At 38.2% G+C, this 144179-nt stretch overlaps 2 protein-coding genes, 2 long non-coding RNA genes and 1 pseudogene across 7 annotated transcripts; 1 reads left to right on the forward strand and 4 right to left on the reverse strand.

Moving 5' to 3' along the window:
• Positions 1–6416: 6416 nt before the first annotated feature.
• On the reverse strand, positions 6417–40840 carry CBR (NADH:cytochrome B5 reductase 1). 3 transcript variants are annotated; one of them, XM_088941976.1, is made up of 10 exons: positions 40626–40840; positions 40358–40499; positions 36201–36342; positions 35915–36005; positions 35730–35807; positions 29237–29317; positions 29060–29149; positions 22102–22167; positions 6792–6878; positions 6417–6671 (listed from the first exon to the last, which is right to left on the reverse strand). In XM_088941976.1, exons 2-10 carry the CDS (start codon positions 40458–40460, stop codon positions 6579–6581), a joined length of 831 nt encoding a protein of 276 aa, XP_088798102.1. In that variant the 5' UTR covers positions 40461–40499; positions 40626–40840; the 3' UTR covers positions 6417–6578. The 3 variants fall into 3 exon arrangements, with proteins under 3 accessions (XP_088798102.1, XP_088798101.1, XP_088798100.1); XM_088941975.1 differs by having other exon boundaries at positions 40358–40551; positions 40626–40740; XM_088941974.1 differs by lacking the exon at positions 40626–40840 and having other exon boundaries at positions 40358–40587.
• An 18242-nt stretch (positions 40841–59082) lies between these two features.
• LOC148860684 (protein CLAVATA3 INSENSITIVE RECEPTOR KINASE 1-like) lies at positions 59083–61945 on the reverse strand (annotated as a pseudogene). The gene is made up of 3 exons (XR_016112258.1): positions 61445–61945; positions 60489–60883; positions 59083–59754 (listed from the first exon to the last, which is right to left on the reverse strand). The product of XR_016112258.1 is annotated as a protein CLAVATA3 INSENSITIVE RECEPTOR KINASE 1-like (transcript).
• A 497-nt stretch (positions 61946–62442) lies between these two features.
• Positions 62443–64142, reverse strand: LOC148860685 (uncharacterized). Its single transcript, XR_016112260.1, has 4 exons — positions 64006–64142; positions 63867–63910; positions 62701–62796; positions 62443–62581 (listed from the first exon to the last, which is right to left on the reverse strand). It is a non-coding gene; the product is annotated as an uncharacterized LOC148860685 (long non-coding RNA).
• A 147-nt stretch (positions 64143–64289) lies between these two features.
• LOC148860686 (uncharacterized) lies at positions 64290–67028 on the reverse strand. The gene is made up of 5 exons (XR_016112259.1): positions 66663–67028; positions 66134–66234; positions 65791–65994; positions 65357–65616; positions 64290–64426 (listed from the first exon to the last, which is right to left on the reverse strand). It is a non-coding gene; the product is annotated as an uncharacterized LOC148860686 (long non-coding RNA).
• A 19142-nt stretch (positions 67029–86170) lies between these two features.
• IRX1 (cellulose synthase family protein) lies at positions 86171–93091 on the forward strand. Its single transcript, XM_088981975.1, has 13 exons — positions 86171–86787; positions 87221–87300; positions 87468–87519; positions 87609–87750; positions 88228–88494; positions 88743–89088; positions 89249–89386; positions 90009–90134; positions 90222–90434; positions 90518–90773; positions 90859–91058; positions 91602–91955; positions 92229–93091. Exons 1-13 carry the CDS (start codon positions 86610–86612, stop codon positions 92814–92816), a joined length of 2940 nt encoding a protein of 979 aa, XP_088838101.1. The 5' UTR covers positions 86171–86609; the 3' UTR covers positions 92817–93091.
• The last annotated feature ends 51088 nt before the right edge of the window (positions 93092–144179 follow it).

Consider the following 144179-nt stretch of genomic DNA (forward strand, 5'->3'; position numbering starts at 1 on the left):
TAAATTTTGCAAAAGAACATTTAAGCACATGCATAATATCATATAATTATCATATTAAACAAAAAGTGTGACATATCAGAATTATTTTTACACATAAAATACAAAAATAATTATAGAAAATTTTGAACACATCTATAATTTTATATTTACACTACTATTAAAAATATGAATAAGATTGTGGAACATTCTTTTAACTAAAATACTCAATTTTGAATTTAGTCCCTATTTAATTGTAATGTTTAAATTGTAAATTGAACTACTACTTAGGGGTGTCAATTGGACTAGATTTTGTCCAATCCGATCTAATCCAACTTAAGCCCATTACAAATGGACCATGTCCAATCCAATCCAATAAATATTTTGGACTGGTCCAATTCAATGTCTGGATCGTCTAATCTATTCAAGTTTGTTTTAATTTAGTTTGGTTTCAACCCAAACATGGTCCATTGGCACCTATATGCTTATTTATATCAATGGATCAGATATTGTCTTAATCCAACCCAATCCAATATTAATTTATTACGGACAGACCAGGTCCAATCCAATCTAATAAATATTTTGGACCAGATTGGTCCAATCCAATATGTCTGGTTGGTCCATCAAATCCATCCAAATTAATTTTGGACGGGATGGGGTCTAGTCCAAAACTGGTCCATGAACACCCATACTACTACATTTTCATTGTATGGGTGACGTCTTAGTTGGCCGAAGCTACCACGTGATCTACCATTATATAGGCTTCAGACCATGTCGGCACACGTCACCACAACCACGTCATGGAGAGGCCTCACAAGGAAACAAAATCCCACATAGACAAGGAGACGTAGCTCACTGGGGAGAGCGGGACCTCTCGAGAACCTCGGTGGGTGACCTCATCTTGACAACCCCATGGACCTCATCCAACTACAACACGTGTGTTTGGTCTATATAAAGGCATCTCCCCCTCAAGGTAAGTTCTATGGGATCTAGCACACATTACTCTCCTTGGCTTGGACCAACTCTCTACCTGCTCGGCCTAACCAGCTCTCTCTCTCTCTCTCTCTCTCTCTCTCTCTCTCTCTCTCTCTCTCTCTCTCTTCATTACTGACTTGAGCGTCGAAGTGCTTACTCGAGGATAAATTCCTCAAGCCTCTGATTCTCCCTATGCTTACAGACTACAGTGCATGGGCTCGTCCTTCCGCCTCGACTTCATCCAGTTGGCAGGACTATTTGCTGCTTATTCAACTCGGCACACCTCAAATTGAATAGCATCATTCAACTCATTCAATTCTCTTTATTTAAATCTTACATTTCTTTGACAAATGAACAAAAAAAGATACACCAAAAAGATATAACATTACAAAATGAATAATTTAGCCAAGTAGGTAGGCTTATCAATAATACTTGAAGCTTCACAACTCCTATCCGGTGATATTTGGATGAGGTGTTTTATGTAATCAAATTTGGATTTTGCAATTTGCATCCTATTAATAATAAAAATCAAGATATAAAAATAAAAAAAATAAAAAAATACTTATTAATATAAATTCTTGATACATTATTACTATCATTATCATCATCTAAAATTACCACGTGCAAAGCATGTGCATGATTACTAGTGTGTCTAACTATATACTTTAGCAATGAATAATGTATAAATATATTTTACATATGTTATATGTATTATTTTATATTTAATATATATTTTTTAATTTAATTTTTTATTTATAAAATATTAAAAATTGCAATTTTAGACCAAAAAAGAGGTTTTTTTCTGAAAATAGCAGGGCAAGGCGTCTACGTCATGTTGGGATGCATAGATCTTAAAAAGTTACCCAAAATAAATAAAAAAATCACCCCAATCGGACATTGGAGTGCAAAGTCATGGCCTCCAAAAGTTTGCATCTATTCAGTGTGCAACCTGCAACCCAATCACCGGGTCGAACGGGTCAACAGTCGAACGGTTCTTGACCAAGTCAATGGTTTTTGACTATCTAATGAGTCTTGATTGAACCAACCCAAAATCTTGGCTAGGTGACAGTTCGACCGACTGGGTCAACGATAGGTTAAAAACATTGGTTTTATTGTATCACTTTTATGGCTTAGAAATAATATCCATGTGTATCTAGAGAAATCAGCAATTATTACTAATACATATGACTTGCCTCCTAAACTAATAGTCTTCATAGGTCCAAAAAGATCTAATGAAGTAGTTGAAGAGGCCTTGATGTGGACAAGTGCTTCTTTGATTTGGAAGATATTTTAATTTGTTTACCAAATTGACATGCTTCACAAATTTTATCTTTAGAGAATTTTAATTTGAGAAGACCTTCCACTAGATTGTTCTTAGCCAAGTTATTTATTTAATCCATTCTAGAATGGCCTAATCTCCTTTGTCATAACAAGTATTTTTTTTCCAAAATAGCTAAGCATCTTACATTATTACTTTCTATTTTTACAAAATCAACAAACATTGTTTACTCTAGAGCCTACTAGAATTAATTGCTGTGCCTAGACCTGTTCATGGGTCGGGTGGCCCGACGGGTCGACCCGGCCCAGCCTGACTCCCGGATGGGCTTGAATAGGCTTTTTGGCCCGCGGGCTTAACCTCTGGCCAAAAAGCCCGGCCCCCATAAAATTCGAGTGGGCTCGGGCTTTGCCAAAATAGCCTGGCTCGAGCCCAACCCAACCCGACCTATAGTTAAACCTAAGTAAGAACCCTATGTGATGTCCATTTGAATAATTTTTTTTATTTAAGAAGGTTGTTGATTCACTTGTAGACCCATTGTTCATTTAAATAGGGGAAAAAACATCTGAATAAAAATAAATAATGTTCATTTGAATAGGGAAAATTTTGAATTTCTTTTATTAGGTTGGGCTTCGGGCTCGGGCTTTAGGCTTTTTATCAAGGCCGGGTTTGGGCCCAAGTTGTAGGCCTATTGGTTGGGCCAGGCTCGGGCTCAGGCCTAACATTTTTCTGTTAATAAAGAGTAAAAGCCCGGCCCGACCCGGCCCGGCCCATGAACAGGTCTAGCTGTGCCACATCCTTCTCAGTAGAGTTATGCCATTTTTTTCTTCCTTCGCTGCTTGAAGATGCTAGAGCTGGGCCGGCTGGGCCGCTTTTTTTGCTGCCCTGTGCCCCACCCGTATAGAGATGGGCGGTGTGCAATACCCACCAATGGCGATTAAATATTTATGCCTGCAAAGACTAACTATTGATTAAGCCACCAAGCTCAGAATTTTTTGAGTAACGATTAGGGGTTGACTAAGTGCTATTTGAAACTTTATAATTTTGTCACAAAGTTGAATAACACTTAAGCTCATCTACAAGTAAGACATTATCTATAAGAGGTAGAAGAGTTCTAGATAGGGGTGGCAACGTGTCGAGTTTCTCATGTGCTATTCAAGTTCGGATCGTGAAAAGCTGAACTCGTTTCAGTTTAAATTGAGCTTCGAGCCCAATTTACAGGTTCATTTGCTAATCGAGCTGAGCTCGAGCCTAATAAAGATTGGCTCGTAGGCTCGCGAGCCTAATCGAGCTTCTACATATATATTATATATATAATATTTTTATTTTTATATATTATAATAATAACTAATTACTAATTTTTTAAATAAATAAAAATAAATTATATATGTACATATATATATATACTTTTATAAAGCATTTGACTCACGACCAAACTCGAGTCGTGTCGAGCTCGAGCTTATGACTTTTGACTCGAGCCGAACTCAATCTCAAGTCGCTAGCTCGAGCCTCATACTGTCTTAGCGAACTGAGCTCGAATAACTAGCTATTTGTTTCGACTCGACTCGAATCCACCCCTAGTTCTAGACTGAGCCAACTCCAACTATCTTTCTTGCAACAATCAATCAAGTAAGTAATCTGGTCCCCATATTTATCATGGGTCATTGTGAATTAGATTGCTTCCTTTTAACTCTCCAAGAAACTATTGGATCATGAGGAATTTCTTCTAAATGGTAGTAATGGGAAACATGCCCTCTTCTAGAGCAAGATGTGCAAATTTTACTTGTTTGTTTTGAGGTCAGACCCCTTTCAAACTTGGTTCTAGGATTGGGATTCCTAGGGGGTTAAGTGTAACCTAAACCACTTTTATCACTAGTCAATTTTTGTTTACCAAGCATCTTGTTAAAATTATTGGTCACACCAGTGAAGCTTTCTACAACCTTTGTATTTTCCTTTCTAACTTCTTGAACTTCAGCCTTTAAGCTAAGGTTTAAAGTAGCAAACTGTTTTATCACTTCAAAGTTCAAACTCCTAGCTTTATTAAGGAATTAAGAGAAGATCATGATTGTTAGGTTGTTATGATAAGGATAAGAGACAGTGTAGAGATTAGGATAGAATTTTAGTTGGTAGATTCCCAATTGAATTAGGACCTCTTAGTCAATAGTCTATAGATATTGAATGTAATTCTCAATTCATTAAATGCAATTTATTCACCTTTTCTGAAATCTTTTATGGTATCGAAGCCAAAGGTTCATCCTAAAGGCTTTCTCATTTGTCTGGCGGGTGGCCACCTCTTAGCCACTCGTCGGGTCTGCTCTCTTAGCTTAAATATTAGGTTTCCTTTCTTCATATTATAATTCTTTTATATTGACCTTTCCTTCACCAAATCTATCATAACCACCACTCATCATCAAGTCCCAAAGTCTCATGTCTCAAACCAGCCACTCTTTTGATAAATGAAGACAAAGCAGGGTATCCAAGCCACCGTTCAAACCTGCCATCTCAGTTCAGTAGATTCATTACTGTTCAACCAAGGTTCAAAGTATCAAAATGTATGACCCATATCGATCAATATGTATTGTTATAGGACTCTTTCGATACGCCCCTACAGTAGGTGTGGGTCTATCGGAGTCTGACCGGTTCAGGGGGTGAAGGAGACCTAAACTGGCCCCTCTGAACTGGTTGCGAAAAAAAAAAAACACAACAAAAAGCAGTATTGATTCGCCCGATACACCCCTACTGGCGTATCGGGCATATCGATATTTTGAACCTTGTGTTCAACACCACCAACCTACTAATACACTAATAACAGATTCTATAGAAGCTCCAGAGATGGATCCAGTCACCTATTTCACCTTTCATTTGGATCTGTTCAAACTTTAGTGAACAATGAGTTACTATTTGGAGCTCTAGCAATGATCAAGGTTGTCTTGTGAATCTTGTGATCCCCTACTCTGATGCTCACCATTCTCCGACTGCCAACAATGGACCTACAACAACTACTGTAGATTAAAAAAGAATGCAAGACATCATCATAATCCAAACATGATTCGGTCCAACACGTTCGCCTACAATTGGTGGTTCCTCCACATCATCAGCTTTTCAATCATGGTGGATAAATAAAAGTAAACTCAGGGGGTGAGACTTGAGAGTAGGACCTTTAACCTTACATGCAATGGTAAATGAGAAGCAACCAACAACCACAATTTTCAGGATTAGAGCTACGAGGAATCGGTTATTTTCAAAGTTTAAAGTATTGATACATATCATATCGAGAGCTTTCTGATACTTCCCTACAAAGGGTGTTTCGAAGTCTCAACCGATACGGAAGGTGAACAAACCCTAAACCAGCCCCTCTAAACCAGATTCAAAAAAAACTAAAAAAAAAAAATACACCACTACCGTCGTATCTGCATAATATAGCTCATGAATCCTAATTGATTAAGAAATCTTGCTAGTAACTCCTAAAACATAGAATAGAAGTTCTATTGCCATTGAAATGTAGATATTTTGAAAACTTTGCTTTAAAAGATTTATTAAAACTTATTAACATATGTTAAATATTATAAATTTCTAATCTAAAAATTGAGTGAAAATATCCTTGATCACGACCTTACCCAAAAATACCAAAAAAAAAAAAAAAACCCAATTACGTCATAAACTCTAATTGCATTTTATACCCTCCTCTCTTTTAATGAATGTTGATTTAAGTTACTTCAAATCTAATTTTCCATTAAATCTAGCAGCTCTACTGACCAAGAGATATCCCAATCTTCAAGGCCCAAGATATGATTGCAAGATCCAGATTCACACAAGAGGCCAGGTCACAAGGGTTTCTCCGAGTTGTTCTGATTAGAGTCCCATATTCATAGACTTCATAGTGTTGGAGGGCAAGGTTCAAAGTATCGATACTGGCCGATATGCCAGTAGGGCGTGTATCGTCCCTTTTTTTTAAGTATTTCTCATTTTTTTCGATTTTGGTTCAGAGGGGCTAGTTTAAGTCCTAGCTACCCTCTAAACCAGGCCCTGACCCGTAGGAGCGTATTAGGAAAGTCCCAATACGGGCCGATACGTAAACCAGGCCCTGACCGATACGGGTCGATACGTAACCATTTTTTTTATCCTTGTTCGAGGGATACCTTCCGAGTGTCGTAATACGTCTATCCCATATCCATGAGATGCAGTCATATATATAAAAAATGCTTAGTCACTTCTCAAGTGGTTAAAGAAAAAAACGTACTACAACTGTTTCAAATTAAAGAGTTGTTTTTAGGAGCATGGAAAATTTAGACGTCTCTTGTTTAATGACTTCCATGCAAGAGATAAATAGGCAATGAGAGAGGCAAAAAATTTAGAACTGGAACTGCATCTCTGAAGTGTAACCAAGTTCTTCAAGGTGTGCAGCCATGGCCTTGTTCATGGGTGGTGGGCCACACCTCAAAATCTGCAAATAATGGGATTAAAGTTCAGCACTAAATTTTATACACAAAATAATGTAAATAATGGTCTGAATCCGAATCGGTGCATAGTAAGATATTGAGTCAATGTAGATAGTTTGATCTACCTGGACATCAGCTGCTGGTGGTGGGCAGTGGGTCTTAATCATTTCCTTGGATACGAACCCAACGCCACCATTCCATACATCTGGAGGCTGTGGAATTTAAAGCAGGCATCATCAGAAATTGATGTATACTTTACTAACAGTGGCAAAAGAGAAACATTATGCTAATGACAAGAAACCAGAATTAAGTATAAAGTAAGCAATGATTAAGAAGTTAGTCATCAACCCGCAAACATGGAATCTGGATTTCGTCCTCACAATACTTCAGGCATGCATTATTGAGAATATCTTCCATTAATGAAAACATACAAATACGGAGATGTTCAGATTGTTGAAGATGGTGTGAGGACAAATTTTGTGAAGATATAATCCAACTAAATGGATATGGTATGAAACTTAAAGATATATATGGTATGAAACTTAAAGATTTTGTTTTTCTATATTTTGTATTACAGTGTTTTAGTAATCGTTTTAAAAGACGACCCAAGTACTTTTTCATGAGTGGCCGTAGGGGGGAACACTCTCTACAGTTGCAGTAATCAAAGCCCAAGAGAAGTCTGCATAGTGCAGTGGTGGAGAGCTCTCAGCTTCAGGTCGGTTACCACCTTATTTGCTGATGTAACTGAACTACTTCAGAACTGTGACAGTCTCGGCAAGTCTGAACCAGTGTTGCGAGCTGTCAGAACCTTCTTCAATACTGCAACTAGTCTTTTTTTTTTCAGCACTGTGAACACTTTGGCTAGTCTGAAACAGTGTTATCTACACGGAGTCTGCAGCCAAGATGTCTTCAATATCTGGAGAGGTCTCTTCTAGGGATATCAGACCTGGTGGGAGGTCTTCAAATCTGGAAAACACGAATCTACACAGCTTGCAGATTACAAGTGTATTGCTGGATGAATACAACTTCAGGGAGTGGTCTGTTTCTGCAATGCTTTTTATTACTTCCCATGATCTCACAGGCTACTTGGATGGGAGTAAGAAGGAACCTGAAGTTGGCAGTGCGGAGTATGCAGTGTGGCGCAAGGAGAATGCCACAGTTATGTCCTGGCTGCTTGCCTCTATGACTCCACGAGTTGCCATGACTGTTCAACACTTTCCCACAACAGCCAAGATTTGGAAAAAAGTGTCTAAAACCTATGGACAGAAGAAAAATAAGCTAGAATCTACAGATTGAATCAAGACATTGCTGCCTTAAGGCAAGGGAATATGACAGTTGCAACATATTTTGCAACTCTAGAAGGACTTTGGGAAGAACTTGACCATCACTTGATTTTTGACTGGGAAAATGCCAGGGACAAGGAGAGACATGATAAGCAGATTGAAGAGAGCAGAGCCTTTAAGTTCTTGGCTGGCTTGGACCCAGTGTATGAGGGCATAAGGTCACAAATTCTAGGAAGAGATGAACTGCCCGAGTTATATCATGTTTATTATTTGGTAAAGAATGAAGAAGTCAGGAGAAAGGAGATGCAAGTTGACTCTCAGATTTAACTAGCTGAACAATTTGGTGAACATTCAGCCCTAATTTCCACTAAGGGAAACAGACATCCAGACAAGAAGCATCTTAAGTGCACTCATTGTGGGAGTGAGAGACATGTAAAAGAAAAGTGTTGGGTCATGTATCCTCACCTGAAACTAGCTGAACAATTTGGTGAACATTCAGCCCTGATTTCCACTAAGGGAAACAGACATCCAGACAAGAAGCATCTTAAGTGCACTCATTGTGGGGGTGAGAGACATGTAAAAGAAAAGTGTTGGGTCATGTATCCTCACCTGAAACCAGCTGCATTGAGAAAGGACAAGAAGCAACAGAAGGGTCATGCGGCAAGTGGGAACCTTGTCACTAGTAACAATGGTGACAAACTCACAGAGTATACCAACAGTGGCTTCTTCTCCCATGGGGCAAGTTACTGATTCCTCTGGAGCCGGTGCCTTGGGCTTCACTGCTGGTGAGGTAGAGGTCCTTAACCGGGCTTTAGCCCGTCTAAGGAGTAATTCTTTTGCTTCCACATGGACACATATGTCCTCCTTCTTGGGTTATTGATTACGGTGCAACTGACCCCATGGACACATATGTCCTCCTTATTCTCTTCATATCAATTGTTGTCTAGTCAGAATAAGATGAGAGTTACTGACGGGTCTTTCTCCACCATCTCTAGAAAAGGGGTGGTTGACCTAAGCAAGGACCTCTCTCTTAAATCAGTTCTACATGTTCCCAGTCTCACCTCAAATCTTTTGTCTGTTTCAAAACTTACAAAAAATTTGAACTGTAGTATAACATTTTTTCCTACTCATTGTGTCTTTCAGGACAGATTGACGAGGAGAACGATTGGGAGCGGTCATGAGTATGAAGGCCTCTACTATTTTGATGCAGACATCGGTTCAGCCTTACAAGCATCTGCTGCTAGTAGTCTGGAGAGTGTGGAGTCAATAGCTAGGTTGCATCTGTGGCATGCTAGGCTAGGTCATTTACCTTTCTCTTCATTAGAAATGTTGTTTCCCGAATTGTTTAAGGGCCTCTACTATTTTGTCTGTTTGTGAAGTATGTCAAATGTCAAAACAATGTAGAACTGTTTATCCAATTTCCAGTAATGAAATTCGAGCTCATTTTGATTTAGTTCATTCTGACGTTTGGGGCCCTTCACCTATTGTTTCTATTAATGGCTTTCGTTACTTTATCAGTTTTATTGACCACTACTCTCGATGCACATGGATCTACCTGTTAAAAGGAAGAGATGAAGTGCCACGGATAACTATGGCATTTTGGAAAATGATTGAAACACAATTTGATAAGAGCATTAAACAATTCCGGTCAGATAATGCTGCTAAATATTTTGAAAAATCCTTGAACTTATTCATGGAAGATGTAGGCATGTTATATCAATCATCCTGTGCTAATACCCCTCAGCAGAATGGGGTTGCTGAGCGCAAGAATAGACATCTATTGGAGACAGCTCGAGCCTTACTATTCCAGCACAAAGTTCCCAAGCAATATTGGTCTCAAGATGTACTTACTGTATCATATCTGATAAATCGGATGCCATCTAAGGTGTTCGGTATGAAAACCCCTTTCTCTATTCTGTGTCCTACTCTTCCTGACTTTCCTCTTCCTCCACGGGTCTTTGGTTGTATATGTTTTATACATGTGAAGGATCCAAAGAAAACCAAGTTGGATCCTAGGGCTACGAAAGGAATATTTTTGGGGCATTCTCCTACACAAAAGGGTTACAAGTGTTATGATCTTATCTCCAAGAGAAAGTATGTCAACAGAGATGTGGTCTTTTTTGAGTCTCAACCCTATTTTCAGTCTTCTCAGAATCCTCTTCAGGGGTAGACTAGTGGGACGGAAAAGGATTCTCATTCTCCCTCCTTTTTTGTTCCCCTATCTGTCTCGGGCCTTCCATCCTCTTCTTCTACTCCTAGTTGTGGCATCCCGGGTCAACCTAGTGAGGCTCCCACTGTGCCGGTTACCTCTCCTGATACTACAAATATCCCTAAAGGCTCCAATAGGAAACAGAAGGAGATACGGATCACCTACAACAGAAGGAAAAAGGGCCCTCAAACTCATGACAGCAACAAGTTGGACTCAGATCAATTTGTCTCTACAATCCAAGGTAATTCCAACACACATACTTCTGATTTGGATCTTCCTATTGCTCTTCGTAAGCCTATCCGTTCTTACACCACTCGGCATCCCATTGCTGATTTTGTTTCTTACTCACATTTATCAACAGCCTATCACTCCTTTGTGTCTGCTCTTTCCTCTGTACATGTTCCTTCTAGGTACTCAGAGGCCGTGTCTGATCCAAGGTGGAAAGAAGCTATGAATGAAGAGATGAAAGCCCTAATGAAAGCAAGAACTTGGGAATTAGTGGATCTGCCAGAGGGGAAGAGCACTGTCGGGTGCAAATGGGTGTTTACTGTAAAGCATATGGAGGACGGGTCCATTGAGAGGTACAAGGCTAGGCTTGTGGCAAAGAGGTTTAATCAAAAAGAAGGGATTGACTACAAAGAAACCTTTGCCCCAGTAGCAAAGCTCAACACAATTCGGGTTCTATTGTCATCGGCAACAAATTTTTCATGGGAACTTCATCAGCTGGATGTGAAGAATGCCTTCCTAAATGGTGACCTTCATGAAGAGGTATTTATGGAACCTCCACCAGGCTATGACTTTGATAGAAAGATGTGTAAACTGAGGAAAGCATTATATGGTTTAAAGCAGTCTTCTCGTGCATGGTTTGAGAGGCTGTGGGGCCATGAAGAAAGTGGGGTACACTCAGAGTGGTGCAGACCATACCTTGTTCATAAGGAGACAGGATAGCAAACTTACAACACTCATTATTTATGTGGATGATATGGTGATTACCGAGAATGACTTGGAAGAGATCAAAAGACTGAAGAAGATTTTAGCTTCTGAATTTGAGATCAAAGACTTGGGTCATTTGAGATATTTTCTTGGGATTGAAGTTGCTAGGTCAAGAGAGGGAATCTACATATGTCAGCGGAAGTATGTTCTTGACCTCCTAGAGGAGACGGGCATGATAGGGTGTAGACCAGCAAATACTCCAATAGAACAAAATCATGGCCTACAAGAATCAATAGGGGAGGACTATTGTGATAGAGAGAGATACGAAAATTTGGTAGGGAAGCAGATATATTTATCTCTCACTTAACCAGATATTGCTTATGTTGTGCATGTTGTCAGTCAATTCATGCACTCTCCAAAGATCCCTCATATGAAAGCAGTTGAAAGGATTCTCAGGTACTTGAAGACTTGCCCAGGAAAGGGAATTCTATTCAGAAAAAACAATAAAATTGAAATTGAAGCTTACACTGATGCAGATTGGGCCGGTTCTGTTGGGGACAGGAAATCAACTTCAGGATATTGTACATTTGTGGGAGGGAACCTGGTTACATGGCACAGTAAGAAGCAGAATGTAGTTGCTAGATCAAGTGTCGAAGCTGAATATGGAGCTATGGCTCACGGGGTTGCTGAACTCCTATGGCTCAGGACTCTTCTTAATGAGTTTGGCATTAAAGCTGAGGGCCCTCTCAGACTGTATTGTGACAACAAGGCTGACATCAACATTGCAAATAACCCTGTGCAACATGACAGGACAAAACATGTTGAGATCGATCGACATTTTGTTAGAGAGAGAATAGTCTCAGGAGAACTCTACATTCCTTCTACTCCATCTGAGATGTAAATTGCAGATGTACTGACTAAAGGGTTGGCTGCAGCAAAATTCGTAGACCTTCTTGGCAAGCTAAACATGATTGACATCCATGCTTAGCTTGAGGGGGAGTGTTAGGTTGAAGGGTTTTATGTATTGATGGTTCGGCTGATAAGTGTTCTTATTAGCCTGTATTTGTGTTTAAGTTGTTATGTAATGGGCCTGTGTTAATGGGCATAAGTTTATTTGGTGTTTTAAGTAGTTTGGGTGTCCCATCACTAATCAGAGGCATTCCAGACATTTCCTATAACATTGTACTGTAATCTAATATAAATTATAGTACTATCAACTGGGTTAAGCAGTTCGACATTCTCAGCACCTCTTGGTCTCCTCCTCTCTTCTACTACTTCGGCTACAACATTTCAGCTTACACCCATGATCATGATACCACTAATCTATGTTTGGTTTGGCCTTTCCATTCATTCAATGCCTTTGATCCAGCTGAGATTCTGATTGGATGGTCTGCATTCCATCAGGAAATGATTGACCATTCATTTGTGGTTTGATCTAAAGGATCTTGTAAAGGATAGTCTGGAATAACCAAGTTTATAGTCTAATTGGCCTTGATCTTCCGGCTAAGTCTAGAATTGGTCTAAAATGAAAAGATTCCAAACAAGGCATGTGATTAGTTCAACAAACCAGACTTGAAGTAGATGGTCAATTAAGATTCGATTTAGGCGAGAGGGTATGCATAGACTCTAAATTTCTTCCCCTATACATCCCCAAAGTTTGGTTTAGTCAATTTATTATTGAATACCAAAAAGGACCATAATACCCCTACATACTGATAATTCCCAATTGATGCAAAGAAGCAGCTTACAAAGAGCTACAAAGGACCTAAACTAAGACAAAGAAAGGTGCAAAAATGGGGTCTCCACGAGCATGATTTGAGAAGTTTAGTGATGCTATGGTTCCATTTGGATTGCATGGGTGTTAGTTAGATTGTTTGGTCTTTTAGAAAATCTCAACTTCGTGCAGCAACATCCTAGTGGCATATGTGGATGATATAGTGATAACAAGAATTGACTCTAAATGCATTAATGATTTAAAGATATTCCAATGGGAGAAGTTCCATACTAAAAACTTGGGTAGGCTTAGATATTTCTTAAGAATTGAAGTTAATGTAGTCTGCCACAGATTTTATTGCCCCAACACAAGTATACACTTGACTTACTTGAGGAGACAGGTATAAGGCTGTAGCTACGCTATGGATCCAAACACTATGCTTGCACCAGATTAGGGTGAGTTGGTAGATGATCCTTGACAGTTAGAAGATTGGTTGGAAAGTTGAATTATCTCGCCATTACTCATTCAGACATTCCCTTTGTTGCTGGTGTAGTATGCCAATTCATGAGCAAACCTCAAGTACCTATCTTGAAGCTGTATTCCAGATTTTACAATATTTGAAGGGATCACTAGGTAGAGAAGTGGGTATAGAAATCATGGACACTTGACTGTTTTGGACTTTGTAGATGCGGACTAGGTTGGTTCATGTACAAGTCGATGTTCTACAACAGGGCATTATACATTCATAGGATTGTGCATTGGAAAAATAGGAATGTCTTCAGGAAAGAGAAACCAAGTGTAGAGATGTTGCAAGAAACAAAACTGTCAGAGATGGACAGGAGATGGATAAGAAGTATCTGGGGATGTATAGGGCTAAGCTGGTGGTCCTTTGCCCCATCTTGGGGAGCATCTAGAGGAATTTTTTTGGAAAAATGAAGAACTAGAGTGTCTAGAGGAACTTGTTGGGCAATTCTCAGTTTCAGTGAAGATGAATAAGGAGAATGACAATAAGGAAAGGGTTTTAACCAATGTGTATGGCCCTAACTCCTATAGAGATAGAAACCTTTTCTGGGAGGAACTAGCTGCAATTAGGGGATTGTGGGAGGGTCCATGGTGTGTGGGGGAAGACTTCAATTTTATCAGGTTCACAAATGAAACAAATAACTCCAATAAGGGCATAACCACAAACATGAGGAATTTTAATGCTTTGGTGGAATCTATGGAATTAAAAGAACCCCCTTTGTTGCAAGCTACCTTTACTTAGTCAAACTTCCAGGAGGTCCCAGTGTGTTCTAAATTGGAGAGGTTCCTATACTCAGTTAACTGGGAGGAGCTTTGGGGAAATCTCGTCTTGAAAGCACTTCCTAGAGTAACTTCAGACCACTACCCCCTTTATCTTGGTTATGATTGTTGGGAGATTATTAAGGAGGATTTGTGGGAAGTCTTTGAGGAATTTCATGAAAAAGGGGAAATCTCACCTAGAACAAATGCAACCTTCATTGCTTTGATACCCAAAAGAAAAGATGCAAAATCCCCAAAGGACTTCAGGCCTATCAGAGAGACTGAAGACTTGTTTTCCCTTGGTGATCTGTCAGTTCCAAGGAGCCTTTGTCGCTAGAAGGCAAATTGTGGACCAAATTTTGGCGGTAAATGAGTGTGTGAAAGAAAAGAGAAAGAAGAGAGAAAAGGGCTTGATTCGCAAATTAGACCTAGAAAAAGCCTATGACTTGGTGGGCCAGGACCTCCTCGTTGTGCTAGAAAGGATTGGAATGGGAGAAATGGAGAAATTGGACCAGAGGTTGTATTAGTTCAGTTCATTTCTTGATCATGATAAATGGGGTTGCTAGAGATTTTTTCCTAGCCAAAAGAGGGTTGAGACAGGGAGACCCTATATCCCCCTTCTTATTTACTCTAATTGCAGAAGTCCTAAGTAGAATGATCACTAAGGCTAATTTGGATAACATGATTAGTGGATGGAGGGTAGGAAGGAATGAGGTGCATGTCTCTCACCTTCAATTTGCGGATGACATTATCATTTTCTGTGATGGCAGTAGTGAGGCTGAACTAGGAATCTAAAGGACTTGGTCAATGAGCTCCAAAGATTTTCAAGCTTAACAGTAAATTGGGGAAAAGTTGTGTGGCTGGAATCAAGGTGGAAGAGGGTAGATTGCAGCTTCTGGCAGAAACCCTAGGTTGTGAGGTGAAAGAGTTGCCCTTAGACTACCTCGGCCAGCCCTTGGAAAGAAACCCAAGATCTGATAGCTTTTGGAAACATGTCCTAGAAAGATTTAGCAAGAAATTGGCTATGTGGAAAAGGAGTTATTATCTCTCTAGGGGGTAGAATAACCTTAATCAGATCCACTTTAGCAAACCTGCCCATTTACTTTCTCTCCACCTTTAGGATCCCAGTCAAAATAGCTAAGCAGCTTGAAAAATTCATGAGGGACTTCCTTTGGGAGTTGGGGGATGAAAGAAAGGATCACTTAATAAAATGGAAGAAGGTACGTAAACCAAAGGAGCAGGGTGGCTTAGAATTGGGAATTTGACCAAGAGGAATACAGCACTGCTAGGGAAGTGGCTTTGGAGATTTCCCCTAGAAGGAGATAGGTTGTGGCACAAGGTCATTGAAAGCATTCATGGTTTAGATGAGAACGGCTGGGATGCAAAGCTAGACTCTCATACTTCATCAAGATCCCCTTGGAAAGCAATAATTGAGGTACTTCCTTCCTTCCTTAATTCCATCCATTTTGATGTGGATTGTGGGAACAAAATCCTTCTCTAGGAGGACCTCTGGATTGGTGATATACCTCTTTTCCAACAATTTCCAACTCTTTACACCCTCTCAGATTACAAGTTCAGACTTGAATCCACCTTTGGTGCTTCTTCCCAAAATGGGATTAGTTGGAATTTTGGGTTCAGGAGAGGAATAAGGGACTCTGAATTTGCTTTCACCTTTGGAGATTGTGTTCTTAGACCAAAACTCACCTGATGTTAGGGTTTGGACCCCTTCCCCTGATGGCTGTTTCTCTTGTGCTTCTTTGTTCAATATCTTAGTTAACTCCTCTTTCAGGGGTTTGGCCTTCCCATTGAAAGAAATCTGGTGTAAACCCATCCCACCCAAAGTTCAAGGTCTTTGTTTGGAAGTTTTCCTTGGCAAGGTTAACACTTTTGACATGCTACAGAAAAGGAGGCCAAATACTTGCCTTTCTCCTCACATGTGCACACTCTGTAAGGCCTGTGGAGAATCCATTTCCCACTTATTAATTTCCTGTCCTCTTCTATCCTGTATTTGGGAATATTTTTGTTCTCTTTTGGTTGCAGATGAGCCCCTCCACAAGAAGTGGTAAGCTTATTCAACCCCAATTTCCTAAGGCTCAAAGCAAAGTCAACTGGCTCACAAGAAACATGACTGTTACCTCTCTTTGGGTGGGAAGATCAGCAAATACCTTAGCGGATGGGTTAGCTAAGCAAGGGGCTTCAAGGGAACATTTATTTTGGGCTGCTCTGTAATTTTATTTCTAGGTATTTCTGTTTTTTAAATTGATGTAATACTTGCTAGAAGAGGTAACAACTCGTGCCACCTCTTGGGTCTCCTGTATTGCCTCATTTCTGATTAATAAATTATCTTCATTCATCAAAAAAAATGAAGGATGGAGAGTGGATTATGGTGAGGTGAGGGTGGACAATAAAAAAATGCCTGCCACAATTCAACTTCTTTATTCTTCAAAAAAAAAAGATCATGTGGAGAACCATAGGAGCTGCTATGGTGTGGACAATTTGGGAAGAAAGGAACAATAGAATTTTTAATGAAAAGGAGCAGGTTAAAGGAGGAACTGTTGGAAGCAATCCTGCTCTGAGCTGCACATTGGGTAAAAACGTCAAATCTCCGCCTGAAGTAAAACAAACTGGAACCCACCCTAAAGAGGTAAGACAGGATTGGAGACCACCAACTGAAAGTAGGCTGAAACTGAACATCGATGGTAGCTCCTTGGGTAACCCGGGAAGAGCTGGTATTGGGGGAGGGAATAGAAACCACTAAGGCTGTGTTGTATTCAGGTCCAGAAGGTATAGGAGACTCAGTCATGGCAGAAACCTTGGCACTGCTACCAGTGATTTAAAAGGCACACCTGAGGCGTGCCCAGGCGCCCAGACGCACAGACAAGGTGCATTTTGGGGTATGCGCCTCGCCCAGGTCCTAGGCACACTCCTTTCAAAAGGCACATGCCTGGCGGGCCTAGCACCTCAGCCCAGGCGTGCGCCTTTTTAAATTTTTGCGCTTTTTTGCTGTTTTTTGAGTCTAACGGCTGGGCCGGGGGCTCCGAGAACCCCCTATTTGCTAATTTTGTTCATTCATTCATTGCAATAAAATATCTTTTTAAAAGACAATGAAAGTTATAAAATCATTATTTTTTATGTGAGAAATAATAATTTCAGACCCTAACATAGACTTGTTCGGGCTTGGCTCGAGAGGCATGGTAAAAATGCGACTCATAGAATCAAGAATGCAATATGGTTTACATCACATTAGCTACTTGAAGCAATGCAATTAAGGAGAAAAAGGGATTGTGGGTTTTACATGCTTGAAAATGCTTTATATGTTTGCTTTTATTTTTAAATTTTCATTTGAATTTGTTTTACATGTTATGTTTATGTATTTTAATTTTAGATAATAGGTTTTCTAAAACATTTGTTTTAAAATTTAAGTTTATATTTTTTACTAACATTATATTTAATATTCTTTTAATTTTTGCATTTTTTATAATTTTTTTGGCATTTTTGTTGAATTTTCTTGCTTTTTTATTTTTTGTAATTTTGCGCCTTTCTTAAAAAGGTGCATGCCTCGCCTTGCACCTCAGGCGCAAATTGGCCCTTGCGCTTTTTTTGCGTCTTGTGCTTTTAAAACACTGCTACAAGGGTTGAGATTATCACAACAGCATAGCCTCAGAAATTTGGATGTTGAAGGTGATTCACAGTTAGTAATCCATTGGGCGAAGCACCATGGAAATACAGACATGCATTTAGAGAGACTGAAGTGATTGCAAAAGACTTGAGTACAAGCTTCAGCTGGGTGAGAAGAACTGCAATCGGGGTAGCAGATACACTAGCTAAACAGGGAGTAAATAGGCAAAGTATTTTCTGGGCATACTTGTAATAGGGTACCGATGAGTACTGGGTTTTGCAAACAGGTGTATTAAGTTCAAATCTTAAGTATTAATGAAATCCTTTTACAGATTCAAAAAAAAAAAAACAGAATATAGTGGCAAAGTCTAGTGCTAATGCAAAATATGGGGCTATGAGCCATACTACAGGTGAAGTAATATGGCTAAAAAGCCTCTTATAGGACATCAGGATTACCATGACACTCCCTATGCATCTTCATTGTGATAATCATGCTGCCATATACATATCACTTCAAATCCCGTGTTTCATGAGAGAATAACACATAGAAGTTGATTGTCATTTTGTTCAAGAAAAACTTCAAAGAGAAGAAATAACTACTGTATTTGCAAAGACTGAAGAGTGAAGACAGATAATCAGTTAGCAAATTTGTTCACTAGACTCTACATAGTGTAAGGAGATAGACTTATACAACACTGAAGTATTGCTGCAGACTAGCCACAGTAGCAAAACCACTGGCTCCGTGGTCATCTGGTTAGTAACGCTTGTCTAAGAAGGATCACGGACTTTCTCCACAGAGGCAAGCCATGGACACTCTTCACACTCAGACTTGGACCACAGATACCCTTCGTGGGATGTAAGACAATAAATAAAGCAAGTTGCAGTCTAGGGAGCAAATAACTGAAAAGGCCGTATATGGAAGATCTTCTCTCCCCTGAGACAACACGTGGTAGGAGCCTGCGGGTGTGGGAATCAGAGCGAATATGCTCCCTGCATCACAGTCAGAGTGAATATGCTCCCTGCATCAGTCAGAGTGAATATGCTCCCTGCATCACAGCCCAACGTGTGTCCCCTCATGGGAGCAACCTAGGGACTAGAGCCCTTAACCACCTAAAGAATATTCTACAATTCTTGATCCTTGCCCATGCACAAAGTGAGCCCTCCCTTCATCTATAAATAGTAGGGCTCATGATGTTAAAGGGGGTCATTCTATTCATTTGATACCTTCAAAGTCATTCTGTCACCAGTGACCTAACCCTAGAGATCCTTCAACTCCAAATGTTATATCAGTCTAAGCAATTGAGCATTCTAGCCCTAGTATCATTTCGTCCTTTATTCCATGAGAGTTCTATTCTCATCATCCCAATCCAGTCTCGTCCTTGACGCCCTGTTCTTCCTAGCATCCTATACTCTACCTCCAGAACTTGGACCATCTTCACAGTGCCATACCTACACATAGACAGCGGATTGATTTCATCACTAGCAAGCTGGGTTTATATGACATATATATACTAGCTTAGTGTTGGAGTGTGTAATCTGTTTAATAAGTGTGTGATTTCATTCTTTATTTTATGTTTTAAGTAGTGTAGATGGCAGTAGGGTATTCAGAGATTTCTCTTAGAATAATAAGGGCACCCCAGTCCTTAATTGTACATAACAGGATTATGATGTAACTTAACACCATTTACTGCCTGGTTGGGTCTATGTAAGTAAGAACTTTTGTCAACAGTTCAATAAGCTCTTTCACTCATTCTTCTCCCTCTTTCCTCTCCAACCTTCTTCCTCTATTCTTGTATTCTGTCTTATTACACTCTTAAACCTTACCCTGACATTCTGATACCTCCAAGACCCCCTTGTTAGACATTTACCATTAGAAACCTAAAAGTAATGGAAAGATTACAATGATGCCCCTCTATTCAACTCCATCCTATAACCAAAATTACAAAAAATAGTTCTCCATACACTCAAATTGAACTCTCGATGGGTGAACGAATTGTTGGTGGGTTGTGAGATGAGTAAACATAAAATAGGCAAGAAATTCTACCAAAAAGGCAATGAAATAGAGGAGAGAAATAAACCAAAGGTATAAGAAATTAGTTAATAGGGTAAATGAGTTGGTCAAGGTTAGTTTTGTCATTAAAAAGTAAGTATGGCACATGTGGTGTTAGACAGTTTTGTATGCCCTTAGCTTCAATCAAAATGATGTACTTTATGAATTTATTGTAAATGAATAAAAGTGCATATTTGATTCATGTTCCCTTGGTATGTTTCTGTGTAATACCCTTAAACTGGACACTTAATGAGACTCGTGTTAGTTTAGAATGTTCACAGCCAGTGGGTCGGTCTGGGGAGACCTATCCTAACAAGGCTGACACTGTGGTGCCACCAAGTCGGTTGGGGTGGCTTGTCTCAGCTACCAGGGTGAGACCCTAGGCACACGGTGTGGGATTAAATGAATCTTTGAACTGGACCAAATTTCCAGTATTGCCCTGGACCTTGGAGATTGATGGGCAAAACTGGAAAGTTACACCCGACCCCTAGACTCGATTATGATACTGCACTAGGTGTCGGATTGGACTGTCTTTGATGTACCAATCAGTGAGATCCTTAGCGGGGGTCAAAACCTGGGTATGTTGAGACAGTCTGAGAATTCATCTGAGTGGGTGATCATAGTGACAGGACCAGCCCCTTTGTCGGACAAAGGTAATGATCGGGGATGCACTCTTACTAATGGAAACCAAGACTGCCGATAGCCGATTTCAATCGTTGAAATTTGTTTTGCAAAATATATTTTATATGAGATATAAAAATATATAAATTATGGTTTCGAAATGATTTGCAAAAGGTTTTAATTCCCGGGATCCATACTTGAGAGAGTGCAACACTGTTCCTTGTAGCCGAGGGAGAGGTCCTCTCTTGTCGGGCAGTGTTTGATCATTATGGGCTGAGAGGTTAAGTGTAAGGCCATTGAGGATAATACCTAATGGGCTAATCTTGCATCCGCCCACAGTCCCTGGGTGTTACAAAGTGGCTTGGCCCAGGGACCACTTAGGTAAGTGTCGGGCCTATAGAGCCCATCTGATGGGTTTCAGGGGGTGCACTGTCCATAACATTGTATTCGGCCAGGCCTTGTAACAAAGGCTGGGCCAATGTGTAGATCAATGTTTGGGTCCCACGCCATACAAGGAAGCCCGACTGAGCAGCAATTTGGAAGGCTTAATGAATACATAACCCTAAATGGGCCTTAAGCCCATTTCGAACTGGGCTAATTTGATTAGTCTTTTAAGGGGCGAATTCTGAGATAAGATCAACTGATAGGACTGGGCCCACACCCTATCCACTTAGAGAGTCCAAGATCTAAATGAGATTTAGATTTGGAAACTTCCTAATTAGATTAGGAACTGGCTGACCTAATCTGCAGATAAGATAAGGATTATCCCTTATCTTAAAGGGACTTCTAATCCAAATATGATTTGGGTTAGCAACTCCTAATGGGATTAGGAGTTGATCCCTTTAAGTCTATAAAAGGAAGAGGGAGCGGCAGCCTTTAGACACAACATTCAACAGACTCAAGTCTTGTCTTCAGAGTTGAGAACATAGAAAAGAGAATTCTGCACCCTACAAATTCTCTTTAGCCGCCTCCTTCCTGCAGCCGCCGCCTATAGCAGTTCGATCTCCATTCCTTAGGAGAAATCAAGATTGGATCTTGATTCCAATCTTTTGGAGAAAAGATTGGTAGGAGTTGTATTCACAAGCCGTCCAGGTGATTCTTGGGAAGAATCAGGTTCTTAGGAAGGACACTGCTGATTCTGCTCCACCTTGCACTACGTCATATTCAGTGGGAGCAGATTTTGGTTTCTACCTTGAGCGTGAACACCTCCATTGAGAGATATTATTTCTCTGTATCAGGTATTATCTCTCTCTCCTCCTTTTGGTTCAGATCTTGTTCAGTTTATGGTTCAAGAATGATCCTTGAAAATATGATTTTCTAAATAAGGAATTCAATTCCCAGTTGAAGGGAAAGGAAAAATTTTTGAAATTCGCCCCCTTTATTCCACAATCTTGGGCGTCCATATGATGGATTTCCTATCCCTTCATGTGGATCACTTCATACGTTAGCTTTCCCCTTAACTTCTAAGTAATAATTGATTGGTAAATTTTATTATTCTATGAATATAGCTAGACCATCAATAACTGCTAGATTTGATTCTTCTAGAAAAGTTAAGTAAACTGTAATTTGTTAGAAATAACTCGTATCAAGTACTAACATGAATCCAAATTGTGCATGAAAATGATATTAAAGATAATATAAATTTCTTGTGTATTTAAAAAGGTAATCCCACAACTGGATATCCAAAATTTTCAAGAAAAATACTAAAGAATACAAGGCAGATGACCTGATTCAGAACATAGAAGACTTTGAAGCGGTCAGGGTAGTCCCTTGCAAGGCCATCTAGTTCCTCCTGCACATATCCAATATAAATTAATTCAATATACACCGATCAACCACAAGGACAGATTGTAAGACATTGTGTCCATGTTCTTCATAGTTACTATTTTTCAAATATTCTTAGTATTCCTTATTTCGGCAATAATTTGTAGGCAATTTTTGAATGTTGAAGTTGAACACACTATGCAAATTAAACTACTATTTCTAAAATAATATTAATAAGCATGATAGTAGATAATCAACACAAGTGATGTAATCAAACAAAGTCCACCAAATAATTAGGAAACCATACACCTATATTATACACAAATTTGAACCAAAAATATGTAAACCAGAATAAGCTATTAGCTAGAGTACTGAATATACAGTTACACACAAGCTTCTATATTTTAAGCAAGGAAACCAAAACAGTCTTAAAGAAAACTACTAAAAATTATTAAGTGCAAAAAACTAGTTTAAATTTAAATGCTTCTAACTAAATATTAGCTGTCATATTTACCATGTTAATAATTGAATGAATAAAAAGCCAATTCAAAATTTTAATAAAATCTGACGGTGGCGACCCCACCACCATGAATATTTGGGGCCAAAGCAAAAGAATAAAATACCAATGAATATGAAAATCATAAGGAAATGAAATCATTTACCAATTATGTAAACGAATAGTAATATTCAGGCACTGTAATAAAAGTATAGATTACACACAACTGCAAGTATGTGTACATGTAATTTATTGAAATAACAAGAAATTTGTTCATAGTACAAGAAATTTTTCAAGAGGGCTAGCATTGGTAATAAGGGTTTAGGATTAAAAAATATCGAGTGATAAAAAATTAGAAATAAGGAAAATATGTTTGGAATAGAAATTTCCAATGAAATTTCACAAGTATGATTAGATGGTTAGTTGCAAAAGAATTATAAAAAAAATGGTTAGTTGCAAAAAGGACACATCAATAAAAAGGTAATTGCAGAGGGCAACCAAGTTTGGTAAGGTTCAGAGTATGCACAAAACAACAAAATAGTAAGGGCTTTGAAGAAAAATCAAAAACTTTGGGATGATTTTTTTTTTTTTTGAAAAGTAGAGAAATTTTCATTAAAAGGGAAAAAGAAAGTACACAAGGAAGGTAATAAGGATCACTCAAGAGAAGAAATAAAACCCCCAAAACAACCTAACTACTATAACCAGTGTTTTAAAAGCGCAAAGGCACAAAAAAAGTGTAAGGGCCAATTTGCACCTGAGGCGCAAGGCGAGGCATACGCCATTTTAAGCAAGGTGCAAAATTACAAAAAAAATGCTAAAAATCAAAAAAAAAAGTCAGAATATTCAAAAAAATGGCCAAATATTTAAAAATTGCAAAAAAATCAAAAAATATTAAACATAATGTTAATAAAAATAAAAACCTAAATTTTAAAATAAATGCTTAAAAAAAACCTATTACCTAAAATTAAAATACATAAACATAACATGTAAAGTGTATTCAAATGAAAATTTAAAATTAAAATCAAACATATAAAGCATTTTCATGCATGTAAAACCCACAATCTCTTTTCCTCAATTGCATTACTTCAAGTAGCTAATGTGATGTAAAACATATTGCATTCTCGATTCTAAGAGTCGCCTTTGTACCACGCCCCTCGAGGCAAGCCCGAACAAGTCCATGTTAGGGTCTTAAATTCTTATTTCTCACATAAAAAATAATGATTTCATAACTTTAATTGCATTTCAAGAAGATATTTTATTGGAAGGAATGAATAAACAACATTAGCAAACAAGGGCTTTGAGCAATAAGGTGGGTTGGCCTAGTAAAGTCCCTTGATTTATATACAAAGCCATTTATTTCTATTAAATAAATTTTATGACGAAAAATATTTACTAAGGTTTCTTTTTGAGGCCTTAATCTAATTACAATCAACCAAAATACTCTTGTACAGAAATTTTACAGACAAATTTTTGCTCACTTGCCTTTGTTCCAATGGACACCCCCTCCCCTTTTGCTAGTTTTAATTCTTATAAGTTAGATAATATTGAAAACATTAGAAAATATGCAAATTAAGTAAAGATATTATTTTATTTAGTTAAAAGGTTATAAATTTTAAAAATATCATATTAAAAAGAACATAATTTAATAGAAAGTTAATAATATACTTTAACTAGGAAACAAATATATATATATATATATATATATATATATATATATATCGAAATGTTTAAATAATTTAAAAAAAATAATCTTTTGTATATGTGTGTGTAAACTAGAAAGTATGCAAATTAAATAAACAGATTATTTTATTTAGGTAAATAAGATCATAACCATAAAAAAAATCCAAAATATATGATTAATATTAAAACAAATAAATATGGATATAGATATAAAAATCTCTATAAAAGAAATAAATTGTATCCTTAAATGCATAAAATATTACAAATAATTTTAGTATGTATGTATAGAATATTTAATTTAGATAGAGAAGGTTATAAACATACAACAAAACACAAAATAAAAATTTAAAAACATAAGATTCACATTAAAAAGAATATAGTTGTAATAAAAAGAAAATATGTAAATTGGCTATAAAAAGTGAAAAGTTATATTTACACCTTGCCTCTTTGGCATCCAACCACCTCACCCTACCCCTTTAACCTTTGAAAACCTTGAAACAGTGTTGTAACATGTGTGGACAACATTGATAATGACATTGATAATAGGCTTATAAAATAAGGTTATTTATCTCCCTGCCTCTAACTTGAGATTTCTTAACATGTTTTCTATTGAAGGAATGCATACAGAGATGGCATTTATACAGGTAACGCTATCAAAAGAGATTATTGGATACGAAAAAAGAGAATAAACTGTTATATTCAAAGAGGTTCAGATAAGAGGACCATTGTGAAGTGTGCCATAATTAAAGAATACACTTTGATGTCTACTCAATGCCCCAGGCCTGGTGAGTCTTAGGTGGTAGTTGGTTGAATGGCCTCCAATTCTTAAGGCCCACATGAAAGGGGCATGACAGTTGGCAACCTCAATGGAAAGGTTGTTCTTTATTGCAAAAAGTATTGACCAACTGAAAGGGTTTATCAATGGGGCACAAAATATAACTTATTTGGTTGATTATCAATTTCCATCAATTCATAGCAATGGTTCATTAAGCAAAGGAGTGCATTTATTATTAATCAATTTCTTTCCTATAATACATTATACATTAACTAGATTCATTAGTTAATTTAGTCATATTTGTCATTAAGTAAAAAATTAGATATTCCATAGTTACTATTGACTTCCAAAGGAAAGTATACACTGGTGCAATGTTTTAAAAAACAACCCAGAACCAGAACCAGTGTTTTAAAAGCGCAAGGGCAAATTTGCGCCTGAGGCACAAGGCAAGGCATGTGCCTTTTTAAGCAAGGCGCAAAATTACAAAAAAAAAAAAAAGAAAAATCTAAAAAATCAAAAAGAATGTCAGAAAATTCAAAAAAAATGACAAAAAATTAAAAAATGCAAAATAATGTTAATAAAAATATAAACTTAAATTTTAAAATAAATGTTTTAAAAAACCTATTATCTAAAATTAAAATACATAAACATAACACGTAAAGTGTATTCAAATGAAAATTTAAAAATAAAAGCAAACATATAAAGCATTTTCAAGCATGTAAAACCCACAATCTCAGCCTAGGTGCGCGTCTTTTAGAATTTTGAGCTTTTTGCCTTTTTTTTAGTCTAACGGTTGGGCCAGGGGCTCTGCCCCCATACCCTTATCACGCCCCTTGAGGCAAGCCCAAAAAAGTCTATGTTAGGGTCTGAAATTCTTATTTCTCACATAAAAGATGATGATTTTATAACTTTCATTGCCTTTTAAGAAGATATTTTAATGCAATGAATGAATGAACAACATTAGCAAATAGGGGGTTCTCGGAGCCTTGGTGAGCGAGTGAACCTCTTATTTGCTCCGAGAACCCCCTATTTGCTAATGTTGTTCATTCATTCATTGCAATAAAATATCTTCTTAAAAGGCAATGGAAGTTATTAAATCATTATTTTTTATGTGAAAAATAAGAATTTTAAACCCTAACATATACTTGTTCGGGCTTGCCTCAAGGGGCGTGGTCGGGGGTCCAAAGGGCGGAGCCCCCGGCCCAACCATTAGACTCAAAAAAAAAGCAAAAAGCACAAAATTTTAAAAAGGTGCACACCTAGGCTAAGGCACAAGGCGCACCAGGCTTGCGCCTAGGACCTGGGCGAAGCGCATACCCCAAAATGCACCTCCCCTATGCGCCTTAGGCACGCCTTTCAAATCACTGACTGTAACCATTCTGGCCACTAGTTTCCGGGTCGACAGTTTGAACGGATGGCCCGTTCTGACAAAAAATTAAAAAAAATGGCCAAAACCCGTTGGACGGGTTGACGGTTTGACTGCCCAGGTCAACGGGTCATTGACGATTCAACGGTTTTTGGTTAGGGACCAAGTTTGGGGTAAAACGGAACCAGTTGCTTGGACGGTTCCCAGGCCAAACAATCCGGCCATCCAGGTCAACAGTGGTTTGAAAACATAGTTTTCAAGGTGCCAAGGCGAGGCTAGGTGACAGGGGGGCGACTAGGCATGAATTTTTTTTAAGTAAAACCATATATCCTAGGGTAGTTCCCTAGGTTCCATAACCATCTTACCTTAATAATTATTCATAATTTTCATAAGAAATGTATAAGTTTCATGTTTAAGTCTAGAAAATCAACATTTTATGAGAAGAAAAAGAATAAAGTAAAGAAAATTCAAAAAATATAGGGGCTGAACCCCTACTTTTGTTATAGGAAAGAAGAAAAGAAAAGGTGGAAGAAGAAGAAGACATGGAAGAAGAAAATGTGTTGATTAGACAAAATTTTAAGTTCTTCCTTTGCTTATAGGTTCAGGTTTTGAAATTTTTGAGGGTTCAATCAATGATCAAAATTTCGATACGATACGCCCCATATCGGGTGTATTTTATTGTATCTTTGGGGTCCCGATACCTGTTTACAGGTAGTAGAAGTTCAAGTGTTCTCTATACAGGTGTTTTTGGGGGACCCATTTTTTAAATATATATATATATATATATATATATATATATATATATATATATATATATTTAAAAATGAAATTGAAAACCAAAGAAACAAAAAATAGGGGGAGTATCGTTATAAGTACCGATACACCTTTGCCAATACACAGAGGTGTATCAATACTGCGAACCATGGGTTCAATACAGCAGTTAGCAATGTTGCATTGATTAAACTCTAAGAAAATAAGAAAATAATAAAAAGAAATTAGTATATAAACACATAAAATGAATATTCTAGTTTAATAATGTCTATTTTATAATTATAATGTCAAAAAATTAAAAATATAAAAGTATTTTATAACCCAGTGCACAAAACTGCTAGGCGACTGGGCGAGGCGAGCCTCCAAGGGCGCCTTGTCGCCTAGGCGTCGCCTTGACAACTATGTTTGAAAACCATGCACTGGTCTTTAATACTGATAAACAAATGCTGAAGTTGATAAGCAATAAAGACCATATACAGCACTAAACTTATTATTCCAAGTCAGACCTTTGGATGCTACTAAGATGGACATCAAAAAACTTAAAAAAAAAAAAAACATTATGTTGATTCTATGGTAAACAAAAAACACCGCATATGATAGAAGATTCATATCAAGGAGGTGAGGTGTATGCCTTAAGACAAGGTAGAGCCAAACTGCTTCTAGGTGGTACAAGAGGCCTACACCTCACATGTAAAAACATTAAATTGAAGAAAACTAAAAAAATGTAGGATTCATATTAATAGGGTTCAACTATGATACCGGAAAAACTTGAAAACCAATTAATTGGTATCATAAAAGTGGTTATCAATCAGGTGGTGTTTATCAAAATTCACAGGGAGGTTTTGATTGCTCAAAGCCCTTCTGGTATCATGTCTTTCCAGCAACATAGATTTTCCTCTATACATGTGGGTGATTATTGATAATGATAGAGGTTTTGATGTGTTATTAGAGATAAAAAAGAAAAAAAGAAAAAAGGATAAAGAAGGCGGCTTTGTGCTGGGGTCAGGTGGCTCCTATAAACAAAATGAATTACAGATAGAACCAAATTACAACGCAAGTCATAAGGAGACCGGGTGAAGAGTTTTGGCAACCAAAATCAAGAAGATTCTCACTTTTAAAGCAGTTAAGATACAACATGGGAGCAATAAAGACAAGTTCATTTCAAAATTAAAAGACTTCCATCTTATTCCTTTTTTCCACCTTCTCAACTCTTGAGTTTCTATTGATGCTCATTATTACATCTTTTATGACCTCATTGTATGGAGAAGAGTGTTGGACAATAAAGAAATAGCATGTCCATAAAATGAGTGTGGCAGAAATGAGAATGCTCAAATGAGTGGTAAAACTAGAAAGGACAGAGCTATAAATGAAGTCATATGAAGGAACACAGGACTAGCTCCAATAAGTGATAAAATGAGAGAAATTAGATTGAGATAGTTTGATCATGTGCATAAAGGACTATCCACAACACCTATTAGGAAAAAAAATGATTTGTTACAAGTTGAAGGGGCTAGAAGTTCTAGGGGAGACCAAAGGACTTATGTAAAAGTAATAAGAAATGACTTAAGCACCCATAATTTAACAATGGATATGGCACTGAACATAACAGAATGGCAAAACAGTATTCATGTAGCTGGCTCCATATAGTTGGAATGAGGCTTAGATGATGAAAATAATGACTTCATTGTCAAATCTGTCTAAAGTTTATTCCTTGCTCCTAAGTAATATTCTAGAATAGGTAAAGGTGGTCATGATGCTCAGAGAAATGACTTCCATTTGTGTTGTGTTAAGTGTATGCGTGTGTGTATAGAGAGAGAGAGAGAGGACTTTACCTTCAAAAGAATGTCCTCAAGCGTGACATTGGCGTATATAAGATGTACCTTAGTTCTGTCTTTTGGGTTTTCTAGGATAGCTCTAGCAACCTAATTTGCAGTCAGAAACAGAAAGAAAGATTAACCTCAACAAATTGTGGAAAATGTACTCGGCAAGAAAATAGACCACTTACATACCTGGAACATAGGAGTAATGCCAGAGCCTCCAGCAAGCATCCCAAAAGCTCTAACTTGGCCAGGTTGATACTTGAAACGTCCCTAGATGCACAAAAACATAAAATAGCCACCCAGCATGAGTTCATCACTATGACAGTAGTTATTTTAATAATCCAATCTTCAATAGAGTCCAACAATGACAATGAAATGGTATTTTACCTAAAAAACTGATAACAAATCAACCAGTGTCATCCAATTGGTAGCCAATCAACTTGTATTCATTCAAGTTTAAGTGGATTTCTGATTTGTAAAAGCTTTTCAGGTACCATACCTTTCTGGTACAATAGAAATTGCTTCAACAATAATGTTCCTAAATCACTCAAAATGGGTTAATCTCCTAAAGTATGAGGATCTGCAGGGTATGAATTGAGGCTTCAAAAATATCATGGTCTAGATCAGCTTCTATTGAGAATAGAAATCTGAAAAGATTGTATGGTTTAATTACATGTCTAAGTTGTTATTTATTCACATTGGTGACAGTAAATGATCATTAAGTATAAACAAGGTATTTGATTTTATGGCACCATTCTTTTCTTCTCGTACAAAACCTGTTCAAAATAGAACATGCCAAGTTTAAATGGGAAGCTGTACTCAACGTTATCAATGCACTGAAGCAATGACTAGTTGTTTTGTCCTCTCTGGCCAATGCAATGACTAATTAGTGCCTAAGCATATTAGTCAATAAAAAGAAACTACAACTATGCAATCCCACAAATAAGTTAATAAAACCACAACCATGCAAGAAAAGAATGATATTGAACATTAAAGTTAGGCTGGATGGACTAGGATAGGGAATCACAGTCTTTGTTTTCCAAAGAAATAGTATAACCTTGACCATTCAATATGTCCTTTGTTTGTGCCTTCGTGGCAACTCCACACCAACACACCACTAATTGGGAAAAAAAAAAGAAAACTTGAAAGAACTTCTCCGCTGCCTCCCTTTATTCTATTTTAGACACATCATGTCCCATCACAAATATTTAAAGCAACAGCATGAATGCAACATAATGTAAATATATTCTATATCAAACAATCAGAGTGACAAACAAACAAAGCTTTTAAAATGAACTTGTGGTTGACTAGGTTGACTAGTCAAGCTAGTTCATGCTTAGCTGTCCTAGGAAACCACATCATGAGTATCAACCAATTAGTGATTGATGCAGTTGATCTGTTCCTCAACTGACTTGTCGATAAACTAGTCAATGCTTCAAAATACCAGCTATAATTGGGTTATTGTCTGGCCTAACTATCTAAGACTCTAAGTACATGGTTTGTAAAGATTGTGAGTTTCAATTAAGCTAAAGAGGGCTTGTAGAAACAGACTCAACTCAACAAAACCATGTCCCGACTATATGGGATCAGCTACATGAATCATGTTCTGCCATGCGCTTGCTTCTTTTTACTAGTTCTGAAAATGGCCTTTCTGCACACAACCAAACCATCTTAGACTACTTTGCCTCATTTTATCACCTATAGGGGCTAACTCCTAGATTCCTACAAATTTGATCATTTCTAATCCTATCATTTCTAGCTTTTCCTACTCATCCATCTCAACATTTGGCATCATTGTAACACTTATTTTTTTGGACAGATTGCTCAATGCTCTTCTCTATACAACATCGCTAGCCTTGCAGTAATTTGCTAAAATTTCCCTTATAGCAACAGGGCAACAGGATAATTAAGTCTCCGTTTGATTTGTGGATGGGAAGGGGAAAAATGGAATATTCTAGAATATTCTTCCATTACCATGTTTGGCTTGTGAGATGTCATGAGATGGGATGGGAAAAAGGTGGAATTATAGATCCCAATTCTTGAGATAATGGAATCCCACCAGTTTGATGGGAAACAAGTGGGAAGGGAGGGAGAAACTTGTTCAACAAGAAAAAAAAAAACACCTTCTATGTAGTATTTCTAAGAGTTAATATAAGACCCCTGACCAATTAATAAATTATTAATTATTTAATAACATATTAATAAAATAATTTGATTAAAAATTATTAATATGTTAATTAAAATAAAAAAATAATAAAAATATTAATCCATTAAAATAATTTCACAATCAATTAATATTTCAGAATAAAATATTAATATTATTAATTAAGTCATAAGTGTTAATAAAATAAAAATATATAAATAATAATTTTAAAATCATAATTACTGTTAATAATTAGTTGACTAATTATTAATATCAATTAATAACTAATAATACAAAATAAAAATTATCAATTCATTCATAAAATATTAATAAAATCAAAATTAAAATTAAAATTAAAATTAAAATTAAAATATTAATTATTAATTAACAAGAAAATATTTAATAATTAAATAACTAAGTAATTAATGAATAAATAAATGATAAAAATGTTAAATAATTAAAAAATAAATAGAAGTACAAAATAAAACTTATCAATTAGTTCATACCATATATTAATAAAATAAAATTAAAATATTAATTCTTAATTAATAATTAATTAACAAATTATAAATATTAATTAGTTATTAATTATAATTTAACTAATAACATATTAATAATGAATAATGAATAGTAAAATATAAAATAATAAAAGTATTACTAATTACCTAATTAATTAATTAATTATTGTTATTAGGGTTGATTTTCCCACTATTTTCCCTTTTGCAACCAAACAATGGAATGTGAAATTTTTCATCAATCTTCCCTTTCTCATCTCATCTAATCTCATCCCATGTAGGAATGGCAACAGGACGGGGCAGGGCCGGGTTTTGCCTACCCCGTAGCCGACCCCAAATTGAAATTCCCCACCCCGAACCCAAGCAGGGCTAAAAATCTTAACCCCATCCCCATCCCTACGGGGAACGGGGATTCCCGACTTTGCCCCACCCCACCCTGATCATTCTTACTTGTATACTTATATTTTTTTTATTTTTTGAAAACCTACCTAGAACTATTTTATGTTATGTAATATAGTATAGTATAATATAATATAATGTATAATAATATAATATGATATAATATAGATTAGCATATATTAACAATTTTATATGTATTATGTTATATAATATAGTCGGGGCGGGGTGGACAAACGACCCCCAAAGTTTTGGGTTTTCCTCGAACCCCGACCAGTGGTCAAAAAACCCGCCCCAACCAGGGCGGGGCAGGGTAGGGCCCCACGGGGACAGGTCAAATTTCCATCTCTAATCCCATCCCACCAAAATCTTCCCTCAAACCAAACATAGCCTAGGGAATGGTTAGTTTAATTTTATTTTTCAAAGGCATTTAAACAGCCCTTTTATTGCTCATCTTTTTCAAAACCTACTCCCTAGAACCACTTGAAATCGTGTTTCCTCACCTTAGCCCCTCTTTAGGTGGTCAATACCTCAGCCCCAGCTTGTTGACAAATAAATTCCTACCATTACATTCTATTTTCATCTTTTAATATAGAAATTTTCTAGATAACAAAGAAAATTTTCCAAATTTATCTAGGGTGTTCCATGCAGCTAAATAGGGGCCATTACTTGGTGTGATGGTTAAATATCAGGCTGGCAAGTGTGAGAACACAGGTTCTAGTCTGAGGGTGGAAATTTTGTGCCAAAAATACCAATAGTTAGGACCATACCCAGCCCAGCCTTCCTCAAGACCAAGATAGCTGGGACCAACATTGGGTAATTGCCTTTTTTTTGCCATCTAGCTATATAAAGTTACAAGATATTTCACCATTTAACATTAAATTCTTCACGAGTCCCCAAACCAAATCTATGTATTTTAAAGGCACCCCTAGGTTCCAACTTCTATGTCCATGTCCATATTGACACTGTCCACAAATAATTCTGGCATTGTTGAGAATTCAATCTAAGAAGGCTTTTTTTATCGATCAATCAAAGATGGCTTCATACCTTATTCCATAGTGTTGGACAACTATAGAGCTAAAAGATATGACTGAGGTTTCTTGATTTTTTTTTAAATGGCAACTCATTTTGCAAAAGGTTTGCAGGTTCAGCATTTTCTATATTTAGGCAATGTAATCACCAATAACTTATTTATCTTTCTTGATGAAGCAATTTTTTTTCTTTTTCACGCTATAAATTAGGTGTTTGGCACTTGAGCATTTCATAAGTGTTCCGTTTCACAAGTGGACCCCGATTCATAAGTGTTTTGTTTAACCTGTTTTCTTGAAAAACACAAAAAAAAAATCAAGATGCAGGCTGACTGGGCCTTTAAAGTGATTTGGCTTCTTATTATAATATTTTTATAATGACAACTGTATGACATCTCAGAAAAGAAGTCAGCTTTATAAAATTTCAATGTGCCACATCACCTTAGTGATTCATGATCACCAAGGCGATTCAAGAATCGTCAATTTAACGATTCAAGAAACCCCTCCTTTCCCGAATCCCAGAGCTAATCATTGCAAAAACATATTTTTGAAAAACAGACTACCAAAATGCGATTTTCTTACCGATTCCATTTATTTGCTGATGTGGCATGAATAACACATCAGCAAAAATGGAACGTTTGTGAAATGCTCCAGTGCTAAACACCTACCAAGCTATTACTAGTCAGAGTCAACAAGTCCAATTTACTGAAGAAAACAAATCAGCCTCACCCAAATGAGGCTTTTACCAGGTGAAGAAGAATAGTTTTTTAACCTTATTTTCCATCACTAATTTATGTAAGAGGACAATCTAGATTTTGCAAAGTAACATGAGAGAAAAAGGAAAATACAGTAAACTTGGCATGTAATCCATCTTGAAAGGCAAGGGTGCGTAGAAGGAAAGAAAGAGCATGGTAGGTTGGGGATTGGGAACTTGGAAAAGAAGAATGTGGCTTTGCTAGGAAAATGGCTTTGGAAATTGCCAATTGAAAAAATAAAAACAGTGGCACAAGGTGGAGGTTAGCATTCATTGGCTGAAAGGAAATGGAATAGGATATTGGGCTCTCTCCTAGAGCTACTCTTGCTTCTCCTTGGAAATTAATTCATGGAATCCTTCCTCTGTTCTCTAACTTTCTAAGTTATGATGCTTATTCTGGTAGTAAAATTAAGTTTTCAGAGAATTGGTGGATGGGAAAATCACCTCTGAAGGTTTTTTTTTCCTTCATTGTTCTCTCTTTTTTCTTTAAGGGTAAGCCTATTGCGGAGTTTATTGTGCTTTCAAATTCTCTAAAGGGTTTGATTGGAATATGAGTTTTAGGAGAAATCCAGAGATTCTGAACTATAATCAATCTCTAATCTATTAGGTATGTTGGACGGAATTTACCTTGAGCCTGGAAAAGAAGATGGTCATATTTGGATGGAATCCAGAGATTCTCCCCTTACCCCATTTCTCATGTACCTCTTTTTTCAAATCCTTATGCAACCCTTCCCAGGATATGCAACCCTTCCCAATTGAAGAGGTTTGATGCAAGCCTATGCCTCCTAAAATTGGAGTTCTCTATTGGGAAGTTCTTTTATGAAAATGTCACCACTTGTGACTAGTTGCAAAAAAGGAGGCCTAACTGGTATAATGCCCCATACTAGTGAGCAATGAAACAATAATGGTGAGTCTTGTTTACATTTAATAATCTCCTGTCCAGTTGCTCTTAGTATTTGACAAAGGCTCTTTTCTCTTTTTGGGTGCAGGTGGAATAATCCTACTTGTGTGACTAACTTGTTCTCACCAATAATTTTTAGATGGCCAAAAAGAAGGGGAAGAATTATGTGGAGATGTGCAAATAGTAGTGGTGCGGACTTTATGATAGGAAAGGAATGCTTTCAATGACAAGGAAAGAAAGTAAAGAGGAAATCTTTGAATTCCACTTATAGGGCAGCTTTGTGGCTGAAAACTTTGAAGGCTGTTTTAACCATTCTCTAGGGTTAAGAATTTGGGCTGGGGTAGCAGGGCCATCTTCAAAAAAGAGGAGGGAGGTATGTGTAGGGACGAGACCAAGAAGGGGCTTCTTAAAATTGAACTTTGACGGCAGCAGCATTGGAAATTCAGAGCCTTGCGGAATAGGGGGTGTGTTCAAAAATGAGAAGGGAAATGCAGTTGCAATGTTTTCAGGTCCAATGAATATTGGGGGTTTGATAAGAACTGAAATTATGGCAGCTAAGTTTGGAGTGCAGAAGGCTGTGGAAATGAATGTGTCTAATCAAATTATAGAGGGTGATTCAAAACTGGTAATAAATTGGTTACTGAATGAGGAAAAGGCTATTTGGGCATACAGAGAAATCTGATGAGGAAATTCAAGTGTTGACTAGGAATCTACAAATTAAGGTCCAATGGGTTAATAAAGTGGCAAATGGAATAGCTGATATGCTAGCTATCGAAGGGGTTAATAGAAACCAAGAATATTGGGCTGAATTGCAATATTTTGTTTCGAGAGAGATAGCTAGGGGGAGAGGATTCTTCTAAATTGTATATTTGTGTAAATTTTAATTAATTAAATGCTTCTGTTGCTGATTAAAAAAAAAACATCTTGAAAGGCAAGAGTATATACCTTAGGTCCCTTCACAGCCAGATAATCACCCACACGCATCTCTCGGAAATGGTGGGACATCCTTCCTTGTGGATACATCTACTCATGTGCAAAAGCCAAATGCAAGAAAGAAAACAAAAATCATTTGGGGCAAAAGAACAAGCAAGAAAATAATAAAATTGACTCCTGGGGTTTCAGATGAGCACCTTTATAACTAGTTCAAAGTGTCCAAGATCTGAATCCAGAGTAGTTGGGGTGTATGGCTTGATAACTTCTTCACCTTGGCCATCCCTACCCCTGTTTGAGATAATATTAAATATTCAGAATGGAAATCCAACGCCAGACCTCAACCATGCGTATTAAAGTGCCACAGATGAGAAGATTTGGACCAACACTCATTGAGCCCAACTGTTTTGATGATCCTTTAAAAATCCGATATAAATTCAAATACGGTGAATTGAATAAACCTGAGACAAGACCAAGGCAACGAACCTGCAACTTATATGCTGTCCAATTGGAAGGCCCAACACTGAAGTAGGTGTAGGAAGAGCAAATCGAAACTTAGCAACATTGTGGCTGAGCTGAGTACGCTGAACAAGCTTAAATTCCTTAAAGTTCTCAGGGTCTAAACAATCTATAAGCATACATCACTTGTTAGCCAATGTTGCATACTAGCAACTTTTAGTTCCCCCAAGGCTCAGTGTTAAAGAAAGCAGGTGTAGAGGGGATGAGCTAATAGAAAAGGCAGGTAAATGAGCCCAAAATTACAAATCTAAGATGATAAAGACACTGACATCAATTTCTAAAGACAAAGGAAAGAAAGAACATACCATGCCTTTCAGCACACAAACACACCATAGTTATATGAGATAAGCAAAATTATATGAGCTAGCATAATTATAACAAAGGAAGCACACACCATAACTATACAGGGAAAGCACCAAGATATCCCTGTTTTGGAGGTCACATTTTTCTACAGAACCAATTAGCTAGTACAACAAGATAAAGGGTAATTTAGCCAGTCCACAACTATTTTGGAGTCACCTTCAATAACTAACCTTCCAAAACCCAACTCTCTGGCTTTCTCAACACCAAAAACAGCTGCCAAGAATTCAGTTGTTGCCACATCACCTTGCTCAATTGGACCTGAGAATAGAGAACATATATTTCCTTCTCATCCCTGATTGCCTCCAATTCCAAAGGGGCCTGGATTGCCCACACAACTCCCATCGAAATTCAGTTTCAGCCAACCACAAGGCAGAGGTGACCAGTCTAGAAGAAGAGGCAGCTATAGCCCCCCAAGCTCTGAAAAAATCATCAACCTTAAAATCTGAGAAAAGATCCAAGGTCTTGACCCAATGTACCACTCTTAGGGTTATGACCTCTATCAATACTTATTCCCCAAATATTCTAGAATTTCTTTCCTCCTAGACTGTCCAAATCACTACTACCCTTGTACATTTCCACATCAATCTGCCCTTCCTATTTGTACAACTGCAAACAGAATGGCTAAACAACCCTTCCAAGCTAACAGGAAGGAGCCAACTACAACCAAAAAGTGAAGCAAACAAATCCCTCATAAAGCCAACAAAGGAGTAGGAGATTAAGAGATAAAATGCAGTCTCACCATTTGGCTTGCATAAGCTACACCAGTTGGGGGACAAGCACCAGCAGAAAGCACAGACTCTAGGAGGAATGGGAGAATGCCATATTTTCTTAGTAGGAAAAATAGGAGAAAGTGAAGGTGAGGAGGCTAAAAAAAAAAAAAAGCCTTACAAGTGAAGACCCCAACAAGATTAAGGGTCCATACCTATATGGCAAGGAAAACAGGAAGAAAGTCGTGGATGGCTTTCCAAGGAGTAGCCAAGGTAGCTCTATGAAGACAACCAGTATCCCATCCATTATTTGACAGCCCATGAATACTTGATACCACTTTGTGTCAAAGTCAGGAATCTCCACAGCAATTTACTCAATAAGGCCAAGTTTTTCATTCTAACATTCCCAATCCCTAGGTAAATGGTTATGGAGATTCCCTTTTGAGAGGGATAGGTTGTGGCACAAGGTAATTGTAAGCATTCATGGGCTGGAAGGCAATGGTTGGGACGTGAAAATAGACCCTCATTCTTCTTCGGCTTCCCCATGGAAAGCAATTCATGATCTGTACCCAATCTTTCTTAACTCCACCAGGTTTTCTGTGGGAAGGGTTGACAGAATTTGTTTCTGGAAAGATTTATGGGTGGGTGAAACTCCACTTGAAGACCCCGATCTCTTTGTTGTGTCTCTCCTTAAGGGTTGGACTGGAACTTGGGATTCAAAAGAGGGTTAAGAGAAAATGAATGTTCTTCCTTGGTTCACCTACTAGACACTCTAAGGCAAGTCTATCTGGACCCTTCCCTTGAGGACTCGCTTTCTCTTCTTTTTACAAATCCCTTGCCTCATCTACAACTCAAGGGGTGGACTTCCTAGTGAAAGAGTTTGGTGTAAGCCTATCCCTCCTAAAATTCAAGCCTTTTGCTAGGAAATTTTCCTTGGTAAGGTAAATATTTGTGATATGCTGCAGAGAAGAAGGCCTTATGTTTGCCTTTCTCCTCATATTTGTTTCTTGAATAGCGGCAATGGTGAGACCCTATCTCATTTATTAATCTATTGTCCTGTTGTGCATAAAATTTGGATGTTTTTCTGAATTTCTGCTCTCTTTTTGATTGCAAGTGGATCCCCCTTAGGAAGTGGTGGGCATTTTCAATCCCAACTTCTTGAGACAATCTAAGAAAATAGGGAAAGTGCTATGGAAGGCCACCAAAGCAGCAATTTTCTGGGTTGTATTGGAAGAAAGGAATAGTAGGATTTTCACTGAATAAAGCAAATCTTTGGAGGGTTTGATTGATAGAATAAAACTAACGGTAGCTTTGTAGGTAAAGTCATTGGACTGCTTCCAAAACTTTTCTATGACTGACATTCTACGGGCCTGGACTGAGGTAGGACACTCTTCAAGAGTTAAACATAGAATATTAATGGAGACTGGAGAGGAAGCCTCCAAAAGGTAACAAAGTTAAGCTGAATTTTGATGGGAGCTCCCTTGGGAATCCAGGCATGGCAGGAATAGGAGGGATGAAAAGAAAATCAGAAAGGAATATATTGGCCTTATATTCAGGACCGATTGGCATGGAAAACTCTTTAAAAGCTGAATTATTGGCCTTACTGCGGGGGCTCAGATTAGCTAAATGGTTGGGCTTCATATCAATTGTGGTGGAAGGGGACTCAAAAGTAGTTATATCTTGGGTAAATGCAAACAGGCACACCCCTTGAACTCTTAAACATGCAGTAAGGAATGCAATAGGTCGCAAAGGACATAGGAGCAGAGCTTAAATCGGTTTGCTGATTTCCTAGCTAAACAAGAAGATACAAGACAACTTTTGTTCTGGGCTTCTATGTAACTTAGGTTTGAGGAAAGGGTTTGACAGTTCTGTACTGATATTGTACTAAGCACCACTTTTACTATTTTATAAAATAAAACTTAATTTCTGTTGATCGAAACAAAAACAAAAATAAAAATAAAAATAAAAAAAAAAAACATTCCCAATCTCCAGCCCCCCTCTGCCTTCAACTTCATCACCTTCTCCCAACTAAGAAAATGATCCTCCTTCCCTTCCCCGGGTTCCCACAAAAAAACTCTCAAGCTTTTCAAATTCTCACAATAACTCAGGGCATCCTAAAAACCGACATATAATAGATGGGAAGTTTAGCTAAGGTAGATTTGATGAAAGTTATTCTCCCACCCAGAGAAATGTAATTTCGTTTCCAAACTATTGCATTTAAGTTACACAGATATACCCAATTTTCAATATCTATGAAACTCATTATCATAGAAGCAACTATCTGTCATTTATTTTGTTATCAAGAGCTAAAAAGACCTAAATCAATGATCAGTAAGATATAAGACTGTAGACTTCTGTTTTAGAAACACTGAAGTTCTAGACAGACATGGTCAATCAGGACATGGGTATGTCATCCATGCTATAGCCTTTAGGGAAACTTAATCTTCACATTTTAAAAGCGTGAAAGCATGGATGAAGTGGTCAATATTTATTGGATCACGGAAGCCTGGGATGTTGAGTCACTGCATCTTCACAAGAACCAATTATCATTTAACTTTCAAGAAGTAAGATAACGATCGAAAACCTATTAATAGAAAAGGTTAATAAAGTAAAAACACGGAGATCTATTCTTATTGTTTTTTTTTCCTGGAGAGATAGAGGAATTTCCAAGAGAAGGAGATATGAAATGGACTCTGCTAAACTTGAGGAGTAATTGACCCCATACAGATATAATTGCAGAAAGATAAAAATAGAAATACAACTCCTTTAGTATTTGCAATAAAACATGGGCAATGAACCATATAGTGCAAGAGTCGAGAAAACGCAACTATCGTTACTTGATTGTCATAACAAAAGTGGAAGAACTAGTGATGATTACACCATGAGGAAACTGCAGCACTTTAAAGAAAGAAGCTCATCTCAAAATCTAAATAACCCGGTAACGGACCAACTATGACTAGATCAAAACGTTATAATTACTCTTCGACCAATTTAAGTAGAAAAGAAAACGAAACAATTTGGTCAAACGAAATTGACAAGTAATGAAGCTTATACCCCTGGGTTTCTTGTTAGAATAAATATAAGCAGCAGAAGCAACGGCGGCAAGAGCGACGGCAATGCCTACTATCTCCACCGTAGGAGACTGTAACAACTCCATCTCTGCACTGAGTCTGATCCACCTAGAATCCCTAGATTTCTGAAATGGTGGGAAGAGATTCAAAGGAGAGAATCTTGTTTTCTTTCTCCAGCTAACGAGAGAGGGACATAATTATTATTTATATTAGAAATATAAAATTAGAAAAAGATGGTTGTCGATGGAGACCTGGAGGATCTGGTCTACCTAACTCTTTTACTGTGGATAGCTACCAATACCACCTCTACCTTCTTTTTTGGTTCATCTGCAAAATACCGCTCCTTCTTCAACTTCAGACTTAGTTAGAGTTTGAAAAACAAGTAGGGTGATTTTGTGGGCTTTTAGCATGTGGCAGAGGGCGGGATCTGCTCCTCACACAGGGGCGCCGCACATGTACATCCACCGTGCATTGGGAACGCCTCCCCAGATGATCCCAGTACATGTTGGATGTGCGTGAGGCGCGTGTGAGGCGCCCTGAGTGAAAAGCAGATCCGATCTCTCTGTAGACAGGTAGTGATACCAAACAGCCGAATGGGCGTAAGCGCCCCACACAGTACGTACCAACCGTGTACCAAACAACCGAACTCGGCTTCCATCTTCGAATAGCTTCTTTGGCTTTCCATTGCGAATATCTCCCCCAAGTACATAGTTACGGAGATATTCCCTGTACAGTACGTACCAACCGTGTATTGAAAACTTGAAGGGGTTTCAACTGTTCAGTCCACCTCAACCGGGTAGAATGAATTTTGACCGTGGATTAATGCCAAATGCACGGGCAAGATGCGGTTTATAGGTGGCTGTTAGTAGATCTGTAATTTCAGATTTTTTAGGGGAGTACAATCTACTTATCCCAAACTTTTATATCTCCCCATGAAATAAATTACATAGGTATAGAGATATTCCCAATGTAAAAGGTTGTAAAGGTTGTTGGAATGGTGTCTCAAATGGGTATTGCACTGATTGAAGCTGATCTCGAAAACATCTCCCGATAACAAGTATTGAAAATGTTTTCAATGCATGATGAGATGCATATGTGGGGCGTGTTGTGAAGGCACCAGTCATATTCGAATATGGGTATATCCGAATTTGATGTGGTTCTATTTGAAGATCCGATCAGATCTCACAAATGTTGATTCAAATTCAAATCCAATAAAGATGTTGGATATCCGAATATGATTTGATTTAATTTAATTTAAAAATAATAATAAATTATTAGAAGAAAAAGAAAATATAACCATTTAAATAAAAAACAAAAAATGCAAGTATTTTTTTAACCATTTTCTTTATATATAAACATGTTTTTTATAAAAAATAAATAATATAAAAAATTTACAAAAATGCAATATAAATAACATATCTATAAATAAATAACACACACACAAATCCGAATTTGATTATTTTTAATCAAATCCTATTATCTGATCAAATCTGATCCAAAAATCCGAAATGGGGATATTCAAATCCAACAAAAAAAGGATCAAACTTCAAATCGGATTAGACCATGATATGATCCATTTGCACCCCTATCGGTATTCCATTACTTAAATAAAAGGGAAAATTACTTAAATACCTTTAAACTTTCTGACAATTATTTAAAGTACCCATAAGGTTTGAAACCCTACTTAAAGTACCCCTAAAGTTTTGGAAATTTGATTTTCGTATGTTTAAATTTTCAAAACATACCTTCTCTCATTTTTTTCTTCATTCTTGTTCTATTTTTAAACAACCCCTCACAATGTAGACTTAACACTTTAGTTTCCTTAAACAATGTTGGAAACAAAAGACTCAATGAAGAAAAATAAATAAGACCCTAATGATAATGACATAACATAATATGACTGATAGACTCTAACACATTTGAACCAAAAGTTGCTCTTTGAAGTGATACTTGACTCTGACCAGACATGTCCAATAGGTATATCTCATTCACCTCATGGCTACTCCAAATCACCTTTTGAGATTTCATGTCTTAAAAACATAATAAAGAAAAAAAGTCACACTACAGTTCAAGAATTTTGTCAAATTACTAACTAAAAGCAAGTTAGTATTTAGTTTAGGAACATGAAGAACTGAGGATAAGGTGAGGGTATCCAAAGCTCTGATGTATCCCTTACCAAAGATAGGAGCAAGGGAGCCATTAGCAAAGGCGATCTTATCTCAACTAGATAAAAGCTGATAAATAGGAAATAAATGGAACACACTAGCCATATGGTTAGAGGCACTAGAATCAATTATTCAAGAAATACTACAATTACATGAGATAGAAGCATGATTCATAGTAGCACAAATACCTGAATGGGCATATGTAGATGTGGAGTCATTTCTTGAAAATGCACTGGCTACACTAGTAAACTTTAAGTGGCTGATGAGTTATCCATACTTTTCATGCTCTGCTCTAGTAGTTGCAAGATATTCCCTCATTAATTCTCATCACCATAACCCTTTTCAACCTAAGAAGTGGTGGCTACATTGGCATTGCCACTACTCCTAGCCCCACTCTTCTTACCATTGTAGTTATTCTTGAATCTAGGAGGTATAATTTTTTAGTGTAGTTTCTAACATGTATCATTTGTGTGTTTCTTGTAATACTCATATACCACACCTTTCTTCTTAGTACCATCCCTTGGCTTTGTCCCAACATTTGCAAAATGATTCATTAAGACCTCTGTAACCTGCACCTATCTCCTGCCAAAGAGATTTCAACACAGAGAAATAAATAGCCAAACGTTTCTCCCCTATCATTATTGACATAATTCCTCAGCCTGTAAGCCCTAGCAACATTCAACTTCTGGGAATTGGTCTCTGTAGCAGTGTTGTGAGATCTAGGAAGCTCATAGCCGAGTCAAAGAAATAGAGTCACCACTCACCACCCATTTTTTAGAGGAAATGGGGAAATGGGCCATCATTTTTAGATCTGAAAAGTTGATTTATGTCTTTGATAGTGATTCTGTCCTCCATATGAAAAAACACACAACTACAAGATTCTAAATCTGGAAGGATTGGGAGAGGAAAGGTCTTAGGCACCCCTCTCTCCAAGTTGCTGTAGCAACTTAATATGGGAGTTGTCTATGCCCTATTTCATGCGAAAAACAATAGAAATTGTTGTTGGAATTTATGAAGTTTGAAAAAAAACATGCTCTCAACTTATCCTAAGACCGATTTTGAGGTGATGTTACCGTGTCTTAGGTACTGACTTCCCTAAGACCCTCGCCTCTTTGCCTTTATTCTCTGTCTAGAAGAATTAGAGAACAATGATTCTCCAATGTCTCAGAACTTCAACAACATAGAAAGCACTAGACCTATTCATGGGTCGGGTGGCCCGACGGGCCGGCCCGGCCCCCGAACGGGCTTGAACACGCAAATGAGCCCGCAGGCTTAACCTCGGGCTAAAAAGCCCAGCCCACAATAAATTCAAGCGGGGCTCGGGATTTGTTGAAATAGCCCAGCCCGAGCCCGGCCTGACCTGTAATTAAAGCTAAAAACCCTAGTCGAATACCCCTATTTCTTTTACCTCTTTTTCCAGCCGAACCTTTCTTCTCCACATCTTCCACAGTTCTCAGTCCTCACACCCTCAGGTAGCCACACAACCGGCGAAGCGGCGAACGTTCATCGGCGCAACAACTCCGACGGTGAATCATCTCCTTCTCTCTCTCCCTCTCTCTCTCTCTCTCATTCTCTCTCTTTCTTTCTCTCTCTCGTTCCTCTTCTCAAATCTCACTTATCTTTCAAATCTCAGACACCGACGACGGCGAGGCGACGAATATAGGCATCGGCGAGGCAGTGAGTCTCTCTCTCTCTCTCTCTCTCTCTCTCTCTCTCTCTCTCTCTCTTGCTCAAACGCAAACTAATCACTGTTAAAATTGCAGGTCACAACTCACAGTCACCGCAAACTCAGCTCCAGCGAACGCAATCACCGACGGTGAATCCTCGGGCTTCGGGCTTTTTATTAGGGCCGGGCTTGAGCCCAAGTTGTAGGCCCGTTGGTCGGGTCGAGCTCGAACTCGGGCCTAACAAATTTCCATTAATGAAGAGTAAAAGCCCAGAACTCGGGCCTAACAAATTTCGAGCTACAAAAGAGTAGTTGACAGCGATATTCAAACAATCGAACTTATCAAAAGAGTAGTTGAATGGACCCAATAGAGGTTTGATATGGATGAATCCTTGGGGATTTTGAGAAATTTTCAAATCTAAAACATAGATGGTGGTTTTGAAGTTTAAGGTTCAAATATCTGGGGGTTTTTCGTAAATAAAAGTTTTACAGAGGTTGGGAGTGCTTCTAAGATCTCCCCTCTTCATATTCGCACCCAAAGTTCTCTCGAAAGTCCCCTCAGGTTTTCTCCTCCTCTTAAAGCTTGAGTTGGGTCTATTTTTAGAGGAAGGGAGAAGAAGTGGTCTGGAACTCATTCAACTATAGTCCTTGGTATTCAATAGAGATTTTTTTACATAAATAGGCAAAGATTTTTCAAAGAAAATGGCGCCCAATCAAGCATTCTTCTTTGGTAAAAGGTTTTCTTCAATTTGGGGGTGGTTTTCATGGATTTTGTGCATCCAATGGGAACTTGGGGCGTGTTTGTCATAACAGTTTTTGAACAGGACAAGAATGGGTTTGACATCATCTATCACACTTTTGAGGTTTTAAATTGTGACAGATGAGGTGGCGATTCAATTTGGTGCACCGACATGACATCTTCCTGATTTAACGATCAAACAGGTGAATTAGGATGTAAAGTCTGATACACTGGAGTTTTTTGGGTCTCTGAACACAGTGATGAAGTCTGATAGGCCTAATAGGGTCGAGATGATGGAGATCTATGCCTAATAAATTTGGATCAATGAGATTTACTAAAATATAATCTTTGTTTGATGAAGGGTCAAACGAGTTAATTTTGGGATTAAATTTGGTGGGTAGGCACTTTTGAACATCCTTAATCGGATGGAAGTGGTGGATCTTCGATTAGAGGTGTAGACTGAAAGATTTAGTTTAGATTAATGGTTTATCAGTTAACGAGATGATCCAAAATGGAATCTCATGTTTTTAATGATCAAATGGAGGAGTTTGGTCATGAAATTTGATGTATTGGGTTTTTTTTGGGGTTTTGAACACAATCATGAGGTTTGATTGGTCAAATGAAGTTGGGAAGATGGATGATAAACTCTAGTCAATAACATTTGCTGAAATATAACCTAAGCTTGGTGGTAGGTCAAACAGGGGAATTTTGAGCTAAAATTTGGTGGGTATGTGTAGATTATGATGAGGAGTCAAGTGAATGGTTCTAATATGAGAAATAAATGGTTAATCTAGGTTTTCTAAATCTAGTTGTGTAGGGCCGTCGGATTGAAATTTTTGTAGTGGGATTAGTTAGTTAATTGTATCTTAATGATCTTGAACTGATGGATGTGTTGGATCATGGCCGTTAAAAAGGAAGATGTGTGACTAATTTATAGTTTTTTATGTCTATAGGTCATATTTGATTGGATGTCGATGTGGGTCTTTAGGTTTTCATTTATCCTATGGATTGTGTCAAAAGAGGGATTTTTTAGCTTTGTAAAGTCTTAATTTCATTTGATTGTGATTCCGAGTTTTGGGGTTTAAGAGTAGGGTACAAAGAAGTATGGTGAAGGGACTGAGCAAAAATTGAGTGTTGACACTTGTTCCACACCTCTTTTGTGGTCTCCATCTTTAGGTAATGCTGATTGATATGTGGTTTCATGGAATTCACTAACCAACCCACTAAAATGTGTTATTCCTGCATCCACCTCTCATAGGTAGGGTCATCCTATGCAGGTTTCTAATCGGTCATAGTGATGGAGCCCCATTTCTCTCTATTACAAACATAGATCTTTATATATTGAGACCGAGCTAAAAAATTGGCTTTATCCAACTTTTTTGAAGTTATTACCTCTAATAGAGTCTCCATAGACCCACCTTGACCAAACTCGAAATCGGTGGAGAGTTTCATCTCACCTCTAGTTCACTTCATTGGCCAAATGAAGACAAATGAAAAACAAAATAAGGTGTTACTAGTCAAGACTTACTGTCCTAAGTTAATGACTACTCCTCAAATAATCAAATTAGGGTTTTCACTAGACTCAACAAAATGGAAGAAAGGGGAAAAATCTAGTTAGTCACTCCTACCAAAGGCTTTACAAACCTTTCTAAGTAAGGCCGATCTTAAAGAAAGTCAAAATGCTTCTATTCTATCCCCATGCACCACTTCCAGACTCCCTCTATACCCCGTAATCAAAAAACTCTCTAGTTGGCTAAGGTTTTTCAAAAACTCTTCAAGATCCTACCTTGGGCCCCAAACCAACATTGTAATCTTCTCCAAATAACTCCTCTAACTGTATTGAATACTTGTTAATCAATTAACTAATCAACTCTCCATACAACCCGCGTATGGGATTAAGAAGAACAAAAGAAATGGTCAGACTGTCGCACTCAAATACCAAGTTGTAGATCCCACCTGCAATAATAAAAAATAATGAAGAAAAAAAAATAGAAAAGAAGACGAAGATTGAAGAAGATGGAATTGAGAAAGTAATGGAGGAAGAAGATGAAAGAAAGGGAAGGAAGAAGAGAGAAAGTTCCAACCCTCTTCATCCCCTAATGATTTCTTTTATTCTATTGCTGTCAAAATAAGGACAATTACATGAGTGCCCTTTGTAAGGCAGCCAACACTAAAGACAATAATATGAAAAGAAAACATGCCCATATAACTAAGGCCCATTAGGCCCATCATCTCTACAATAGTGTTGGTTTGTGGGTTTAGAAACATAAAAGTTCAACTAGTAACCTTATCTTCTTAACCCGCCATTGTGCTATGGTGTTTGTTGAATTTAGGGAAGAAAGTTACATATAACAACATTCATTTTAATACACTAATTACTCCACACTTAAGCATATAAACGATCCTATGGTTGGTGGTAGGTAGTGAAAAAGGTTAAATAAATATACATCTATTTGAACACAAATAGGATTTAGCATAAATTGTTCAAATCAAAGTTTACTTATTTGAACACTGCTATGGTTTTTGGGGCTCTAGGACCCTATTCCTTCGCTTCTAAACAACCCTAAGGATACTGCAGAAATGATCAAAAACTCTTGAAATGAAGGTTCATGTAATCGACATTTTTTTGGAGATGTATATCAACATTTAATGTGTATGAAACTCCTATATCTTCTCTCCCTCCATGATGTAAGATAACCCTTGACTGAGATGGAACCAGCCCAAAGAAAACTTCCTACAGTGGAGAAAACACAATGAAATGGAAACAAAGCATTATCTTCAATAGTTGAAATAGAAAGTGGGAGATGCATTAACCTTTGAGTTTGACTGTATCAATACCGCTGTAAATTCAACAATTGTAAATCAAAAGTGTGAGATGGAACCTTTAAGTTTGATTGTATCAATTCTATCCTCCCATGAAACGTTTTTGTGTGGGTAATTGCACATAACTAGCAAAACATGCACAAAATTGGTTTCAAATTGGTGTGAAAAGAAAATGACGTGGAATTACAAAAATAGAGATTTCAAAAAAAGGAGAAAAAAGTTGAGACTTTCTTGTTTCACTAAAATACTCTAAATTTTTTATTTTATCCTTCTCTACTTGTAAGGATAGAAATGTGATTTGAATAACAAATTTTCTCCTAATTTAAATCTCTCTCATTAAGTCATATTTAATATATTGTTTCTCATTAACATTCATTCAATCATATTCTTGATTAGAATACCCCTATTTTTTAATTTGGTCATCTCTAATTGTGAGGGCACAAAAGGTAATTTGAATCACTACATTTCTCCTCATTCAATTCCCTTCATTAAGTCTTTTATTTATAGTATTAATTCCCATTCTCATATTGAACCCTATATTTAAATTATTCTTCTTACCAAAAAATTCTATCAATTAGATCTATATTCAATAGTTTTAATGATATAAAATACATGCTTTTTAGAATTGACTCAAAAGTGAAATCGTTCTTCCATCTTGGTGTCAAGTAAGCAATTTGACCATCTAGGTCAAATGTGTCAATCATTGATCTCCTAATTAAATAATAAAAATAAAAAAAAAGATAAAAATTAAAATAGAAATGGTATAGAAACTTTGTAGTAAACACTTAGACACATCTGTAATATTTTATATTTATCATATTAAAAATTAAATATGATAAACAAGAATTGTTTTTAACTTTCTAGTGATGGAAATAATATACAATATTTAAAACAAACCCAAAAATGAAATTGTTTTCCTAGTTGTTGGTAGATCAACAATTCAATCTTTTAGGTCAAATGTGCCAAATTGTGAAGTCATAATTAAATAATAAAAGATAAAAAGATAAAAAGATAAAAACACAAAAAATTATCCAAAAAAATATATAAATTATGTATAAAATATCTGGGCATATCTCTAACATTTTATATTAATTACATATTAAATAAAAAAATAGTGTGACAAAGAATAATTGTTTCTATTGATGATAGAAATAAAATATAAGTTTAAAGCCAACCTAAAAATGGAGTTGTTTTCCTATTTAGTGGTAAGTCAACAATTCAACCTTTTTGGGCCAAATGCATTACCCTTGATGTTATAATTAAATAATAATTAAAATTGAAAACATATTAAAGCGCATAAAAGTATAAAAATACAAAAAAGAAAAAAAGAAATTGTAGAAAATGTATGGGCACATCTCTAATATTGCATTTTCTTTCTATTAAACAAAAAAAGTGTAACAAATAAGAATAATTTTTATAGACATAGAAATATTAAAAAACTATGTAGAAATTTCAGAAACTTATTATCTACAATTATAATAAAAAAAAATTGCCACATGCAAAAGCATGTGCACACTTACTATATATATATAGATAGATAGATAGATAGATATAGAGCTCAAAAAGAAGATTTCAACCAGCCCTAAAGGAGAGATTGAATTGCCCTATTTTGGTACCTAAGTGATCCAAAACTGAAGTGCTGAAAAGTTATAGAGAAAGTGAGTAGTGTGACTTTCATTGGAAGAATTGATTTGGCCAGTTGGATATCTGAAAGTTGAAAATTGAGTTACATACATGTATGAAATAAACAAAAACAAACAATAGTCAAATACTCCATGGCAATCTTGTGTTTACAGTGAGTTAAATAAACTTTATTTCTTGCAATTTCACTTTTGAAATAAAAAACATTGAGTATGGTTCACTCATATTTGGCTAAACAAAAGGAAGTGCTTAATAATTGCAAAATAGATCTAAGCTGAAAAGAAAAAAAAAATGCATGGGACAAGTCTTGGAAGGAATAAAATATGATGATAATAAGGAGATTATAGAGTTAAAGAATCTGTAAACCATTGCCCTGTTCATGGATTCACAAGTCATTGCTCTGTTTGGTTTTCAACCTTAGCATATAGTAGTAACGATTGCGAGAGAAGGGTGGGACAAAATATGCTACCTAATTGCTAGTGAATAGTCCAACACTAGAAGAACAACATCAGAAAAATTTAAGAGACTCTCTAGATTGTAAGGGAAAAGAAAGAAATCAACATCAATTCAATCCATTGTAATAGTTGGCTCTTGTGAATTACAATGGAAGCAATGCCATTGGTGATGTTGAGTTGCAACTTCCACAAATTTCTAATGAATCTTGATTAGAGCCACAATTTCTAGTCGACCGCTAGTCTTCATATCATGGTGGTCTTAGATATTTTTGCTTGGACTGGAAATGATGAAAGAACGATTGATGCCAAAAAATTAAGCTAAGGCTGTGTTTGATTGCAATGCAAATAAATTTGTACCGATGTGAAACTATGGCAGTGCAAATGATTTGAATGCAAATTTGACCTATTTTTGTTTTAAATTTTAACTTATTTTGTTTGATTTCATCACAAATGAACTAAATTAAGGCATCAAGCAAAATAAAGTAAAACCCAAAACAAAATTAAATGAAAATTTGCATTTTTCTTTTCATTTGTACTCCCATACATTTGTACTAGTGCAAATAAAATTGCACTGCAACCAAACACAACTTAAAGGACAAATTGGAAGTCAAGTTGAGCCATGAGATTGTGGTGGAGTGTCAGAGATATGGGGTTTCTCAATTTGTAATTAAAGAATTTGTTCTTCTTTCAAGGCATGTAAGGGAGAGGACAAAGCACAAAGGTCTACTGCAAGTGTTGATAGTGACGAACTATGGGCTAGAGTTAGGGGTGGATTCGAGCCGAGCTAAGCCGAATAGTACCAAGCTCGAGCTCGGCTCGAGAATGTTCTACAAGGCTTGAGCTCGAACTCGGTTCAAGCCAGAACCTTGAGCTCGAGCTCGACTCGGCTCAAACTCGATTTTGAGAAAAAATATTTTATAAAAATAAAAAATTATATATAAAAATATTTTTATTTGATATTTAAAAAATTAAGAATTCTAATATTTTTATTATATATATATATATTATTTTTTATAATTTTATTTTATATATATATATATATATATATATATATTCGAGCTGGCTCATGAGCCTTACGAGTCGAGCTCTAGTAGGCTCGAGCTCGGCTCGTTTAAAAATTGAGCCAGTGAATTGGGCTTGAGCTCAGTTGAAACCGAGTCGAGCCGAGCTTTTTATGAACCAAGCTCGAGCAGCTCGTAAAAAGTTCGTCTCGTTGCCACCCCTAGCTAGAGTGATGCTTCCTCCTCTCGATAGAAATTTTTGTAGTGCCACCTACCCTAGAGATTGGAGATGAACCATAAATTCTTGATGTAAGCTAGTGGATTTGGAACTTGTGGTCTAACTCCAAAAGCCTGAGGAAAATGGCTATGAAAGCAATGCCAGTGATAAGGGTTACAATTGGATTGAGCTTTAGTCAAATAGTACTAGCTCAATTTTGATTAGGCTCAATTTGAGTTTGATTCCAATAAAGTTTATTTATTATAATATATTATGATTTTTTTTGTAAAAATATATTTTAATATTCTATATAATATAAGAATATACATATACTATATATTATAAAAAGATATATCATATATGTGTATATATATATATATATATATATTATAAATAAAATATGTTGAATTTTAAGCTTTTAAGCCAAATTTAAGCTCATTGAATATTTAATCAAACTGAGCTCAAACTAGGAAATAGAGTTTGAATCAAACTCAAACTTGAACTTGAGCCTAATAGAATTTTAGTTGAACCAAGCTAAGACATGCAAAAGTTCAACTCAGCTCGGCTTGATTGCACCCCTAATGGTGATTGTAGAGAAAGAGAAAGAGAGGGGGGGAGGGGGGAAGGAGGAGAGAGAAAAATATGGGTCTCCCCCCTGATGGGTTTAATGGATGTGTTAGTCTTCATAGGTCACATATGGGTATGGGGCCTATTTATAATGTTTTGGACCTCCGTATTCTTGTATTTTGCTTTTACCTATTTTACCCCTTCAATTATTATTCCAGAAATTTTTAAAACTTAAGTTGATGCAAATATCCCTATTTAAGTTAATAGTTGATTTAAATTGGCCCAATTTGACCCATGTTTATGAGGGGTTAACCAGGTTTATGTACTTATATAATCCACTCTGTTACAATTCTTTTCTCAAAGATTTTTTTGGATGTGCTTATTGGTGTGTTCAGAAGTGTGTCGTTAACCACTTCGGAACACCAGTTTCAATATTTATAATTATTTTGATTATCAAAATAACTACAAAATGCAGTTAGTGGTGAGAAAGGGGTTGTATCCATAGGGAAGCGAGCGAAATTTTGTTACGTACTTCAATTCAGACAAAATAACAAGATTTGAGATTGTAGAAATACAAAATTTAATTAACTGAACCGGAATCGATTAAAATAAAATTCTAACAATGCTGAAAGTAAAGATTGCAGAAAAATAAATAAATAACAAAAAAAACTAAATATAAAAATCTACAACTTGGTTAGAGGTAGCAATCTCCGGATCTATCTTTTGACCCTCGAACTCCTCGAGCTGGGCCTTTCGTCTTACCTGGCCGAATTTCAGATTTGCAGAAAGGAAGACAAAAATTAAATTTGATAAAAAAAAAATTGCAAAAGTAAAATAAAAACTGGAAATTAAAGAATAGAAAATAAAAACACGCATAAAAAATAAATATAAAACTATAGGAAACTAGTTGGGATCCAGATCCAGAGGTGGTAGTGGTGGTTAGGCGAATTGCAAGCAGGAACCCCTCCTCTTGCCTGGGCATTCTCCTCTTCCTCTACCCTTGAACTTCTCAAGAACAACATTTTCTCTTACTTGGGGACAAGATCCAATAGAAATAAAATCTAAATGATTGCCAGAATAAAAATAACATAAAAGAAAATAAAAAAAAAAAACAAAAGGGATGGTTGATCAAATCCAGTGGTGATAGTTGCGGATTGGTTGGACTGCTTGCAGGAACCCCTCCTAACAAGATCTGGGCGTCATTCCTTTTTACAACCCTTGAATACGCCAAGAAACCTTAGCCTTGTGAATTGGGTGAATTGACCAACCCCTTCTTCAGGGCCCTTGGGGTCCTTTTTATAGAGAATGGTGGACAAAACTGGGATTAGAGAGAATGAGAGGGGTAACAACTGGGTTTTTTCATAGAAATATGGGCACCATAGGGTTGAGAATGGAGGGTTAAGATTGTTCTAAGGTGATCCTAAGAATGAAAAGAGAAGGAGAGGGCGCCCAATATTATGTAGGGCTGAGATTTGGACACCTAGAATGGAAGGAGCAGATTTGGGCACCTAGAGTTGGAGGAATGTGATTGGTCGGTGTGATGTGGCACCCTAAGGTGATTGGTTGAGGTTTAAGGAGTGAGGTTTAAGGCTAGGATGTTGTATAGGGAGAGATCTAAGGGTATAAGGGGCTGCTAAGGCTTGGATGGTTGAGATTAGAGGTTAGGAGAGAGTGGAGGGTGGAGATTTGATAACCTAGGGCGGCTAGGGTTTGCTAGAGGTGAAAAGAATGAGTGGGGAGGCGCCCTAGGGTTTGATAAGGAGAGGGGAGTATGCTAATACAGTAGGAGGGGCGCCTATCTGGGTTTGGCAGATAGGAGGCGCCCTCCTGTGCTCAGTTTTTCACAGAAATACCCCCTCTCTCAATTGGAATTCACATTAGCTTCCCAAAAACTACATTTCAGCTCTGAAACTTCTCCAGTTTTCCCTAGGATTTGCATAGGGACCCTCAGAGGTCACATTATTGAATTTAAATAGGAAAATTACACATTTTAACTATTCTAAGGCTTAAAATACCCCTGAAATGATGCACTTAAGGCATCAAAATACAAAGTTATCACTTGTTATCCTTGTTTTTGTCCTTACAATAAACACAAGCCCAGTTGTTGCTCCTCTCTTCACATCTTTCTTAGTTATAGTTCTTACCATAATGATTATCGTTTTTTAAAACCTTCATTTTGTCAAATCATTGTTACTAGAGATGTTTTTTTTTTTTTATGAAATTGTGTTTCCTTGTGCTACTATTATAAAATTGATCCTTTCTTCTTTTAAGGTTTCTAGTATGTACAACCCTACCCTCTTCCCTCTCTTTCTCTACCTTCTAAGAAATACCACCTTCCTCTCCTTTTCCTAAACTATCTTCTCTAATTACAAATCGCTCCTATTCATGTAGATATTTCCCTTCATCTCACTATTTGGTCACTAAAATGAGAGATTTGGATATCGTCATGAGAAACGCAGCTCCTACCCCAACCCTAATTCAATCTCATTCAATGACCATTAGGTCACAATCCAGTTCTTCTCATGCCATGATTTCCATTAGGTATATTTTTTCTACTGTGTTAATTACTCCTTTTTTCTAATGCTATTATGGAACCATCTTGCTTTTCTCAAGCTAAAAACTTGTTGAATGGAGGTAAGCTATCTATAAAGAATTTGATAGGTTAGTGGAAATTTGTACTCACACCCTTATTGGTTTAAAGTGGATTTATTATATCAGACAAAATGTTGATGGATGAATTCAAAGGTATAAAACATGCATTGGTGCTCAAGGATTTGCTCGAAGGTATACCCAAGCATTGATGTAGTGATACATTGAGCCCTATTGTTAAGCCTTGTTGTTATATGGGGTTTGCTCAATAATCAAGCTAGGTGATCAATTTAAAGGTATAAAGAAAAGCTTTTCTCATTAGGGCTATCTTTGGCCTTGCCATTACATGTGGTTGCTTCATTAGGAAGTTAGATATCTCTAGTTCATGCATTTTTACATGTTGACCTTAGTGAGGAATTTTATATGTCACAACCACAAGGTTTTGTTGATTCTCAATTTCCTAACTATGTTTGCAAGATGAGAAAGGTTCTCTGTGGTCTTAAACAAATGTCTAGGGCTTGGTTCTCCAATTTATGCATTCATCTTGTGCATTTGAGCTTTGTTTCCACCAATTCAAATTCTTCTTTCTTTGTTTATAGGCATGGTGATACTACAATATTCTTACTGTCTATATTGATGACTTGTTGTTTACTAGTTGTAAGACAGTTAATATATATTCGAAAGTAGTAAAACCGCATTGATATGTGTAATAAAATCTAGAACAAATAATAGACTCATGACATAATAGTGTAGCATGGAAGCGAAATTGAGCCAACTTGGCCTTGTAAAGTCTTGAGTAAGTTCACAAATTCGTTAACTACTTCACAAGGCCACATAGGCCGAGCCTCGCAAGTTGCCTTGTGAGGTCATGATAGCTTAACCTTGTGAGTCACCTCAGTAGATCAATGTCTCGCCTCACTAAGTTTCCTCACAACACCACAATATTTCGACTTGATGATTATGCCTCGTGATGTTGTGCTTGAGGGTCATGTTGAAGGGGTCAGACATGTAATTAATACCTCAAGGAAACCATGTTTGGTTGTACCTGGATGTTATATTGATATGTACCGCCTCCTAAGGAGACACGCATCTTGAGGAGAAATCAATGGGATATTTTGGAATATTTTGGAATTTTTGCTCATGCATGTACCCTTGTTCCCTTACCTCTATAAATAGGGGAACCAACCTTTGTAAGAGGGAGTTGATTTCCACTCCACTCAAAGATAATTAACACCTTCCTTCCTCACTGCCATGATTCTAAAGTCCATCCTTATCCTTGTTGGATTAAATTAGTAACAAGGCTTCAACTCTCTCTCGTTTACTCTCTCAATTGGTCACTATGTTTACAATTAAGGACTTAGGTGACTTGCATTACTTTCTTGTGATTGAAGCTCATGCTACTTATTCTGAGTTTGAACTCTCTCAGTGTAAATATATTATATATATTATTGTTCAACTTGGTCTTGATGGACCGAAATTAATTGCTACTTCATTGTCTACTAATTGCCACATATCCAAAGAGGATGGCACCCCTCTCAATGATCCCTCTTTATATCGCCACATAATTGGCTCTATACAATATGCTACCATTACTCGCCTTGATATCTCATTTGTTGTTAATAAGGCTTGTTAGTTCTTATGAGCCCTCATTGATGTTCATTGGAACTTTTTAAGCATATATTTTTTCTATTTAAAGGAACTTCTGATCATGTTTTGGATTTCACTAATGGTGGTTCTCCATCTATTCATGCCTAATGTGGAGCAAACTAGGTGGATTGTCATAATGGTTGCTACTTTGCAGGTGGATATATTGTGTTCTTTGGCCCTAATTTGGTTTTATGGTGAGCCCACAAGTAGGTTACAATTGCTCAATCTAGTGCAAAGGTTGAGTTCTACTTCTTGGCTCATCTTATTGCAGAGATTATTTGGCTTTGTTCTTTGTTAAAAGAACTCAAAGTTACTTGTTTCTCTCCTACTATTTGATGTGACAACATAGGTGTCACCTACTTAGAAGAAAATCTTCTCTATATCTCACTCTACCAAGCTCATACCAAACACAGAGAAGTTTATTTTCACTTAGTCATGATCAGGTTTATATATATATATATATATATATATATATATATATATAGAGAGAGAGAGAGAGAGAGAGAGAGAGAGAGAGAGAGAGAGAGAGAGAGATACAAGATCTTCTGATGATTGATAACTGATATTCTTACTAAAGGCATGGCTTGTGCTTGTTTTCAATTGTTACATGGAAAACTCAATGTTGTTGCTTGGCCATTGAGTTCGGGGGGGAAGATTGGAGATAATAATGAACACGTGAATGTTCAAGATAGCAAGGCAATTGTTGATAGAAGACAAGATCTCTTTATCAAGACCCAATTGATTGATATTCTCGATCTTATATAACAACTATAATTCTGTTAGGATTGTATTAGGCATAATTTGAGTACAATTTAAATGCTTTGTAGTATAAATATTTGTTTTTTAATATTTTAATCTAATGAAAGCCATTCACATCATTGGTCTTCTTCATCCTTATCTTACACTAGTTACACCCATATCTCAAGTATTTGGGGAGGATTTCCTAGAAGACAGGCTTAATCTTTTCTATAAGTCTAATCCCATCCCAGAAATTATATGTTCATTTTGCTGATGAGGATTTGCCATCAAGTTAGTTCTCTGATCTAAATTTCCTTCTATAAATTTATATTCATAGAATGATGAAAATGTGAAGATAGAGATTAGGAATAACTTTGATGAGATTGTGTTGGATGATTCAAAAGATGTTCCTTCTCTAGGTCTCACTTTCATGAGATTAATCTAAAACCTATGAGCTATTTATTTATTAATCTATAATGTTCTCTTTATTATTATTGGCACGATTCTAATATTTGGTTATGAGTGGGTGTTTGGTATAGTGGCATTGCATTACCTTGAATTTTGGATTGATCAATACAAATTTGCAAGAATTTGTTGTCACATCATATATGTGTCATTTCAATTAAAAAAAAATGCATGTGTGTGAGAAATATCAAATTTGGCATTTTAGGTAGAAATAACAATTTGTATTAATCAACTCAAAATATTTTCAAAACATTTCAAATAGAAAATTTTGTCTCATAAATTTGTATTGATCAATCCAAAATACAACGATAACGCAATGCCAATGTACCAAACACCTCCTACATCTATATATGCAATATGGTGTGGGCATTACCAAGCACTGGAACTAATTTACACAACAAGCTTGCTAAGAAACTGTGCGGCATTCATTCTTTTGTCATGGCTAGAACAACCAATGAGCACCCACGGGCTAAGGTATTATACATTCTTCACTTGTGGTTCATGCCACACAACTTGTTGAAACCTTGAAGAGTTGATAGCTTATACCAGTCTCTTGGTAGAAGCCAGTGCTGTCAACAACTCCGTTTACAAAAATGCAATATAAATGATATATTTATAAATAAAAAACACACATATATATATTATCAGATCGGATATATAGGAGGGGAATGATCTGAATTCAATTTGATTTCTGATTGAATCCTATTATCTGATCCGATTTAAAGATCCGAAGTGGAAATATCCGAATTCAACAAAATGAGATCAAACTTTAGATTGGATCCATTTACACCCCTATTTGTGGGGAAATTCCTATCCACATAAAATTCAATTGATCCCTAGTAATATAATTTAGCTCTATAGTGTGCTAGTTAATAGCAAATGCCTTGTTGTCCCAATTCTCCTACATAAAATTTATTGTTGTCCAACGAATGAACATGGGGACCTAGTTATTTACAAAGGGAATGGTGGTTGCTGAATTGCTTCAAATTATCAAGGTTGAAATCCCGAGGTGATGAATATATTATCAAGGAATGCATAATTCCATCATCTTAGATCGGTTTTCTTTCTTATGTAATTTATATACTAATTATATGAAAGAAGTCAATTAAGATTACTTTAATAGAAATATTTTAATATTATAGGCCTTTTTAAAGCTTTATCTTTTTTTTTACACGAACAATTCTATACCAACAGTAAGGATTTATTTTCTTTACTATTGCTCAATTTGGAAGGAGTACAAATACAAATTTGTAGAGTACAAAACCTTACATTTTATATTATTTTGTCTGTATTCGTAATACAATATATATATATATATTGTATTACAATATATAGATAGATAGATAGATTTCCCATCTCAATTAAGAGAAGTGGTGACTCTTCTGAGAGACGTTTGGATTTAAAAAATAAGTGTGATGAAATGGTAGATGGGTAACCCACACCCACACTTGTGCCCCAGCCCGGCCCAACACTGAGCACCTAGGATACTTGAGTATCACGAATTGCAGCAATCTCACAACTCGGCTCTTCAATGCGAAATGCAAAATGAGTGAATGCAAATGGATGTTCATACATGGGGGTATAAATATATTTCCCAATGCAAGTAAGAAAAGTGGCAACTTTTCTGAGAAACGTTCGGATCAAATCCGTCGGTATATGTGAAAATTTTGTCGATATATCTCTATATGAGCTACTCCGACAGTCAACCAATGCGTCAGGTAAGATATCGTCGGTATATACCTATACCAATGGATTTCGAGATTCTAAACTGTCAGTCAAGCTATCCGTCGGTGTACATCATAGGTACAGGGTATGACATAAATTGCTATACCGACGGATTCGTTCGTCACAATATGAGTCCTGTCTATCGGTATAGGTTCACTTTATACCAATAGAACGTGGGCGTTAGTATAGGATCAGGATATACCAACACAGGTCGTCCGCCGTTAGAAGTTCAGGGTATACCTAAGATGTACAACACAAAAAGAACACCTGTACATCAAAAAATGTTCTCTAGATTCCTGTTCGACCAAAATGGCCAACATAGAAAGAATACTTATACATCAAAAAACTAAACAATATGCAAAAGCTTAACTTGTTCAATGACAAACAAATAAACATGACATTCCTTGACTATTTCCCCCCAAAAAAATCCAAGCAAAAGTTCAATCAGGCCAACCAATTTGAGATGGGTTTTCCTTTTTGTACAGATGAATACAAACATTCAGTTGCTATGGTTATGAACTCAATCATATATTTGTAGTTCAAAAACTCTTCAATTTGGTCATTAGAACCAGAGCCGTGTCTCCAAGGCCAATGAGTTCCAGCTTTTTTTATCATAAGATTAGATTACGTCGGGCCAAAGAGTTCCATTGCTTCTAACACAGGCGAAGATTCCTCTATATAGTCTGAATATCTCTGAGGCAGGTTTTTAGATGATCTCAATCTTGGTGTTTCAGCCCTCTATGAGGCCTCCCACTTCTCAGCTAAACCATCACCTTCCAACACCCATAAGGCCTCGGACATTTTTGGACGCTGAGAAGGATGGAATTGTGTACACAAAAGAGCAACCTTATCCATCTCCTCTAACTCAACGCTATCAAAGTTGTTATTCAGACATTTATCCACCATGAGATTGAGCTTTCCCTCCTGATGAAGCTTCTTCACCTGCACAAAATAAGTAACAACATCAGACACACTAGAAGGATATCAACTTATATATTGGCTCGTTCTAAAGTCCTGGCCTTAAATTCTTTTTCGGTTGTAAAGTATTCTTTAGAGTTCTTTCTTGGAGTTCTTCTGGTGCAGAAGTATGTCTTCAGAGTTCAATCCAAGATCAAGGAACCCCATCATTAAGAGTGCATAAGGCCAGTCCTAAGGAGCATCACTTGGGGTCGACCCAAATTGGTTCCTCTGAGATTGGTGAACCACCATACCAACCTGTGGCATAGTTTTGGATAGTTTAGATGCTAGAACCTGATCCAACAAAAAACCCACAGCACTAGATATCTGGATTTCCCCATCATAACTATGCTTTACATTCAATCTGGGGAAATTTCGATTTCCCACAAAGCTTTAAGTCTACCACCAGAGCCAGAACAAGAGTTCAGAAGGGCACACATGGTATGAAAGCCAGATCAACCAATCCATAAACTCCAAGTCAAAGATTGCAAACAAAGAAGAATAAAGTACATTGTATGGAAAGATCATCCAATTGGATCAACTTCCAGCCTAGGAAGCCAAGTGCCAAGAACATGGAATATGAGAATGGGAACTTTAAACCGACAAATAAGTTTGCCGCACCCTTATTACGTATCTGAGAAACCTTCCCTGTGGACAATGGGCATCCCTCCATGATCCACACACACACACACATACATATAGAGAGAGAGAGAGAGTACCCAATCAAGCATTACACGTTTCTGGTTCACTGCCTGTCCAAAATCTAGAGCCTTCTGACCTGTAATCAGTTCAAGAAGCAAGATACCAAAACCAAATACATTTGTCTTTTCTGATAATTGACCTGTTGGTAAGTACTCAGGAGCTATGTGGCCAACTGTCCCATGGATAGCTGTGGTGACATGAGAATCCCTGTGATCCAAGAGCTTTGCCAATCCAAAATCTCCAACAACTGCTTCAAAATCTTCATCAAGCAGAATGTTAGCTGCTTTCACATCACGGTGAATAATTTTGGGGTCACACTGTTCATGCAAATAAAGTAGACCTCTAGCAGTCCCTAAAACTATCCTCTTTCATCTTGACCAATCTAGAGCTGGCTTTCCATGGATATGATGATCTGGTATGGAAAAACATGTTTCAAACAATCATAGACTATTGGAATAAACCACCAAAAAAGACTATCCCAATAATCTGTTCTGACTTAGTAGTTGAGGAATTGAAAAAATAATTCAAACAATAAAATTATGAAATAATGCAGACCTAGATGATGCAGTCTTCAGCTACAAAACTTCACCAGGACAACTCAGTTACAAGTCACAAATGTAGTTTAGAATTACTAAAATAGCAGCACTGTTTATAGAATAAAACGGTGTAAAATTACAGAGATGTACTCCCTTAAATAAAGAAAATCCTGGCTTCAAGTTGGTATTTTTTCCCTTTAAATCTTAGCATTTGCAGGAATTTTTTCTTTAATGCATGATGCCTGGATCACTATTTAAATGACATGTTTCAGAGACAAGTTTTACTATTATGGTTATGGCACATTAAAACAGGTCCCATGATAGCAGAGCACAAACTCAACAAATGGAAAAATATCTGATGTCCTCGGATGTTGAAAAGAAGTTCTTGAAAGTTGAGTCCCCAATAGTGTAGTTTTTAATCTAACCAAATCACTCACCTCTTAATCGAGATGCTACACTTCCATTTGGCATATAAGGGTAAACCAGGATCCGTTCATTCTCTGTCATGCAGAACCCACAAAGTCAGAGGAGGTTCCCATGGACAGCCAAGCTTAATGTCTCAACTTCTGTCTGGAATTGGACTTCACCACCAGCTGCATTATAATCTTTCAACCTTTTGACAGCTACCAGACTCCCATCTGACAAGCAACCCTTGTAAACAATTCCAGAGCCACCACTTCCTAAAATGTTCTTTGAGTTGAAATGGTTAGTGGCTAATCAGAGTTCCATAAATGAGTACTTCTTCAAGTGGCCCAAGAACACCTCTGGATCACTAGTCTGCCAATGGAACATTTAAACTGAGAAACTAAGGCACATTATACAACAATACACTGCTATGTGCAGAGGAAAATAACTTCTTGCAATAAATGAAGTCTTATCAGTGATTCAGTATGTTAAACATAAACAAACTAATTTAACCAAATAAAAAAGGAGTTAAACAGAAAATGCACAAAAAAATCTTATTTAGGAGGCATTATAAGTCATGCACATAGTTTATTCCAAGCACCATTAAATTGGTACAGCATAGAACTCCTAAATCAATAATCACAATCCAATCCATCATACTCATTTAACAAATTAGGAAAGCAAAAACAATGCCTTTAAATTGCCCATAATTTATTTGTTAGATCTTGATCAGCACATACTTTTTGCTCTACAAGATGTCCCAGGCATTCACATGAACACTTCCATCCAATCCATTTTTACAGTCATACAGCTCACAAAATGTGCAACCAATGATTAGGACATGGTTCAGATATAAGTCGGTCAAAGCATATCTAAGGATACCCAATCAGTAATGCGGATCACCAGTTGAAATAGTAGAGTCTAGCAAGGAAGATAGATCTGGAAAGATTGCATGTGTTCACATACTAGTACAAGATATGATCCACGAAAAAAAATCTACAATAGGAATAGGTACTGACCATTAACATCAAAGAAAATCTGCTTGTTGTATTTGTGTCGCCACCAGAGAAGCAGCCCAACAGCAACAATGATGAAAGAAATTAACACAACACTTACCCCAAATCCAATAGCAAGATGGTGGCTTTTTGCTCCTCCCGAATCTGACTGGTCTGGAAAGCCAAAGTTATTTATAGCATAGATATTGACATACTCAAGTAAGTAATCTTTAGAATTATTTAATTGTGCAACACAAATGTATATGTGCTAATTGTGGATTTGTAGGTGCTACCTCTTGGAACATCTGGGGAAAGAAAGTGGCTCTGGAGACACAGCAGAACAGTTAATTTTTGTATTTGGCCCACAAAGCAAAGGGTTCCCAATAATCCTATAGTAGGAAATAAAGATATATAATGTTAAGAATCAACATAACTTGAAAAGAAAACAAAAGCATTATAAGACTGAGAAAAGGGGTACTTGAAAGTTCTGGCAGATATTTTTGGCAAGGAACCATTTAAATTGTTATAAGAAAGATCCCTACAAGCAAAGTTAACTTAAAATGCCCCTATGAACACTGAGCTTTTAACTATATAAAGGAGATAAGTCCTTAAAATAAGGAATACCAAATGCAGCCTAATTAACATTACATTATTTTAGTGTTTTTTTTTTTGTAGCAGAATGATTAGAAATGCAGTCATAAATGGCCCCTTGTCAATTAAAAGTGGTCATTTTCAAATATATATCTTTTTCCTTTTGGAAATTGGACAAAACCCAATGTATCAAGTTACGGTAAACTAAGCCTCGGTCCAGTTGATAATCTTGGTTATTTATAGAAGAGGAGATGTTGTATGCTTGTATTAGGAGGACCTCTCAAACTTGTAGCTTCTGCTAGGAGTAACCGAGCAAGACCTCAGGCTCAGCCTGATCTTGAAGATGGGTTAGGGTGGTTAAGTGAGAGTTCAAATTGTTTTACTGTAAAATCAATGTTTAAAAATCTGGTTGCTCCTCATGTAAGGTGATTTTTTTCATGTGGTTGGCTGTGAGGGAAGAGTTCAAACTATTGATCTGCTTCAATCAAAAGGGATGCTCATTGTTAACCATTGCTGCTTATGTGAGTTGGCAGCAGAGAATGTGAATCATACTCTCATGCACTGCAAGTTCTCCACCACAGTTTGGTCTCATTGTTTCAACCTCTTTGGGGTCTCTTGGGCTGTTCCCCAAGATTTGGAATCAATGTTCTCAACCTGGCTCAATCAATAACATTGAACAGTAATATTCAGGAGAAAATCAATGAAAGGTCAGCAATATTCTATACTGTATTTGCTTAAAAAGATGAAAATAAAAAAGTAAAATAAAATAAAAATAAATGGACAAATGGAAATTATTAAGCCAACGCTAATTAATATAAAGAGCATAATTAAATGAGAAACAGGGCAATCATTGGCGTTGATCATCAACCTTAGATAACAGCCTTGATATGAACATTGATCAAATGTAAATACCTAGAAAAAAAAGAGTGTATCATTAGGAGAAAGATATATGGACCTAAAGCATAACCTCTGAGCTGTGTTTAATCCATTATAGAAGTTGTTCTTACAATGTTTACTGGTTGTCCTTGCTATTTTGATATGTTGTTGTGTGTGTTCATATGTTCTGAAAGTGGGCGAGTGACGCAAAGCATATACTCATGATGCAAATGTACATCAGTGCATGCTTTCTTACAACAATGATCAGATCAGCTCATCAAATCAGATGATGGTCTCTGATTCATTCCTTGTTCTTTCTGGTTTTCTTCAAAAATAATCCTGGCATCTGCTGGAGATACATGATATAAGAGACCCTTTGTTTCTGTATAAAGTCAAGTGCATGCATGGCTTCAAGTTTTAAGATGTACAGGGCTGCAACGTAACTCTTGAAGTGTCCTGTGAAGATGCAGGCCATAGAACTTTTGCTCCTTTCAAGGGCTTGTTTACAGATCAATTGATGATCAATGTGATTCAATGCGTATATTCATATTCCTGCAATCCAGAGATCAAATTTTGAGTGAAGGGATTGGGCCAGGTTCCTCCACATAGCACTACAGGCCTCAAATTTTCCCTTTTTTTCTATCATTAGCTCTGCTATAAGCTTGTCCAGAGATCAAACAGCATTGACATGGCACCAGCTGTTTTATTTTCTTTTTTTGATAAGTATAATATTTGCTTTATTAATCCAATGAAAGAAAAATGAATATTTTTCACAATCTGCACCACCTGTTTGATTAGGCACTTCCAAAAGAACTACATATAGTGTATTTTTTGGTGCCATGGTTGCTTCCTGAAAAAATGCTGCCACATTAGTGCCATGTAGCCATTTTGACTTTACCTACCTAAAATCTAATTCGGTTGGGCTAATTCAAGTAGAACCAGTTGTACCTTCTCTCACCTTGTTTATGCAATAGTGAGTTTTGATAGAAAAAACTTTTTGAGGTTTCTTGTTCCTAAAGGCGTTTTCACTTCTAATGTCCCATGTGGTGCCTATTGGCGTCTTTATGTATTAAACAATAAATAAATGTGCACTAGGTTATGTACACAACTTGACTACTTCCCTGATTTCCAAGACTAGGCTCAAGTATAAATGTTGCCACTTCTCTTCTTTTAGGGCAAGTACTGTCTTAGCCAACTTTGGTAGTGTATCATTACTAATACTCTTGGCTTGCATACCAACAGAGTCATTTAAGCTTGGGTGAACTTCAGTAAGAGTACTGAAGAAATCCATGCCCAACACAGCACAGAGGTCATGCACAGTGCTTACAAAGTCAAGGACCTTGTGCAATCTAACTCTGCCACATTGGAAAGTCAATGGATTATTACCACTACAGTCAATGTGAAAGTAAAAACAACTTAATCACAATCACCTTTAACTTAATTATTTTTTCATCTACTGGATGATCAGGGGAGAGAGACTACCTTTTCTTTTTCAAGTTCCTGGAGTTGAGCATGAAATTTTCATCCAACTTCCTGAGGGATAGGTCTGCTTCATCAACCGTAGGAGGCCCCACCTGCTCACTAAGTTTCAAGTTCCCAGCAATCTCCCCACATATTTTCTGAATCTGTAATTGTACATCAGAAATTTCCTTTATTCTTTCTTCCTTCTGCTTCCAAAGCTTTTCCAACACAGGTGCTATAGCTGCAAGTTGCTCCCTATTTGTCCCAGTAGTCTTCTCTGGCTGTAAGACATAAAGGCCATATCCATGAGGAAACCTGAATAGGTTCGCAATGTTCATAGAGGAATATATGCCTATAAAGTTCACAAATTTCTACTTGAAGTTTTTCTGACAAAAAAATTAAGGACCCATTATGTACATTCTATCTTAGATAAAACAAGATGAGCGTTCACTCACAGCTCCAACAAAGCTTTTTTCCCCCAAAGCTGAGAGAAGATTGGACAATTCAGACTGGGCATTATCCAAGGCCTGAAGAAGCTATTCCCTTGACTTTACAGCCTGGTCAACCTTCCTCTTGTAAACATCCAAACACTTTTGTTCTAATTGAAGTAACATCCTGTCACGCTCCTCCTCACTCTCACCAACCTCATCCCATATTTGCTGCATTACAAACCCAAACTTCAGTTTTATTTCCTCTGCTGAATATGTAACTTCATGTTCCAATAATAAAAAACGTGCATAAATAAAATGAAAATGAAATATGATAGACTTTCAAGTTGGAAAGGTTAAAAAAGAATGCCTGCAATTTCTGCAGCAAAGACCCGCAAGTTATCTCGTTGAGAAGTGGGTTTTGAGCATCAGTGACCGCCATTCTAGCTTATTCAAATATTACAACTCTACCTGCATTAAGAAAGATAATACAATATATATACATATACACATAATGGCAACACACACAGAAAAACTGCATGTATCAAGAAAGAAGAGGCCAATCCAGTTAGCTTAATGACACAGAGATATTGGCACTTCAACAAACAGGTGAAACATACACTCGTTTCTTCATAGCACAACAAACAGGGTTGTGGCTTCAACCCATAGGGTACTTTTGCACTTTATTTCATTCAAGATACACTATGCCTAAATGCCTAAATCTGATTAAATGGATCTAGGACAAAGTTATGATATACCTAGATCTAATCTAAGTCTAAACCTGTTTACACATCCTTTAAACCACTCAAATATATAATGCGTATTTATTAATCTAGAAAACAACCATTGATTTTTTCAAACAAGAAAAAAACCTAAAAATTAGATAAAGGGATTTTTACCTCAATCAAATGCCGCTGATGCGTGAATGAGATACTTGCCAAATGTTGATGGGCGACAGAGATAGAGAGCTCGAGAGAGAGAGCGCGCGCGAGAGAGAGGACTGAGAGAGGGACTAATCGACTGAGATAGGGAGCTCGAGAGGGAGGAATGGAAGAGGAGAGAGACAGAGAGGGCGGGAAGGAAGATGGACGTTAATCCGTTGGTATATGTACATCTACACCGACGGTTATTTCCGTCGGTAAAAATAGCCATCAGTATATGGCAATTTTCTTATAGTGTTAAATATATAAAAGGTAAATGGGTAACCCACACCCGCACTCGTGCCCCAGCCCGGCCAGACTGAGCACCCGGAATACTTGAGTATCACGAATTGCAACAATCTCACAACTCGACTCTTGAACGCAAAATGCAAAATGAGTGAATGCAAATGCAACTCTTTTGAGAGACACTAGAATTTAAAAAATAAAATGTCATAGAATGGTAGGCTAGTAATCCACACCCACACCTACTCCCCTCCCTGGCTGGACACGCGCAAGTGAAAGAGAATTCCCAACCACTCACCAAGCATAGTGGGCGCTCCACTCATATGCCACTAGTCCAGTGCCCAATCGGCCCTCAACGTCCAATAGCAGCAATTGATGAGCCAGTGAGCTCCCGTTGAAGACATCTTGCCTCCCAAGCCGAAGGGGAGATGATCCAGCTAGGTCCTTTGACCAGACCTGTTCATGGGCCAGGCCGGGCTTTGATTCTTTATTAATAGAAAAATGTTAGGCCCGGCCCGACCAACGGGCCTACAACTTGGGCTCGAGCCCGGCCCTGATAAAAAGCCTGAAGCCCAAGCCCGAAGCCTGACCTAATAAAAGAAATTCAAAAATTTCCCTATTCAAATGGACATTTTCTATTTTAATTTAGATATTTTTTCCCCTATTTAAATGAACAATGGGCCTACAAGTGAATCAACAACATTCTCAAATCAAAAAATTTATTCAAATGGACATCACATAGTGTTTTTACTTAGGTTTAACTATAGGTCAGGCCGGGTTTACTTAGGTTTAACTATTGGTCGGGCCAGGTTTACTTAGGTTTAACTATTGGTCGGGCTAGGCTATTTTGGCAAAGCCCGAGCCCGGCTCAAATTTTATGCGGGCCAGGCTTTTCGGCCCACGCTGTTCAAGCCCGTTTTGGGGTCGGGCCGGGCCACCCGACCCATGAACAGGTTTACCTGTGACAATCACTGGGACCGCGACTGCTACCACCGTGCAGAGAGTGATCGGGATGAAGGTAGGTGCTCTGGTCACTACAGTCCTCCTCTGAGGGCTGGGGGCCGACACTACGCCTCTCCCTAACCAGTATCGAACCTCCGCAATTTCCTTAATGATTGTCGAGCCCAAAAAGTCCAAGACGTACTGGCGTTTGAGAACTTAGGGAATCGGGCCGACCAATTCCATGTTAGAGAAAACATGGATGAGGCCCAAGTCCCCATCGACCGACGACTTGGCGACCTATAGGCGTAGATCGATGCCATTCAAGACAAGATCTGATAGGTGTAGGAGGACCGAGGTGATGCCTCCACTAGTCAGAACCCCTCATCCACTCAGATGGATGCCTTTACTAACTCTATCACCTCGAAGCCACTCCCACCTCATTTCAAGGCTCCCACTTTGGAGACCATATGATGGAACCACTGACCCGAACGACCACTTAGAGAGCTTTTGAGCACTCGTGCTTCTTTACAGGTACTTCGATGCCCTGGTGTGCTAAGCTTTCCAAGCAACTTTCAACAAAGTGCGTGTAGATGGATCTCCATGCTCCCCGTGGTCCATTAACACTTGGGAGCAATTCATTGACCTCTTCCTCTCCCACTTCATCAGCAACCAATGGTTCCAGAAGACCGTTGTGTCCCTTATGTCGATCAAGCAAAAACGGGGAGAGAGCCTCTAAGCTTACATCAACAGTTTCAAGAAGGAAGAGATCGAAGTCCAAGACTTCAACCCCTCAGTCTCCATGCATGCCGCAATCAACGGCCTTCGGCCTGGACCCCTTAAATGGTCCATCTCTAAGACGTCGCCCAAGAATAAGGTAGAATTTTTAAAAAATGCACAAAAGTACATTGCTGCTGAAGAGGCTGAGGCTAGTGACTGCCTCCATGAACCTAAGGTTGACTCCAACCGAGGGGCCTCCGAGAAGAAGAGGAGGAAAGAGATGGTCGTTGTCACAACCACAACAACAACAAAGAGGAATGCAAGTAGGGAATGAGGAATGCATGAAGTGGCCAGCCAAGATGAAGAGGAACCCAAGAGGGGTAATCTGAAGAAATATTGCAAGTACCACCACTGCGGTCACTTGAAAGAGTATGTGGGTGGCAACATTGGCACATCGTCCTCACAGCAATAGCAGCAGGAGCATCACACACTAGTAGGAGTCATCGATGTCATCGTCGGGGGCACAATCTCGGGTCGAGCATCAACTTCAGTTCGAAAGGCTTATGCCAGGCAACTCTGCATCCAAGGCCCTACACCCAAGAAGCCAAAACCAGACGATGTCATCTCCTTCTCGAACGATGACTTGAAAGGGGTCCTAGTTCCCCACGATGACGTGCTGGTGGTGTCCATGACCATCGCCAACTACATGGTGAAGAGGATACTTGTGGACAGTAGCTCTTCAACAGGAATCCTCTTCTATGACACCTTCGAGAAGATGGAGCTAACACCAGATCAGTTGTAGTCAGTTGACGTACCACTAGTCGGCTTCTTTGAAATCATCGTCAAGACAAAAGGAAGAATCATCCTACTAGTTACAACCAAGATGGAGCCTCGACAGGTGACTAGGATGACCAAACTCTTGGTCGTGAAGATAGGCTCCCCGTATAATGCCATCATTGGGAAGTCAACCTTTCATGCACTCAAGGTGACCATTTCATCCCATCACCTCGCCATGAAGTTCCCCACTGAGCATGGCGTCGGAGTCGTTAGGGAAAACCAGCAAACAACCAAATAGTGCTATGTGGCAGCACTAAAAGGCAAAAATAATGAAGCTTTGTTGTTGGAAGGGCTTGACCTCAGGGATGAGCCAGCGAGCCGAGGCCAACCGGCCGAGAACCTGGTCTCGGTTCCCCTAGACAAGGTCGAGCCTAAGAAGATGGTGCGTGTCGAGTCCCACCTTCCTCCAAACACACTTTTCGAATTGGTAAGCTTCCTCAAAACTAATGCCGACATCTTTGCTTGGTCTGCCACTGACGTGCTAGGAATTGACCCATCGATCATTACTCATGGGCTAAGCATGGAACCGAGCTATAGGCCAGTTTGGTAAAAAAAGATGAACTTTGTATCGGAGCGTTGGAAAGCCATTGGAGAGGAGGTAGACAAGCTACTCGACACCAACTTCATTCAAGAGGAATTAAGCTTCATGGATGCCTTCTCTAGATTCAATCAGATCAAGATGCACCCCGAGAGTAAGAGAAGACCTTGTTCATCACCGAGCAAAGCACCTACTACTACAAGGTCATGCCATTTGGATTAAAGAACGCTGGAGCCACCTGCCAATGGCTTGTCAACAAAGTCTTCAAGGACCATATGGGAAGGAACGTCGAGGCCTATGTGGACGACATGGTGGTTTAGAGCCTGAAAGCTAACTAGCACACCTCGGACCTCGGCGAGACCTTTGTGGTGCTGAGAAAGTGCAACATGAAGCTGAACCCTAGCAAGTGTACCGTTGGCCTCACCTCAGGAAAGTTCTTGGGCTTCATACTCACTCAGCGAGGCATAGAGGCCAATCTAGAGAAAATTTATGCTATACTTGACATAGAGCCACCTCGGTCCATCAAGGAGACACAAAGGTTGACCGCCCGAGTGGTTGTCCTCAGCCGATTTATTTCAAAATCAGTCGACCGTTGCATACCCTTCTTCTAAGCCATCAAGAAGCTAAAGGCCCTCTAGTGGACTGTTGAATGCTAGAAAGCCTTTGATGAACTGAAGTCCTACCTAGCCTCACCCCCTCTGCTCACATGACCCCTTCCAAGAGAAACCCTGCTCTTATACCTCTCGGTCAGGGATGAGGCCATCAGTTCTATTCTGGTAAGAGAAGATGAAAGAGTGCATAGGCCGATCTACTATGTCAGTAAGGTCCTCTGCAATTCCGAGACCAAGTACTCCGAGATGGAGAAGCTAGCCTTTGCATTAGTGATCTCAGCTAGGAAACTCAAGCCCTACTTCTAGGTTCACAGCATCACGGTATTCACCAACCAACTCGTCAAGTCTATACTCTCCAAACCAGAGACATTGGGTCGGTTGACCAAATGGGCCATTAATCTATCTGAGTTTCACTTGCACTACCAGTCGAGACTCACTATCAAAGTACAAGTCCTAGCAGATTTCTTGGTGGAGTGCACCTTCAACGAAGACCCCGGACAAGCACTCGATGAGGATAAGGGACCTCGGATGACCTAGGGATTGTTTGTGGATGGATCCTCTAATGTCAAGGGAAGCAGGGAAGGCCTCATACTTCTCACCCCCGAATGACAATGAGGTGGAATATGCACTACGATTCAACTTCCCTACCTCTAACAATGAAGTCGAGTACGATGCCCTCCTATTCGGACTACAGCTTGCCAAAGACCTTGGAGCCAAGCATATCGAGGTCCTCAACAACTCTCAGTTGGTGGTGAACTAAGTAAACAGGGAGTATGAAGCCAAAGAACCTAATACGGCTAAGCACTTGGCCAAAGTCCAGGAGCAAGCCAACCACTTCTAGCACCTTGCCCTACAGTAGGTCCCTCAAGCTAAGAAACATGAGAGCCGACACCCTATCTAAATTGGCAAGTAGCTCGGGGTCGGCCCTCGGCCGCATTGTACATGTTAAGAAGCTTGAATGGCCCAACATTGAAGAGAAGAAGGTGTGTCCATTCCAAACTGAGTCCTATTGGATGGATCCCATCCTCGCCTATCTGCAGCATGAGCAACTCCCCTTCGACAAGAATGAAGAGAGGAGAGTCTGACAGCAGGCATTCCACTATGCTCTACTCGAAGGCAAACTGTACAGGAGATCTTTCTGTTAGACAGTTTTGTACGCCCTTAGCTTCAATCAAATTGATGTACTTTATGAATTTATTGTAAATGAATAAAAGTGCATATTTGATTCATGTTCCCTTGGTATGTTTCTGTGTAATACCCTTAAACTGGACACTTAATGAGACTCGTGTTAGTTTAGAATGTTCATAGCCAGTGGGTCGGTCTGGGGAGACCTATCCTGACAAGGTTGACACTGTGGTGCCAGCAAGTCGGTTGGGGTGGCTTGTCTCAGCTACCAGGGTGAGACCCTAGGCACATACAGTGTGGGATTAATTGAATCTTTGAACTGGACCAGATTTCTAGTATTTCCCTAGACCTTGGAGATTGATGGGCAAAACTGGAAAGTTACACCCGACCCCTAGACTCGATTATGATACTGCACTAGGTGTCGGATTGGGCTGTCTTTGATATATCAATCAGTGAGATCCTTAGCGGGGGTCAAAACCTGGGTATGTTGGGACAGTTTGAGAATTCATCTGAGTGGGTGATCATAGTGACAGGATCAACCCCTTTGTCGGACAAAGGTAATGATCAGGGATGCACTCTCACTAATGGAAACCAAGACTGCCGGCAGCCGATTTCAATCGTTGAAATTTGTTTTGCAAAATATATTTTATATGAGATATAAAAGTATATATATATATATATATATATATATATATATATATATATATATTATGGTTTCGAAATGTTTGCAAAATGTTTTAATTCCCGGGATCCATACTTGAGAGAGTGCAACACTGTTCCTTGCAGCCGAGGGAGAGGTCATCTCTTGTCGGGCAGTGTATGATCATTATGGGCTAAGAGGTTGAGTGTAAGGTGGCTTGGCCCAGGGACCACTTAGGGTAAGTGTTGGGCCCATAGAGCCCATTTGATGGGTTTCAGAGGGTGCACTGTCCATAATAGTGTATTCGGACAGGCCTTGTAATAAAGGCTGGGCTGAACCCATGTGGCTGATGTGTAGATCAATGTTTGGGTCCCACGCCATACAAGGAAGCCCAACTGAGCATCAGTTTGGAAGGCTTAATGAATACATAACCCTAAATAGGCCTCAAGCCCATTTCGAACTGGGCTAATTTGATTAGTCTTTAAGGGGCGAATTCTGAGATAAGATCAGCTGATAGGATTGGGCCCACACTCTATCCACTCAGAGAGTCCAAGATCTAAATGAGATTTAGATTTGGAAACTTCCTAATTAGATTAGGAGCTGACTGATCTAATCTATATATAAGATAAGGATTATCCCTTTTCTTAAAGAGACTTCTAATCCAGATATGATTTGGGTTAGCAACTCCTAATGGGATTAGGAGCCGATCCCTTTAATTCTATAAAAGGAAGAGGGGGCGGCAGCCTTTAGACACACAACAACCAACAGACTCAAGTCTTGTCTTCAGAGCTGAGATCACAGAGGAGAGAATTCTGCACCCTGCAAATTCTCTCTAGTCGCCTCCTTCCTGCAATCGCCGCCTATAGTAGTTCGATCTCCATTCCTTGGGAGAAATCAAGATTGGATCTTGATTCCAATCTTTTGGAGAAAAGATTGGTAGGAGTTGTATTCACAAGCCGTCCAGGTGATTCTTAGAAAGAATCAAGTTCTTGGGAAGGACACTGTTGATTCAGCTCCACCTTGCACTGTGCCATCTTCAGTGGGAGAAGATTTTGGTTTCTACCTTGGGCGTGAACAACTCCATTGAGAGATATTGTTTCTCTGTATCAGGTATTATCTCTCTCTCCTCCTTTTGGTTTTGATCTAGTTCAGTTTATGGTTCAAGAATGATCCTTGAAAATATGATTTTCTAAATAGGGAGTTCGATTCCCAATTGAAGGGAAAGAAAAATTTTTGAAATTCGCCCCCTTTATTTCACAATCTGGGGCGTCCATGTGATGGATTTCCTATCCCTTCACTTTCACCTTGCCTACCTTCAACGCCTCTACCAAGAGGAGGGAGAAAATGTGCTTCGAGAAATCCATGAAGGCATCTGCGGAAACTACCTCAAAGGTAGAGCCTTAGCACAAAAGGCACTAAGGCAAGGAAACTTTTGGCCGACCATATAAAAGGACACCGTTGAGCTAGTGCAAAAATGTAACTGATGCCAAAGACATTCCAACATCTCCCATCGGCCAATCATTACACTCTCAACCCTCAGGAGTCCATGGCCCTTTGCCAAGTGGGTAATGGATCTCCTTAGACCCTTCCCTCAAGCCACTAGGAACAAGAAGTACTTTTCGTCGCGGTAGACTATTTCACCAAGTGGGTCGAGGCCAAACCCTTGGCAACTATCATAACCAAAATGATCCAAAACTTTTTCTAGAAGAACATCATTTGCCACTTCGGGATACCCCACATGCTCATCATTGACAACGGCAAACAATTCGACGATACAAGGTTTAGAGAATGGTGTGCAAGCCCTGGAATAAAGCAACACCTCAGTTGGCTACCCCTAAACCAATGGCCTGGTTGAGTTCATCAACAAAACCATCTTGGAGGGAATGAAGACAACATTGGACAGAGCCAAGGGTCTTTGGGCCAATGAGCTATACAACATCCTTTGGTCCTACCGAACGACACATTGGACCACCATAGGTGAGACCCCATTCAACTTGACATATGGTACCAAGATCATCATCCCAGTAGAGATTGGCTAGCTGACACTTCGAACCAGAAGAAAAATAGCCTTTTGAAAAGAAAGGACTGTTTAAAAAGTTGCGGAAAATAAAAAAGTAACAGAAATCTGGCTTTAAGAAGAGAAGGAGAAGAAGAAGAAGAAGAAGGTGGCGGCAACTACGGTTCAGAGAGAGAGATTTTCAAACATAACATCATCTCTTACACCCCTAATTTCGTTTCATTAAGTTAAACTTTAATAATTATAGAGAGGCCCTTAGTTGGGCAGAAAATTAAAAAAACATAACATAAGAAAGAACAAAAGCCCAGATTAAGGCTCATTACAAAAAAGAACATAAAAGATAAAAAAGATAAATAGCCTATGGGCCATTCAGCCCATATTCTCTACACTCCCTCTCAAGTTGAGCATAGATGTCAATCCTGCTAAGCTTGCAAGTATCGTGCTGAAATTTAGCCTTAGGAATGCCCTTGGTGAGGAAATCAACTAATTGTCCTTCAGAGTGATGAAAGGTAGACACACTTCTCTAGAAGCCACTTTTTCTTGAATGAAGTGTCTATCAATTTCAGTATGTTTAGTTCTGTCATGTTGCACTGGATTATGAGCAATGTTGATGGCAGCCTGATTATCATAGTATAACATCATTGGCTTATCATGTTCAATACCCAGTTCCTCCATCAAAGATCTAAGCCATAGTAGTTCAGAAACTCTATGAGCCATGCCTCTGTATTCAACTTCGGCTGAAAATCGGGCAACAATGATTGTTTCTTGCTTCTCCAAGAGACAATATTACCTGCCACCAAGCTATAGTACCTAGAGGTAGATCTTCTGTCATCAATGTTTTCGGCCCAATCAGCATCTGTGTAGGCTTCAAGTTTCATATGCCCATGCTTAGAAAATAGAATTCCCTTTCCAGGGGAACCCTTCAAATAACACAGAATCTGCTCTGCTGTTACCATGTGAGTATCCTTGGGAACATGCATGAATTGACTAATGCAATTAACAACATATGCAATGTCTGGCCAAGTCATGCATAGATAGAGAAGTTTTCCAAGTAGCCTCTAGAAGACTCCCTTATCTTTCAACAATATTCCATCTAAAGCAGAGAGTTTATGACTCATATCAATAGGAGTAGCAACTGGCATCTTCCCTGTTTCAAAGAGCAAATCAAGTACATACTTCATCTGAGAGATAAGGATTCCATCTTTGGATCTAGCAACTTTTATGCCAAAAAATTATCTCAATTCCTCCAGATCTTTGATCTCAAGCTCTATATGAAGGAAAGATTTGAGATCATTAATCCCTGATACATCATTACCAGTCACAACAATATCATCAACATACACAATCAGGTAAATAGCCAAGGATCCTCTCCTCTTCACAAAGAGGGTATGATTAGACTGTGTCTGTACATAGCCGAAGCTAACAAGAGCATTCTAAACATTTTAAACCATGCCCTAGGGGACTGTTGAAGTCCATAAAGTGATTTCTTCAGTCTATAGACCTTTTCCTTTCATATCTGTTTCATACATCTCTGGAGGAAGAGACATATAGACCTCCTCATGTAACTCTCCATTCAAAAATGCATTCTTTACATCCAGCTGATAAAGTGGCCAGTCTAAGTGTGCATCTAGAGATAACAGAACTTTCATAGAAGTCATCTTGGCAATAGGAGCAAAGTCTCCAGATAATCAATCCCATATGTCTGTGTAGAACCTTTTGTAACCAGCCTAGCCTTGTACTTTTCAATGGTGCCATCAGCATGATATTTGATGGTAAAAACCCACTTACAACTTACTGGATCATTCCCTTCAGGTAAATCAACCACTTCCCAAGTGTCATTCTTGTGCAGGGCATCAATTTTTGTTCTCATAGCATCCCTCTGTTATAGAATAGTAAGAACTTTTAACACAAACCTGGGAATTGGGTTAGAAGCAATAGAAGAAAGGTAGCCAAAATATGAAGGAGATAGCAAACTATAAGAAATGTGTTTGAAAATGCAATGTGCAGTACACTTCCTTTTTCCTTTCTTAATAGCAATAGGGATATCAAGGTCTAGAAAATATGACTCCAAAGAGGTTGTATCAGTACCTGTTGTCTCTTCTATGATTGGAAGTGTAGGAGGCACATGTGGTGTAGGGGAACCAATCTACTTACTTTTGGTTTTCTGCCATTGGTACAACCTGGGATTAAAAAGAGGATGAGGAGGGATAGGAACACTGGAATGCGAATAAAATGATTGACCCTCCCTTGACTCATTTGAAGGAGGAAGAATCTCAATAAAAGACTCAACTGGGATGGGAAGGGGGAGAGCAAACAATTGTGACAAATTCTCCCCTTTGGACAATTCCTTTCTTGAGAAGAATCATAAAAGGAAGAGAGTTCATCAAACGTGACATTCATTGAGACATACCGAGTGCCAGTCTTCGGATCAAAACAATAATAACCATTTTGTGTGGGGGAATAACCAAGGAAGATACACTTGTGAACTTTTGGTTCAAATTTATTTCTCTAAACACTTAGGATATATACATAATAAGTGCAACCAAAGACACGGAGAGGAATAGGAAAAAGATCATTGCTCGGATGAAGAAGACTGAATGAAGACTTAAACTCCAAAACTCTGGATGGCATACGGTTGATTACGTTGGTTATAGTGAGAACAACATCACCCCAAAACTTTTTAGGAACATGTGAGGCAAATAGAATACTTCTTGCAATTTCAACAATATGCCAATTTTTTCTTTCAGCAAATTCATTTTGTTTTGGGGTCCTAACACAAGAGCTTTGGTGAATAACCCCCAACTCAATGAGATAGCAAGTTAGGTTTTTCTCAAAATACTCTTTTGCATTGTTGGATCTGAAAATTTTAATTCTGATATCAAACTAGGTTAGAACGAATTCATGGAATTGCCTTACAAGTCTAGGAACTTTATCATGGGACTTCATCAAAAATATCCAAGTAAGCCGTCAAAAGTCATCAATGAATAAGATAAATATTTTTAGCCACCCATAGAAGGTAAGTGGTAAGGCCTCCACACATAAGAGTGCACAATATGAAATGGAAAAGATCTTTTATTACTCAAAGGATAACTACTTCTATAGTGTTTTGTCAATTCACACGACTTACAATGAAGACTAGACAAACTAATTCCCTTAAACAGTTCTGAGAATAAATGACTTAATACAGAAAAAGAAAAATGACCAAAACGAAAACGACATAACATGACTTGACTGATGGACTTTGTAGATGTAGACCTAAAAGCTGCTTTTCCAGGTTGTACATGGCTCTGTCCAAGAGTGTCCAATAAATGTAGAGAGCTAGAGAGCAAAAAAATCATGTGTACCTTAAGCCATCGGGGTTGGAGACTTTATATAGTTGAATAGTCGTGGGGCACACGAAAGAGTTCTGGGATATCCGGGATGTGGAGATGGAGCTCGCTCCGCTTCCGAAGGAGCAATATATAGGTAAGGCTTATCTCTTTTCACCTTTGATTCCGGTAGAGTCAGGATAAGTCCATATCGTGGTCCCAAAAAAGTCGGGGTCTGTTAACTCATCGTGATCTCGAGGGATTCGGGATTGGTTGGAGATACCTCTGGAGTTGGTTACGCCGGAGTCAATTACAAGGCACTTCGAGTTGCTGGTTCCAAACTGGTACTTGGTCTTTTAGTTCCGAACTGGCTTGGATACCAAGGTGCCTCGATGTCGAGGTGAGACTTGCGACGAGGTGAGCCTTGAGCCGAGGTTGCCTTTGTGCCAAGGTGACTGAACACGTGAGCTCAATTGTTACGAATTGAGCTTGTCAAGCTGAGTTGTCATCTCTTGGTTAGGTCGTGTCACGTGTCCCCTTTTTACTAGGTCGGGCCAAATCACCCTTCATCAGAGAAGATTGAGAACTCTGTTGACTGTTGTAGTGTGTTTCGTACTTGAGAGGTTTTATCGTTTCAAACATCACTGTCAGAGCTGCGATCCACTTCCTCATCTTCATCCCAATCCCTCACATCATCACGGACCTCGATTAGTTTCTGCCATGGGGGAATGGGAAGCGCTGCTTCACCTCGTTATCAACACCTTGGATAGACAACGTCTAATCAATATCAAACCCTTTTTCTTTGTCTTTTCTTTTTTTTTCTCTTCCACATGACCATCAATTCTGAATAGTGAGCCGATACTGTGCAAAAGTGGGTTCGTCGCTTGAGCTCGGCCAACAAATTTCTTGCTATGGATCAGGTCTCTTTCCATGAGTAATTTTTCCTGAAAATTTTTATCACTTGGATTTTATTTTAAAATTTTGAAGAATGAAGGGAAAATTTCATATTTTTATTTTTTTTTTCTATTAGTGTTTAGCGACCATATGATTGTCAGAAAACTTGGAGGTAAGAGTAGTAAGAGTAGGGTATTCTAGTTTAAGACAATGTATAAATACTAAGAATAGAGTTAGTCAATTTCCTACACCTTAAGGTTACTTTAAGAATTTTGTCTCTAAAATTATTTAGAAGTTGGATTTGGGATTAACATAAATTTATTTTTCATTTATATTATATATTTTTGTTTTATATTTAATTTTATAAATTTATTCTAATTTTATATGGATTTATTAATATTTTAATCAAAGCAGATTTGTAGATTTGCAAACCAACCAAACTCAATTCTATGTATTACATACCGTTGGGTATCAAATTGAAATAAAATTTCTCAAATTGTTATAGGATTGTATTTGGATACATACCCTATCCAAATTCAACCTATCCATTTGTAGTACTACAAACCAGAGGTGCTAACAGTTTCAAACCAATGGGTTCTTTCTAAAACCAATCTGATATCACCAATTTTTGAAAAACTGAATGGAAATCAAACCAAAACCAATCGGCTAACCAGTTGATCGATTCACCTTTTTACTAGTTCAATTCTTCAATTTTTTGGTTTTTAATATTTATAATATATATTATAACTAAATAACTAAATATATAATATAAATACTATAAATATACATAATATAATATATTTTATTTATATAATGCATATAAATTTATATATAATATATAAATATATATACCGATTGGTTCAATTAATCGCCGATTTGTCTTTAAAGTTAATCAAAACTTAACTGATGAGTTTAGTTTTGGTTGGTTAACTAGAATTTTCAATTTAGTTTGATTTTTTTTTGGTTTTTCAGTTTTTGTTGAACACTCCTACTACAAACAATATTCTTCATGCATACATGGTATACGGTGCACCGTGACCAAGGCATACAAGAAAAAGAATCTCTAGACTAAAACTCGTTACCATTAAGGTTCAAAACATCGATACACCCCGGTGTACATATCAAGGGTGATCAAAGCACATCCAATTTATTCTAGTTTTTTTTTGGTTAAAATGTCAAGTCATACCCCGAGTTTTCATAAATTGACTTGAATATTCCTTGATTTTCCAAAAAAACTAATATACCTTGCATCCACTAGATTTAGAGGAATCAACTAAAATACTTTTTTCATCCTTCATATTTCTTGAAGTTTTCAATATGAACCAGAGAGAAATGAAACCCTCACTTTAATCTCCATAAGGAATCAACTAAAATACTTTTCATCCTTCATAATTCTTCAAGTTTTCAATAAGAGCCAAAGATAAATGAAACCCTAACTTTAATCTCCATCTAACTCTAATTTGCCCATTTTCATTTAGATTGAAAGCATGGCCCAATAATATATATATTATTTAGTACTAAAATTATTTAGAACCAAGTTGGATTTGGGATTAAGATAAATTCATTTTTCACTTATAGTAAATATTTTTGTTTTATATTTAATTTTATAAATTTATTCTAATTTTATATGGATTTACTAATATTTTAATCATATTAGATGTTTTAGATGAAGTTTATCAAATCAGATTTGTAGATTTGTAAACAAATCAAACTCAAATCTATGTAGGGATGGCAATGGGACGGGTTCGGGGAGGGTTATAATTGTAAATTATAGACCCTACCTGCCCCCCTAAACCTCTCAACCTTACATGCCTCAAAACCTGTAGCGGGTTGGATTTTGAAAATCCAAACCCTCCCCATGCACATGAAAATGCAAAATCCTCCCCGACCCTAACCTCCCTACATTCAAGGGTAGGGGTGGGTTGGGTTTAAAACCCGCATCTAATTTCCTATTATTTCTTGTAATATATAAACAATAAATAAGTCAAATAACACAAATAAACAACAAAATTGCCAATTATTTGATTTGGACATGTATAAAACACATAAACTTTCAATTATCCTACACATAAAATTCAAAATATTAAATTCAACACCTAGTACATAAAGCTAGCTTATATGCTTTCTAACATTATGTGGGTTGGGTTTAGCCTAATATCGTACCCTACCCATACCCGTATGGGTTGTAGAATCCCAAAACCCATCCCTGCCCCAAAACCTGTCCTCCAAGCAAAAAAAAAAACCCACCCCGTTGGGGAGGGTAGGGGCAGATACCAAGGTTTTTAATTTCGACAAAATATGCTCGATACGAGGCATATAGTATCGTATCTTTTAAAACCTAATATGAGATACAACAAAAAATTGAAAGTATCATCTTTTTTCCACTGTATCGAATCCATATCTAGGGCATATCGGTGGATACATATGCTACGAAAAAGATGCAGACAAAAAATGAAAAATAAAAAATAAAAAGGGGAAAGAAAGTCTTCTTTCACCTCCAAATGACTCTAAGACTTTAAAACTTAAGAATTAGAATTTATAAATTATAAAACCATTAAAATATAATAACTTAATATATGTTTACCTCACCAAGGCCTTATATTTAGTGCTATTGATGTATCTTTATGATTTATTAAAGTATATTTTATATTGTTTCCATGCGTATTTTAATTTTTCTATGATACACATGCATATCTAAGGTGTATCTTGATACGTTTCTTAAAATTGCATTTCAGATACACTTAGCATTTCTAGTACTTTGAACCTTGGCGAGTACCCACCGGGTAGGGTAGAAATTGCAATACCTAAATCTATGTATTACATACTGTTGGATATCAAATCGGACTAAAATCTCTTGAACTGTTATTGGATACCCTATCCAAATTCAATCTAATCTATTTGCAGTACTATAAACCAGGGGTGCTCATGGTTCCAAACTGTGGATTCTTTCTTGAAACTGAACTAGTATCATCGTTTTTTTTTTTTTTGAAAAATCATGAATCGAACTCGAACTAAAAAGCAATTGATTAACTAGTTGACTGGTTCAGTTTTTTATTGGTTCAATTCTTTAGATTTTCGGTTTTTATATTTACAATATATATTATAACTGAATATAGAAATATATAATATAAATACTACAAATATACATAATATAATATATAATACATAATAAATATACATATATACATATTATATTATAAATACTAGCTACAAATATATACATATAAGTTATTACAAATAGATTATTATAAATATAATATACTTGTATTTATATATAATGCATATAAATTTATATATAATATATATAAATATATATACCACTTGGTTTGGTTAACCGTCAGTTTTTCTTTAAGGTTAACTGAAATTGAACCGATCAATTTGATATTGGTTTGGTTAACCAAATTTTTCAATTTGGTTTCTTTGATTCAGTTTTGGTTTTTTGGTTTTTAAGTTTTTGTTGAACACCCCTACTACAAACAATATTCTTCATGCATACGTGATATACAATGCATTGTGACTACATACAAGAAAAAAAAGAACCTGCAGACTAAAATCACTTACCATCAAGGTTTAGAATGCCTATACATCCCAATGTACATATCAAACGTCTGATCAAAGCGAATCCTATTTTTTCTATTTATTTATTTTTTTTTGTAAAAGAACCATAGAGAAACGAAACCATCACTTTAATACTTCAAATACTTTTTTATCCTTCATAAAATTCAAAATATTAAATTCAACACCTAGTACATAAAGCTAGCTTATATGCTTTCTAACATTATGTGGGTTGGGTTTAGCCTAATATCGTACCCTACCCATACCCGTATGGGTTGTAGAATCCCAAAACCCATCCCTGCCCCAAAACATGTCCTCCAAGCAAAAAAAAAAACCCACCCCGTTGGGGAGGGTAGGGGCAGATACCAAGGTTTTTAATTTCGACAAAATATGCTCGATACGAGGCATATAGTATCGTATCTCTTAAAACCTAATATGAGATACAACAAAAAATTGAAAGTATCATCTTTTTTCCACTGTATCAAATCCATATCTAGGGCATATCGGTGGATACATATGCTACGAAAAAGATGCAGACAAAAAAATGAAAAATAAAAAATAAAAAGGGGAAAGAAAGTCTTCTTTCACCTCCAAATGACTCTAAGACTCTAAACCTCATTCCTAGAGTGCTAGATATACAAAAAAAAAAAAATGCAAGAAACAAGTGTGAATCGTTAATGTTTTTTGAAGATTTTTCAAGTTTTGAAAAAATATGGCAAAAATAAGTAAGTTATTTCAAATTTTCATAATATTTTGTGATTTATTTATTTTTCTTGAATGCTTGAAAATGCTTAGATATATGTTGATCTATATTTCTTATAATATTCAAAAAATCACAATTTTTTTTTTGTGTTATGAATAGACTTATGGAAATTTTATGAAGAGATTTGGGAAAAATATAAAATAACAAAGAATTTGAAAATGTAATTTTTTATCTACCTATAAAGACTTAATATGTTTTAGATCTATGGATTATCTATCATATCTATATTGCTGAAATTTCTTCTTCAATATTTTTTTTTGATTTTTTATATTTTTAGAATTAAAAAAATAAATAATAAATAATTATATTTTGTAATCTAATCACAGCGATTGGATATATTATAGATCTATATATGGATCACTTAGCATATCCAAAGAGCAATTGAAATATCTTCTTCAATAATTATTTTTTTGAATATATTATGTAATGTTTATTTATTATTTATTTTTTATAAATTTTAAAATAAAAATTAAATAGTAATTATTTAAATAATAAATAACTATTAATAATATTTTCACTTAGAAGTTGTGACAATGTTTGTTTTATGGTTGGATAGGATAGTTGGGTTTTTTCCCATCCCTTTAAAACTTAAGAATTAGAATTTATAAATTATAAAACCATTAAAATATAATAACTTAATATATGTTTACCTCACCAAGGCTTTATATTTAGTGCTATTGATGTATCTTTATGATTTATTAAAGTATATTTTATATTGTTTCCATGCGTATTTTAATTTTTCTATGATACACTTGCATATCTAAGGTGTATCTTGATATGTTTCTTAAAATTGCATTTCAGATACACTTAGCGTTTCTAGTACTTTGAACCTTGGCAAGTACCCACCGGGTAGGGTAGAAATTGCAATACCTAAATCTATGTATTACATACTGTTGGATATCAAATCGGACTAAAATCTCTTGAACTGTTATTGGATACCCTATCCAAATTCAATCTAATCTATTTGCAGTACTATAAACCAGGGGTGCTCATGGTTCCAAACTGTGGATTCTTTCTTGAAACTGAACTAGTATCATCGTTTTTTTTTTTTTTTTTGAAAAATCATGAATCAAACTCGAACTAAAAAGCAATTGATTAACTAGTTGACTGGTTCAGTTTTTTATTGGTTCAGTTCTTTAGATTTTTGGTTTTTATATTTACAATATATATTATAACTGAATATAGAAATATATAATATAAATACTACAAATATACATAATATAATATCTAATACATAATAAATATACATATATACATATTATATTATAAATACTAGCTACAAATATATACATATAAGTTATTACAAATAGATTATTATAAATATAATATACTTGTATTTATATATAATGCATATAAATTTATATATAATATATATAAATATATATACCACTTGGTTTGGTTAACCGTCAGTTTTTCTTTAAGGTTAACTGAAATTGAACCGATCAATTTGATATTGGTTTGGTTAACCGAATTTTTCAATTTGGTTTCTTTGATTCAGTTTTGGTTTTTTGGTTTTTAAGTTTTTGTTGAACACCCCTACTACAAACAATATTCTTCATGCATACGTGATATACAATGCATTGTGACTACATACAAGAAAAAAAAGAACCTGCAGACTAAAATCACTTACCATCAAGGTTTAGAATGCCTATACATCCCAATGTACATATCAAACGTCTGATCAAAGTGAATCCTATTTTTTCTATTTATTTATTTTTTTTTGTAAAAGAACCACAGAGAAACGAAACCATCACTTTAATACTTCAAATACTTTTTTATCCTTCATAAATCTTCAAATTTTCAATAATAACCAAAGAGAAATGAAACCATTACTTTAATCTCCATCTAACTCTAACTTGCCCATTTTCATTTTAGGCCATTATGGTTATGTATAGAATAGTCCTACTCTTTATCTTACAGAAGTATGGAATGGCTTAAGCCATAAATAGTACCCTCACTTGCCCATTTTCATTTTGTACAGAATCTATATCAGTTTCTTTCCTACCATGATATAATAATCTTTGTAGAATCCCCTTTTAGGACAAACTTATTCTCTAGTATTATATGACAAATGCAAATCCTACACTCTGCACATGTATCGGTACTTGAAAATATACTCCTTTTAGTTTTTTAGTTTTTTTTTTGAACTTTCAGTTTTAAATATATATTTATATATTACTTAAAAAAATGGGTTCACGAAAACACCAGTAAACATGTGTATCGGGGACCAAAAAATACTATATTTAAGGCCCGTTTGCTTTTCGGTAAATTAATTGCCCAGGTAAATGCAGTTACTTGGGTAAGTTTTTCTTGGGAAACAGTTACCCGAATAAGTGCATTTACCCATGTTCTTTTATTTCTCATGTAAATAAGACAATGACCATTTTATCCATAAAAACCCATTATTAAAAGGGACATTTTTGTCCCATTCAAGTGTTGGCAACTTTCCCTCTAGGTGGGAAAGTTATTTACCCACCTAGGAAATGGGTATCACTTGCCCAAATAAATGATACCCAGGAAAATAAAATTTCCCTAGTCCCCACATAAATCTGAAAAGAGAACATGGGACTCTTGGTCAATGGGAACCAAAATCCCATTGACCAACTTTCCCCCTTCTCAAAATCTGAAAAAAGAACGCCCCTAAGTCTATTTGAAAACCTTAGAAATATGTAGGTCTATTTATGAAAACTCAAGTATGATTTATTCTTTTACCTCTATTTTTTTTTTGTTTTATTGGGGTCAAGTCTTAGCAAGAAATGGAAGACCTATCCCATGAATTTTCCCCTGTGAAAATATTAAAATTTTAAAAAACATTTTGTGTATTTGAAGAGTTTAAATCAACCCCCACAACACATCTCCGTCCTGTATTGAAAACATCTCCCGATGATAATACCAGAAATGATGATGCCATCATTGGGAAATGTTCGCAATACATGGCAGAAACATGCTATGGGACGCTGTGGGGGCAATCTTGTGAGGGCTGATTTGATCTCATATTTGAATGGGGCCGATGTAACATGCCTTGATACCTGATGAAACTTGAATCTTACTCACCATTACCTTATGAATTGGGATCTCCTCCGAATAAAACACTTCCAACATCCTACCAACTTGACACCACATATCTCACTATGAAATTGAGTGCACCTGCGAGATGTGCGGTGTTAAATGATGTTGGTAGGGTGTTTGGAACGTTTTCTATTGGCAAGTGATTTACACTGACGATAGTCGATAGAGTCATAGAGAAGACCTGGTAAGAAAATAAAATAAGAAATTTGGACAATCAAATGGCCAAATAGGGTATGTTTCTGAAACCTAACGGTAAAACAGAGGGGTGGTACAGGATAAAGGTAAATAACAAACAACCCGGGGGAAAGAAGGTCGGTAGGTTAGTTAAGATGTCTCCCGCCCAACTGAAGGGTTCCTTAAAACGCCCGCCTTCTCAACATTTCGAATTAATTCTTCATTTCCCCCAGAAAAGATATGGGAAATAGACGTTGCTTCTCATCTTTCCTTAGCTTCTCTTTTCTGTGAAACCATTGACACCAACCTCCCAACTTCCACTCTTCACCAACCTCCCTTCCATCATCCCTCCCCATTACAAAGATGCCGACAATGCCTTCCATTGGACACCACCAACAAACCCTAGCTGGGGTTTCTGAGGAGATCAAGAGCAAGATTCAGAAGAAGGGAAGGGAGACCCTAGCTGGGGTTCCTGAGGGAAATTTCAACCAAGATGATGGAGTCCGGGGTCCCTCTCTGCAACTCCTGTGGTGAATCTGTTGGGCATGCTTCTAATGGAGAGCTTTTTGTCGCTTGTCAGGAATGCAATTTCTCTATTTGCCGGTCTTGTTTTGATTATGAGCTCAGAGAGGGAAAGAAAGCTTGCTTGAGATGCGGAAACCCATACGACGGTACATCTTTAGCTATTCTGTGATTTAATGGGGTTTACTGTTTTGATTGCCTGTCAGTTGATTGCTGATTTTGTCACTTTGAGATTCTTATTGATTATGAAATGATCGTGCAAATTAATGCTTCTACTCTACATTTTGTCATCCGTTTCTTCAAAGCAAATTATGACAATGTTCTGATGCATGCCTACTTACCTGCTAGTCATAGAATCATGCTCTGCATTTATGCTAACTTTCTTGGATCCGAGTTTTCTGTTTTCAAGTGGTGCTAGAACTGAACCCATGATCCTATGAATGCTTGGTGGTGGTAATTATTAAAATCTTATAATCAATATATGAATCTTGATCACAAGGATGCGGATCTTTTTCTTTGTTAATGACTACTGGTTACCGTTATTTAACATCCTTGGCTGAATTTTTGGTCATGGATTTACAGAGAACTTGGCACTGGATGATGTTGGAAAGGAATTACCAGTCAGTCGTTCAACTATGGCAGATCATCTCGATGATCATCAGGTGACCCTATTTGTTCTTTTCATTTCATTCTTTACCATTCTGTAGTCCGATGTTTCACCAGAATATTCCTGCTGGGATGCTGCTTGAGCACTTCACATGGCATTCTTGTACTAAATCCCTGCATATTAGGGACCTGGCTGTTTTAATCATCATGTAATATCGTACAGGATACTGGAATCCATGCCAGAACTGTGAGTAATCTCTCTGCAGTGGAAAGTGGTGAGTGTTATTGCATTTCTTTCAAATTAGTCCTTATGTTCTTTTTCTTGATTATATCTTAAGCTTAATTATCTTGTTTTTCTGTGAAGAATCAAATGGTGAACCTGGGAACCCTATATGGAAGAACAGAGTGGAAAGTTGGAAGGAGAAAAAGAATAAAAAGAAAAAGGCTGCAAGTAAGGCTACTGAAGAAGTTCAAATTCCAACTGAACAGCAGATGGAAGAGAAACAGTAAGTAGAAGTAGTTTGAATGTAAAGAAAGTAGAATATCATTTTAAAGCCCCCAGATAGGAAAAGCGGCCATGGATATCTTGAGAGTAAAAAGAGAACAAGAAGAAAGAATAACACCATTACGTGGATTTCAAAAACTGCTTCCTATCTATGAAATTGTTTTTTACTTTCTTAAGAGAAGGAACAAAAGTATTATTTTATGGTGTCAATCCGTCGGTTTTATGTTCATTTATGGTTGAGATCTCATTTAAATTTTCAACTACTGGTGTTAAAGTATGATATTAATTATGGGATATAGGAATGTATTATTCCTATATCAACTGCAGGCATTTTATTCCTTTTTTAGGGATTAGCTATTCCATATTCCATTAGTTTTATGGATCTATGATATCTTGGCAAATGTATTGTTTATGTTCCATATCGAGACCTTTTATGTAATATTTACATTTTCCTAATATGGGCAGTTTGCTTATGCAGGTCTCCAGAATCTATACAAACTTTTTCAAAAACAATTCCAATTCCTCCCAACAAAATCACTCCATACAGAATTGTGATCATTATGAGACTGATAATTCTGGGACTTTTCTTCCACTACAGGGTAACAAACCCTGTTGATAGCGCTTATGGCCTATGGCTTACCTCTGTCATATGTGAGATCTGGTTTGCTGTCTCCTGGGTTTTGGATCAGTTCCCTAAATGGTCTCCTGTTAATCGGGTGACATACCTTGACAAACTATCCTCCAGGTATAGTTATAACTGCAAAACCTTTGGATGTAATTAAGTTGCATGCCATTTGACATTGAAAGTTGGTGCATCCTGACATTATGGTTAAATGGTAAGAAATTTTAATATACTTGATAAAAAGGGTTATGAAAATTACAGAAAAACATGCCTTCTGAAGACAATCAATAATTTAATACACTTTATTAAAAATGTTAATGGTTAATACTTGAATATAATGCTGAAGTGTTTATTTCAAACTGTCATGGCAGGTATGAAAGAGAGGGAGAGCCCTCCGAACTTGCTGCTGTGGACTTCTTTGTAAGTACAGTGGATCCATTAAAAGAACCACCATTGATCACAGCCAATACTGTGCTTTCAATTCTTGCTGTGGACTATCCTGTTGATAAAGTATCCTGCTACGTGTCCGATGATGGGTCTGCTATGCTTACATTTGAGGCTCTTGCTGAAACGGCTGAGTTTGCAAGAAAATGGGTCCCTTTCTGCAAAAAATTCTCAATTGAACCACGTGCACCTGAGTTCTATTTCTCGCAGAAGATTGATTACTTGAAGGATAAAGTACAACCTTCCTTTGTGAAGGAGCGAAGAGCAATGAAAGTGAGAATTTGAACTTATCCTTTTTAACAATGGGATTGCCTGTAAAATTCAGCATCTACTATTATTAGGCTGATATATTAAAAGAAGCTACATTTACAATTTTACTAATCAAATTATGCAAAAGCAAGAATTTTTTCATTGATTTTACATTTGATTTCAGAGAGATTATGAAGAGTACAAAGTGAGGATAAATGCTTTAGTAGCAAAGGCTCAAAAAACACCAGATGAGGGCTGGACAATGCAAGATGGGACATCTTGGCCAGGAAACAACCCTCGTGATCATCCTGGCATGATTCAGGTTCAATCAGTTCATCTATTATCTTTGTTTATCTATCGGTCCAATTAGAGGTGACAAAAGCAATTGGTTGTGTTATGCTTTGAATGTATTAAGAATTCCAGTTCCATTTTAGCCTAATTTTTTCTACTCAATACACTTCATTTCTTTTTAGACGTTTTTCTTGTTCGTTTGTGATTCTCTTATTAAAATTCTCCTGCTCTAGTCATGCCAACATTTGTCTATGTTTTTGCAGAGTTTACATCAAAATACAAGTTCTGTACATTCAAATGAATTTAGAGCTAGGTGCAAATTTTTGTTATTTCAGGAAGTGTCCAATTTTTTGTTTGCTACTACTTTCATCTTAAATGAGATGCCTGTATGCGGAATTTTAATGCTATTAGTTATCAGGTTATTGCACACCTTGTAAAAATTTTGTAACCAAATAATATTTTTAATATATTTTAGTGGCATCCTTGAATATTGAGCTGAAGTACCAGGTCTTTCATGAGAATGTAGGGAGATATTGCCATTTTTAATAGGATTTTTTTTTTCTAATGGATATTTCTTTTTAATATACGTTAGCTATATAATTTGCAATTGGAGCTTGACATAGGTCCTCTATTTATTTATTTATTTATTTTAGGTTTTTCTTGGACATACTGGTGCCCATGACATAGAGGGAAATGAGCTTCCCCGACTGGTTTATGTATCAAGAGAGAAGAGACCTGGTTACCAACATCACAAGAAGGCTGGTGCAATGAATGCTTTGGTATGTCTAACTTGATTATCTAAGCAAAATGTTATCTGTTGAACATTTTTTTTTTCTAGTTAACACTTCAATATTGCTTCCTTACAGGTCAGAGTGTCTGCGGTTCTTACCAATGCTCCCTATATTCTCAATCTTGATTGTGATCACTATGTTAACAATAGCAAGGCTGTTCGTGAAGCAATGTGTTTCATGATGGATCCACAAGTTGGTAGAGATGTCTGCTATATCCAGTTTCCTCAGAGATTTGATGGTATTGATAGAAGTGACAGATATGCCAACCGGAACATAGTCTTCTTTGATGTAAGCTATGAATATATTATCCAGCATTGTTAGAAGAGACAATATTTTCATCTTATTGAGAATTTCATAACTGACATTTCCAGGTTAACATGAAAGGATTGGATGGCATTCAAGGACCAGTTTATGTGGGGACAGGTTGTGTTTTCTACAGGCAAGCGCTCTATGGCTATGGACCTCCATCTTTGCCTAGCCTACCAAAGGCTTCTTCATCTTGCTCATGGGGCTGCTGCTGTTGCTGCTGCCGTTCAAAAAAGCCTTCTAAAGATATCTCAGAGGTGTACCGAGATTCAAAACAGGATGATCTTAATGCTGCTATTTTTAACCTTAGAGAGATTGACAGTGAGTGTTCCTTGTGCAGTCAGATCTGAGTATTTTAGCAGTTTGACTAGTGATAATACTAACATATACAGTTATTTTCATGCAGATTATGATGAGTATGACAGGTCAATGCTAATTTCCCAGATGAGCTTTGAAAAGACCTTTGGCTTGTCTTCTGTATTCATTGAATCTACACTGATGGAAAATGGAGGAGTGGCAGAGTCTGCAAACCCATCGACGTTGATAAAGGAAGCAATTCATGTCATTAGTTGTGGATATGAAGAAAAAACTGAATGGGGAAAAGAGGTTTGCTGTTTGATTCCATATTTTTTATGTCCATTTTATTCACTTTGTGTTTTCTTTCTTTCTTCTTTAAAGTTTGATTAAGGAATTCACACCAAGCACTATAATTTTTGATGAATGGATTTTAAAATATCAAGGATTATATTTAAGGTTCGTATTCCTCTCTTCAGAAATACAAGAATAGTATGAGCTCATTTCCAGAAGGCTCCTTAAAGAACAGAAGGAAAACAAAGAAAATAATATAACTGTAGAAGACTGTCTTATACTGGTGGATGGTAACAATGGAATTTGGATCTATTAATCCTAGAAAACAGAAATAGGATTTTTTTTTGTAATTTCTTCATGACTTTTGTATTTCATGTCCTTGTGTAATCATTTTGATACAATTCTACTGTCCTTTGTTCAGTTATATTTAACTTATTTCACTTTCCCAACCTGAAATGCTTCCAAACAATTAAAGTTAACAACTAATATCCTTGGAAGATTGAAATGTATAATGTTTTATTTTATTGATAGTTGAATTCATTTTGTTTTATGTTTTCTCAGATTGGTTGGATATATGGTTCTGTGACGGAGGATATTTTAACGGGGTTCAAGATGCACTGCCGAGGATGGAGATCAATTTACTGCATGCCCTTGAGGCCAGCATTCAAAGGTTCTGCACCTATCAACTTATCTGATCGGCTGCACCAAGTACTTCGGTGGGCCCTTGGATCTGTGGAAATATTCCTCAGTAGACACTGTCCCCTCTGGTATGGATTTGCTGGAGGTCGCCTCAAATGGCTGCAAAGATTGGCATACATAAACACCATTGTCTACCCTTTCACCTCTCTCCCTCTCATAGCATATTGCTCTCTACCTGCCATATGCCTTCTGACTGGAAAATTTATAATACCAACGGTAATTTCCTTGTCCTCCATCCAGATGTTACACAACCCTTTTTTAAGTTGATGCTAATTCAAGTACCTTGAAGACTTATATTTGTTTGTCTACATTCTGTTTGAAGTCTTTCTATGTCAGTTTAGCCAATTGGCTAATGACAAATTTCTCATACTTGAATGATTGGTTTTGCTTCTATATTGACTGTTTGAGGTTCTTTTAGCTAAAGACTATTTAAGGACAGGTTAGACATGATAAACTTCCTTTTAAGTGTACGTATTCAATTTGTTTCAGCTTTCGAACCTTGCAAGCATCTGGTTTCTTGGCCTCTTCATCTCCATCATTGTGACTAGTGTGCTTGAGCTGCGTTGGAGTGGTGTTGGCATTGAGGACTGGTGGCGAAATGAACAGTTCTGGGTGATTGGAGGCGTTTCAGCTCATCTCTTTGCTGTCTTCCAAGGATTCCTAAAGATGCTGGCTGGCCTTGACACAAACTTTACTGTGACAGCAAAAGCTGCCGATGACACACAGTTTGGTGAACTCTATATTTTCAAGTGGACGACATTGTTGATTCCTCCAACTACTCTTCTTGTGGTCAACATGGTAGGTGTTGTTGCTGGATTTTCTGATGCACTGAACAATGGATATGAAGCATGGGGCCCTCTGTTTGGCAAGGTCTTCTTTGCTTTCTGGGTTATTCTTCATCTTTACCCATTCCTCAAGGGTCTTATGGGTCGGCAAAACAGGACCCCTACCATTGTGGTCCTCTGGTCGGTGTTGTTGGCCTCTGTTTTTTCACTTCTTTGGGTGAAGGTGGATCCATTCTTGAGCAATTCAGATAGTTCCAGTGTTGCCCAGAGCTGCATTTCTATTGATTGTTGAAATCAGTTACCACCGGAAATTTATCTATATTTTGGTAAGCAGATGATTTGGAACCCACTTATGATTCTCTTATCAATCTGAGACTTGTAATTATGTCTTGAGGCAAGCAGTCACTCTTCAACTGCACACCATGACAGGTCTCCAGTTTGTCTTTACTATTTTACCACATATTATTAGGTGGTGTTGTTTAATAGTCAAAACATCAGTATGTAACATTTTTAAAGTTTTGATTTTATTTTTATCTGCAAATGAATGAGAGATAATTTTGACAACCATATTCAGTGGTAATGATCTTCCATCTTCATTTTATTGTAGAGAATATGCAAACTGAAACACATAAATAAGCAGTAGGTTGAACTGAGGGTGCATTGGATGGTACTGGATAAATTTGATTGACATAGATGGTAACTGAAATCTGTACTAATAATCATTCTAGAATTAAAACTCCAGAGCAAAGGACCCATTGAGTGGATTTTGAAGATGTACGCATGATAATTCAGGCTAGCCTAGACTAATGAGTATGGCTGGCCCAAGTCGATCCTGGGACCTGTCAAACTGGGCCTAGGTCTAGATTTCTATTGGAATTACAAGCAAACTGGGTTTGGGTTATACAAAAAGCTGGGGCCAAATCATGCAAAGTACATAATGTTTATATCCATATCGGAGTAGAGTGTTGGGCAGTCAAGAAACATGTCCCAAAAAAAAAGATAGGTGGAAATGTCAATGTTGAGATGGATAAATAGAAAAACTAGAAGACTGTCTCAAATGAATCATTTAAGAAACCTAAGAACAGCTCCAACACCTGTAAGAAATAGTAGACTGAGATGGTTGGGTCACAAACAGAGAAGATCATCCACAACACCTGTAAGAAAAAGTGATTGTTACAAGCAGTGTCTTCGACCTGCTATTGACCTGGCCGGTTGAACCATTCGAATTGTCACCTGGTCATGATTTTGGGTCCAGTTCTAGTAAAACATGGAATTTGTTCAGAAACCATTGACTAGGTCAAAAACTATTTGACCCAGATGACCAAACTGTTGACCCATTTGACTTGGTGACTGGGGCCACAGGTTGCAGCACATTAAATATGTATGCAAACTTTCGGATGATGACTTTGTGCTTCAATTTTTGAGATTTATGCATATGGTGCCTTGCCCCACTATTTTTGCAAAAAAAAAAAAAAAAACTTTTTGGGGCATCGAATCACAATTTTTAATATTTTTCTACAAATAAAAAAATAAGAGACTGAATCAAAAAATATAAATTAAAATAACGCATATATATTTTATTTTTCCTCCATATATATATATATATACTAGTAATTAAGCACGTGTGTTGCAGGTATGAATTTTTTCATATTAATTACTTGAATTTTAGATATATCATAGTTAGGGTAGAAATTGAAAATTAATAAAAATAACAATATGATTAAAAATAAACTTAAATACTTGTACTAAATGTGTAGTTGCAGAAATTTTAAATTACAATAAAAATTATTATTATTATTATTATTAAATTTTGTATTCTATTTTTGTCTTAAATAAAAATAACTTTTATTTTAACAATTAGTTTTATTTAATATTATGATTATATAACATTAGAAATGTTTCGAAATGTCTTTGACAAGATTCTATACTTTTTTATTTTTTGTTATATCTTTTTTAAATATTTATTATTCAATTATGACATCATGAATTTCTTTGAAAATTTGGATTATTGACCCACTATTTGGATACGGAAATACCTTTGCTTTCGGATCAATTTTAAATTATATACATAATTTTTACTTATCACACGTTTGTACTTTTTTATTAATTTTTAAATATCTATTATTTAACTATCATATCATCACTTAATCCATTTGGCCCAAACCATTAACCCACAACCCAAAAAGACAAATAGTTTGATTTCTAGGTTGACATTCAATTTTGTATTACATTTCCATAATTGATAAAATTATATCTTATGCATAATATTTATTTTTGTTCAACATAATGAATATATAATATTATATATATGTACCCGATATTTTATTTTTTATAAATATATCATTATATCTTATGTATAATATTTATTTTTGTGATTCTTTGTATTTTATTTTTTAAAAAATTATTATTTGACTATGACATTATTTCACTTATAGGTTGATTTAATTTTTTTTTTTGGAAAAGGTAAAGTAATATTTATTGAAACAAGAGATACACAAGGAAAGCTGAGATCAGTCCCAGAAAGGCCGACTGACCAAATCAGTAGTTAAAAATTCCACCAAGAACAAGAAAGAAAAACAACAGACACATTACAATTTTTGAATTCCTCAAAAACTGACACCCAAGATATTAATTTGCCCACTGCTTTCTGGATTAGCTCTTCTAGACTTAAAGCCTTGTTACAGAAAATCCTTCTATTCCTCTCATACTAGATGGACCATAAAACCGCATTAGGAATAATCTTCCATACACTCTTCTTTTTTTTTGTTCAATCCCTTAAGCTTCCAGCAACGCAACAACTCCTTAACCGAACTTGGCATAACCCAACTTAAGTTCATAGAGCTGAAGAAATGATTCCACAACTAAGAAGAATACGGGCAGCAAATGCACAAATGATCAGTAGTTTCAGCAATGCTCCCACACAAGCTGCATGAAAGGTCCCAAAGTTGAATGCTCATTCTCACAAGGTTAGCTCTAGCCAAACATTTATTTAGAGCCATAGTCCAAACTAGAAAGTTGTATTTAGTTGGGCTAATGGAGTTCTACACTTGATGGCAAGGGAAATCAATAACACCCCTTCTACAGAGATTAGAAGCTAGAGACTTGACAGAGAAAACACCATCTGAATTCCACTTCCATTGCCACTTATCTTTTGAGCTGACATCTATCTCTTGATTTGAAGAAGAGTCAATAGGTTCAATATCTCTTCCACCTCCCAGTCCACAAGGTTCCTTCTAAAGGAAGGAGACTAAAGAACTGAATCACCAGATGCACTGCAGCACTCGACAACAGAAGCCTCTTGGTTAGAAGCACACTAGAAAAGGAGAGGAAAGGAATTAGCAAGGGGGCCATCTGAGCACCAAGAATCCTTCCAAAACTTGGTCCTATTACCATTGCCAACTTTAATTGAAATCCAATCAGCAAGAGCAAGGAATTTATTCATTATCCCTTTCCACAAAGAGTTTCCCCAACTGGGAGGAGGGTCCCTAGTTCTCCAATTTCCCCATTCCACACCATATTTACCAGCAACGAGAACTCCACCAAGCATCATTTTCAGCTGCAAATCTCCAAATCCACTTGCAAAGAAGGGCAGAGTTAAAGGATTTCAACTTCCTTATGCCTAACCCCCCTTCATCCTTGGGGAGGCATACTTGATCCCAACTTACCAAGTGAACTTTTTTCTCCTCTTCCCAACCCCTCCAAAGGAAATTCCTTTGAAGTTTTTGAAGTTTACTTGCAACTTTGTTCGAAATAGGGAAAATGGATAGGGAATAGGTGGGCAAATTGGAAAGTGTGCTCTTAATCAAAGTCACCTTACCCCTGAAAGAAAGGTATTTTGCCTTCCAAGAAGCCAAATTTCTCTCCATTCTCTCAATTACTGGGTCCCAAATTAAAGATAATCCACAACTTGCCCCTAGAGGAAGACCCAAATATTTGACTGGGAGGAACTCAATCTGACAAGCCAAAATTTTTGCACAATCTACTAAATTGGAAACCTGACCCACTGGAATTAATTGACTTTAAGGCCAGAGACCACCTCAAACCAAGATAAGACCCCGAGAATTAAATCCACCTGGGAGGGAGAGGCATCCACAAGGCATAAAGTATCATGTGCAAATTGGAGAATGTTCACATTCTCTCTCTCCCCCCCGGAGTAATTGTAAAGCCTTACCACTCATCAGAATCAGTAGCCTTTACAGAATAGAGTGAGGATCTCCATTACACATAAAAGTAGGAGACAGGGGATCACCTTATCTAAGACCCCTGGAACTATCAAAGAAGCCTACGGAATGTTCGCTAATCAAGACTGAAAATTTTGGAAAGGTGATACATACTTTTATCCAGTTCCTCCATTTCTGCCCAAAATTCATTTGCTGTAACACAAGATCAACACATCTCCAATTAACATGGTCATAAGCGTTTTCAATATCAAGTTTGCAGATCAGCCCAGGGGAACCTTCTTTTCTTCTTGAATGTATAAGCTCATTTGCAATAAGGACTGCATCCATCATCTGTCTACTTGGAATAAAGGCACTTGGTTGTTAGATATAACACTACTTAGAACCCCTTTCATTCTCTTAGTAAGAACTTTGGGCTAAGATTTTATAGAAGCTATGCAGAAGACTAATCAGCCTGAAACCTTTAATGTTCATTGCACATTCAATCTTTGGAATAAGGGTTATAAAGGTAGTGTTTAAGCTCCTCTGCAAGGAACCTCTCTCATAAAAGCCTTGGAAGACATTTAGAATATCTTGTTCCACAAAGTCCCAACATTTAATGTTGAAAAGATTTGTGAGACCATCAGGCCCTGGGGATTTTTCATCAGCCAAAATCTTAATTGTTGCCAAGGTTCAAAGTATCGACATGTATTGGCTGATACATATCATTCTGGGACCCCTTCGATATGCCCCTATAGTGGGTGTATCGGGGGTCTGACCAGTTCAGGGTGTGGAGGAGGCCTAAACATGCTCCTCTGAACCAGTTGCAAAAAAAAATTAAAAAAAAGAAGTGCCAGAAGCTGTATTGATTCGCCCGATACGCCCATATCGGTGTATCAATATTTTGAACCTTGATTGCTGCTATTATTTCCTCCTCCATGAAAGGTCTTTCAATAAAAGAAGACTGCACATCACTTAACCAGGGCTCTTTATACAACTTTTTATAAAAGCTAGTTGCCACTATCTTCATGTTTGCCTCAGAGACACCCACCCTGCCCTCTCCTTCCAACTTGGTAATTACAGAGGCTCTAGCTCTTGCATTGGCCACTTTATGGAAGAAGTGTGTGTTTCTGTCCCCCTTTTTTAGCCAAACCACTTTAGCTCTTTGTCTCCATTTAGTTTCATCTGTCACTGCCAATTTATCATACTTCAACTTTGCCTAAGATCTTTTTAATCTATGCTCCTTTGATATAGGATCCAACTCTTCTACTGAATCAATTTCCTTTATGGTACTCAAAAGAGTTTTTTTTTTTTTTTTTTTTTTTTTTTTTTTAGTATCTAAACTCATGCTTTTCTCCAATTTCCAAATCTTTAATCTTGCTTTGATGACAGCCAATTTTTTTTCCAGAATGTAAGAGCTGGTTCCCACTACATGCATTCCCACACAGACTTCAACAAAGGAACAAGAGTGACATCTTCAAACCAAACATTCTCCATTTTGAAAGGGGCTTTTACTCTACTTCTGGCACCACAGACTATCTGAATTGGAATGTGATATGAAACTGGCCTAGGAAGAGCAATCTACTTGAAAGATGGAAAGAGCTCATTCCAATTAGAAGTAACCAAAAACCTATATAGTCTCACAAGAGTAGGGATATCTTGATTGTTGGTCCAAGTAAACTGACTACCATGAAGGGGTAAGTTTATTAATTCAAATCTGTTGATGAAGTCGGCAAACTGAACCATATCCCTGGATTTTCTTCCTCCAGAATTTCTCTTCAGTAGACAAAGTAACATTAAAATCACCACCAATAACCCAAGGGTAAGACATACTTCCCCTCACCACAACTAGCTCCTCTCAGAACTCCTCCTGCAGACTTCGATCATTAGGACCATACACATTTGTGACTTGACAAACATTCCTATCTGCAAATTTCAAAACTAGGGAAATCGAAAAATTTCCAATATGAGAAGAAATCAGACTACAAACTGACGGATCCCACATACTCAACACCCCCCCACACTCCCAATTGCTAACTTTGCTCTCCATCTAACTTCTCTCTCCCCCCAGATGCTTCTAACTACTGTTGCCTCTACACTATCCTGCTTGGTTTCTTGTAGCAAAATAATTTTCAACCCCAACTTCTTCCGAGGCTCACACACTACAAGCCTTCTTTTACCCAACTCGAAACCCCTTACATTCCAAGATAACAATTTTATCTCCATTACAAAAACCTAAAGCAAAATCAAGCTTAATCCTTAAGACTTTCTCCCCCCCTCACACTCCCCTCACTACTGCCAGCCTTGTTGTTTAAACCCCACGTCAACCGCATCACTTCTTTGCTTCTCTTGGATTTATTTCCCCCCTTCTTTGCTTCAATTTTCCCCCTTTCCATAAGAACTCTTTCTTCAAATCCCTCTAAGTATTTGATTGTCTCCTCCTCCAACCCTCCTAACGAAATCCCTAGATAATTACCCAAGTGATGAAACCCCTGAGGAAGCACTAGAGGTCACTGGTTGTTTACCTCACTGAATCGATTGAATCAACATCATTCTACCATTCTCCTACGTCTGTTCTACTATTCCAGAACCCCTCGTGGTTGCACTACTCCTTCTTGCTTTCACTTGGGAACTAACAAGCTCTTGATCATCTCCCCTGTCTTCAGGCTATGAATTTGAAACCACCATCGCAATCGGATCCACCTCAATCAGGGTGTCTTCCACTCTTGACAAGGAAAATTGTTGAGCATCCAGATGGGTCTCAACCCCAAATGAAGTAGCCGGTGGAGGCAGAGGCTTCGAAGAAAGAGAGTGAAAATCCAAGACTCCCCCATCGTCCTTCGACTCCACCAGCAGAGAACTCCACCGCTGGTATTGAGAACCCCGGTTGACCCCTGAACCCTTTAGAGGCTGGCTGGACCATCCAAGATTCCTGAAAGTCAGACTATTGGGCGTCCTACGACCAAGAGTAAGCCTGGGGTCACTAATTGCTTTGGGCCCAGGCCCAACACCCAAAATAAAGAGGGGGGACTTTGACTGGGCTGGAGGGGGCAAGGCAAATCCATTACCTTCTAAATTTTCTTGGGCCAAGTGATTCTCAGAACAAGGAAGCTAGCGGTCAATACCTTGGTTTCTTGGTGAGCAAACCTCCCAAAGTGCCATGTACATCTCAACAAGACACTCTTTAATCAGACATTTAATGTTCTCTACTCCCAAAGTCTGCCCTCTAGCCCCAAAATTTGAAATTCGAAACCCATCCCCACTAGACTCCTCCACGAGCACATATGGGCCCTTCACTCCCTTTGAGATTAGACGGCTCATGAAAAAGCTGAGCCTGTCACCTTCTTCTCTACTAACGACTGTCGGGGAGCTTGACCAAGCACGAAGATTCTGATGTAACTCATCTGGAGACATTCAGGATTGGAAACTTTCACTAGATTCTTCCAAGACCAATGTCTTGGTACAGTCTGAAACCACTCCCCCCTCTCTCTGAACACTCCCAAACACCCCTTCTTCCCCCTCCATTTGCATACAGTCGGCAGAATCTTTGGCCAGATTTGGACGAAAAACAGAACTTCCCCCGCAACAACTTCAACCTTGTTTGGAATGGAATCCCCCCTGCGAACCTTAATTCTAACCCATTCACAAGTAGCAATCTCTGTTGGCAAATCATCCGTTTCAATGAAGCCCCCACAAGCATCACCGATAGCTTTTATTACACTTGGACACTAGAGAAGAAGAGGGAGACCGAACGCCCTGATCCAAACCAACTCCAAGTCCTCCCCCATAGAAAAAGGATCTGGGTAAGAGCATCCCGCACTCGCACCCCACCAATCCAATAGGAGCGGATTTCTCCCCAGATACCATTGTAAGACCCGTTCTGCATCAGCTTTCGAAGGGAAAATGAATAGGAAGAAACCATCTGCCAATTTCTTCACTTTTACTCCCCCACCTTTCGGCATTACCTGTTTACCCATGTCTCCACTTCCCTATTTCCCTCCCCCCACCGAATAGTTCCACAAAAACTCTCTTCTTGCTTCCACCTCCTGAGAATCAGTAACTACAACCCATTTGTTGCCAAACTTCTTCACCTCCGTCGACCTGAAACCAGGCCAGGCTCCTGCCGCCGCCGCTTTACTGTAGGAAAAGTTGGCCCTTGTCTTCGCTTTTTCTCCACTCTTCGATACCAGTTGTATGCATCCCATATTCTCTTCCCTCCAACAGATTTGCTAGGAGGAAAGTAGCGAGCCATATGTACTAATAAAAAATGAAAACTACAAACCCTCAATAAAACCAGTCGCCGATGTAACCAGATCCCGTCACCAAAAAACGAGCAGACACCATCGCAGTATGATGCAGATGCGAGCTCATTTTCGAGAATTGTCATCATTTGCAAAAATATTTTTTACATTTCATACTTATTTTTGTTCAGTATGATGAATATACAATATTAGTGACGTGTCTAGTTCTTTTTATTTTTGAATTGTATATATTATTTTAAATTTTTATTATTTAATTATGGCATTATTTATCAATGGATTTGACCCCAAATGGTTGAATTGCTTACCCACCACTTAGAGGGAAGAAAATAGTTTTGTTTTAAATATTTATTTTTATATGATTAAAATTAATATTGTGGAATTAGTTAGTAGAATTTAATAATGAGAAACATATATCTTAAGTTTAGGGTTTCATAAGAGAATATACCTTAGATATGAGATTTAATGAGAGATCGCAGGAAAATAGTTTTACTTCCAATTGGTTTTAAAGTTTACATTTCATTTCCATCATTAATAAAAACATTTCTTATTTACCATCAATGTTTTCAACTTGTTGTTGACCTGGTCCATTGAACCGTTCGAACCATCACTCGGCCTTGATTCTAGGTTTGGTTTTGTTGAAACTCCCCATTTTGGTAAAAACGATCTAAACTTGGGCGGATCAACCATTGATCTGTTCGACCTAGTAACTAGGTCGCAAGTTGAGCACTTAAATATGTACAAACTTTTGAAAGCCATAACTTTGCACTCCAATGTCCGATTGGGGTTATCTGGTTATTTATTTATTTTTTATTTTGAATAACTTTTCAAGATCTATAGACTATACGTCCCAAGGGCCTTGGGTGCCTTGTCTTGTTATTTTTGCGAAAAAACTCCTTTTTGGCCCCAAATTGCAATTTTAATATTTTTTATAAATGAAAAATTAAAATTGAATTAAAAACATAAATAAATGTAACATAATACATATATTATGTGTAATATATGTAAAACATAATTATAAAATATTTGTAAAACATAACTAATATATGTAAAACATAAGTATACTATTTATTGATAAAATATGTATTTTCACATGCACACACACACACATAGTGCTGACGTAGAGTATGCCTCGTTTGACCTGTCACCCGAAGGCAAAAGTTGGTTGGCCTTTGGGTTGGATTTTAAAACATTGTTTATCATAATTATTATTGTTTAATATGTCAAATATATGATGTTAAAAACATTCCTATTTTTTTCATTTCTATATTTTATATAGTTTTGAATTTTATTATTTAATTGTGACAACATGGATTGGCCCATTTGACCCAAATGGTTTAATTTCTTACTACCACCTAGATGAAAACACTATTTTTTTCCAGGTAGATTTTAAAAGTATAAGTTTTTATGTTACTGAAATTATTAATTTATTACATATGGATTTAAATATAGAATTTAATGATGAGAAGAAAAAAAAAACTTAAATATATGATCCAATGGAGGTGAATGCAAATTAATACCTTAAGGCTATGTTTGGTTTGAAGGAAAAAGTAGGGAAAGGAAGGGAAATGCAGGGAAACCTTTACTCTTTCCTTCAAACCAAACATAGTAATGTTGAATTTAATGAGAGATAATTGAATGTATTGAATATCTTAAAATTTCCACTTTTCAACTCATTTAATATTAATACCAATTACGTACCTTATTTGCCCTATTTTTTTATTAATAAATTTAAATATAGAGGAATAAATTTTACCCTCACAAAATTCCAGAAATACTCTTGACGCTATCCATACTTTTTAAAGTAGTATAGATATAGATTTTTTTTTCATAGGCCTACTGGCATGGCATTCACTATCAGGGGATTGATCATCATTTTCATCCACGGGCCTCATTGGCATGTTTATGAGGCCCAATACAAAGGTGAGACTCAAAATTCAAATAGCTACAGCACAACCATTTATAAATTATAATGACACCTACATTTCACCCCAAAACTGGGGAAAATGTGTGCAGCAATCTTAACAAAAGTAAAATAGACGGCAATTACATGCACATCCAATGGGGTCGTCAGGCTTTCAGCAAATGTGCTCACTTCGAACTACCCCCTTTGTGTAGTCCCATGAAGCCAAAGAAAAAGTCTAAGCCACCCACCCAAGCCAGTAGGCCCAAGATCCGGCTCATTCTGAATTCATCCAAATTTAACTCCAGCTGGGCTTGGTTTGTCAGCTCATATCTTATGCAAGAGGTGCTAACCTTACAGTGGCACCTATTCAATATCTTCTTTTTGATCATAATGCCAAATGCGTCTAGTGAATTATTTTGTTCATTTTTATTTCTACTAGAAATAGTTTGGTTGCAAATTTAAAATTTTGAATCAGTTTGGGCCAGGCCAAGGCCAAGGTTCATGTTTAGAGCTAGTTTTGGATTAACCCAGCCATGGTTCAGAAAGATTTAAGAGAAAATAAGGGATTTAATGAGAGAGAATTTTAAAAATGATTTTCTAGAGAGACTAATGATGGATTTCACTAGAGAAAATTATGACTTAAGTGAGTTTTTACTGTAACTTCTTATTTTTTATTTTTTAATAATTTAACTTAAAAATAAATTAAATTATTAAATGAGAGAAGGGGGGTGCATACCAAGCATTGAGGTGAGAGGATTATTGGCCTCCCTAGGCCCCTCTTTCCCCTATATAATATGGGTAAATCTATAATGCTTCCTTATCATAGTGGGACCCTATATAAAATATATATAGATTCCTATGCACAAGGGTTTAGTGTGTAATTGGGATTCACACTAAAAAACACAATTACATTTGGAATAGTTTGTACTTCTCATTAGGAAAATTAAGGCCAAAGTTTGGGAGTGCTTAAAAATAAGTACTTACTCAAATAAGCACTTATTTGGGCCAGGAGGCCTGGGACTACACCAATAAGCACTTATTAGTGTTTGAGAAATAAGCTCAAAATTTTGAGAATAAGAGAAGCCCAAAATTTGGGTTTATTTTTAAGTGGTTATTCAAGAAGCACTTATTTCCTTTCTGGCCTGTCTTGGTCTGCCATGTCATTTTGAAAATACCTATACTATCCCAGTTTGAAATAAGTGCAATTTCACCAAATGCTTATGAGCGTTTATTAAAAATAAGCACTCCCAAACTTGGCCTAACCTAACAGTCTTGTGCTCAAAGGCCAAATAGAAGTTTCTGCTGACTGAAGGGCAGTATCAACCTGCCTTGAATTCAATGGACTAAGGTTATTAGGGCCTCTTGTACCTTGGTTTGGCGAGTAAGAAAGCTTTCTCAGTCAAAAACCAATCTTACCAGATTAAGAAAAACAACTAAGGGTGTGTTTGACAACATGGTTGGTTTTGTTTTTGAAAAGTCTAATACCCCAAACATTTCCCTTGACTTTTTAGTCGGATTGGTCTATTGAATTTTCAATACTCATCAAGAGAAGACAAATATGTAACAAATTACAAAGGAAAGAACAAGAAAGAGAAAGAAAGGAAAAGAGAAACAAGCCAGAAGAATGAGGATTGAAACTAGAAAAGAGTATTTGAAATATCCTCTACTCTCTAGCATTCAGTTCTGTGTGTAAATCATGTTTGACAAACTTTAATGGAGAACCTGGTGAAGCAGGTGGAATTTCTTAAGAGTGGGTTGTGGAAATAAATTTGAGCAAAAAAGTGTTTTGAGCGTTTTGTAAAACTAGCTTCTAAAAACATTACAATCTGAAGTCAAAGTACTTTTTAAGCCCCAAAGCTCAAAGCCTAAAATTGGGGCTTTATATTTTTTGGGCTTTGAACCACAAATCCTGAAATTTATCCAAACACAATCTAAATTCCATTTATCTGACTTAATTTTTATCAATAATTAATGATGCCTTAGGCGTGACAAAAGTTGCCCTTCACCGGTAGGAATGTAAGATGTAGGTTGAGTTGGGTTAGGTCTGGTTGAGGTCAACCCTAATTCAACCTAAAGTCTTTGAGCTGGGCTGATTTCTTCACTTCTTTTTTGCTAAGATGTTCCCTTTTCTTGGAGCTTTGCCCCTTAAAGTTGATTCTCCATAACATTGTTAATCACAAGGTTCAAAGCATTGATATATCAGTACTTTTTTTTTTTTTCAAAACCGAATCAGAAGGGTGGTTTAAGGCCCGGATACCCTTTAAACCATGATCTGACTTGATACAACCCCTAGAGGGGCGTATCAAGAAACCATTGGCATGATACGTATCAACCGATATGGGCTAATACATGTCAATACTTTAAACTTTTTAGTTAATCATATTTGAGCTATATACTAGAAAATGTTTTGCCTTTAAGCATTAAATTGTTGTATTATCAAAGGAAAACAAGCTTAAAATTATTGATATACATTCACTCATGGATGCATAGTTACATATATACACATGTACAAACATACATATCAATATGATATTTATACATACATATATGAAGAAATTGCGATTAGGTGACTAGGCGTGATTGTATTGCCCAAAGCCTTAATCCTAACTTAACCCAAATTCAAGTTGGATTCTTATTTTTCAACCGTAACCCTAATTCAAACTTCAATCCGACTGACTCAATCCAAGGCAATTTATATTGTTTGGGTTCTGGCTAACCTGGACCAAATTGCAGCTCTATTCTGATCCCAATGGGACAAGACTGAGTTTAATTTTAATGGGCTGTAATTATTTAAAGGAGAACTTTTTTGAACCTTATTCTCATTTTTTCTTTCCTTCCGGCTATAAGGTATTTTCAATCTAAAAGGCTTAAATTAATTCAATTTCAACTATTTTCAATCCAAAATGCATCAAATTGATTCAATTTCAACTGCGAATCAGTACTGTATAATGGATGGCAACTTTTAACCCAACCTTCCAAAACAACCAAACTCTATTTCCAATGAATCTCACATAGCTGTTTTTTGGAACTGACTCTGCTTCGGCTCAAATTTTCAACTTGAAATGTGGACTAGGGTGGTTTCAGACTGACCATGAGATTTGTCTGGTCAAAACCCATAAATCATTTCTTTCAAAAAAGTATTAGATAATGTATGTAATACTTTTTCTTTCAATGGTGAAGAACTGCCCACCAGTTTAGGTCTCTAGATTTAGCCCTAGTGGTTAGAAATTGACTTCTTCTTATAGTTTTGTTGCTAAGAAACCGTGAGCAACTATTAGAAATCAGACCCAATTCGGCCATTATTAAGAACAAAATACACAGATATACTCAAAGGGTGGTCAATTATTTTTGAGAGACTAATAACCGAACTGATCCATGCTCACCCCTATAGTTAGGTTTTTGAGTGTGGTGTGCCACCCTTCATATTAAGTGGTAGATCCGATCAGTTGTACAATCCCTATCTTAATTAGTGAGTTTCAATAAAAGCCACCTCATCAGAAGGTGATTTTGCTCGACCCATTTCGAACAAGTTGGGTTGATGACAGTATCATTCTCCAACTGACAAGGTGGACACTGGTGCATGTGTTCCATCAACAAAGCTGGCGAGACTTGATCTATTGAGAACAGATTGAATGTGAAACTTCAAGAGCAGATAATTTTGATCATCCAGTTTGATTGAGATCAAGGTGCCGAGATTGTCATTAGTGAATACCAGAGAAGACAAATTGGATGGAGATCCCGATTGTCAAATAGTAGATGGGCATGTTCATTTCCTCTTATCTCTTATTTCTTTTAAGTGCAATCATACAACTTTTTATTTTCTAATGATACTCCCAAAAAGACAAACAAAAACTCTCATATATGAGGTCAAAATAGATATTTGATAATTTTCAGAAATCAAAATTTAGAACAACATTATCTGTATTCAGATTTCAGAAGAAATAACAGTTCATTAATACCAATATACCTCTTAATGTAATTATTACACTTTTAGATGTCAGACTTCAAACCAAACGAATAAGCCCATAGTCAGAGTAGTTCAAATTGTTCGACATGGTAGAGCTGGTGGGTGTTAGTTCGATATATGTCATCATGAGCTAAAATAAGGAGAATGATTCAATCCATTGTGCAAGATGATCCAATTATATTTATATTAAGTTGTAGAATTACAAAGTGTAAGCATCAATTTGTTATGAAGTATGGGAGATAAATATAATAGTTACAACTGTAGAGATGAAAGGATAAATTTTAGGGTAAATTACAGATAGGTATTTTTATTTTAGGGGTAGTGATACTTAAGGATCTGAACTTTCAAGTAATTATGTTAAAACCGATGTACAATGAGTTAAAATTATAAAAATGTCCATTTTCAGATTCTCTTTTCTTCATTGAACTTTTATTTTACTATTTTTTTTCCATATGAAACCATCTCTATAATTCTTTTTAACAAAGAAAAAAACATTTAAATTGAACACCAAAAGAAATGAAAAAAATAGAAAATCTGAATATAGGCATTTCTGTAATTTTACTCACTGTAACCTTAATTTTAAGAGAATTGGACTGAAGTGTATATTTCCAAAAGTTCGAGACACTGAAATGTCGGAATAAAAATCTAGACCCTACAGGATACCTATATGTAATTTAGGTTAAACTTTACGATTACAAGGAGAGATGGGCTGAAGTTGGGCAAAATATTGCATGTGTGAGATTATGATGTGGCTCTGGGCTTATCTCTCTCTCTCTCTCATCATCTAATCAATAGCTGTCTCTTCCCCCACCAATTGAGTGAACCCTCAACTTTTATTGCTTTTAACCTTTTTTTCTTACTTTAGTTTAAAAAATAATTTAGTTTTTTATCATTAAACCATAAACCATTGCCTAGGTTAATGGTTCAGTGGTTCAACCATCTAGGTCAGTGATTTATTGATCAATGTTTCTTTTAGAAAATCTAGGTTAGATGAAAAATGGAACCAGATGAAAAATCAGTTTTTGGATCAAGCAGTTTGACCGCCTGTGCCAATGACGGTTTTAAAACGATGGATATTCGTTTTCTTTCAAATAGTAAACCCAAAAGGGAAAATTTATGATGCCGGGAGGTATGGTATGGAAAGAGTTTTGATCAATCAAAATCCATCCATGATTTTTGATGAATAACACCTGATTGACTATCACGTTTATGATACCAGTTGATTGTCAAAACTTTTTCAGATATCATATATTTTCTATATCATAGTCGAACCCGTTTTGAATTTGAAGCTTTATGATTGTGTTTAATTGGTAATTGAAAAAAAAAAGAAAAAAAAATGCATGCTACAACCATGATTGCAGCAGATGTGAACTCTCTATCAGCTAATATCTTCGTTGAAAAGTTTATTATGGATATTCTGAGATTTGCAGGCCCTAAAGAAGCACCAAGCATCTCTCTCACTCTGTATTATTGGAGGCAAATTTCCACAAAAAAAAAAAATCTTCTCACAAGCTCTTTTATTTTTTATTTTTTATCTTTTTTTGTTGCAAAGTAGAGTTATTGCTACCAACATCAATAATGAAGTCCAATATAAGATGGGGTACAGTAGTAACTTGGATTGTGGAAGTACACATAGGTCCAATTAATCCACAAGTCCCCATCCAGTGGATGATTGGATTGACTACATGACACCTCCACATGGTAGAAGTAGGAATAGGTGGAGTTAGGGGTGCTCACAAACCAAACCGGTATCACGAGTTTTTGCAATTTTCTGAATTAAAATTGAAGAGGTACTACCGGTTAACTGGTTGATCAGTTTTGGTTTTTGATCAATTCAATTCTTTAATTTTAGCTTTTCTATATTTATAATATATATTATAAATTATAAATAGATAATTATATATAATATATGATATACATTAAAAAATATATAATATATATAAAAATATATACTTTGATCGATTTGATTAACCGCATTTTTCGGTTCGATTTTCTTGATTCAATTTGATTTTTTTTTTTTTTTTTTTTTATGAACACCCCTAGGTGGAGATATCTAGAGAAGAAACATAACATAAAGGCTATTGCTTGGTGCAATGGCAAGATCTCAGGCTCGCAAGAAAATGTGCTTCCAAAACATTCCAACATGATCTGCTTCCAAAACATTCCTAACATTGTTGTTGAAGTGTGAGAATATGGGTTTGAATCTGAAAGTGCCCAATTTATGCAGAAGATATATCAAATTCAAAGGTTAGATTTGCATTCAGCCCCAGTCCTCCCAATATATTGGATAATGGTCCTTTAATCTAGATAAACGAGAAAATGATGTGATTATGCTACTTTTTTCCCACTACTATTACTATTATCACCACCATCACCATCACTATCACTAACCCAATATATTTTTTGTACTTGAATCAATAACCCTTAAGATATAATATTGAGAATGAAAAGGATATCATTAAGATCAACTAGAGTTGGTCATTGAAAGCAGACATTTATTTATAGGGCTGATGCATGCTGATTTAAGGAAATTTTATAGATCACATTCAACTCAGTAACCCAGTAACCCAGCCCCCAGATCCCAGAGATCCCCATGATAATCTGGTGTGCCATAAAAAGAAGAAAGAAAAAGAAAAAGACAAAGAAAAAAATAAAGAATTCAGTGTGCCATGACTCAGACTCTCAGAGATCACAAGGATCCCAATCGATTCAGCTTGCTCCTGCTTCTGCCTTCACCCAAAACCAATATTTTTAGATTTGAATCTGACGAAAAACCTGCAAGTTCATCAGGTCACGGCTTTACCTATTTAACATCATGTTCCCTTTATCCAAATTTAATTTCAAATTTGAATTTCGATTGGATCCATATGAATCCACACTAATTCAATTCAATTCAATTTGTTAGTATGTGCTTAAAACTTATATGTTTTATCTATTAATGAAGTTGATTTAAATGTTGGGTTTTTTACTAAACAATCATCAGTTGAAGTTTCATAAATTATTTTCTTCAGGGTATATTGATCTTAAAGTCATTTTCATTTCATTTTGTTAACATTGTTCTGTTTGGGAAGAGTGCAAATACTGATTCAGTGCATGCACATGCACTCTCGTTCAATTTTAATGGTATTTTAATATAAATGTAGATTTCATAGATGATTTATTCCATTAGTTTATAAAATACTAATTTTGAATATTATTCTTTTTTATTTTAGTTAGAATGGTTAAACAGAAATACATATTTGTTTGATTAAATTGCATGAGGACAATAAAGTTAATAAAAATTATTTTATTTCATTTATTATGACAAGATGTAATGTGGTTTAGTGGTTTAAAATCTGCAGTTAAGGTTTGTCATTAGGAGCTAGTTAGTGATCCTGAGCTTGAATCACACCATATGCATGTTTTTTAATAGAGAGATGCAACCTATCAGTGCATACCGGCCTGTACGTATTGGCTGATACAATGCATCAATGCGATACAAGCCAATACACACCCATATTGGTCCAATACAAGTTGGGTAATTCGTGAATGATACTTGGGGGCATATAGCTAGGTAGGGGTAAGCAAATGGGTAGGTTCTACCTGGAACTGAATGGAACTTACCTTGAACTGGTCTTGAATCAACCCTACCCACTTTATTACAGGGTAGGATCTAGTTCTAAATTCTTTGAACTGATTCCACGGTCTAGGGGTTTACCCCATCTAAACTGACCTAATGAACCAACCGTAATTGGCCTTGGTGGAACCGACCTTGGTGAAACCTACTTTGGAACCAAACTTGTCTTGAAATAACCCCCGAAATGCTTTTAGGGATGTGAAGATTTGACCCAAGTAGTCATGGTTACAAAGGCCATACATTTAACCATTGAGTTACTTAAGTTATTTGATCATTTGTTTTCATTTTAATTTTTGAATGTGTACAATAAGTAATGCAAAATGTAATATTTATAAAATTTAAATTTAAATTATAAGTTTTGAACCCTATAATGATAATCTACATATTAAGTTACTCAATTTAATTAATAAAGATAATACAAGTTTTAAACTATATATTATGTTTATTAAATTCAAGTTTTTAAAGAATATGTTTCTTATTTTATTGTTGAAGTTTGAAGGGGGAGTAAAGAAAGAAACCGATTCCACAGGTAGACCCTAAAATTGACCTGGAACAATCAAAGCCAGAACCAACCTTGCAATTGACCTTAATAGGATATGTTCCATTTCTAAATACCTACAACCAACTCCTACAGAGTAAGTTCGAAGTTCTATCATGAAGCTGAACCGAACTGACCCATACTCACCGCATGGCTGGGTTTTTGAGAGTGTGCCGCACTTCATATGAAGTGGTACATCCAATCAGTTGTACAATTACTATCTCAGTGATGAGTGTCGATAAAAGCCGCCTCATCAGAAGTTGGTCTTGCTTGACCCATTCCGAACAAGTTGGGTTGATGGCAATATTGTTCTCCAACTGACAAGGGGGACACCGGTGTGTTCCGTCAACAAAGCTTGTGAGACTTAATCCATTAGGAACAGCTTGAAGGTCAAACTTCCAAAGCAGATAGTTGTGATCATCCATTTTGGTTGAGATCAAGTTGCCAAGATTGTCATTAGTGAATGCTAGAGAGTAGGGGTGTCAATGGCCGGTTTTGGGTTGGATCCAATCCGATCCAAACTTTATCAAATCAAATTTGGATGGTCCATATTATTATTGGATTGGGCCAATCCAAAATAAAATCGTCTATATTCTTATTGGTTTGAATTGGACCTAAACCAAGCTTCCAATAATCCGATCATGAGGCCAAAGCCTCATCCAATTTGAAACCGATCAAAACTGAAGCCAGCATAAAATCATTTTTATGAAATTACTTTTATGAAAGCACTTATACAAAAATACATTTACGAAAGTACTTTTATAAAAGTAATTTTATGAAAAGCACTTTTATAGAAGCAGTTTTAAAAAAGCACTATTATAAAATTACTTTTACATGAAAGCACTTTTACCAAAGAATTTTTATGGAAGTACTTTTATAAAATCACTTTTATGGAAGTAATTTTATAAAAGCATTTTTACGAAAGCACTTTTGTGAAAGCACTTTTATAAAAGCACTTTATGAAAGAACTTTTACGAAAGTACTTTCATAAAAACACTTAAACAAAAGTACTTTTATAAAAGCAAAGTACTTTTATAAAAGTAGAGTACTTTTACGAAAGCATTTTTGCAAAAACACTTTTACGAAAGTACTTAGGTACTTTTACAAAAGCACTTATGTGAAAGTACTTTGGAAGTGCTTTTATGAGAGCACTTTTACAAAAGTGCTTTTTCAATGCCAAAAGTGTATACTTTTGCAATTTTCAGATTTCTTCATGTTAATATATTTTTGTAATTTTTATATTTATATGTTTTGTTTTTTATATATTATTTTTGATATTTCATTCGGTTTGGATTGGATCCAATCCAGTCCATTAACATTTTAATGGATTGGATTAGAATTGGTTTGTATTGGATTTAGACGGGATTGGGTCCAGTCCATTTGTAACTGGACTCACATTGGACCGGATCGGGTTGGACCAAATCCAGTCCAATTAACACCTCTACTAAAGAGGACAAATTGGATGGAGATCCCGGTTGTCTTGTAGTAGATGCAGTCCGAGTTGTTCAAATAGGTATTTGGCATCGATGTTGTTGCTTTAGAGATGTTTTTTGAGAAAATGGTGTTGTATGCATGAGGGTGTGTTGTACTGTTTTCTCAAAAAATAACCTCCCTTTTTTTAGCATCGATGCTGCCACATAAACTTTTTCTAGGAAAGCAACACTGGTTTTGTTTGGTACTAATACTGCATAACTGTTTTCAACATTGGTCTACATTATTCAACGCCCAAGATGATGTCACATTATTACACCGCTGGCATTAATGGGCTATTTTTTGAAAAACATTGAATTTACTGTTTGTTCATACCACACTTCTCAATTTCCAAGGTGTGGTTTGGAGCAACAGTATTTTTAAAAAAGTGATACAAAATGAAAAGTTATTTCCTAAAAGACCGTTTTTTCTAACGTAACACCAATGTGACATCGTTTTCTCAGAAAACAATATCTATTCCAAACAGCGTCCAAATTATTCAACATGGCAGAGCTGGTGGGTGCTAGCTCGATATCATCATGAGCTGAAATAAGGAGAATGATTCAATCCATTGTGCAAGATGATCCAACTGTATTTATATTAAGTTGTAGAATTACAAAGAGTGTAAGCATCAATTTGTTGTATATATTTATATACTTTATATTTTATGAAATATAATATATTTATAAGTCCTAAAAAACTGCAGTATATTCATAAAATAATATCATACCTTATATAATATATATCATGTGTCATATTATAATATTAATATCTAATATAATATAAAATATAAATGTATGCGATGCATATGACTATAAATGTATTGCAGACTGGGCCTAAAGAATTGGCCCAAGCCTAGTTGTGGGCCAATTCAAGCCCAGGCTTGGATGTTTATTTATTTATTATTATTTCAGAGATCATAGCAAGTTAGAAGATAGAGAGAAAAAGTAGGGGAGAAAATAGAGGTGCAACTTTTATCACAAATTAGCCTTATTTTAAACAGGGATAGTATAGGTATTTTTAAAATGACGTGGCAGGTCAAGATAGGCCAGAAAGGAAATATGCACTTATAAATAAGTTTAAAATTTGGGCTTTACAAATAAGTGAAGAATAAACACTTATTCCAGGCTTATTTCTCAAAATGCAAATAAGTCTTTATTGCTATGGTCCCAACCCAAAATAAGTGAATAAACACTTATTTTTAAGCACTTCCAAACTTAGCATTGGAGTCTTAAATTTGTTTTGAAAGAAGGAATTAGGGGGGGAGGGGGAGGGGGAGTCTTTCTTGTTTAAGAATGAGGCCTCGTTTTTTCCGAAAAGCCACTTACCTAGGTAAATGTACTTATCCGGATAAATGCATTTACTCATGTTCTTTTATTTCCAGGTAAATGAGCTGTCCAAAATCATTTTGGACAGATTGGACAGACCAACAAGATATATTGGATTGGACCAATCTGGTCCAAAATATTTATTCGATTAGATTGGACCTGGTCCATCCATAATAAATTTATATTGGACTGGGTTGGATTAAGTCAATATCTGGTCCATTGATATAAGATAATAATATATCTTATATTCTTATCTTATATCAATGGACCGGGTTTGGGTTGAAACCAATCTAAATCAAAATAAATTTAACAAATTGGATGGCCCAAACATTGAAATGGACCGGTCTAAATTGATCTAAAACATTCATTGGACTGGATTGGACCTGATCCATTTATAATGGACTCACATTGGACTGAATCGGATTGGACCAAATCCATTCCAATTGTGAATTGACACCCCTAGAGACAACAACTGTTTTAGCCTTAAAACGAACAGGCCAATGGATACTTTCATTTTATTTGGTAGTTGGATTCTTCCATTCATCTGATTCACATCTGGGCTTCTAAAAAAAGCTGGTTCACATCTGAAATTATTAAACTGAATTTATTGCTTTGTCTTTCAGTGAATAAATAATTAAGGAGGTTATACTTCCACTCTTTAAATGGCTAGGAGGCTAGAGCTGAAAAGTTGAATGGTTTACGCTACCTTTGAAACTGAACATTTTAATATTTAATTAATTCTTTCACTAAAAACATAAATTAATAAGTCATTCAGTTCAACCATTTAACCCATTATAAAAAGGGCCCACTAGACAACGTAGAAAGTAGAAGCTGCAATTTAATTCTACTTTTCAAAGTCATCAGCTAATGGTTATTGATTATCACGTTGGACTCATTTTTAATGGTGTGTGGGTTATCAAACCACATTCAACTCAGTTGCCCAGTCCTCAGATCTCAGAGATCCCTTGATAATCTGGTGTGCCATAAATTACAGACAAACAAAAAGAAGAAAGAAGAAAGAAGAAAGAAAAAGACAAAGACAGAGAAAGAAATAAAGAATTCAGTGTGCCATGACTCAGACTCTCAGATTGAACCTGCTTCTGCCTTCTACCTACCCTGTGTTCACCAAAAACCAATATTTTTAGATTTGAATAATCTAACCAAAAACCTGCAAGTTGATCAGATCACGGCTTTACCTATTTAACTGCCTCTTCCCTTTATCCAAACTTAATTTCAAATTTGAATTTCGATTGGATCCATATGAGTCCACACTATAATTCAATTCAATTTGTAAGTATGTGCTTAAAACTTATATGTTTTTACCTATTAATAAAGTTGGTTTAAATGTACATTATTTTCATCATGATATATTGATCTTAAGTCATTTTTTATTTCATTTTGTTAATAAAGCTATGTTTGGGAAGAGTGTAAATACCATGCACTCTCTTTGATAAGAATGCATTGATTTACGGAAAGTGACAGATTTTATACAAAATGAAATCAAAGTTGAATTCACATCAGCACCCCACAATGCCCCATTGTCACGGGGGGTAGTTCTATAGTGGAAGAAACCCGTGTGGCGTCCAGGCTAAGGTAGGTCAGGACAAGCTTTTCTGTGCTTAGAGGCTAGGAGTTGTCTGATGGGATGGCTCCACCAAAGTCAGTAGCACTGGATCATGACTTAAAGTCCAATGGCCGAGGCACTCTCCTGGGTCAGACCGATCCATGGGGGGCACTGTTTATGTGCTAAAGGGGGACAACCATAATGCAAGGCGACTGTGCGCCAATGAGGTGACTTGGCACCGATGTGAAGGGTCTCCTGCAAGTCGATGATGACAGGCACCTGCGTGCCATGATGATAAGTAACCGCTTGGGCCGAAACACACCCGTGCGCTAGAGGCAACAGGATAGCTCACTCAGCTTGGGCAAGGGGTTGGCGTGGTAAAGGGTCATGCTTGAGCCAGGCCCGCATGCCAAGCCTCCATTGAGTATCGGTAGCGCAGTGCCGGTTCAACACTGTCCCCATGAGCAAGTGTGCACCCATGAAGAACCCTGGTAGTCATGCTAGCCGTTAACCAGGGCCGCCCCGCAAGGGGATGAAGGTCTAGGAGTGCCAAGGTTAGGCACCCAAGAAGGTCAACCACCCTTCCTCAAAGAAAACGTTAAGCTTTTGGTGGTCTGCCCGAAGATGACTTCAGTTCTCCCAAAACTCTTACAGGTGAAAATGAGGTGATGTCCCTAACGTAAGCCTGCCAAACGTAGACAAGGTTAAGCCTATATCGAACTGTAACACCATAGCACATTCCAACTGTTTATATTTATGTATTGATAACATCTCCCGAATGACAAGTATGAAAGATATTCTCAATGCATGCTGAGATATGCATATGAGGCGTTGATGTGATTTCTGCCACATATCCAAAAAGGATGTAAACTTTATATTCAAAATCCATGTTAAGAAATCACTTTTCAATCTCTGAATTCGTATTTACATCCATTACAATTAAAAATCATTTATCAATAATGTAAATTTATCAATACAAAATCAAACCCCTCTCTTCAATTCCCAAGCGAAGACTGATGTATTAATATTTCTTTTTTAATGTTGATGGTGCACCCCTATCCTCAACAGCTAGGTCTGATCCAATCTTTTTTTAGAAAGATCTGACCCAAGTCTAGAACACTGCTTAAAACCGTTGCCAATACAACAATAAAGCAAATTGACAATTCCTTTTATAATGAGTGAAAAAACTAATTCATTCCAAGGGAACACTATTTAGTATTTACAAAGATAATAAGTTCCAGCAGAAAGGAAGGGCAGATTGGTAATTGCTGACCAAAAATAATAATAATAATATTAAAAACAAAGACAGAATTCCAATGTTAATTAAAAAACATAATTAAAGAAAGGATTAAGAATCCTGCCATCCATAGTGATTTTATATTCTTTTAGTATTTTATGAAGTAAATAAACATTAAGCAAACCCCTCAGCTTTTAATAGTTTTTTATTAAATGGTGATACTACCTAGCCTAACATGTGATTCATGAACTGCCTTTATTTATATTCCAATGCGTTCTTCGATGTGAATCCTTTTTCTTGCTATTAATTTTGAAAACAAATTGTTTTTTTTTTTTTTTTTACAATAAAAAGACATGAAAACAGGTAAGTTTCTTAAATTATCCTTATGGTTTAGCTAATTGACTAAGTATATTCTCATGTTAGCATTTATTAATATTCTGTTGGAATTCATACACACATGATGTATACTTTTTTTTAAAACCCAATTTTATCCTTACCATCTTCTTCCTTTTAGCACTAACAAATTGAATTGGCTCGGTCCTTAACCAGCGGTGGCGATACCTCCTCGACCTCCTCTCTCTCTCTCTCTCTCTCTCTTCCTCTCCTTCCCCCTTTATTCTCTCTACCACCTGGGGTCCCATCCATCCAAGTCTTCAGCGACTAGACCAACGATGAAGAAAGAGAGAAGAGGGTCTAGTCTTCGCCGCCTAGGTCCAATCCCCCGCCTCCAATGCTCTAAGAAGAACCACTTCACATTGCCTCCTCGAACCCTAACCCTTCGAACTGTCTTGTTACTCAGTCAAGTCTACTCAGATATGCTACTATTCAAGGCTCCTTCGTTGCTGCCCACCTCATCTCAGATCAAGGAACCTGAGATGGAATTGTATATAGGGGAGGTGGAGAAGGAGAACGAAAAGGGGAAGGGGGTGGAGGAAGAAGGTCACCATCATTGCTAGAAGTTGTAGTGGCGGCGATGATTTTGATCGATGAAGACCAAATTGGACCTAGGCGACGAAGACCATACTGAGAAAGGATTGGAGGAGCTTCCAATTTGTTTTAAGGGCAAAATGGACATTTTATCCCTTCAGTCAATATTTTAATGGCAATGGTAATTTTCCAAAACAATAGGGGTAGCATTAGACAATAGTAAAACAGTAGGTGTATACTTAGTCAATTAGCTAAACCATAAGGGTAGTTTAAGAAATTTACCCTAAATAATATAATGTTTGTATCCTACATATATTTTACTATAATTTTTAGGTAAATAACAAAGACCCTTCATACGAGTTAGTAACAAATAGCCCCATTAACTTTCATTGGCGACAAAGACCCATTGAACTTTCACTTTGCGATAAATATCTCTTCTCTTCAAGTTCCGCCACTTAACTTTGAAAAAGATTCTCATTCAGCTGTTCAAAATATTTTAAATCCCCAAACTACCCTTTTTTATTTATTTGAACTATTGATGATTTAATTAATTTTTAAATATAAAATTGAAGTCCTCTCGACACGGTGGTTCTATTTATGAAATGGTAGAGGTTTCTTTCTGATAGATATAGATTTATGGTTTTCTTTGGTTTTTCTTGATTTAATGGAGAAAAGAGTGGATAATTTTTATATTTTAAGATGAAGAGAGACATTCGTATCAGTGAAATGAATCAAGAATTAAAAAAAAAAAAATCTATATTAGTGTAATGATTCTTGTTATTTTAGCTGGTTTCATTTAGAAAAATTGAAAGTATTTTTGATCAATTAGGGTTTAAAAAAAGGCGAAGAGAAAAATAAAGGACGGTTCAGTTGAGCATCTTGATAAATTAACACATTCCGTCATCTGACTTACGGTCACGGGGTCTTTCTGCAAATAAAAGTTTAGGGGAGGTATTTATCACTGACCCCATATAGTAGGGGGTCTTTGAATTTACCCCTTTTTTGCTATAAACATGTATTTTTGGGTTTTAAATTGCTTTTTCTTTTTCAAACACGATTATTCAAGGATATGTTTTTGTTTTTTTGCTGACATGGCACTACATCTCCACGTGCTTTCAGTGTGTTAGCACACGTTTTCTGACAGCGAGTCTGACTGTTGATTTGAGAAACAAACGATAACAGAAAAAATATTCAACAACCCCTAGAAAACCAAAACCATAAAAAGGCCGAGAGGAGTGAATGGGTCCTTTTAATGGTTGACTATAAATCCGAGTGTGGTCTCCTCACCTTATCTTTGGTACTAGACAAGGGCCCACACAATCTAGCCCAGATTTATTGATAAGCAAGCCCTAGTGATAGATATTAGTACTAGCGTTGATAGTGAACTCTAACAGGAAATTGAGATTAATTGATGTAGCAGCTGAACCACCCAGGGGTATATTTCCACGTCGCAGCTGATATAGATGCAAAATTTGGATTCCTGGTTTTGACAAATCACCCTCTTTCTATTTAGGCCCCGTTTGATTAACGGAAATAGAGTTTTGGAATTAGAATCGGAATAGATTATTTCGATTCCAACTGTTTGATTGGGTGGAATCGGAATCCCATTTTCATTCTTGCTGGAATGGCCATGCCCTCATCTGGCCTCTCCCTTGGGAATGAAATCTCATTTTTGCTGATTTTAATTTCCATTCCCATTACTGTCTGAACCAAACAGACTATGGGAATGGAACATTCCAATTCCGGAGGATTTCGATTCCTATCCCAATTCCAACTGCAAACCAAATGGACCCTTAATTTTTTTAAGGTTCAATTGGGAAGGAGTACAAATATAAATATATAGAGTGCAAAATCTTGTATTTTGTACTCTTTCCATATTGAGCCTAATGCTATGTTTGATTGTAATGTAAATTGTGGCAATGCAAATGATTTGATTGTAAATTCTAACCTATTTATGTTTCAAATTTTAGTTTATTTTGTTTGATTGCAGTGCAAATAAAGTAAATTTAAGACATAAAGCATAATAAAGTAAAACCCAAAAAAAAAAATTAAGTGAAAATTTACATTTTTTTTCATTTGTACTCCAATACATTTGTATTAGTACAAATAAAATTGCACTGCAACCAAACACAACCTAAAGCACCAAATAAATAACCAGATGGTTAAATTAAAATCATCTTGATAAGCAAACTTTCTGATATATAGCACTGACCCACTGAAATTTTTTAAAGTTGGCAAGTTATAAGAGCCCCAATTTGCATCTACATTGAAAGGGTCCTATATTGAATATTAAGTGGGCCAAAATTCATCTGAATTTTCCATCTACAATAAGGTTTTTAAAACCGACCCAGACAACGAACCGGTCAAGGGTCCAGTTCTTGGGTCAAACGGTCTGACCATTTGAACCAAATGAACAGTCCACTTTGATAAAAATAAAAAATAAAAAATAAAAGCATTTAAGAAAATAAAAACCGAACAAATCTTTAAACGGTTTGACCACCCGGATCAGCGGTTTTTTGATCAAATCAATGATTTTGGAAAAATAACGGTTCTAGGGTAAAATGAAACCAGTCACCTGACCGATTACCGGTTCTTCCAATCTAACTGTCCAATCCGGTCTGGTTTTAAAAATCATGATCTTAAATGTGAGAACTTGAGTAAAATATTTGGATTGTGGTGAAAAATTAATGTATGAAGTTTGAGAGAGCTCTAGACTAGCTGTAAAAACTCTGTTAAAGGTGAGAAAAGAGAACATGTAGGTATTGGAAGCAATGATGATATATATAATGCAACGGCATCAAGGGTTAATTAAATCACATTAAGTTCTTGTGATGATTAATATAAAGACCCATTGATGATTTTCATCAACTCTAATATTACACATGGTACCCACCATGGTGTATTGCAAGTGGAACCCACCAACATATCAGACGGCTGAGAACTCTTACACAAATGAACTTGTTTGCAGAAATTTTTGCAGCAGCATTGTTCTTCAAATAATTTGAATAATAGTTCACTTAGTGAGCCTAATCTTGCAATGAATGAGACTTATATGGTTATCTTTGCCTTTTTTTTTTTTCATATCCTGCAAATGTTTCCAAGTCTTATCCCTTTACTTTGTCTGCAATTTGGTCGGATTTAATTGGATAATAACCCATATATTCTTGCTATTCTTATTCACTCATTTCTTTTTCTTTGGCTAAGTCAAAGAAAATAGTTTTGATTATGTATGATTTATGGACCAGAATGAGAAGTGACAAAGTAATTAGTACGTCTCTAACTTGAAACTGAATTCTCAAGCTTTTCAGTGTGAGGGTTCATTTGTTTTATAGTTGGAGTTGGAATCAAAATTCTTCAGAATCTGAATCAGAATAGTCTATTTTTATGGTCTATTTGATTTATACAGATATCAGAATGGGAATTAGAATAAGCTAGAATGGGATTTAATTCTCAAAGGAGGGGGAGGGAATGACCATTCCCTCAAATAGAGGAATGAAACTCCGATTCTACCCAACAAAACAATTGAAATTGGAATAGCCCATTCTAATTCTAACTCCAGATCTCTATTTCTGCAAATCAAACGGGCCAGCCCTGAGATTTTTTCATTATATCAAACACAGCCTACTTAATAAATCTGTCAATCCATTTAGCCATTAAGGGGTTTACAACATACTTAATAATAACATTCAGCAACAAACAAACCAATAAATCATTCAGTTTCAACCACTTCAGCTGTTATCAAAGCGGCCCCCAACAAGATAAAAGCCATAAACGGGTGCCATGACTTAATTTGAGATTTTTTTTGTCTTTTTCTTATTTTGTCTTTGTAAAATTGCAAGACCTATTATAAATTTATATATGAAAACTTTTCTTTTTATTTTGCACTGGTTATTTGTTTTTTTCAGAGATTAATTAGTTTATATTTTGTTGGAATTAATTAAACAAGTTGTAGAAGAGAAATATGGATTTGCCCGTAGTGAAGGGTTTCTTCTAAAAATACTGCATGAGCATAAAGAAAATATGGATTTGGCTTTAGCATCAATGCTATGCTTAGTTTGATATGAAATAAAAGAGAAATAGAGAGTTGAGGTTACAAAATTCTTAAGGCTGCGTTTGTTTTTGGTGTAAATGCAAATTATCGTAAAATTCCACCATTAGTTTGTATTTGCCCATGTTTGTTTTCAGTGTATATATGGATCAGTGCAAAATTTTATTCATGGTTCATATTTTCATGCAATTGTTTTCAGTGTAAGGTTCTCCCCACCGTTTGATTTTTCCATTGACTATCATATTAAAAAGGTCCCAACGGTTCACTAAAATTTTAAATCCATTGGTGTTGAACAAACACAGCAGGCTGCATTTGGTTGCAGTGCAATTTTATTTGCATTAGTACAAATGCATGAGAGTGCAAATGAAAAAAAAATGCAAATTCTTGTATAATTTTGTTTTGGATTTTACCTTTATTCTGTTTCATGTCTCGATTTACTTTATTTGTACTGGAATCAAGCAAAATAAGCTAAATCATTTGTGCTGTAAATTTATTTACATTGCAACCAAGCACAGCCTTATTGGCTCCTTCGAGAAAAATGCATTTATTTACCAAAAGTGGCAGCTTTTACAAATTTCAAGGCATTTTGACATCCAAAATGAGAGAATACAAACTTTGAACTCAAAGTTGATCAATGTTGCAAGGTGCCAATTGGCTGATTGGTAATGTCTCCTGGTTGAAAAAAAAAAGTTGATCAATGTTAAAAAGGAAATTTTCAATCTCAGGATTGTATCCATTATAACTAAAAAATCATTTGGCAAAAAAATAAATTTATCAACGCAAAACTAAACCAATTTTACATTTACATGGACCAGAATATACTCTACATATTTATGTTTGCACTCTTTCCAAATGGAGACTTATACTCAGTTTGGAAGGAGTACAAATGCAAATATGTACAATACAAATACAAACAAAATAATACAAAATACGAGGTTTTACACATTACATATTTACATTTGTAATCCTTCCAAACTAAGCCTTGTGGACTTTCCCTCAACTTTCTGTTTCTCTCTTATTTTCCATCAAACAAAGCACAAGCTAATGCTCTACTTGTTTCAATGTAATTAAAAATTTAAAATCAATGGAATTCTTTTCAGACATTATTTTTTCTAGAACTTTTCAGGCTGAAACTGAACTATATTCTTGTCTCTTGTACAATAGCAACTTGCTATTTATGTCAATAGAAACTTGGTGGAGTGGGGTGGGGGTGGAGGGTCAAAATTTTTAGTGGTAAGAAGGTGGAAATATTTATAACTGAAACAATTGCAGCTCAAAGAAATTTGAGTTTAAATAAATATTTCTTCATTCCTACAGGAGGACTTGATGCTTTGATGGGTTATTGATGCAATGAAACCACCAAGTCTTAGGGCTTTCAGAGAGAAAAAAATGTTAAGACTAATATTAATTTTACCTATGAGAAGAATGATAACTATGTTTTACTGAAATTGGATTATTGATATTTTTTCACAAACAACTGCACATATATAATTTTGTTCTTTAATGTGAATTGTTTTCGTTGCTGCGAGTTCTGCAAACAAATTAAAATCATCTTGTTTGAAAATAAAAATTGTTTCTTAAAACAAAAACATTGAAAACATGCCCTTTGTTCTTTGTTGTAAATGTGTGTCTAGGGATGGAAAATTTGACCCCAACCCATTTGACTCACCTATATTATTGACGGGTCAATAAGGGTCACGTGACCTATTAGGGTCAAGATGGATTGGAGTCAATTGGATAAAAGAAGGGTCAAAACTTTAGAGAAAAAGGGTTAGGGATCTCGTTCTTCTCAACAGCTATCGAGTTTGGTTTTCACCCCCATGTGGCACTGTCCTCAGTGGTTGATGATCAGAACCACCGGCTAACCAGCGATTTCTTCTTCGGTTTCCACCCCATTGTTGTCAGTAACCAGCATCAAAACCCGTGAATAGTTGATCGACCAAGGGAGTATAAACTATATGATCCTGTCTCCTACGAATGGCGGGAGAAAGAACCAACAAAGAAAGACAACGTGGGAGAGTGGAAGATGAAGAATAAGTGACGCCATCAAGCTCAAAATAAACCACTTGATCCCATGGCGTTTCTCCCCTGTGATATTTTGGAGGGTTGGCCCGGCATGACCCACGGCCTAAGCCCGTATGGGCCCGTGCCATGCTGTGCCAGGCAACGAGCTAGGGTGATCTGTGGGCCGAGCCTTGGGTCAGGCCGGGCCATGGACCAGACCAAAACTATTTATCTAAAAATTTGAAAAAAAACTTAAATTTTTAATTTTATATGAATTTTGATGTATACAAATGCTTATATATACAATAATTAAATAAAATAGTACAATAAAATTGAATATATATATATATATATATTATATACTATATATTATTATAGAATTATAATTTATATAATTATAATATTATATATATAGGTCGTGCCAAGCTGTAACGCAGGCCGGAATGTGCCAGTCCGCGGACCATAGGAGACACGGCATGACAATGCGGGCCATGCTGGCCCGGCACGGCCCATACAATCCTGTCGTGCCATGGCACAGCCCATAAACCATTGAGCCAAGCCGGCCGACTCAAAATCATGTTGGGTCGTGGGCGGCACAAACCCGATTTACACCTCTAGCTTCACATAGCAAATCTCTTCGCTCTTTCCGCCATGGTAGAACCCAAATTGAAGAGATCTAGGTTCGCAGACACAAATTGAAGAGGTTTCCCCATGGTAGAACCTAGATCTAAGTTTACAAACACATGATCGAAGATGTTTCTACCATGGTAGAACTCAGATCGACACAGACGGATTAGAGCGGTTTTCTGCCATGGTAGAACTCAAATCTGGTTTCGCAAACACAGATCGAAGAGTTTTCCACCATGGTAAAACCTAGATTATCGCAAACATAGATCTAAGTTTGTAGACAAAGATCGAGGAGATCACACCAGATCTGGTTTAAATCTAGATTTGTGTTCATCGTGACAAATCTGGGTTTGCAAATGAAATCCATCGCATGTAATATATTTTCTCAAAATAATTCTTATATTTTTTCTACATTTTTGAAAATTTCTATTAATTTAAAGAAATGGTGGAGACCTCTTTCAAAAATAATTTCCTACATTTTTACGTTTCCTTTCTTGTATTAAAAAAAAAATCTATCAGTTTTTGTAATTCTCCTACATTTTTAAGTTTGGTTTTCTTGTACTTTTGTTATTTATTCCCATTTTTTCTTTATTATAATTTTTGTTTTTCCTGCAATTTTAATATTTTTCTAATTTTCTGTATTTCCCATAATTTTTGTATTTTCTTTTAATTTTATAGTTTTCCTAAATGTTTCATAATTTCTATTTTTTGTAGTTATACATTTTCCTGTTTTTTATTTATTTACAATTTTTGTGTCTTTTTTTTTTATTTTTTCTGCAATTCTTGTGTTTGTTAAAATTTTCTGTTTTATGTGAAATGATAACTTTCATTTAAATTTTTTTTTATGTTTCATTTGAGATATATTTATTATTTTCAGTATTTTGTGCATTTTTATTTTCATCTGAAAAAAAAGTTTGCACTTTTTATATCATTTTTATGTTTTTTTAATTGATATTTCTATGTTTAATGCATTTGTAATAGAGAAAAATTAATAAAAAATGTCATAGTTTGGATCAGGGTGGATTATATGGTGGGTCAAGGTCGATTATATGGGTGGGTTGTGATCCACTAACATCAATAAATATGGGTAGCAAATGGGTTGGAGGGTCAATATTGGTGGGTTGATACTCAACCCACACCCAACCCAACCATTTGCCACCCCTGAATGTGTCTTTTGTTTTGCTAAAATTGAAACCAAAAATATGTTCTTGAAACAATCAAAATTTTGTTTGTTTGTTTTTTTTTTTTTCTTTTGATTGTTTCAAAAACATGAAGTGGTTTTCAAACAAAACCAAATTGTTTTTGCTTCTCAAAACAATAACACAATTCAAGAATATATTTTTCTGTTTCTGGCTGATGTGCAATAAAAATGAAAACAAAAGCTCTCCTTGTAGAACACCCCTAAAAAGAAAAATTAGTTGAATCCAAATCTGTTGTTTTGAAATACAAAATTAATACACTTGAAAAATTAGAAAAGGCATTTATTTAAAATTTCAAAAAAATAAAAAATAAATAAAATTTGTCTACACTCTATATAAAACAAATACTTATCTTAGTTTTGTTACAATCATAAAAATAAAATTTGATTATATAAGAAGAAAAATGCAAACTGGTCAGAGAAACTCGTCTATATGGATAATGAAACTGATGAAGAAAGATTTGGCCCGACCTCATAGTTATGCGATACGTGGCAGAAACAACAGCTCGACAAAAGGGCCAAGCCTAAGGCGTGAACAAGGGGACACCAGCGGACCGAACTCCCTACAGGGGGCCCGAACTCACCCTTGGCCCAAAACTAGAGTAATCCGAACTGGCCAACCTTGTAATAGCTCGGGATATACCTCGTCGAACTGGCCAACCTTGTAACAGCTCGGGATATACCTCGCCGAACTGGCCAACTTCGTAACAGCTCGGGATATACCTCGTCGAATTGGCCAACCTTGTAACAGCTCGGGGTATACCTCGCCGAACTGGCCTGCCTTGTAACAGTTCGGGATACACCTCGCTGAACTGACCTGCCCTATAGATACCTCCGAACTCAAGACTTCGCCTCGCTCACCGCTCCGCATCACCTTCTGGGCACCAAAAGGTGACAAGTCGTACCATGCCTGACACTGAGGAAGTCTGTGCCTGAGGGCGCCGCACCTGATTGACTTGGGATCTGACGCTTGGCGGCCTCACTCTAAACGGCCACCTGCCACCGCCACTGACACCGCCATCTCCAGTTAGAGTGACGGTTAGGCAGTGACGGTTCTGTCCCAGCAGAAAGGACGACGACCGAATTGACAAGTGCAAGGGTAATCATACCCGACCTGACAAGGGCCTCGGAGCGAGTGCGCGAAGTGATTATAAGAGCCCCCTGCCCCCAACAAACAAGGTATGCAAACTTTGCGCTATCTGGTGTTATCTTGTTTTTGAAGGATTCTAACTTGAGCTTCGGAGCCGCTACACCGGGTTCTCCCCCAGAGCTTCCTCATCTCCTCCGTTTCAGGTTCCCTGCTACCTAGTTCAGAAGCAAGGTCGTTGACAGCTAAGACCGGCCGGATCGCGCTTCATCAATTAGCGCCGTCTGTGGGAACGCTTCAAAAAGCCTCCCTCTAAACTTCCATAACCCCTTTTCTTCAAAAAACCCAACACTCATGGCCTCCTCCAGCAACGCCGGACGTGGCACGGAGACAAACACCACTAGGGAACAACTTCAAGTCCCCGCGGTGTGCGTTGGATAGTTCACCATCCCCCTTTCGGTGGATGGGATCCCCAACTTGAACGCGTCACAAGCAGTGGCGCCCGTAAACCTTCCTACCACAAGCATCCCCTTTCCTCCCCCTATTGAGACAACCTTTACTGAACCGACTACCGTCCCCCTGGCAGCTAGCCAAAATCGGTTGGACGACCTGATGCAGTGCATGCGGGCAATGCAAGCCCAAATGCAATAGTTCCAGCAGCACCAGCTTCACTAGCACCAAGTACTGCACAACATCTCCCAGTATCACTATCAACACCAGTTCCCCCAACTGCCACTGAACCAACCACTACTTCCACCTCGCCACCCCGCTCCTAGGCCGGTCAAGGCCTCCCCGCAAGATGGACGCCCCCACCAGGGAAAGGCCTCCCGGCCCCAGAACCCCCCTAACAGCCAGGCCTCGTCCCCAGGCCGAAGAGAGAAAAATATCATCCCCGCCTCGCAACTCGCAGGCGGGTCGGGAACCTCGCCCGTGAGATCAGCAACCCGGCGCTCCAAGCCCGAGTTCCCGCTCACGGAAAACCGATTCGGCGCCCTAGCGGTAGACTACCAGCATTCTGGGCCCATCGAGCTCGGTAACACGGAGGCCAACAGCGCCAGTACAAGGCCCACTCAACAACAAAGGTGCCGGTGAAGTCGCCGAACCGCCACCCGTGTCTTGTCAGAGCTCAGAGGCAAAGAGACAAGCTTGGACGAGGTAGGAGCTGCCCCGATTCTCTCAGTTCCTTCCCCCCTCGCATCAGAACTCCTGGCGGTCCCCTTACCCAGAAATTTCAAGCTCCCACCTCTGGACAAGTACGACGGGTCCTTCGACCCCAATGACCACGTTGACACTTTCCAGTCCCAAATGCACCTCGCCAGGGCCAGCGAATCGTGCATGTGCGTGGCCTTCACCACCACCCTCAGGTGGGTAGCCCGCACTTGGTACAGGAACCTGGCCCCCGGGTCGATAAAGTGTTGGGCCCAGTTCATGCAGATCTTCACCGCACACTTTGTCACCAGCCAACGGTGCCCCAGAAAAGAGGAAAGCATCTTCGGAGTAGTCCAAAGGGAAGGAGAATCCATCTGGGGCTACATCAAGCGATTCAACGAAGCATGCTTGCAGATACCGCGGTTGGACCCCGTAGTGCAGCTCGCGGCGGCCAAAAGAGGGGTAGCGCACAAAGAATTCAAATGGCACATGGTGGCTAACCAGCCCGCAACCGTGGCCGAATTCCTCAAGCTCGCGGACAAGTTCATGAGGACAGAGGAAGAAATCAACCAACGAACCGAAGGCGGGAACGAGAAAAGAAAGAGGGAAGGCAAGCTCTCTAACCCGAACTAGTCGTTCCGAGCTCCCCTAGCAGTTCGGACGGATTACACGCCGTTAAACACAAGGCCGACCGAGATCTTAATGACGATCAAGGATGCCTCGTACGTGAAGTGGCCACCTCGCCTAAAGGGAAATCCGAACGAGAGAAATAAGAATTTCTATTGTAGTTTCCATAGAGACCATGGTCATAGTACCGAGCAGTGTAATAACCTCCGGGATGAGATAGAGGGGCTCATCCGTCGCGGATACTTGAGAAACTTTGTACAGCACAACAATAATAACAATAAGGCAGGTCGGCAAGGGGAGCATGAAAAGGATGCCCCCGAGTCTAGCAGCAGACTTGCCGAACCGTTGCAGCGATAGCCTCCGGAAGAGAGGCCAGTTCGGGGAACCATCCATGTAATTGTGGGAGGTTCGGTGGTAGCAGGGTGTACCTCGGTAGCGGTCCAGACTTCAATTCGGGAAGCGGCCCTCGAGGAACGGAACCCCCCAAAGAGACCAAAGACCGAAGAACCAATCTTCTTCACGGAGGATGACGCGCGAGGGGTCCGCTACCCCCATGATGACGCGCTTGTCATTAAACTAAGGATCAACGACTTTGAGGTCAAACGCGTACTCGTAGATTCGGGCAGCTCAGCGGACATCCTCTTTAAATCAGCATTTGACTAGCTACAGTTACAGAGGAGCGAGCTGAAGCCCGCGAACACTCCCCTGGTGGGTTTCAACGGAGAGGAAGTCAGGCCCCTTGGAAAAATAACAATACCTGTGGAAGTCAGTACATGGCCTTGTGCGGTCAGACTCAACCATGATTTCCTGGTGGTCGCGAACCCCTCCCCATACAATGCCATAATAGGGCGGCCGATCACGCATATCCTACGGGCGGTGGTCTCCACCTACTATTTGACCATGAAGTTCCCTACGGACTTCAGTGTGGGGGTAGCGCGGGGCGACCAGCTCGAGTCCCGCAAGTGTTATGTTGCCGCCCTGAAGGGAAAAACCAAGGCGGCCGATGACCTCGAACTGGAGCGGCCTGCGGAGCAAGGTAAGGAACGAGCTTCGCCCATGGAGGAAACGGTCACAATCCCGACTTCGGCTACGGACCCAGCTTGCACACTTCAGATCAGAGCTTCCGTCGAGGAACCCCTACAAACCGAACTGGTGAGTTTTTTACTTCAAAATTTAGATATTTTCGCCTGGTCTGCGGCTGACATGCCCGACATTAGCCCTGTCCTGATAACTCACAAACTTAATACTGACCCTGTAGTCAGACCCGTTAGACAGAAGAAATGCAACTTAGCCCCAGAACGCTGGAAGGCGGTCGACGAGGAGGTCGAGAAGCTCTTCGCAGCAAACTTCATAAGGGAAGTCCATTACCCGAGCTGGGTGGCCAACCCGGTGTTGGTAAAAAAGGCAAACGGCAAGTGGCGCATGTGCATCGACTACACCGACCTGAACCGAGCTTACCCGAAAGATTACTTCCCCCTCCCCAAAATTGACCGCCTAGTGGACGCGACCTTGGGAAATGAGTTGCTAAGCTTCCTGGACACCTACTCGGGCTACAACCAAATCCGGATGGACCCATTTGATGAGGAAAAAACTAGCTTCATAATCGAGTTCGGCCTATATTGCTACAAGGTCATGCCCTTCGGATTAAAAAATGCCGGGGCGACTTTCCAAAGACTTGTAAATAGGCTGTTTTGGCCCCTGATTGGCACGAAGACAGAATGCTATGTAGACGACATGGTCGTCAAGACTCAGTTTTCACAAGAATTAATACAAGACTTAGATTCTGTCTTCCAAATCTTGCGTCAGTTTAGCATGAAATTGAACCCCAACAAATGTGTCTTCGCCGTCACCTTGGGCAAATTCCTAGGGTATATTGTCAATCGGCGCGATATTGAGGCCAACCCGGACAAGATAAAAGCCATTCTAGATATGAGACCACCTTGGAAAGTAAAAGAAGTTCAGAGGCTAAAGGGCCGCATAGCCGCTCTAAGCCGCTTCATGTCCAAATCGGCAGACCGCTGCCTACCTTTCTTCAAAGCAATCAAAGGCAAAGGGTTCGAGTGGACCCAAGACTGCCAGCTCGCGTTTGACGAGCTAAAAGGTTACCTCGCTAGTGTGCCAACCTTAGCCTGGCCCGAGGAGGGCGAGGTCTTAGAACTATACCTCTCGGCAAGCGACGAGGTGGTCAGTTCGGTACTAATAAAAGAAATAGACCGGGTCCAGCGACTCATCTATTATGTTAGTAAAATTTTGCAAGGAGCAGAGACAAGGTACCCGTAGATAGAAAAGCTAGCATACGCACTAGTGACAGTAGCTCGGAAACTCCGCCCATACTTCCAGGCTCACACCGTCATCGTCCTGACTGACAAACCTCTGAGACAAGTTTTACTCAAACCCGAGGTTTCTGGTCGACTGACGAAATGGGCCATCGAACTCAGTGAGTACGACTTCCAGTACAAGCCAAGAACTGCTATTAAGGCCCAAGCTTTGGCAGATTTTATCGCCGAGTGCACTTTCAGCCATGAAGCCTCATAGGTCGAGCCCGAGGTCCCTAGTTCGGGCAAACCCGTAGCTCCCGAGCCAATAGAGTCTGAACCCCGTGAAGTAGCAGCCACTGTGGCATCTCTCCTGGTCAGGCGAAACGCGAACTGGGATGAGGAGCCATGTATCCTTCACGTGGATGGTTCCTCGAACCGGCAAGGCAGCGGAGCTAGAAAAGTCTTATGCGGCCCGAGCGGCACAAAATTAGAATACACACTAGTTCGGGCAAACCCGTAGCTCCCGAGCCAATAGAGTCTGAACCCCGTGAAGTAGCAGCCACTGTGGTATCTCTCCTGGTCAGGCGAAACGCGAACTGGGATGAGGAGCCATGGATCCTTCACGTGGATGGTTCCTCGAACCGGCAAGGCAGCGGAGCTGGAATAGTCTTATGCGGCCCGAGCGGCACAAAATTAGAATACACACTACGCTTTGAGTTCGCAGCATCCAACAACAAGGCAGAGTACGAAGCACTGCTAGTTGGGTTGGACCTAGCGGGAAAGGTAAAGGCAAAACACTTGGTCATTTGCAGTGATTCCCAGCTCGTGGTCAACCAAGTTACGGGCGAGTATGAAGCACGCGAGCTCTCCATGATTGCATATTTGGCAAAAGTAAAAGAAGCCCTGCTCAACTTCCAGTCACACTTCATCAGGCAAATCCCGAGGTCAGAGAACACTGAGGCCGACGCTTTGTCCCGGTTAGCCAGCACAAGTCACAACAACATGAGAATTGTTTACATAGAGGACTTACCTCGGGCTAGTATTCTCGGGGGGACAGAGGAGGTCGCTCCCATCTTGGAAGCAGAGCCGAGCTGGATCGACCCACTCGCGAGCTTCTTAATAGACGGAACCCTCTCTGCGGAACGCAATGCGGCCAAGAGGGTGCAGCGCCAGGCAGCCAAATACGTCATAATAGACGAACGGTTATACCGACAGTCGTACACGCTCCCCTACTTGCGTTGCTTGCTACCTGCCGAAGTCGAGTTCGTACTCCACGACACTCATGAAGGCCTGTGCGGCGAACACTTGGGGGGCAGAGCACTCGCCCAAAAAGCACATCGACAAGGATACTGCTGGCCAACGATGAAGGCAGAAGCTGTCGAGCTCGTCAGAAAATGCGACAAGTGTCAGAAGCACGCCAATATCCACCATCAACCTGCCTCCGACCTCAAATACCTCGCCAACCCGTGGCCCTTTGCACAATGGGGCATCAACCTCCTGGGGCCATTCCCACCAGCAATAGGTGGAAGAAAATTCCTAGTTGTTGCAGTAGATTACTTTACGAAGTGGATAGAAGCCGAACCTCTGGCAACTGTTACAGCCCGAAACATACAGAACTTCTTTTGGAAGAACATAGTATGTCGCTTCAGGTTACCTCGGGTACTAATCTCCGACAACGGCAAGCAGTTCGAGGATATCAAGTTCCAAGAGTGGTGCCAGAACATGGGGATTCGGCAAAACTTCACATCAGTCGTGCACCTGCAGAAAAACGGTCAGACGAAAGTAATGAACAGAGCCATCCTGCGCGGACTGAAAGCACGTCTGGATCGAGCTAAGGGATTGTGGGCCGAAGAGCTACCAAGTGTCTTATGGGCTCACCAAACTACAGAAAAAACCGCCACGGGAGAAACCCCCTTCAACCTCACCTACGGCACTGAAGCAGTGATCCCGGCAGAAATCAAAGTACCAACATTGCGACTAGAAACATACGATGATCGAACGAATGGAGACGAGTTGCGTACCAACCATGACCTATTGGACGAGGTAAGGGACCTCACGCACATCTGAACAGCGACATACCAACAGCAGGTAGCTCGCTACTACAATACCAGAGTAAAGCAACGTAGCTTCTGAGTCGGCGAACTGGTCCTTCGTAAGATTATGTTGCCCAAACCCGGCATGGGCAAACTTGGACCAAACTGGGAAGGGCCCTATAAAGTAAAAAGAGCGCTCAGGGGGGGGGGGGGCATACGAACTCGAAACTTTGGAAGGCAAACAAGTACCTCGAGCGTGGAACATCGTGAACTTAAGGCGATACTACCTATCAACCGCCAAGCGAAGTGGACAAAATCAGGTCCTATGTGCCACGATGCAGTGCCAAGAGGAACCTCGGCGTAAACAAGCAAAGAAGTCGAGCATATTATCAGCTCTGCAAAAAATCAGTTCGCTACAAAAAGCCTTCGCGGCAAAACAGGTCACGGAAGTATAATAACCCGGACAAGAAAGTGGCATATTCAGTTCGACAAAGAATCAGTTCGGGGAAAAGGAACACTTGGGCAAAAAGATTATCTATTCCGTTGCAAGAAACAGGAGTACATTGGCCATCAAAAGGGACTTACAAAAAAAAAAGGTTGTTACATGCCCGGAGCTACTTCTTCGCCATCAGAAAGCACTTCAACAACACCCGAAGGCCCTGCCTCTCCTTTAGAGTCCGGCTCGCCATCGGCAGCATTGACCATCTCCTGAGTTATACGCGAAGTGGATATGGCACTAACATCGAGGTCGGGGTATGTGTTCCGGATCATCCACCTGCTCAGTTTGAACCCCTCCTGTAAGAATCCACCATCAGATCATCAAAACGCGGAGAGGCAATGTAGTCTTCAACGACCTTCTTCTTGGCATCTTCAATGCCTTGGGAAAAAATATGTGTTCTCTCCCTGATGTCCTCTTGAAGAAATTCAACTTGATGCTGCAAATCCAACTTCAAGTCCGCCATATGCTTGACAACTACCCCCATGGCCTCGGCGTCATGCTGAGACCTTGCCTGCTTGGCCATCGCGATGCGAGCAGCCTCTTTGGCAGCATAAGCGGCCGCCTCAGCAGCTCGGGTATTCGCCTCTGCAGCACGAAAAGCTTCTTCAGCAGCATGAGCGGCAGCCTCAGCAGCTCGCGCCTGTCGCGAGCTCCTCTCCACTTGGGCCGCCAAGACATGAATTGAAGAATTCACCTACCAAAAGAAACAAGTGAGCAATAACAGCAAAAGCGACAGAAAATAAAAAAGGCAGACGGAATCTTACTTACCACCGTAGCATGTGTTACGGCGCGGCAGACGACCTGATTCAAAGGAAGATCGGTCCACGCCGCGATCTCCTCAGGGAAAGTAGCCTCCCTACTCTTCTGAAGAGCGTAGTTCGGCGTCAACACGCTCCTGAACTCCCCTTGAGCTCCCAAACCCGAGGGCCCAGCCCGCGTATGAGCAGACCTAGAGTGAGCAGTAGCACTTGAGTATGCAGGAGCGCCCATATGAGTGGTCTCAGCATAAGGCACCCCGGTAGTTTCATGCATCGGTGGAGTCACTTCGGGCTCCCTGATCAGATCCTCCAGCGTGTGGTCTGGAACTTGGGGCTCCTCATCCAGGGGCAGCTCGGTATGAGTTCGCTTGGCGACCCGCTTCCTCCTCTTCATACCTTGGAACAGACGCCCCCCACGAGTTCTCTCCGCGTCCATCACACCTGCAGAAGCGAGTTCGACATCAGAAAAAATGAAAGAACAAAGCAAGCAAGAAACCGCATAGCTAGAAACCTACCCAAACTCAGGCCGGCCGCAATAAGCTTGGCCTCCGTTAAGTAGTGATGGCACTTTAAACCTTGCCGTGCCCATTGCCGGAGGCCCTTCACCGTCTCTTTATCGAGAGTAACACCTGAATCAGGAGCGGCCTCACCCCACCCGGTCTGAAAGGGCCATCCTTGTGCACTCCGCACACCGAAGTAGTCCCGCTTCCACGCTGGGACCTTATTAGGAAGATCGTGCAGAAGCTTAAAGCCCTGGCGAGGAGAAAGGTAATACGCCCGTCTTCCCCCAGGAAGAGAACCCGCCTGTCTCTTGAGCATCAAGATGGAGGAGAATATCTCTAAGTCTAAGGGGAAATTCTGCTCGCAAAAAAGGGAAACTGTCCCCACCAGGTTCCGAATAGAGTTCGGATGAAGTTGGCCAATGGTGACACCGAAGTGGTTTATGACTTCGACGAGAAGGGGGTGGAAAGGAAGTCGCAACCCCGCAACGAGCTGCTCTCGAAAAATCACGATCTCATCAGGACCGTGTTCCCAAGGAAAGCTACCCGAAGGAATAAAATATGTATACCCCCCATGAAGGTTGTAAGATATAAGTATAGATTGAAGCCCCTCAGGCGTCATGGTCGAGGGACCAAACTTGTCTAGCATCCAATCCCGGTGAGAGGTAGACGCCAAACTGCCCGAAGCGGCTCGGCCTACTGGTTCATAGTCCTCGAGTTCCACCTCAGGATCATTGAGGCAGTCGGGGGACACGGCTCGGTTGGTAGAACCTACGTCGGCCCTACTTGAAGAGTCATCTGAGCTATCAAAGCTAGACATTAAGGAACAAGCCAAAGAACCTTGAAGGCTATGTAACCAGCCTTGATGCGAGCTAGAAAAAACTTGGACACGAGCTGGAAAGTTGGACGTGAGCTCAGTAGACAAACCGCAGAAGTGACAAATCGACTGGGGTCCCCCACTATTTATAGCTATAGTAACCAAGAATCGACCGTGCAGATCAAAGACAATCTGACGGCCCACATTTTCGCTGACCGCACGTCCCATAAGGTCGAGACGTGATTGGCGCACGTCTTTCTGAAAAGAGCGAAACGTCAGCGCACGCCTTCTTGAAACCGACGTCGCGCCGACATGCGTCTTTCCGAAACTGACCGCGCCGCACGTCTCCCTGATAGCCATCCGCGCACGTACAGCAGTGGCACACCTTTTTGAATGACCCGCTGTCATGTCCCAACGGCGCGAATTTTTGAAATTTAAAACGCGCGCTGCCACAACCATCATCATTTATGAGTAGGCACGTTTCCAGCCTTCTCGGAAACCGAAGAACCCTGGCAAAAGCAACCCGCGCAGTCAAGATTCGAAGGACGGGACAAATCCACCTACTACCTCGCGAAACTCCCCGCACCAGGGCAAGACCCTTGGCGCGAGGAGTGGGGGGCAATTGATGAAGAAAGATTTGGCCCGATCTCACAGTTAAGCGACACGTGGTAGAAACAACAGCTCGGCAAAAGGGCCAAACCTAAGGCATGAACAAGGGGACACCAGCGGACCGAACTCCCTACGGGGCGCCCGAACTCACCCTTGGCCCAAAACCAGAGTAATCCGAACTGGCCAACCTTGTAACGGCTCAGGATATACCTCGTCGAACTGGCCAACCTTGTAACAACTCGGGATATACCTTGCCGAACTGGCCAACTTCGTAACAGCTCGGGATATACCTCGCCGAACTGGCCAACCTTGTAACAGCTCGGGGTATACCTCGCCGAACTGGCCTGCCTTGTAACAGTTCGGGATACACCTCGTCGAACTGACCTGCCCTATAGATACCTCCGAACTCAAGACTTCGCCTCGCTCACCACTCCGCATCACCTTCTGGGCACCAAAAGGTGATAAGTCGTACCATGCCTGACACTGAGGAAGTCCGTGCCCGAGGGCGCCGTACCTGACTGACTTGGGATCTGACGCTTGGCGGCCATACTCTAAACGGCCACCTGCCACCGCCACTGACACCGCCATCTCCAGTTAGAGTGATGATTAGGCAGTGACGGTTCTGTCCCAGCAGAAAGGACGATGGCCGAATTGACAAGCGCAAGGGTAATCATACCCGACCTGACAAGGGCCTCGGAGCGAGTGCGCGAAGTGATTATAAGAGCCCCCTGCCCCCAACAAACAAGGTATGCAAACTTTGCGCTATCTGGTGTCATCTTGCTTTTGAAGGATTCTAACTTGAGCTTCGGAGCCGCTACACCGGGTTCCCCCCCCGGAGCTTCCTCATCTCCTCAGTTCAAAAGCAAGGTCGTTGACAGCTAAGACCGGGAGGATCGCGCTTCATCAGAAACTATGCCTAGGGTCGAGGAAATTCTGAAATGAAGGTTTCAGGGAGGAAACTTTGTACAAACCTGTGTATATATATCACATCTCCGCCCCACAGAACATCCCCGTCGTTTATTGGGAACATCTCCCGGGCGGGGATGTGGTGTGGGGCGGAGATGTGAATTCGGGCATGTGTACCCTAATATTTTTTTTTTGTTTCCATTAGTCTTTATGGGCTAAAAAACAGGGAAAGAGTCCATCAACCAGAGTTTGAAGAGCTTACAGTTGTACTCATAATACTGGGGCCAATCATGATACACCACATCAGCGCAATACATGTAAGACCCACTATCAGGCTGACATGGCGTATCAAAATTGGCTTAGTACCCCAAGCCAGTGCATCCAACTATCTAATCCACCATGATTTTCAAAACTGGATGGTCGAACAAGAAAAATTAGAAACCAATCAGGTATTTTAGCTTAGAACCATTATTTTGCCAAAAACTATTGATTTAATCGGTAAATGATTAATTTAGGCGGTTGAACCGTTTGAACCATTTAACCGTTTTGATCATTTTTTAATTTTTTATTTTTATGTTAGAATCAGCCATCTATTCGATTTAAAGAGTTGGACCGTTCAGCAACCAGACCCCTGATCGCTTTATTGTCGGATTCGATTTTAAAATCCTTGCAATTCATTATGTTGCTTGTACCATCAATAGTAAATGGAATGGGGTGTGGAGCTAAGATTGGTGGACTAAATCCTGCCCATGAAGCAGAATGCGATTTCTGACAGTCCACTTATCCCGAAATGGATAAAGGTTCCTATGATTTGGCCATTTGGAGCCATCCATCAATTATGGGACCCACTCTGGATTTTTTTTTCTTTTTTGAAAGGACTCTGATCATCTGACTGACCACCTACATAATCGTCCTAATCAAATCAGCTGTGTACCCAACTTGTTTTCCATAATATATTAACAGTTGAATATTTTAATATCTTAATATTAAATTTGCCTCATCACATGATAAAGCTTATCCCTTCTTAGACTCAATTTTGAAATTTGTTTCATTAATTTATTAATGGAGAATCCATAATAATTCATTTACAGCTGACGGACCTTTTCTTTAGAAAATATTTATTCGCATAGAAGTATTTATCAATATTTTTTTTTTATTTTTCAAATAAAAGTATATTTATCTAAAAAAGTGATATTTTAAAAGGATAATATATTAATGATTTATAATATATATGAATAAATAATTTATCTAAATTTTAAGAAAATATTACTTTTCGAGGTAAATGAATCAAATCGAGAATTGTTCTTTTTCATAAAACCACTCACTAATAACGGAAAATAAAGAGGCCTTAATACACTTATCTCTCTCTTTCTCTTTTCTCTTCTTTTATATTTACTTAAAAACATAATCAAATTAAAAAAAAAAAAGTCTAATAAGACTTATCATAAACTCACGAGATAAAGTATCTGTCTAGTTCCGTAGGTATAGATCGTTTATTGGTATTTTTCTCACTTTAAACGTTTATTTATATTTTTTCATTTTAAACATTTCCCATTTTTATTATTTGGTTAGCTTTCATTTTAAACATTTTTTATTCTCCACCTCAGATTAATACTCATTAAAATATGGTACATCAGTATTTGGTTTCAAGAAACGCCGGGACATTGGAGGAAATAAGCATTTTGAGTTTTCCCAAATGTTCTATATACAAAAATCAAAGTATTTCAGTTTTCTGCCATTTATTCAATAAATAATAAAATTAAACAATTATTTCATTTTACTTTGTATATAATAAATGCTAATACCTATGTAATGCTGATGTGACAGCATTTTTTCAATAAACGCTCACACCCACAAAACCAAATACAGCCAAAATTGCCAGGTCTAACCCATATGAACCGGAATTATGTTGAGGTCTTGGTCATAACTCACAGCAACCATTTGTACTAAAAGTAGATGTGGCGATTCTTTGAGTCTTGACCCTGATCCATCATTTTTTCCAATTCCACGTGCAGTTCCTCCAGCTCCTGGTTGTATATCTTGTTAGCTGTTTTTGACCTTATCCTTTTGTGTGCTTTCTTGTTTGATTTTGCTTCTGTGCTGCTGAACATGGACTTTTGCATGCATGAATGTAACATGCAACTCTTTGGTTCAGCGACCTATGAACCCATGGAACCCCCCAGAGGCACACAACAAAACAAAGTTGTACATTATTCTTCATTGACCAATCTTGTCGATATAATGCATCACCAATAAATTAATTCAAGAGTTGTACAAAATTGGTTGTTTACCACGAATACTGGACCACATCAAACCACGACTCATTCGTTCATATTGGACGACCCTGATGACTGCCCTACTTTTAAGGGTATATGTGATTAAGGGTGTCAGGTTTTTGGACTGTATCCCATCTAAATCAAAATAAATTTAGACAAATTAAACCAATAAGACATGTTGGATTGAATTGAGACAATATCTAATCCATTAATATAAGATAAGAATATAAATTTGACGATCTAAAATGGTCAAAAATATTCGTTGGATTGGATTGGACCTGATCCATTTGTAATGGATTCACATTGGATTAGTCCAATCCAATCGACACCCATATGTGTGATATTCTTGCTAAGCTATCTATGAGGACTTATTGTGCACCGACCACTTAGCCTTTTTGCAAAGGGCCACTAGCTACTACCTCAATCTGCTTTAATGCTGTCATATCTTTTAGGCTTTTAGGCTCTAATAGGGGTTCCAATGCAACTTGTGTAAGAGCCTGCTAGATTCTCAACTTTTCTTTGTTGAGGAAATTAATAAGCTAGCAAACAATGCAGATTTTTTTTGGGTAATAATCAAACAACGCAGTTAACCGTGAAATCTTTCATAGTAACCCTCAAATCTTTTTTTGAAGAGTTGTGATGTCGGGTGATTTGGCCCGACCTAATGATAAGAGAACACGTGGACGCGACCTAACTAGTAGGACAATAGCTCAACCTGATACGCAAAGTCCGCAATGGATCGAGCTTGGATAATCAGACCACCTCGGGACAAGTCTACCTCAAGAAGAGTATACCTCGGTGCAAGGTCATATTAGGACCACCTCGGTCCCAAGGCACTTCGGCATTTATATCAGATTGGATCTAAAGAGCACGATCTCAGGCAATGCTGACCGACCACCACATGGCAACCCTAGGGATCTCCTCACCGTACTCCGCATCTTACGGAATCATACATTGTAATGGCTACTATTATCTCCCCACTCCCTGATTCAAGCGGAAATGGTCAACCTTACCAGTTGGTAGCGTTATTCCCAACTAACACGGAAACGGATCCTGTTGCAGTGAGAATTCCATAACTACTCCACCGAACTCGTAAGGACTCCAGTATATAAAGGCTCCACCCCCCAGGGGTGAAGGGACGCGTAATCTCTGCTCTCTAACTCTCTCACAATCTAATATCAATTTTAGCTCACAAACCAAGTGCTAACTTAAGCATCAGAGCGACCCCGTTGGGTAAACAACCCCAGGTGCAAGTTCATCGAGCCCGTCATTGTTGGAAGCCAGATCATCTCTTGCAGGGAGCAGTTGGATTGCGCTACATCATTTGGTGCCGTTTGGGGGAAGTGCTACTAAAAGCCCTTGTCTCCATTCAAAAATCTCAAGCTTAGAGTCCATGGCATCCTCCAACAACATCGAGTAGAACGCTGACATGAACATCTCTGGGGAGCAACCTCAGGTTCCAACCGTGTGTATTGGACAGTTCATTGTGCCTCTCTCTGTAGAGGGGATTCCAACACTGAACGTGCCTCGGATCATAGCACCGATGAAAGCCCCACTCCCTCCTACGATGGGTGCAACCTTTGTTGAACCCTCTGTAATTCCTCCTGCAATTGGGCAGAACCAACTAGATGACCTGGTACACTGTGTGTGGGCTACTCAAGCCCAAATGCAACAGGTCCAACAGTTTCAACGTTACCAATAGCAGGTTCTACACCACATCTACCAGCACCAGTTCCCACCGCTGCAGCAGAACTAGCAGCCAGCTCCGCCTCAATGTTCGATCACACTGCTGAACAAACCTCACCGTCAAAACAGTTGTCCTCCTCTCTAGGGAGAGATTTCCCAGGTCTCGTCCCACAGCAGGAGTGAAAGGCAAGTTGATCCTCCCGCCTCGCAGCAAGTGAACAGGTCGGGAGATACTCGACCCACCAGAGCTAGTCCACCCTGGCCCTCACAACCTGAAGGTTCACTTATAGGGAATCGGTTCGAGGTCCTGGCTGTGGACTCCAGACGAGGCCTTTTTGTCCATAGTAGCCAGCGTTAGCAGTCTGAATCACTTCAAACCAAGACACTACCTGACAACACGGAAGTCAGTAGCACCGATGTGGAACCAGTCAAGAAGTAGCAAAGGCGATGTGCTAAGGCACACCGAACAGTAGCTCCAAGCCAGCTCGCAGGACCTAGCTGACCTGGGCAGCCTAAAGGCAATGTGTAGGTGAGCTTGGAAGTCACAAAAACCGCTCCCCTTCTCTCTGTGCCATCTCCTTTGTCCTCTGAGCTCCTAGCCACTCCGATGCCGAAGGACTTCAAGCTGCTTCCGCTGGATAAGTAAGATGGGTCATTCAACCCAAATGATCATGTAGAATCTTTCCAGTCTCAGATGCACCTCGCTGGGGCCGATGAAGCTTGCATGTGTGTTGCCTTCTCTACGACCTTCAAAGGGGTAGCACGCATGTGGTACAGAAACCTCGCGCCTGGGACAATTACGAGTTGGGCGCAGCTCGTGTAAGTGTTCACCTCGCACTTCATCACTAGTAAGAAGTGTCCGAGGTCACAAGAAAGCCTCCTCAACATAGTCCAGAGGGAAGGATAGTCGATTTGAAGCTACATCAAACGCTTCAATGACACCTGTTTGTTGATCCCAGACTTAGATCCCGCTGTAAGACTCACGACAGCAAAGAAGGGTATCACCCACAGGGAATTCAAGTGGCACATAGTGGCAAACAAGCCTAAAGAAATCACCGAATTCCTCAAGCTCATCGATCAGTTCATCGGGACCGAAGAACAAATGAATCAAAAGACTGAAGCCCCAGCGGAGAAAAGAAAAAGGGAAGACGATAGTTCGAACAATGGTGGCAGCAAAAGGAGGAAAAGCAAGTTCCCAACCGGGAGAAGGAACAAGTCAGATCTACGTTCCCAAACTCCCCCGGTTGAAAGGACGAAATTCACACCCCTCAATGTGAAGCGGGGAGAAATCTTCATGGTGATCAAGGATGCCCCTTATGTAAAGTGGTCACCTCGGTTAAGGGGAGACCCCGCCACAAGGAATAAAAATGTATACTATCATTTCCATAGAGACCACAATCATAGTACCGAAAATTGTAGAAGCCTCTGTGACGAGATAGAAGAACACATTTGTTGCGGGTACTTAAAAAATTTTGTACAAAAAGACAATAAGAACCAGACAGATCGGCGGGGGGAGCAAAGGAGAGATGCTCCTGAGTCCAGTAGCAGACATAATGAGCGGCCACTAAGACAGTTGTTCGAGGAGAGGCCGATCCGCGGAATGACCAACACGATTACTGGCGGATCCATAGTTGCGGGCTGCACCTCACCAGTAGGGAAGGCCTTGGTTAGCAAATCGGAACAAGAAGAATAGAATCCACCAAAGCGACCTACCCAATATTCTTCACAGAAGACGATGCACGTGGGGTCCAGTACCCCCATGACGATGCACTAGTTATAAAGATGGTCAACGACTTCGAGGTGAAGCGTGTCGTAGTCGACTCAGGCAGTTCAACGGACATCCTATTTAAAGACGCATTCGACAACCTCCAGCTCCAGGAAGGCGATCTCAAGCCAACAAGTACTCCTCCGGTAGGTTTCAGTGGAGAAGAAGTCAGGCCCCTAGGGCGAATTTCAATACCTGTGGAGGTCGGCACCTGGCCTAGTATATCGAGATTCGAGCACACTTTCCTGGTAATTGTGACTCCCTCCCTGTGCAACGCCATAATAGGTCGGCCTATCATCCACACGCTACGCGCAGTGGTATCCACCTACTACTTGGCTATGAAGTTCCCCACGGACTTCAGAGTAGGGGTAGTGCGAGGCAACCAGCTCGAGTCCCGCAAATGCTACATTGCCACCCTTAAAGGGAAAGCCAAGCTAGCGGGTGACGTCGAGATAGAGCGACCAACAGGGTACACCGAGGAGCGGGCTACACCAACGGAAGAGACAGTCCACGTCCCTGTTTCGATAAAAGATCTAGTTAGAACTCTCCAGATCGGGGTGTCAGTCGATGAACCTCTTCATTCATAGTTGATAAGTTTTTTGATTGAGGATTTAGATATATTTGCATGGTCTATGGCAGAAATGCCCGGTATAGATGCAAAGATAATAACTCACAAGTTAAATATTGATTCTATAGTCAGGCCCGTTAAACAGAAGAAACGCAACCTTGCTTCGGAGCGCTGGAAGATAGTCGATGAGGAGGTTGGGAGACTCCTTGTAGTCGATTTCATCAAGGAAGTCCATTGCCTGAGTTGGGTGGCCAACCCAGTTCTGGTGAAAAAGGCCAGCAGTAAATGGCGCATGTGCGTCGATTATACCGACTTGAATCTAGTTTGCCCAAAAGATTGTTTCCCACTCCCTAAGATTAACCATCAGGACATGAGTTGCTGAGCTTCCTGGATGCTTACTCAGGATACAACCAGATCCGGATGGACCCTATCGACGAGGAAAAAATGGCGTTCATAACCGAACTAGGGCTATACTGTTACAAGGTCATGACCTTTGGACTAAAAAATGTCAGGGCAACCTTCCAAAGACTTGTAACAGACTGTTTGAGCCATTGATCGGCAATAAAGTTGAATGCTATGTAGATGATATAGTCGTTAAGATCCAGTTTTCAAACTATTTAATAAGTGACTTACGATGTGTTTTTGAAATTCTACGTAAGTACAATGTGAAACTAAACCCTAACAAGTGTGTCTTCGGTGTCACCTCGGGTAAGTTCCTAGGTTACATAGTTAACTGGCGTGGCATCGAAGCCAACCCCAAAAAAATAAGTCATCTTGGATATGAGGCCACCTCGTAAACTGAAGGAGGTTCAGAAGCTAAATGGTCATATAGCTGCTCTGAGCCGCTTCATGTCCAAATTGGTAGATTGTTTCCTGACCCAACCCGAGGAGGGTGATGTTTTAAAGTTGTGCCTCTCCGCGAGCAATGAGGTGGTCAACTCAGTACTGACAAAGGAAGTAGATCGGGTCCAATGACCTATCTAATATGTAAGTAAGGTTTTACAAGACGTCGAAACCAGGTACCCAGAGATTGAGAAGTTGGCATACGCACTAGTCATAGCATCTTGGAAGTTTTGTCTATACCTTCAAGCCCACACAATCGTCATTCTCCCCAACAAACTTCTGAGGCAAGTCTTACTCAAGCCCGAGGTATCTGGCAGACTAACAAAGTGGGCCATCGAACTCAGCGAGTACGAACCTTAGATAGTGATTAAGGTCCGAGCCTTGGCCGACTTCGTTGCAGAATGCACCTTCAGCACCGTAGCCCCTGA

The sequence above is a fragment of the Nelumbo lutea genome, chromosome 4 (genome assembly GCF_056320005.1).
Source record: "Nelumbo lutea isolate HS-2025 chromosome 4, American lotus-T2T, whole genome shotgun sequence".
In the NCBI taxonomy this organism is placed as follows: Eukaryota; Viridiplantae; Streptophyta; class Magnoliopsida; order Proteales; family Nelumbonaceae; genus Nelumbo; species Nelumbo lutea.

Coding starts and splice junctions, on each gene's coding strand:
- CBR (XM_088941976.1), bottom strand. CDS start 40,460: ATGGAGTTGTTACAGTCTCCTACGGTGGAGATAGTAGGCATTGCCGTC. Junction 36,343..40,357: donor TTCTAACAAGAAACCCAGGG/GTATAAGCTTCA, acceptor GTATGCTTATAG/ATTGTTTAGACCCTGAGAAC. Junction 35,808..35,914: donor ACTTTGAACTAGTTATAAAG/GTGCTCATCTGA, acceptor GCACATGAGTAG/ATGTATCCACAAGGAAGGAT.
- IRX1 (XM_088981975.1), top strand. CDS start 86,610: ATGATGGAGTCCGGGGTCCCTCTCTGCAACTCCTGTGGTGAATCTGTT. Junction 86,788..87,220: donor ATGCGGAAACCCATACGACG/GTACATCTTTAG, acceptor ATGGATTTACAG/AGAACTTGGCACTGGATGAT. Junction 90,435..90,517: donor GGAACATAGTCTTCTTTGAT/GTAAGCTATGAA, acceptor TGACATTTCCAG/GTTAACATGAAAGGATTGGA.